Source organism: Vipera ursinii, assembly GCF_947247035.1.
Source record: "Vipera ursinii genome assembly, chromosome: 3".
Taxonomy (NCBI): Eukaryota; Metazoa; Chordata; class Lepidosauria; order Squamata; family Viperidae; genus Vipera; species Vipera ursinii.
This window is the reverse complement of record NC_139516.1, coordinates 211771440-211905751: the sequence shown is the minus strand read 5'-3', so window position 1 is coordinate 211905751 and position 134312 is coordinate 211771440. Positions and strand designations below refer to the sequence as shown.

The window sequence follows — 134312 nt, the reverse complement described above, 5'->3', positions numbered from 1 at the left end:
TCTCCTCTGCCCCATCCATCCATCCATCCATCCATCCATCCATCCATCCCCTCTCCTCTCCTCTCCTGTGTCCCCCTCTTTCTCTCTCCTCTGCCCCATCCATCCATCCCCTCTCCTCTCCTCTGCTTTCCTGTCTCCCCCTCTGTCTCTCTCCTCTGCCCCATCCATCCATCCATCCATCCATCTATCCATCCGTCCATCCTTTCTCCTCCCCTCTCCGTCTCTCCCCTCCTTCTGCCCCCCTCCCCGGCTGCCCCACAGACAGCCATGCCCCTGCTCTTCACCCTCTTTGAGCTGGCCCGCAACCCCCAGGTCCAGACGGCCATTCGGGAGGAGATCAAGGGTGCCCAGGCGCACGGCTCCAAGGAGCTCTCCAGGGTGCTGAACGCCATGCCGCTGCTCAAGGGGGCCATTAAGGAGACGCTGAGGTAAGGGGGAGGCCGGGCTCTGTGTGTGTGTGTGTGTGTGTGTGTGTGTGTGTAGGGGCCTGGGTTCACAGGGTCTCCAGCTGAATGCCACTCCTATGGGGACCAGCCCGGGATTTCCTAAGCTCAGGTACAATTATTACACTGAGAGGAAATTTGGTGTAGTGGTTAAGGTGGTGGCCTAGAAACCAGGAGACTGTGAATTCTAGTCCTGCCTTGGCCACAAAAGCCAACTTGGCTGTTGATGTGGGGACAATAAGAAAAGGAAGGAGTGTTATGTATGTTCACCACCTTGAATTACCACTGTAGAAAGCAGGGCTCTTCAAACTTGGCCCTTTTATGACTTGTGGACTTCAAGTCCCAGAATTCCTCATACCTGGCTGAGGAATTCTGGGACTTGAAGTCCACAAGTCATAAAAGGGCCAAGTTTGAAGACTCCTGGTATAAAGTAATAAAGGCAGGATAAAAATCTAATAAACAAGGGTGAAAAATGAACAACGTTGGCTGCTTTCAAACCAGTCTTAGCTCTTGGCAACTACATGGAGAATTTTCCTGGCAACGTTTTTTCAGAAGTGGATTACTAACGTCTTCCTCCTAGAGCTGACGGAGGGGGGACCGGCCCAAAGTCACCCAGGCAGAACTAGAATTCACAGTCTCCTGGTTACTAGCCCGCTGCCTTTAATCGCTTGGCAAGCAATATCCATGATCAAAGCTTTGAAACTTTGAAAGTTGGGTGGTTAAGAACTTGGATAGGTAAATAAAAATGAGCACCCCAATCTCCACGTAGGAGAGCTGGGGAGAAGCAACGGCCCCTCTTTTTTCTCCCCCTTCTGTTGCAGGCTCTACCCTGTGGGCATCACCATCCAGCGCTACCCTCTGAGAGATGTGGTGCTCCAGAATTACTGCGTGCCAGCTGGGGTAAGTGCCCAGCGGCCCAAGGGCCTGCCCCTCACAATCCCCACAATCCCTGGGGAGGTGCGGTCACAATCCCCACAATCCCTGGGGAGGTGCGGTGTGTGTGTGTGTGTGTGTGTGTGTGAGATCAGCCTTGCTTGACCTGACGGATTCCTGCCACTCTGGAGAGCCCCTAGCTCAGTGGTGCAAACTGGAGCACAGGGTCCGCCTGGCAAAGATCCGAGATTCAAATCCTTATAAAACCCAATTCTGGGCAGCAGGAGACCCCGTCTCCCCCTCCTCCCCCCATGGCCCCCCACTCTTGGTTCTCGGTGGCCTCTTCATGCACAATGCTTGGGTGAGGCTGAGTTGACTTCGGGGTGCCGTTCCTTGCCTCTCTTCGGGTTACCATCCATGACCACAGGCAGTCCTCGACTTACGACTGTTCATTTAGTGACCGTTTGAAGTTACAACGACACTGAAAAAGGACAATCTTTCACACTTACGACCATTGCAATGTCTCCCCCTCCCCCGTGTGGTCACGTGATCAAAATTCAGAGGCTTGGCAACTGGTTCATACTTACGACGGTCGCAGCCTCCTAGGATCCTGAGATCCCCTTTTACGACCCTCCGACAAGCAAAGTCAGCGGGGTAGCTTGATCCACTTAAGGACCGCATGACTAACAACTCCAGTGATTCACTGAAGAACCATGGCAAGAAAGGTTGTCAAATGGGGCAGAACGCACTTAAAAGCTGCCTCACTTAGCGACGGGAATTTGGGGCTCGGCCATAAGTCGGGGACTGCCTGTAACGAGACGTGCAATGGGGGTGAAGACCGTCTCCCAGAGCCGCTTGGGGGCTTTTTGAGCAGGGCGGGTCGGGCCGCCGCCTGAAAGACCCGGGAGCCGTGAGGCGGAAGGGCCTGCCCTGCATTCCCTGGGCACAGGAGGGCGACCGGCGGCCTCCTCAGCGGCGTCTCCCTCTCCTCCCCCAGACTCTGTGCCAGGTGGGGCTCTACTCCATGGGCCGCAGCCCGGCGGTATTTGCGGACCCCGAGCAGTACAAGCCCACCCGTTGGCTGGGCAAAGAGGACAACAACTTCAAGGCCCTGGCCTTCGGCTTCGGCTCGCGCCAGTGCATCGGCCGGAGGCTGGCGGAGGCCGAAATGGTGCTCTTCCTCATGCACGTGAGTCTGGCGGGCAGCGGTGCCCCCCCTGAGCGGGGTGCAGGATGGGCCCCGACAGCCAACTGCTCTGCCTGGGTCGGGGGTCTTGTGGACTTCAAGTCCCGGAATTCCTCAGCCAGTCACGCTGGATCCAAGCCTGCATTTTCATCAAAATGGCCGTCTGAGGAATTCTGGGAGTTGAAGTCCACAAGTCATAAAAGGGCCACGTTTGAAGACCCCTGGGCTAGGTAGTCCTCAATTTACGACTCTTCCTTTAGTGACCATCTGAAGTTACAACGGGGTTGAAAAAAGTGACTTTCTTTCCTACTCTTTCCAGCATTCCCCCTGGTCACATAGTGAAAACTCTGACGGTTGGCAACTGGCTCCTATTTATGACGGTCGCAGCGTTCCAGGGGTGGTGGTGGGTGGTCATGTGATCCCCTTTTGCGACCTTCTGACAAGCCAAGTCAAGGGGAAAGCCAGATTCACTTAACGACCATGTGACCAACTTCAGAACTGCATTTAACAACTGGGGCAAAACTCACTTAACAACCATCTCGCTTAGCGACAAATGTTGGGCGACTGTGGTCGTAAGTTGAGGACCGCCTGTAGAATGAAGCCTTGGTAGATGACATCCTCCAGCGAGCTGGACGGGGATTATGGGAAGGAAAGGCCGGGGAATGCAAAGGCTGGCTTTGCAAAGGGAGGGGTGCAGGGAAGGGCCTCTGAGGGACCCCCGTCTCTCTTCATGGCCACTGTGGGGCTCTTTCAGATCCTGAGGAACTTCAAGATTGACACCGTCTCCAAGGAGGACATCCGGACCATCTACAGCTTCATTCTGAAGCCGGAGAAACCCCCACGGCTCACCTTCCGCCCCATTGACTAGGATACCCCCCCTCCATGCGGGCTTGTCCTGCTCACCAACTCTGGCCTACATTCTGCAGAGGGTGAGGGGGGAGAAGGGACAGGCCCAATTCTCAAAGACCGGGAAGCCCCCCCAGTTTGCCCAGCTCCCTCCTGACAGCAAACCACCCTCCTTACTAGCACTGATGACGTTTTCTAGTTGGGTCATGAAACGTCTGCAAGGAAACAAGCCAGCTCAGAGAGCACCAGGGACCCCACAGTTCTCCTCCTCCTCCTCCTCTCCCCAAACCCCACTCCTTTCTAGCACTGATGCGGATACCTAGTTGGGTCATGAAACGTCTGCAAGGAAACAAGCATGGAGGAGCCCTCATTTCAACCCTGAGCCGTGAAGATTCTCCTTTATTGGTTCAATTTCCTCCCCCAGTTCCTCTGTCTCTCCCCCCTCCAGCAGCTGGGGGCTTTTCTGGTGGGGGGACACCAAAATGAGCACCTCTTCCTTTGCAATTACTGAGGGGCAGTGGTGGGATCCGGCCACTTCGCACCACTTCGGCAGAACCGGTAGCTAATTTTTTGTTGCCCAGGCCCAGAACGGACTTCCGGAAGCGGCATCCACGCAGAGAACCGGTTGTTCACCTGTTTGAATCCCACCACTGCTCGGGGGGGGGGGGGTTGTGCAGAAGAGGGAGGCTTCCTGCAAACATCAAAGCAGCGTCCAATTCTCTCTCTGAGGGAGAAGGGCGCTTTCTAGATGAGATAAATAAATAAATAAATCTTCTCCCCACTTTTTAATTTTACTTTTCTGAGTTTTTTTCTCCTCAGTCGATGTATGCAGGGCTGTCCCAAAGGATCAAATGATGTTCCGTTGGGAATCAAGCATAAATAAATATATGGCTGCCGATGCCCAGTGGTTTATGGCCTTGTCGTGTGCAACCCCGGAGGAGCCGAGGCCCCCAAGCCCCCAACCCCAGGAACTCCAGTTGCAACATCCTGGGGTCACCTGGTCCTCTTCTGGGCACCTTCTGACAATGGAGAAGCCAGATTCGCTTAACAGCGGTGCTACTCACTTAACAACGGCAGTGATTCCCTTAACAAGTGTGACCAAGGAAGGCCGTAAAATGGGGCAAAATTCACTTAACAACTGTCTCGTTTAGCAACATAAATTTTGGGGCCAATTACGGTCGTAAAGTCGAGGACTACCTGTCTGTCACTCCCAAACCTCCTCGGGAGTGGGCTGCGTTCAGTTCAGAGACATCTTGCAGCCAGATGGGTGGTAAACAAACTTTATTAAAGAAGTAAATTATATATATACACATACATACATACATATATAAGGGACGCGGTGGCTCAGTGGGTTAGGACGCTGAGCTTGTCAATCAGAAGGTCAGCAGTTTGGCGGGTCGAATCCCGAGTGCCGCATAGCAGTGAGCGCTTGTTACTCGTCCCAGCTTCTGCCAACCTAGCAGTTCGAAAGCACGTAAAAATGCAAGTAGAGAAATAGGGACCACTCCGGTGGGAAGGTAACAGCGCTCCATGCGCCTTTGGCGTCTAGTCATGCCGGCCACATGACCACGGAGACGTCCTCGGACAAGCGCTGGCTCTTCGGCTTTGAAACGGAGATGAGCACCGGCCCCTAGAGTCGGAAACGACTAGCACGCATGTGCGGGGGAACCTTTACCTTTTACATACATACGTGTGTGTGTGTGTGTATATATATAGATATATAGATATATAAAATATATATAGATATAGGCATCAGTATCCAACTTCCTTCCGCTTGCAGACAGGCTCCCAAATGCTCCTGCTCAGTTGAAAGGTCGTGTCACGGTGTCGTGAATGTGACCGCCAACGGCAAGCAGGAAGTGGTTGAGAAGGGAAGAAGCCCACCTCCCCCTTTCGGCCTGTGGGCCTTCGGGCCCCTCTCCCCACCCCACCCCCTTTCCCCAGGAGAGCAGGCTGCGTCCGAAACAACATCCGGCGGCAGACAGCCAAGCCTCCTTCCACGATGGTTCATTGAGTGACCGTCCAAAGTCACAACAGCACTGAAGAAAGCGACAGAAGTGTTTTTTGCACTTAACTGCTGCAGCATGCCCCGCGGTCACACGGCCAAAGTTCAGACGCTAGGCAACTGACTCGTATTTATGACGGCTGCCATATCCTGATCCCCTTTTGTGACCTTCCGACAAGCAAAGTCGATGCCAGATTCACTTAACAACCGTGTTACTAACAACTGCAGGGATTCACTTAACAAAGGTGGCAAGAAAGGTCGTAAAACGGGACAACGCTCACTTAATGGATGTCTCACCTAGCCACATAAATTATGGGCTCAGGTGTGGTCATAAGCCGAGGACTACCTGTATTTGCCATAAAGAGACTTCTCTTTTCACTCCCCAAATACACCTGAACCCCAAATGGATTCTTTCCCTACGGTCAACGATGGGTCCCGGTGAAGGGGTGGTGTCCCCAGGATGTCCTGGCATCATCCTAGGGGACAATCCCTTAGACAGGAGCCAGCCGTGTGCTGCAGCTGCCAAATAAGCCAACACAGTGCTAGGCTGCATTAATGGAGGGACAGAATCAAGATCAGGTGAAGTTTTAATACCCCTTTACAAGGCCTTGGTAAGGCCACACTTGGAATACTGCATCCAGTTTTGGTCACCACGATGTAGAAAAGATGTTTAGAACTGGGCTTTTTAACCAGTGGTACGGGTACCACCTGTGGTACCTAGAAAAGTGGTAAGAAAAGCCTGAGCAAGAGATTGCTGGAGCTGCAGGGCTGTCAGGGCTCAGCGGAAGACCCAGGATCAGTGCCAGGCTCCAGCTGGAGCTCAGCGCTGATCCTGGCACATATGCTGAGCCCAGGAGAAGCGCCGATCAGCTGGAATGTTGCAGCATCTCCAGGGTCTTGTGACTTACATTCAGATGCTTGGCAACTGATTCATATTTATGACGGTCACAGCCTCCCAGGGTCATGTGAAGTGACCAAAACCTGCAAAAATCACCCAGCAGTGGGGGGAATAAAAACCAAACACCCCCCCACCCCACCCCCGCTGCCAATCCTCAACAGAAATGCTCACAACAATGGAAACCTCGGAGAGGAGGAAGAACGCCGCCAGGCGGGCAGGCAGGTGTCTTGCTCGGCTGTGGCTCGGCTGTGGCTTCTTTCAGTGCCATTGTAACTTCGAACAGTCACTAAGCGAACTGTTGTAAGTCGAGGACTACCTGCACTTCATCACTTTTTTTCCATTTTTTGGGTCATCAAGTTTTTGACACCTTGCTAGGCGACTGGTGGTACTCGAATGTTGCCATATCCTAAAAGTGGTACGATGGGTGAAAAGGTTGAAAAGCCCTGGACTAGAAAGAGTGCAGAGAAGAGCAACGAAGATGATTAGGGGACTGGAGGCTAAAATATATGAAGAACAATTGCAGGGATTGGAGATGTCTGGTTTAATGAAGAGAAGGACGAGGGGGGACATGATAGCAGTCTTCCAATATCTCAGGGGCTGCCCCAAAGAAGAGGGAGCCAAGCTATTCTCCAAAGCGCCTGAAGGCAGGACGAGAAGCAACGGATGGCAAATGACCAAGGAGAGAAGCAACCTGGAACTAAGGAGAAACTTCCTGACAGTCAGAACAATTAACCTGCCTCCAGAGGTGGTGAATGCTCCAACGCTGGAAGTTTTTAAGAAGAGATTGGACAGCCATTTGTCTGAAATGGTATAGGGCTTCCTGCCTAAGCAGGGGGTTGGACTAGAAGACCTCCAAGGTCCCTTCCAGCTCTTATTCTGTATTCTGACCTGCAAGGCTTTGGGGAAGAAGACCACCGTTCATAACCAGGAGTTTTATGTTGCATCCAGGCAGGAAGGCTATGTTTCGTCTCCACAGCCAGCAGCCTTGGAGAGATCTCTCTTCCAGGACCAGAGATGAGCTGTCGAAAAGGGTTCAGTCAAGTACACTTCGGCAGCCAGGAGTCTGATATCCCAGAGCACATGTGGTTCTTCAGGGGGGACGTAACCCCTCAGGAGCAGGAAGCTGAATGGAGGACCTTCCCACCATGCCTTGAAGGGGGCCTTGGTGGCCGCAGCTGCCCTGGAGAGCCCTTAGCTTGGACCAAGCCCAGAGTTATTTTCTTCTCCTTCGGGGGGGGGGGGGAGGACAGAGGGACAGTTAGCTTAAAAAGCCCCCTTAGTTAGAGAGGCAGGATAGGCTCCCAATTGTGGGGCTGAGAATTGGTGCTTCAGCTCAGCTCAGTGCATGCTCTGGGGCGGCGTTTCTCAACCTTGGCATAATAATAATAATAATAATAATAATAATAATAATAATAATAATAATAATAATAATGATAATGATAATAATAATAATTTGTTGGAAGGTACCTTGGAGGTCATCTAGTCCAACCCCCTGCTGAGGCAGGAAACCCTACACCATTTCAGACAAGTGGCTGTCCAGTCTCTTCTTAAAACTTCCAGTGTTGGAGCATTCACCACCTCTGGAGGCAGGTTGTTCCACTGGTTAGTTGTTCTAACTGTCAGGAAGTTTCTCCTTAGTTCCAGGTTGCTTCTCTCCTTGATTAGTTTCCCTCCGTTGCTTCTTGTCCTGCCTTCAGATGCTTTGGAGAATAGCTTGACTCCCTCTTCTTTGGGGCAGACCCTCAAATACTGGAACACTGCTATCCTGTCACCCCTCACCCTTCTCTTCCTTAAACTACACATACCCAATTCCAGCAACCGTTCCCTTGAAGGTGAAGTACGGACTTCAAGTCCCAGAATTCCCCAGCCAGCTATTCCTCTGGAGCGTTTTGTCCTTCTGTCCAAAATGTTTTTCTTTATTACATTTCTGTGTCGCACTTCCCCTGCAAAGTGACTCTGGCTTACAAATTATAGAAACAAATAAAAAATAGCTAAAAGTTAAGAGCCCTGGTGGCGCAGTGGTCAAAGGGCAGCACGGCAGGCTATCTCTGCTCACTGCTAGGGGTTCAATCCTGACCGGCTCAAGGTTGACTCAGCCTTCCGTCCTTCCAGTAAAACGAGGACCCAGATTGTTGGGGGCAATAGGTTGACTCTTTAAACCCGCTTAGGGCTGTGAAGTACTGTGAAGCGGTATATAAGTCTAAACGTGATGGCTATTGCTGTTGCTAAAAGAGTAAAAGGAACCAACATTAAAATATTATTTTAAAAAATTCACCTTCCAGTTGCCATTTTGCAGAGGGCTCCAGCTGGTGGGCCTTTGGGCCCCGGTGAAATCTTATAGTCTGAAATCTGCCCCTTTTGACTTGGACAGAGGCGATGGCTGGGGGGGGGGAGGCGAACTGAAAGAGAAGGGGTTCATTTGGCAGGCTGGTGCCTGTTGACCTGGGGTTCCCTTGGGATGGCCTTCCAAGTGGCCCCATCTTGTGTGCCAAAGGGTCATCATGGATCCCTCCCCTGTCTTTTCTAGGGACCCACCCAGTAGTAGGATTCAAATATATAAACAACCGGTTCCCTGAGTGGATGCCGCTTCCGGAAGTCCATTCCGGGCCTGGGCAACAAAATATTAGCTACCGGTTCTGCCGAAGTGGTGCAAACCGGTTGAATCCCAGCACTGGACCCACCATTGACAGCCAAGCACATCCTCCATTACCTGTCCTGCAAACAGGAGAGTCCTCCATGACCTCCATGCAAAGGTATCCACTGGAGTGATGGTCAAGCTGACAGAGGTGATAAAATAAGCATCTTTCTTGGGCTCATGATAGAAAGAACTGCGGGCCTCTCAACTGCAGCGTGGACCAGAACCTTGTCATTGGTGATCCCTCGTTTCTCCTTGGTTGCAGAGCAGAGATGGAGACCACCTTTGCCCTAAGCAGGCTGACCATCTGGCTTGGTCACGTTCCACCATGTCTTGAGCCTCTATGACTTCTTCCTGGCTTACACTTACACTTACACACACACACGTTTATTTTGCTGCAGTGGTGTGCAGATAGTCCTCACCTTATGACTACCCGAAACCTCTGTTGCTAAGTGAGGCATTTGTTAAAGGAGTCTTGCCCTATTTTACGACCTTTCTTGCCACTGTTTGGAAGTTAGCCATATGATTGTTTGTTGTCTCCCCGCCACCCGCCTCAACCCCCTCTGTGCTCTGCCCACCTTCCCGAGGTGAGGTGTCCTAGACCCGTCATCAATGAGACCAGAAGGCACTGATTGGAACCCATTGCTGGATACTCTTAGGCCTGGATGATGATGATGATGATAATGATGATTATTCAGCATTTGGCGATGTTACATTAGCCAGGAGACTGCACAGCTAATGCAGAGCAGAGGGCTGCCTCCTCCTTAGGGGTCTGCGACAACTCGCCATGGCCCACTGCCTGCAGGAAAGGAGTTACAAAGAAATAGTCGGATGGAATCATCAAAGAGAGGATGCCAAAGGAGGGGCAAAATAAAACGTGAATGGCAAAAATTGAAATGATTTTTAAGACTATTTTAAATAATAATTGAATTGTTCGATTGTCCCGTGGCGAGGTGTCTCATTCCGCCCTCTGAGCCCTTCCCCTCTTGAAAGCCTCCCTTCCCCAGATCTGAGTCCTGTCTCACCCAGGAGGATTTTGCACAAGGCGGGGGAGGGCTTTTGCAACACATCCTGCCAGGCGCCTGGTCCTTTGGTTCCTGCTGACCCTGCTGCGCTCGCTGGCTCGCAGCCGGCCTCTTGTTACCCGGAGCCTTCCCGCTGCTTCCCTCTTTGCCTCCCACCCCAGGGCGCTGCTGTGGCTGCGTCTCCGCCGTGCTTCCTGCAGGCTGACAGGTTTCAGCACTCATCCACCACCGCCTTCTGGACCCCGCCTGGGGCCTGCTTGGGCCGGCTGCACGGGCCCTGACCTGCAGCCTGCCCCCTCGGTGGTGGGGCCTTCGGGGAAGGCCGTGCCCCTGGGTGTGGCAGCTGGAGCTCTGCCGCCTTCAGGGCGGGCAATAAACAGGAAAAGGACTCTTGACTTGTGTCTAAGGTTACTTTCCCCTCCCCTAAAACGCTTCACGGTTGGAAGCTGACCCAGCAAATTCCCTTGTGGTCACAAATGTGCAAGAAGGGATGTTACCAAACTTCAGGCTGCTTTTGCATCACCTGCAGCTGGCATGTGTCAAGGGGGAGTGGGCCGAATCAGCCTAGCCAGCCCCTCCTCAGCTTGTGCTCCGTTTCCTGCGTCCCCAAAATAAATCCCTTGCGTCCCTCTGGTCAAGAAACCAGCATTGTCAAAGAAGAGACTGTTTCTCCAAACCATCTCCTGATCTTGGGAAGATGTCGGATGAGCTGGCTGTTCTCAGAAAGCTACGCAGGTCTTGGAGGGGAATCATAAAGTCACAGGGCTGGAAGTCGCCTTGGAGGTCTTCTAGTCCAACCCCTATTCAAACAGGTGACTCTAAACCAGGGCTCTCCGGCCTTGGGAAATGTAAGACTTATGGACTTCAACTCCCAGAATTCCCCAGCCAGTTTGGGGACTTGGCAGAAGCCTGACAATCTAGCCTGTCGAGTTTGAACACTCTCTTTTCTCTTTCTTTCCCTTATGTCTTGACCGTCTCTCCCTGGTTGCATCCGCCCGACCCACCAGAGCGGGGGAGGCAGGGAGCGTCGCGGGTCCCATCCCCTAAGGAGGCCCATCTGGCAGGACCCAAAAGAAGGGCCTCCTCTGTGGTGGCTCCCTCCCTCTCTCATCCCCACAGATTGGACTGGCCGCCATTTTGACCCTCTTTTGCAAGGCCCCCAAGACCTGGTTCTGCCAGCGGGCCTGGGGGACTCAGAGTGGTGGGAGGGGGCCCATCCAGGGGCTGGTATGAGTGTGACTTGTCACCAGGGGGATGGGGGGTGGTGTTATTGCTTTTTATTCTTTGCATATTGGGTTTTTATTCTTTGTAAGCTGCTCAGAGTCACTGAAAGTGAATGGGCAGACATACAAATTTTCTAAAAAATTTTTAAACTTCTCCTTGCTTGTCCTTCCCACATTGCCCTGGGGCTAGCCCAGGGGTAGGCAACTGTGGCTCCTTCATGACTGGCGGACTTCAAGTCCCAGAATTCCTGAGCCAGCACGGCTCAGCTTGGAAACCTCCCCCTTTCCCCTCAGCATGGCTGGCTCAGGAATTCTGGGAGTTGAAGTCCACAAGATAGCCAAGGTTCCCCACCCGTCCTAGGCCTTGGCTGCCCTGGGTTGGAGTGTCACTTTGGAGAAGAGCAGAGATCCTGCAAGCCGCCACCAGCCGCCCTTGGTGGGGGAAGGTCCCCTGGCTGCTGCTTTGCCCTGGGGAGCTCCGGGACGAGCCGCTTCGTGCTCCAGAAGGGGGCTGCAGCCCCTTTGGGTGGGGAGCAGCTGCCTGCGCAGGGAACCTGGTTGCTCAACCAGCCAAACCACACAAGCGAAAGCCGCCGGAGTCTGGCTTTATTATCTGTTTCTAACCAAGGTTTGAATGTTGGTGTCCTCCTCCTCTTAACCCACCATTCCTCTACTCCTTTCCGCAAGGGTGGGGAACTGGTGGCCATCCATGGAGGCTCCCCAGGTCCTCCATACTGGTGGTGGCCGCTGGGACTGGGCACAACTACAAGGAGCCTCAAGATCGTTTTTCCTTTCAGATGGGGATACTACTACTACTACTACTAAAGTTGGAAAGGACCTTGGGAGGTCATCTAGCTTGAGTCTTGACTCCCTTTTCTTTGGGGCAGCCCCTGAGATACTGGAAGGCTGTTATCATGTCCCCCCTCGTCCTTCTCTTCATTAAACTGGACATAACCAATTCCAGCAACCGTTCCTTCTATGTTTTAGCCTCCAGTCCCCCAATCATCTTTGTTGCTCTTCTCTGCCCTCTTTCCAGAGTCTCAACCTCTTTTTTACATCGTGGTGAGCAAAACTGGATGCAGTATTCCAGGTGTGGCCTTACCAAGGCATTGTAAAGTGGTATTAACCCTTCACGTGATCTTGATTCTATCCCTCTGTTGATGCAGCCTAGCACTGTGTTGGCTTTTTTGGCAGCTGCAGCACACGGCTGGCTCCTGTTTAAAGGATTGTCTACTAGGACTCCGAGGAGGAAGGTGTGTGGGATATGCTCACTGCCTCAAGTCATTTGCAAAACTAATAAAGGCAGGACATTAAACAAACAAACAAACAAACAACCTGTGGACTTCAGGACTGCTGACGGCATCATTTCCTTCCCAAATTCTCCTGGACCAAACCCCCGTCTTCATCATCGGCCAGGCTGGGTCTGCGCCAGTGTCTGCGGGGGAGCTCTGGGGTTCCTATGCCCAGACACAACCCGCCCCATCTCTAAGTGAGGCAGTGCCCCTGCCAACCTTTGGGGGGGTGTCGGCTTGCATACACACTCCCCCCCCCCCCGAGCGCTGCTTGATCCTTTCCTACTCTGAGTTTCTACTCTACTCTAGTAGTCTGCTCTACTCTTCTCTACTCTACTCTTCTACTCTGCTATACTCTACACTCTACTCTTCTTCTCTACTACTCTGCTCTACTCTTCTACTCTGCTTTACTACTCTACTCTTCTATACTCTACACTCTACTTTTACTCTAATCTGCTCTACTCTTCTACTCTGCTTTACTACTCTTCTATACACTTTACTTTTACTCTACTACTATGATCTACTCTTACTCTACTTTCCTCTTCTACTCTGCTTTACTACTCTACTCTTCTATACTCTACACTCTACTTTTACTCTAATCTGCTCTACTCTTCTACTCTGCTTTACTACTCTTCTATACACTTTACTTTTACTCTACTACTATGATCTACTCTTACTCTACTTTCCTCTTCTACTCTGCTTTACTACTCTTCTATACTCTACTTTTACTCTGCTTTACTACTCTACTCTATCCTATTTTTCTACTTTACTACTCCTCTTCTACTCTACTCTGCTCTATTAGTCTGCTCTATTCTACCCCACTTTACTACTTTACTCTTCTACTCCTCTGCTCTATGCTTTACTGCTCTACTCTTCTACTCTGCTCTACTCCTCCGCTCTACTCCTTTATACTCCTCTCCTGAGAGTCACCTGATGGGGAAGCCCGCTATCCCTGCATCCCCCCCCCGCCCCCGCCTCGGGAGTTGTAGACGCGGGGAAGGGAAGGGCTCCTCCCGCCGAGCTCTGCGGGGCCGAAGCGAGGGAAAGGGCGCCGGGCAAGCGAGGGTTAACTGAGCCCACCCGTGAACCCCGAGCCCCGCCCCTCCCTCCTCGCGATGCCATTGGCGGAGCGCCCCGAGCGGCGCCTTGAAAAGGGACTACATTTCCCGGCGGGCCGGGGCGCGGGGCGGCTGCGCAGCGGGCGGTGGGCGGAGCCGCGGCGTGCCCGGGGCGAGCGCTGCCGCGGGCGGGCGGGGGGCGTGGCCTGCGAGGGGGCGGGGCGCGGCGGGCGGGCGTCGAGCAACGGCGGCGGACGGGGCGGGAGGCTCGGCGGGGCCCGCGCTTCCTCGGCTTCCTCCGCCCGCCGCACCGGCCATGGGCGAGCGGGGCAGCAACGGCGCCCAGCAGCCGAAGAAGCGGGCGGCGGCGGCGGGGGCCGTTCCTCGGCCGGCCCGCGAGGGAGCGGGAGAGGCGAGCCCGGCGCAGCGCGGCGCGGGGGACGGCGGCGACCCCTTCTCCGACGCCAGCTTCAGGTAGGGGGGCCGGGCGGGAGGAGGGGGCGCCACTCGGGGCCCCCCCGCGAGGTTTCCAGGCGTGTCCTCCGGGGGGGCGACCCCCGCCCTTCAAGACTGGGGGGTGGGGGTGGTGAGGCGGAGGAAAGGGCCTCCCAGCTGCTCCTGGAAGCCCACCTCGGGGGGGGGGCTTTCCCGACCTCTGCAACCTCCGCTCCCAGAATCCCCCCAACCTTTCCAGTTGGGACGCCGCTCCCAGACCCCTCCCCCCCCGCGTGGCGCTTCCTGGGACGCAAAATGCCCCCCCTTCGGTGCTAGGCTTGACCTTTTGCCCTTGGAGGCCAAGGTGGGGCGGTGGGGCCCTTTCCCTTCACCCCTGCGGTGTTGGTGCTGCCCCACGTGCCCCCCCTTTGGCTTCTGGCCCTTTGGGCTGGAGGGTTTTTAAGAGGAGACGGGAACGGGACGGGGGGGGGGGCTGGACTAGGACAGTGTTTCCCAACCTTAGGAACTTGAAGATGCGTGGACTTCAACTCCCAGAATTCCCCAGCCAGCTGGCTGGGGAATTCTGGGAGTTGACGTCCACGCATCTTCAAGTTCCTAAGGTTGGGAAACGCTGGACTAGGAGACCTCGGGGTCCCTCCCAGCTGTGTTCTGATTGAAACGGATAAAGCGCCCGGCCCACCTGTTTCACCAGCCGGAGGATTGTGGCTCTGCAGCACTTGTTCCGCGCTCCCCGAGTGGGAGTAACCACTTCCTCAAAACAAACTCCTCGCCCAGAGAATTTAACCCTAGACTAAAGTTCGTTTCTGCCCCAGAGGCAGAAAACAGGTCAACCATTGTAAATCAGTTCAGAAGAGCCTCCCACTCTCCTCTTTGCACGGTGGGTGGGTGTGGCGGAAATCCTGCAACCTGTGGCTGGCTAGCCTGAATTAATATTTGCCACTGTTCACTCACTGGCTGAAGAAAAAAAAAAGGCAAATCGCTGGCTTAGTGGAGAACCTCAGTAATACAGAATAACAGAGCGGGAAGGGACCTTGGAGGTCATCTAGTCCAACCCCCTGCTCAGGCAGGAGACCTAACACCATTTCAGACAGGTGGCTGTCCAGTCTCGTTGGGGGCAATTAAGCTGACTTTGTAATAATGCCGCTTGGGGGTGTGTGTGAAAGCCCTAATAAGCAGGCATATACATAGAATGAAGGCTATTGCTAAGCTTGTAAGCCGCCCTGAGTCTTTGGAGAAGGGCGGGATATAAATGGGATTAAAATAAAATAAAATTAAAAACCTCAAGTGATGGAGCACCCACAATATCTGGAGGCAAGCAGTTCCACTGGTTAATTATCTTCACTGTTGGGAAATTCCTCCTTAGATCCAGGTTGCTCCTCTCCTGGGTGAGTTTCCCTCCGCTGCTTCCTGTCCTGCCTTCAGATGCTTTGGAGGACAGCTTGAGCCCTGGCAGCCCCTGAGATATTGATGGGACTTTGGGCAGGGGAGGGGATGCAGCCCCAGGAGGAGGCGGGGGGGGGGAAGCTGTTCTTCCCCCCCATGTCAGAGGGAGTCTCGGGGTCGCTGTTGAAGTACACACCACCTTTGGCCTGCAAAAGTGATGACAAAGCTGAGGCAGAGTCAGTTTCTCAGAGGGTGTGGTGGCGCTTACTATGCTCTGGAGTCATTGACTTGTAGAGCGAGTAAAACTTTCCTGGCCAGGCTGGGGAGGGGGGTCTGTGTGTGTGTGTGTGTGTGTGTGTGTGTATGCACCCCAGATGCACTTAGCAAGGAAGGTTTTGCCAACTTCTGGCACAGGGACAGTGTGTCCCGCGCGAGTTCGCCATCCTGCTCTTCTGACGTCCCAACTTTCCCTAACGCACGGAAGGCAGACCCAGGGTTGCCCGAAGTCGAGGCGGCCAGCTTTGCGCAAACAACCTCGGGCAGACGGGCTCTCGCCAAAGAAGAGGAACTTGCTCCCTAGCCTTACCTTAGGTAGCTTTCTTGGCAAAACAGCAAAAAGGACAAGCTTTCCCTCCCCCCCCCACCACCCCCTTTTACAACCTGGAAGCTTCTCTCCCAGAGCAGAATTTTGGGTTTGAAAGAGGCAGGAAGAAGAACCATAAAGGAGAGAGAGAGTAGCCCAGGAGTCTTCAAACTTGGCCCTTTTGTGACTTGTGGACTTCAACTCCCAGAATTCCTCAGCCAGCCATGCCACAAGTCACAAAAGGGCCAAGTTTGAAGACCCCTGGAGTAGCCTGTATCTCAAGTGGCTGTCCGGTCTCTCCTCAAAAAAGCCTCCAGGGATGAAGCAACGTCGGAAGGTACAAATTGCACCCTCAGGATCCGCATAGGGAGCAGGCCAGGGCCCTGGGTTCAGGATCATTTTGCAAGGTGCCATCTGGGCCACTCTCCGGGACCGGAGGTTTCTTTTCCCCTGAGGACGGCTCCAGGCGTGAGCCCAAAAGCTTTGGATTGGGGAGGGGGGAAACAACCTTTAGTCCCGGTGACCGACTTACAGCATTATCCGGGGACCTGTAGATTTTATTATCCGTTTTATCTTGCTAGGGCCCATGCTTCAGACAGAGCCATGTCTTCCCAAAGGATTCCACCCTGGGGGGGGCGGGGGGGAGACACTTTGATCATGAAAACCCAACACGGTGGGGGGGGGCAGAGTTTGCCGCTCCTGAGGCTGCTCCCACTGCCCTTCCCTGTGCTGGGGCTGGAGGGGGGGCCTCTGTCAGGAGCCCCCTCCCACAGTTCCTGGCGAAGCTGGATCAAAGGAAGGCAGGCCTGGGGCTGGTGTGAGAGGGGGAGGGCCCCCCCACCCAGGTAGGAGAGCCTGGGGGCTTCCCTTTTCAAAGGAACCCTGATCTGGAGCTTTTTCAGGAATGTGGCGGGGGGGGGGGGAGTCATAGCACCTTGCTACCCTGATGAGCAGACCCCGCCAGCTTTTTCTGTGGGGGTTTTGGGGTTCTAGGCCCGGAGCAGACTCTTAAGGCACCAGTGGGGGTGGGGGATTGTACGTAAGGGGGGGGTTGCAGCAGCAGAAACCAGGTGCGTGGCAAGGTGAGGCACGAATGAGGGTGCAAAGTGGCAGCCCCCACCTCCCAAGCAGCTTTCCTGCTTAATAAGGCCAGTTGGCTGTCTTGCCTTTGCCCTAGTTGGGATGGGTATCTAGGTGAGCAGGCCGGCTGTTGTAGGAGTAGGGGTCTCTTGCTGTAGGCCAGCGGCTCCCAACCTCTTCTATACCACGCACCCCTAAAACGTTTTGGATATATTTTCGCACCTCTTACAAAAGTTCTAAATAACGGCAACGAATTATGCATATACGCGACAAGTTTTCACACACCCCGGAATATCGTTTCGTAGCCCTGGTGGGGAACCCCTGCCACAGACGTGGGGAGGGGGCTTTTCCCTGACGCCCCTTTCCCACAGAGCCAGCCAGTGGCTATGCTGGACAGCCTCAAAGGGGAAGCCCTTGAATCTTGCGGGGACGGCAGTCAGGTCTGAACAAGGCAATTCGGCACCGAGTCAGGCTGGCTTCTCTCGCCAGCTCAGGAGGCTTCCCAACCCATAACCGATGGGGCGCCAGACGTGTCTAGGGCACGCTCTGCTCTGCCCTGGCAAGGCCGATCCCCAAGGCTGGGGTCAGAGGTTGGCACTGAGAGGCAAGGCAAGAATGCGCAGCTCAGCTGCAAGACCGCTAAAACCCCAAAAGGGTTCCTTTGCGGGAACCGGTTGGCCTCCATCTCCTTTCCAGAAACTGGCCAAAGTTTGCCAGGGAGCAATTCTGCACCACCGGTGACTGTTTCCCCCCCCCCAAATCGGCTTTCAAAGTGGGGGTCTTGGTGCGGTGGAGGGTCCTGCCTGGCCCAGTTGGGCTTCTGTTTTTGCTGGGTCCCGGGCCCACCGTGAAAGGCCAGCTGTGAGCAGCGTCAGGAAGGCCGACATTGTAACACAGAACCTCAAGGAGCGGGGGGGGGGGGGGGAGGAGGGCACGGTTGTGTGTGTGTGTGTGATTGGTGGAGTGGTGCCTGTTTTTTGTCTGGGATGCCCCCCCCCTCAGTCAGGAAGGGAGGGAGCCCCAGAGGTGCTTTTTCCCAAAGGCAAGAGGACTTCCTTGGTTTTTTTGTTTTTTTTCCCTTGAAGACATTTCACTTCTCATCCCAGAAGCTTCTCCGGTTCTTGGGTGAGAAGCGAAATGTTTTCAGAGAAGAAAAGCGAGAAAGTCCAGTTGCCTTTTGGGGGAAAAAAGCCCCTTTGGGGCAACCCTGACCAGATTTTCCACTGGAGAAGTTTCCAGAGCTGGCCAAGAGAGGCAGGTCGCTCTCGAGTACAGCTAGTCCTCGACTTAGCAGCAGTTCGTTTAGCGACAGTTCAAAGTTACAACAGCACTGAAAAAAGTAACTCATGACCGTTTTTCACACTTACAACCTTTGCAGCCTCCCCAGGGTCACCTGATTTACATTCGGACCCTTGGCCTTTGACTCGTATTTACGACGGTCGGAGCGTCCCGGGGTCACGCGATCCCCTTTTGCGACCTTCTGACAAGCAAAGTCATTGGGGGAAGCCGGATTCACTTAACAACCATGTTACTCCTTTAACGACTGCAGGGATTCACCCAACAGTTGTGGCCAGAAAGGTCTTAAAATGGGGCAAAAGCTCTTTAATAAATGTCTCGCTTAGAAACAGAAGTTTTGGGCTCAACTCTGGCCGTAAGTCAAGGATTTCCTGTATCTGGATATTTTTGCTCCCCTGTCACCTTTGCCAGTTCTTCTGCCACTTTGGGATGAGGAAGCCACAGACAACACCTCCCCCCCATTGGAAGAGGGCCCTTTGACCCCCTTCCAGAAGCACTGACCTCCAAGGAGAGGGTGGGTCTCAAAGACTGAGCCGCCAGTATTTCCTTGATGCTTGCAAGTACAAAGGGGCTGGCAAGGCACCAGGCCGCCGGGCCCCTCTTTACCATTGGTCAAGGCAGCTGGGGCTCCAAGGGCCACAGCTGGCTGGCTGGCTGGGGGGGGTCTCCCTCCTGTGGGCTGCTTCCGAGGACTGCCCAGAGAGATTAGTAGCCTGGAATCATTTATTTATTTATATTTATATTTAAATTTATATACTGCCCTATTCCCATAGGACTCAGGGCGGTTTACAGGGAAAATTAAAAGTTAAAATACATCATATACAATTAAAAACGATTAAAACTAAGATTAAATTAATCCCTGAACTTAACTAAAACCTCATTAATTAAAAATTAAAACCCCTCAGTCTGGGCCAGACAACTCAAAAAACCAAGTTTTCAAGTCCCTACGAAATGAGCGAAGGTCGGGGGCGGTCCTAAGCTTCGTGGGAAGTTGGTTCCATAGGGCCGGCGCGCCCACAGAGAACGCCCTTCCCCTGGGAATAGCCCGCTGGCATTCCTTAACCGGTGGTACCCTGAAAAGGCCCTCCCTGTGGGAGCGCACAGGATGATGGGAAGTTGATGCCGGCAGCAGGTGTTCCCTTAGATAATCCGGACCCAAGCCATTTAGAGCTTTATAGGTCATTACCAGAACCTTGGATCTCACCCGGAGGACAATCGGAAGCCAATGCAGCTCACGGAGGTGTTACACGGGAGTATCGGGAAACTCCCATAACAACTCGCGCAGCTGCATTCTGCACCAGCTGAAGCCTCCGAGTGGTCCTCAAGGGCAGCCCCATGTAGAGAGCGTTGCAGTAGTCTAGCCGGGAGGTCACGAGCGCATGAGTGACTGTGCGTAGGGCATCTCGGTCCAGATAGGGACGCAACTGGCGCACCAGGCGAACCTGGGCAAAAGCCCCCCTGGTCACGGCTCCTATGTGATCTTCAAAATTGAGCCGTGAATCCAAGAGGACGCCCAAGTTGCGATCCCTATCGACGGGGGGGTAACACCTCACCCCCCATCATTAGTGGTGGAACAACCTGGTTTATCCGAGATGCCGATATGCACAGCCACTCAGTCTTGGCAGGATTGAGTCGAAGCCTGTTTCTCCCCATCCAAACCCGGACCGCTTCCAGGCAACATCCTAATGCTTAGGATCTTTCAACCTGGGCTGAATGTTGAAAGGCAGAGGAGCTGCACACCTGGGTGTGGTGGCAAGTTCCTCCAGGTGTTGGGAGGAAGGAGAGCGGCCAGCAGAGACTTCAGAGTCCGCTGAGAACCCGGCTTTTGACATTAACAGAATAACAGAGTTGGGAGGGACCTTGGAGGTCTTTTAATAGCAACAATAGAATTGGAAGGGACCTTGGAGGTCATCTAGTCCGACCCCCTGCTCGGGCAGGAAACCCTACGCCATTTCAGACAAATGGCTGTCCGGTCTCTTCTTAACAACTTCCAGTGTTGGAGCATTCACTGCTTCTGGAGGCAGGTTGTTCCACTGATTAATTGTTCTCACTGTTAGGCAATTTGTCTTTAATTCCAGGTTGCTTCTCTCCTTGACGAGTTTCCATCCGTTGCTTCTTGTCCTGCCTTCAGGCGCTTTGGAGAATAGCTTGACTCCCTCTCCTTTGGGGCCGCCCCTGAGATACTGGAACACTGCTATCATGTCCCCCCTCGTCCTTCTCTTCATTAAACTAGACAGACCCAATTCCAGCAACCGTTCCTTATGAGTTCCTGATCCTCTTGGTTGCTCTTCTCTGCTCTCTTTCCAGAGTCTCAACATCTTTTTTACATCGTGGTGACCAACCCCTGCTCAGGCAGGAATCCCTATACCACTAGTGTGTCTATTTGTGTTTTAAAAGACCACCCAACTCTACTACAAGTCTGGGCAACGTGCAGTGGAAGCAGCCAGGCTGTTTAGGAAAGGATTTGGCAACCTGCCGTTCCAGTCTGTGAGCTCAGAAAGCGAAGTCTTTGATCTCTGCGCGTTCAGAGGGTGTGAACACGGAATGAAGATGTTGACATCTGTGGCTCCACCCTGGGATGTTGACTTCTAGGGATGCAAGTGCAGGAGTCCTCCTACTCCTGGGAAGCCTAATTAGTTGCCTTGGGCTGAGAGAACTGGGCCTGAATCCCTGGGTGGCAGCAGGCTTTCCCCCAGCTGTGTGCCTGGCCCAGCTGCAGAGAGGCGGTTCCAGCTGTGCCGACAAAGGTTCTCGGGAGGTGTTGAAGGACCCAAGGTTGGCCGAGGGGAGTGGCGGGTCCAGGCAGGTGGCTTGGGCACAAGAGGAAGTCCTGCGTTTGAGCTGGGAAAGGTGAGCACACCTAGGGCAGGGGGTCTCCAATCTTGGACCCTTTAAGGCAGGTGGACTTCAACTCCCATGCTAGCTGAGGAATTCTGGGAATTGAAGTCCACCCGTCTTAAAAGTGGCCAAGGCGGGTTGCCAAACCCTTTTCTAAAAAGTTTGACTGCTTCCACTGCACCTTACCCAGACTTGCTGTAGAGTTGGGTGGTCTTTTAAAACACACACACACACACACACACACACACACACACACACACACACTGGGTTGGTGGTATAGGAATCCCTGCCTGAGCAGGGGTTGGACTAGAAGACCTCCAAGGTCCCTTCCAACTCAGCCAGGTTCTCAGCTGATTCCACCCTGTCTGGAGTCTCTGCTGGCCTGGAGGACTAGAACAGGGGTCTTCAAACTTGGCCCTTTTATGACATGTGGACTTCAACTCCCAGAATTCCTCAACCAGGATGCTTCAAGACGGGGGGGGGGTATCTTCAAACTTGGCCCTTTTATGACTTGTGGACTTCAACTCCCAGAATTCCTCAACCAGGATGCTTCAAGACGGGGGGGGGGGGGGGGTCTTCAAACTTGGCCCTTTTATGACTTGTGGACTTCAACTCCCAGAATTCATCAACCAGGATACGTCAACACGGGGGGGGGGGTCTTCAAACTTGGCCCTTTTATGACTTGTGGACTTCAACTCCCAGAATTCCTCAGCCAGACCCACGTCAGGACCCCCAGGGCGCTTCCCGTTGCTGTCCCTCCCTCCCTCCCCCTAGTCTGGACCTGCCCTTCCCAACAGGCTGAGGCTGAAGGGCAGGTGGTCTTCACAAGGTGCAGAGGGAGCCCTCCGGTTACCATCCTTCCTTTAGTCACCAAAGTTTACAACACTTGCAGCATCCCCCTGGTCACATGATCAAAATTCGGATGCTTGGCTCATATTTATGACGGTCGCAGTGTCGGTGTGTGTGTGTGTGTGTGTCTAGTGAACCCCTTTTGCGACCTCAGTGGGGGAAAATCCGGATTCACTTAACAACCTTGTTACTAATTTAACAGCAGCAGCAGCGACCCACAACAATTGTGGCAAGAAAGCTTGTAAAATGGGGCTAAACTTGATGATCTTGCTTAGCAGTGGCAATTTGGGGTTCAAGGACAGCCTGTATTGGACACCCCCCTCCCAGGATCCCCCTTTGAAATCCAGCCTAATCTGGTGCTCCTCCTTCTTCTCTCCCCCCCCCCCCGTGCCCCCCCCCAGGTGTCACAAGCTGCAGGACTCCTTGCTCAGCTCGGCCAGCGGCTTCAGCAACTACCGAGGCATCTTGAACTGGTGTGTGGTCATGCTGGTGAGTAGCCACTGCGATCCCCGGGGTGGGGAGGGGAGGGCTGATGCCTGGCTCGCTGCCCCTTGGCACCCCTCGGCGGCAGACGCCAGCTGCGTTTCTTGGGCCGCCAAAGCTGGCAGCCCGCCGGGCCGAAGAGGCACTCTGGGCGGCCCCTTAGCAGCACAGAGAGGATATTGTGGTCTCAACAGCCCGGTGGCCTGGCAGCTTTGGCTTCGGGTAAGTGGCAGCTCGTGGCGGGACGGACTGCTTGGAAACGGGCCAGGCCAAAGAGATTCGGGCATTCCAGGGGCAATTCTGGGTCCTCGGATGGAATGGCTGAGGATATTGGAGAGGAGGGACCCCCGGGGTGGGAGGCAGCGGTCACCTTCTCCCCCCAGAGCCACCCTCTCTTGGGGTCTTCCAGCTTTCTACGGTGGTGGGAAGGCGGTAGGTCTCCATGCGGCCTCCAGAGAGGTTTTCCAAAGGTGGCCCCTTTAAGACTTGTGGACTTCAACTTCCAGAATTCCCCAGGCAGCATGAACAAGGCTGCCTTAGGCCAGGGATGTCCGGCCTTGGCCAGTTCAAGACTCGTGGCCTTCTGGGAGTTGAAGGCCACAAGTCTTAAAGGGCCCCCCTTTGGGGACCCCTGTGCTTGAGGACTGCCCTGTTCCTCCTCCCTCTTGTTCCCCAAACATTCCGCTTGTCCGCTTGTGACGATTCCCTCCTCACGGGCATTTGCAGGAAAGACCCCTCCCAATTCAGAGGATCCCCTGGCCGGCTGTCAGCAGCCCCTCTGAGGGAGGGCGGCTCCCCCAGGCCATTTCAGTGCCCTGAGGCTCCGGAGGGCTTCTTCCCTGGGGGAAAACGGCTTCGGTCTCCCGGAAATTTATGGAGAGCTTAACCCCGGAGCCTGGTGGTGACCTCCAAGCAGGTTCTGCCTCTCAGAGAGATCATTGTCAGCCCTGGGGAAGGAGAACCGTGCCAGGAGCGCCCTCATGAGCCGGGACGGTTCCTGGCGTCCGGAAGGCTGGATGGACTGGTGGGACTGCAGGACAAATGACCCAGCGCCGGGCTCCCTCCCAAAGTCGTCCTGCACTGCAGTTCTCCCTGGCTGGTTTTGGGATCTCCTGGGTGCCAGCTGTGCCAAGCAAGAGAGCCCAGTTCGAAATAGCTGGTTCTAGCCAACTGGCACAGGGGGCGCCGCTCAAAAAAGCCGAATAATAACAGAACGACAGAGTTGGACGGGACCTTGCTCAAGCAGCCGTCCCTGTATCATCTCAGGCAAGTGACTGTCTGGTCCAGGGGGAGGCAACCTTGGCTCTTTTATGACTCGTGGACCTCAACTCCCAGAATTCCTCAGCCAGGCACGCTGGCTGAGGGATTCTGGGAGTTGACGTCCACGAGTCATAAAACGGCTGAGTTTGAAGACCCCTGTTTTAAAGGTTACTGAGTCTTCTTTCTCTTTCGTTTTCAATGTCCACCTGTCCATTTCTGCACAGGCTAGAATTTTTGGGAGTTGAAGTCCACGAGTCATAAAAGAGCCAAGGTTGCCGGTCCCTGGTCTAGTCTCTTCTTAAAAACCTCCAGCGATGAAGCAACCACAACTTCTGGTGGCAAGCTGTTCCACTGGTTAATCGTCCTCACTCTTAGGAAGTTTCTCCTTAGTTCCAAGCTGCTGCGTCTTGACTAGTTTCCATCCGTTGCTTCTTGTCCTGCCTTCGGGCGCTTCGGAAAACCAGTTCACCCCCTCCTCTTCTTTGTGGCAGCCCCTCAAATATTGGAATACTGCCGTCCTGTCCCCCTTAGTCCTTCTTTTCTCTACTCTGGCCGTGCCCAGTTCCTGCAACCGTCCTTCGCATGTTGGTTCACGTGGACCAGGGACTCCCTTTGGGGCTGAGTCTTCTGAAACTGGCCCCTCCACCAGTTCAACCAAAGGGGCACCACGAGAGGCCCCTGGACCTTCTCTGCATGGAGAAGCTTCTGGCAGCACCCCAACAGAAGGCATTGTAGTCTTTGGGGGCCGTTGCAGATCAGGGTTTTCTGAGGCATCCATAAGTATAAAGCAGGGGTGTCCAACCTTGGCCACTTGAAGAGCTGCGGACTTCAACTCCCAGCATTCCCCAGCCAGCATATTGGATGGAGAATTCTGGGAGTTGGAGTCCACACCTCTTAAAGCGGCCAAGGTTGAGAAACACAGAGTACAGTACGGCTGTCCAAAGCTGGCCACTTTAAGACCTGCGGACTTCAACTCCCAGAATTCCCCAGCCAGCATATTGGATGGACAATTCTGGGAGTTGAAGTCCGCAGGTCTTATAGTGGCCAAGGTTGAATACCTGTGGTCTAAAAAGAAGGACTTCCCGTCCCTGTTGGTGGAGTGCCCAAATGCCACCGCTGGCTGCCCTGGCAGAGGAGTCTTGCTAGTTTCCATCCTTGGGCAAATGGCTTGTGTGTTGTGAGACCTTAACAATAAATGGGGTGTCCCTCTGTCCCTGACCCCGTCAGTAGTCTCCCTGTTTCAGGCGGATCCTCCAGCTGGCGGTGGCAGTTGGAGGTGGCAAGCCCTTGCCACGTTGGCTTCTTGACCTTCAACCAGGGTGTGGCGGTGGCTGGCACTGCCAGTCAGTCTGCCCTCCAGAGAGCCAGCCGGCCCAAGGTTGCCTCCGCTGCAGGATTTGCTGGGTTAACTCGGGGTGGGTGGGTGGGAGAGTGGGTCAGACGTGCCCGTTTCCCCTTGGCCCTTTGCAAACGTCGTCGGCCTGGTGGAAGTCCTGCCTTGTAACCGCACTCTTGGCACCGCAAGGTCCCTCCGGTGGCTGGGAGGGGCATCCTCTCCCTCCCCCCCCTCGGCAGAGATGGCGGGAGTTTTGATCCTGCAGGTTTTGAAGTTGGGGAGAGCCTTGGAAAGACTCCCCTTGTTGTGATTGTGGTGCTGGTGGGCAAACTACTAAATGTGTTGTGCAAGATTGCACACAACGGGAAGGTCTGCCTGAGGCATCGCCGGAGGTCACCGCCTGGAGACCTGAACTGGTCTCCTCCTCCTCCAGTAGAAATTTTGTATTTAATTATGTGGATTGTGTATATACTTCTCTTCTCTCATGCATTATTCAGTAAATAATACAGGCAGTCCTCAACTTATAACAATTGATTCAGTGACTGTTCAAAGTCACGACAGCCCTGAAACAAGTGACTTATGACCGTTTTTCACACATCCCCAGTGATCACCTGATCAAAATTTCGGGCGCTTGGCAACTGACTCATATATATGACGGTCGCAATGCCCCGGGGTCACACGATCCCTCTTTCGCAACCTTCTGGCCAGGAAAGTGAGTTGGGAAGCCAGATTCACTTAACGACCGTGTTACTCGCTTAACGTCCGCGGTGGTTCACTTAGCAACAGTGGCAAGAAAGGCTATAAAAATGGGGCAAAAGGCCACTTAACAACTGTCCTGCTTAGCGACGGAAATGTTGGGCTGAATTGCCAAAAGCCGAGGACCGCCTGCAGGGCGCTGGCTTGTTCGGCCCAGGGTGTGGTTCCATCGGACCTTTGTTCTTCAGCGGCACGTTCCTCCCTGGCCCCGAGTGGATCGGGCCCCCGTCCCCTCCCTGCCTGATCTCTCTTGTCTCCCGCAGGTGCTCAGCAACGCCCGCCTCTTCCTGGAGAACCTCATCAAGTGAGTGACGGGCTCCCCCCCTCCAGCCTTGCCGTGAAGGCCGCCCCTTGGCCCTGCCACCCAGCCCTCGCCTGACCTCTGCCCCTTGCCTGGGAGGGAGGGGGGTCAGGAGGGGACTACAGGGGAGCCCCTTGGCAAGAGATCGCCCTGGGGTGCCAAGCCAGCTCAGGCATGGCACAGAACTCATCAGAGCCACCCTCACCCCCCCCCCACTGCTGAGCCGGGGGGGGGGGGAGGTTGCTTTTAATTATCACCGGAGGGGGGGCTGCAGGGGGGGGATGGCTGGGTCGCTGTAGCCCCTGTGCCAAAGGGGCTTTTAAAGACCAGGCCATTGCAAGGACATCGATCCTTCCATTCCCCACCATTCAGTCAGAACTGAAGAAGCTTCTTGGATGAGAAGCGAAACGTTTTCAAAGGGGTGGGGGTGGGGAAACCCCAAGAAAGTCCAGTCTCCATTTGGAAAAAAGCCCCTTTGGGACCCCACCACAGCCCGGATGACAGAATCTCCACGGTCATCCAGCCACTGGAGATAGGAGTGGAGCTACTGGATAAGATGAGCACTCTGGCCCACGTTACAAATGGGAGTCTGTTGCCTGCTCTCAAAAGAAACTACATACCTACCCATGGAGAGTTCCCAAGATTGATGCTCTAGGGCAGGGGTCCCCAACCTTGGCAACTTTAAGACCTGTGGTCTTCAACTCCCAGAATTCCCCAGCCAGCATGCGCTGGCTGGGGAATTCTGGGAGTTGAAGACCACAGGTCTTAAAGTTGCCAAGGTTGGGGACCCCTGCTCTATGGAACAAAACTGTGACTGAATGGACTAGGAAAGGGGGTGTCCTCCCCCCCCCAGGTTCTGGTCCTCCTATGCCAGGGTACCATGGAAGCAGCCCAGCATCTTTCTATTTCTGGCAGATTGGCAAGGGTGGTGCTGCCACCCTGTGGCTCCCCACTGCTCTGCATGCCCTCCGTCTCCTGCTCCCTGGCCAGAGGCAGCCCCTTGCAGGGGTCCCACGGGCGGCGGCGGGGGGGGGGGGGCGCTTGGGCTCTGACGCAGGAGGGAGCCATTTTTAAGTCTGTCCTGAAAGACGCATTCCAGGGACAGCCAGAGCACCACCCTGGGCCCAGAACTGGAGCTACCAGCTTCCCTTAGAGGAGGATACATTTGTGTCCCCAAAACTGTGCCCCAGCCCCACTTCCCATCTGGGCCTCCTCTCCTGCCTTCCAAATGGCCACTAAGCCGGCTGAGGAATTCTGGGAGTTGAAGTCCACAAGTCTTAAAGGGTCCGAGGTTGCTTTAGGGGCTTCAGACCTTCGCTTTGGCCTTTGGCCACCTCAAAGGTTGCGCTCTCCACTCCAGCCTGGCCTCTCCTGCAGCTGCGGTGCTGCACGCACGTGAAAGACCTTTCTGCAGCTCCCCTCCCCCACAGTGGGCACGTTCACGAAAGGGAGAAATTTGTGCAGGGCTTGCTGCGTGTGTGCCCCTCCAACGCACAGTGCAGCGTTGTGCATGAGGCAAAGCGTGGTTAGACCATTTCTGTACCCAGGGATGTGGGGGCAGGCCCCTCCCTTCCCCTTGCTCAAGAACCCTGGAATGCTCTGGGACAGATTTGTGGGGAGGGGCACAGTGTTCAAACTACAGAAGGACTAACCTGGATGATGTTAGCTAGTTTGGGTAATGAAATATCTGCAAGGAAACAAACTCAAAGAGCCCCAATGAGCCCTTAAACTGCAAAGATCTCAGCTGCAAACAGATAACAAAAGTTTGCAGGGGGGGGCTGACAGGCTGCCACATCTCACAACAGGCTGCCCCTCCTTCCCCCCCTCCCCCAGTTGGCCTGGAGCCAACAAGATTCTTTATTTTTCAGGTACGGCATTCTTGTGGACCCCATCCAAGTCGTCTCCTTGTTTCTGAAGGACCCCTATAGCTGGCCTGCTCCGTGCCTTATTATTGGTGAGTCAGCTTTGCCTCCCCCCTTTTCTGTCCTTCCTTCGGGGGAGGGAACGGGGTAGGCGGGGGTCCTACTGCCTCTGCATCACTTGAACCCCTGAAATTTGGCTGCAGGGGGGGGGAGGTCCAGTTCAGGACACTGCGGCACGACACGGGGAAGGCTAAGGGTGGGTTCTGGCAAAAAAAAGGGTTTGCAGAGCTTTAGTGGAGAGGGAAGGCCTTTGGGGGAGCGGGGCGGCCACATTCGGGGCTGGCTTGTGGGTGGCCAAGACCCCCATCCTTGTGCTTTCCTTTCCAGGGGCCAACGGCTTCGCGCTGGTCGCTCTGCACGTGGAGAAGAAGCTGGCGGCGGTGAGCAGGGGGCGCCGGCCCTTGGATCTTATTCCTTTTCCTTTATTTGCAGATCAATTAACTCGGTTAACTGTTGTCGCGGGGCGGGGATCGGAGGCTTATTGCCTTTTATGTTAGGCTTTTATCTTTGCAAGCCACCCGGGGTCACCGAGGATGGTTTGGGCAGTCATATAAATTTTCTTAATTAAATCAATGTCAAATTTAGAGACTCCCCTCTCACTCGCTTGATCAAGTCTTCTCCTGGAAATCTGGCATTCAGCTGTTTTAAGTATAGGCAGACCTCAACTTACAGCAATTCATTTAGCGACGGCTCAAACGGCACTGAGAAAAGTGACGTACGAGCATTTTTCACTCTTAACGGCCGTTGCAACATCCTCAAGGTCACGCGATCAAAATTCAGACGCTTGGCCACTAACTCGTACTTTACGACGGTCGCCGTGTCCCGGAGTCACGCAATCCCCTTTTTGTGACCTTCTGAGAAGCGAAGTCAGTGGGGGAAGCCAGATTCACTTAACAGCCGTGTCGCTAGCTTAACAACTGCAAAGTTTCATTCAACAATCGCGGAAAGAAAGGTCGTCAGATAAGGCAAAACTCATAACAGCTGTCTTGCTGAGCAGCAGAAATTTTGGGCTCCGTCGTGGTCGTACGTTGGGGACTAGTGGAATCCTTTGCCCTTCGTGGCCCTTGAGAACAAAACCTTGAGCAAGAGAGCCGGTGGGCGGGTGGGTGCATGATGGTTATTGTGGGTTTGTGTTTGGTGTCTCAGGCCTGCTTTCAGGGCATTTCATGGGTAAAGACTGGATTTAGGACAACTTTTAAGACCTGTGGACAATTCTGGGAGTTGAAGTCCACAAGTGTTAAAGTGACCACAGTGGGATATCCCTGATGCCACTTTTCCAGAACTGGCAGAAAGTCCTGATTGGGCAGGATAAGAAGTAAGGTGTAACTTCCAGTTCAGATTTGGCTCAGAACGAGAGTTAACAATGTTCCTGGTGGGGACTGGTATAAAGACTTGAAGCCAGAATTATGTTTGTTAGGTATAATTGTAGGAAAGAATGTGTTTAATATTACATGTTTTAACTGCAGCAAGAATTGTATTCGCTCAACATTGGAAAAATGCAGCATTACCAACGGAGGAAGAGTTAATCAAAAAAAATTCTAAATTGTGCAGAAATGGACAGGTGGACATTGAAAATGAAAGAGAAAGAAGACTTGGTATACTTTAGAACAAGGGCCTTCAAACTGGGCCCTTTTATGACCTGTGGACTTCAACTCCCAGAATCCCTCAGCCAGCGTGCCTGGCTGAGGAATTCTGGGAGTTGAAGTCCACGAGTCATAAAGGGGCCAGGTTTGAGGACCCCTGATCTAGACTGCATGAACCCAAAGCCTGCCTGGCTGAGGAATTCTGGGAGTTGAAGTCCACGAGTCATAAAGGGGCCAAGTTTGAGGACCCCTGCTTTAGAACATGGGATACTTTTTATCAATGGCTAGAAAAACGAGGTAGAGAGAAAGGAACTTAATATGTATTAGGAAGTTAAATATTGGAACCCAGACAATACGTTGCTGATAAAATATTAAGAACTTGTGATTATAAAAAAGTAATAAATATATATATATTAAAAAAGAAAAGAAAAAGAAGTAAGGCATTGACTTTCCAGATCAGGTGTGGGTCAGAACGAGAGTTGCAGCGTTCCTGGTGGGGTCTGGGCTGCGCTTAAGCCTTTGGGGGTTGGGCAGGGGGGGCTCTGATTCTGGGTATTAAGATGAGCCCCTTTCCTTTGTGCTTCAGGGCTCCTTATCCGAGCGCAGCGGGACCGTCCTGCACGTCTTCAACCTGCTGATGGTCTTGTGCTTTCCTGCCCTGGTGGTGCTGGCGGTCACCACCATCACGCCAGGTGGGTGCCGTCCGGTGAGGGGGGCCTTGCCAGGCAGGATGTCTTGTGGGAATGGGCTGGGTGGGGGTCTCGGGGCAACCTGGTGCTTGGACTGTCTTGCCTGAACACAGCCTGTCCTGCCCCCGTGAGCTGTTCATGGATGGGGCTGCATCTCCTCCAGGATGGCCAAGGAACCACAGTATAAGAGAGTTGGAAGGGACCTTGGAGGTCTTCTAGTCCAACCCCTTGCTCAAGCAGGAGAACCTACACCATCTCAGACAAGTGACCGTCTAGTCCAGGGGTCTTCAAACCTGGCCCTTTTATGACTTGTGGACTTCAGCTCCCAGAATTCCTCAGCTGGCTGAGGAATTCTGGGAGTTGAAGTCCACAAGTCATAAAAGGGCCAAGCTTAAAGACCTCTGGTTTAGTCTCTTCTTAAAAACCTCCAGTGATGGAGCACCCACAACTTTTGGTGGCAAACTGTTCCGCTGGCTGATTGTTCTCCCAATCAGGAAGTTTCTCCTTAATTCCAGGCTGCTTCTCTCCTTGATTGGTTTCCCTCCGTTGTGTCTTGACTTGCCTCCTGGTGCTTTGGAGAATCGGTTGGACCTTTCCTCTTCTTTGAGGCAGCCCCTCATAACCCCCCCCCTTCCCCCCTTCTTTTCTCTAGACTGGCCATTCCCAAATCCTGCACCCATTCTCCATAGGTTTTAGTCTCCAGGCCTTTGGTCATCTTCCTTGCTCTTCTCTGAACTTCTCTGAGCTGTTCCACGGATTGATTGTTCTCACCGTCCGGAAATTTCTCCCTAGGTTGCTTCTCTCCTCGATTGGTTTCCCACCAATTCGTTGTGCTGCTTTCATGTGCTTTGGAGAAGGACCCCAAGATGCCTCTCACAGTTACTCACAGAGCCAGGTCCCACCTATTCCATACCTGGGCCTTTGGCTCTTCTTGCCTAAGTGTAAAACCTTGTGTTCCTCAACACTGAATTTGTTAGGTAGGGGCCCAGACTTCAAGTCTGTTCAGGTCCTTCTGATCTTGAGCCCAACTTCTGGAGTGTCGGTCACCCCTGACAGTCAGATTCGGTCACAGCTTTGTTCCGTACGGTATTAACCTTGTGAACTCTGAAGCTTCCTCCTTCCATTATGTATTCAAGATGGACAGGGTTTAATATTTATAGGTTACTTATATGTAAGGGTGTAGGTCAGGGATAGGCAACCTTGGCTCTTTTGTGACTCGTGGACTTCAACTCCCAGAATTCCTGAGCCAGCCATGCTGAGGGGAAAGGGAGAGGTTTCCAAGCTGTGCCATGCTGGCTCAGGAATTCTGGGAGTTGAAGTCCACGAGTCACAAAAGAGCCAAGGTTGCCTACCCCTGGTGTAGGTCTATACATATGTTGTATATAGTATGCTTTAAATGTGTGCTATGTATATGTACACTTTGAGAGGAAGCAACTAAATTTCATTTTTAATGTGTGCCATTGCGTCCACAGGAAAAATGACAATAAAGGTTATCTAATCTAAAAATTTTTTTGTGAGTTCTTGTTTGCAGAGGTCTTGCAGAGGGTTGGGAGGAGCCCCGTATCCACCAAGGAGCCCACAGGGAAGCTGCTGTTCTGTGTTCTGATCATGGCCCACCAGATGTTTGGGCTGTTTCATTGTTCGGGAGAGAAGGAGGAATCTGGGGGAGACGAGAGGCTGCTTCAGTTCCCAAGGCCGCAGCGGACCTCTTCCTTTCAGCCTTCTAGAGCAGGGGTCCCCAACCCACGGTCCGTGGACCGGTACCAGCCCGCCGCAGGGCAGCAACCGGTCCGCAGAAACAAGCAAAGCCCCATCCGTGGGATGCAGGCTGCACACAAAACCAGGCACCCTCCAGTCCACGGAAAATCTTCTCTCCGTGGAACCGGTCCCCGGTGCCCGAAAGGATGGGGCCCTCTGATCTAGAGGCACCATGTTCAAGCAGATTCTTCACCAAGGCCACGAATTCTTTGGGGCTCCCCCACCTCAGAGGCAATGCCATCTGTGAAGCCCCTCACCCTGCCTTTCCTGTCCTCCTCCACAGTTGGGGCTGTTTTTGCCCTCATGGTCCACACCATCCTCTTCCTCAAGCTCTTCTCCTTCAGGGACGTCAACAAGTGGTGCCGCCAGAAGCGGTCGGCGAAAGCCGCCCGAGGGCACGCAGGTGAGCACAGAGGGGCGTCTTCTGGCCTGGCTTCCTCCGGAGGCCCACAGCGGGAGGACTGGCATGGGGGGAGGAGGGGGTGCTTTGTGGGGGGGGGAGGAGGGAGGGAAAAGAAGGTGGCCCCTGAAGGCCTCTGAACTCAAGGGAAGCTGAGGAAGGAGCTTGCTGAGGGCCAAGGAAGACCCGGTTTGTGGGTCCAGCTACTGAGGGCTGAGATGTTTTAGTTGAGGAACGTGAACCTTCCTGGATTGGTGCTTGGAGTGGTAGCATTGAAGGTCTCTGGAGCTTCTCCATCGCCCAGGTCATGGTTGACCCAAAGGTGCTTTTTCAAGAGGCAACTGGACTTCCTTGGTTGTTGTTTTTTTCTTTGAAGAAGTTTTGCTTCTCATCCAAGAAGCTTCTTCGGCTCTGACTGGATGGTGGGAAAGGATTTATATTCCTTCCTGGCCATTTGCATCCTTTCGGAGAGTCATTGAGGCCACCTGGAGGCTTGTCTGTGTCCTCAGGGTCAGCCGAGTGGTGCAAATGGGTGTGGAGCCTTCTTGGACCTGCTGAAGGGACGGTATGGCAGAGGGGGAGGGATACGACCTCATCTACCTCCAGTCTACAACACCGTCCTTTCAGCAATTCCAAGATGGCTCCACGCCCATTTGCACCACTCAGGTGATCCTGAGGACAGAGACAAACCTCCAGGTGGCCTCAACGACTCTCTAAAAGAGAGGTATCAAACTGCCGGCCCGCGGGCCGGAGGTGTCATCCGGAAGCCGGGCCCACCCCGGCTAGCAATGACAAAGCTCTCCTGATACGTTGTGCGACGTCATGTGACGTCGCGAGTTTGACATGTCTGCTCTAAAAGGATGCAAATGACCAGGTCTCTGCAAGGAGTATAAATCCTTCCATTCCCCACCATCCAGTCAGAATCTGATGAAGCTTCTTGGATGAGAAGCGAAACTTCTTCAAAGAAAAACAAGAGAGACCAGTTGCCTCCTGAAAACCCATCTTTGGGACGCTCTTCAGAGAGCTCTTGAGCCAACCTCTCCCAGTCTGGCTGATGGGGGAGGCTGCCAGTGCCGCCTTGGGACACCCCCAGCTGGGCTGAGATGGGAACTCTCCGGCCTGCTGCCTGTTACTCCTCCTCCATGCTCAATTCGGGGGTCCTGCCTGCCTCTTGCCTGGCACAAGCCACTTCCTGGCCTTCCAGGGTCCCCCCGTCCCCAGGGCAGTGGATGAGCTGGCTTGTGACTCACCGGCGTTTCCCTCGGGGATGGTGGAATAGGAGGGGGGGTGTCTCTCCCTGGATCAGCTGGACCACCGCCGTGACCACGGTCTCTTTCCGTTCCAGCTCCAGGGCCACAGAAAGCCAACGGGAACGCGACTCCACAAGAGGTGACCTACCCAGACAACCTGACTTACAGAGGTGAGGAGACCGGGGTGTGTGTGTGTGTGTCTCGTAGGAGGGGCGGGAATTGAGTGGGATGCGGTGGCCGTGGGCCCTGGGTGGCGGCGTCTTGTTCCCCCCCTCCCCCAGTCTGGATGCCGACGTGGCCGTGCCCTCCCCTCCCCTTCGGCTCTCTTTCCTCCGTGGGAGGCGGACGCCGCCCTTCGCTTTCAGCCCCTCATAAGGGTCCCCCTCTCCCCCCCTGCAGATCTCTACTATTTCTTGCTGGCCCCCACGCTGTGCTACGAGCTGAACTTCCCCCGTTCCCCACGGATCCGCAAGCGCTTCCTTCTGCGCAGGCTTTTCGAGATGGTGAGCCTCCTTCTGGGCGGGGTCCTCCCTCCAGCCCTGGGGGTGGGGCGGGGGAAGCTGCTTTTCAGCGACTTACGACCGTTTCCCACACTTACGACCGTTGCAGCGTCCCCTGTGGTCATGGGATCAAAATTCGGACGCTTGGCATCCGGTCCCTATTTGTGACGGTCGCAGCGTCCCCTTTTGCGACCGTCTGGCAGTAAAAGCTAATGGGGAGCCAGATTCACTTGACCGTGTGACAAAGCTAACCACGGCAGCGATCCGCTTAACGATTGCGGGAAGAAAGGTCGTAAAATGGGGCAGAACCCGCTTAGCAACTGTCTCGCTTAGCAGCAGAAATTTGGGGTCGTAAGCCGAGGACTGCCTGCGCTCATAGATTGGAGGGCGGCCACCTGCGACCTTCTCCTTGGGCGGCTGAGTGTCGAAGGGAGCTGCGCTGGCAGCGTTGGTCCTGGGAGGAGCCTCGGTCATCCAGGCTGACCCCCAGGCGGCTGGGTGGGATCTCAGCTGGGCCCTTCTACAGCCAGAGCGGGTCCGTTGGGTCAGCGGCCGTCCGACTGGAGGCTCTGGCCACTTGTGGCCCTGCCGCTTCTCCAGCGAGTCCTCGGCCACGGCTTCCCCGGGAAAAGGGCCCGAGGCTGCAAGGGGCGCTTAGAGGGACGGGAAGCGGTTGGGCCGGGCAATCCGGAGGGCGCTGCTGGTTGCACTCACCCTGGCTTCCCCCCCTCCTCTTCCTCCTCCTGCAGCTCTTCTTCCTGCAGTTGCTGGTGGGGCTGATTCAGCAGGTGAGTGGGGGGGGCCCTCTGGGCCTGCCCTCTTCCTCTGTGACTGGGAGGGGGGGCTTCCCCTGGCAGGCTCTCCTCTGGCCTCTCGTAAGAATCCCAGATTTCTGGCGCGGCCCAGAGCTGGGAAGGGAGTGGGGGGCGGCCCTGGGAGGCTGCAGGAGTGTCGCCCCTCCCTTTGGGGCTGCGGACCCAGAGCCGGCGCTTGGCCCTGCCTCGAGTCTCTGGTGCTTCTGATCCTGACTTGCGGAGGAGTCTCCCCGGCCTTTGGAGGGGAGGCAGTGGGCTCCAGGGGTGTGGAAGTCGGCCCAAGGCCCCCGAGGCTTCCTCAGGCTTGGTTCAGAGTTGCACCCTTGAGGGCTGGGAGGGCAGCCCCCCACCCCCACCCCGCTTCCCCAGTCTGGCTGCCTCTGAGTGGACCAGAATGGCTCCTTCCGGTCAAGGCCACTCTAGAACAGCCGTGCAGCGGTTGGGTCTCATCGGCAAGGATCTTGAACGGCTGGAGTTGCTGTGCATGTGAAGATGGCCCCCCTCGGCACCTTGTTCTCTTGCCCAAGGAGGAGTCTCAGTCCCAGGGCAAGAGAGCCCCTCTTGGGGGTTGGTCAGGCCTGGACAACATGGCCCATAAGCGACTTGTCTCCGGTCTTCCTCTTCTAGTGGATGGTGCCCACAATTCAGAACTCCATGAAGCCTTTCCGGGTAAGCTCCGCTTTTCTTGCTCCCTCGCTGAAGGTCCTTGGAGCACCAGGGACTAGAAGCTTGTATGGATAAAGGAGAACCTTTGTACCTCAGGGTGGAAACGGAGGTTTCTTGGTGGCCTCTGAACTTGGTGGTTTTCTTGCAGGCATTTCATGACCCAAACTAGGGAACGTCATCCGTGCTAGAAGTTGTAAACCTCATTCCCTTCTAGCACGGATGGTGTTCCCTAGTTGGGTCATAAAACGTCTGCCAGGAAACCGCCCAGCACAGAGAGCGCCAGGCACTCTCTATAATCCCCCTCCTCCTCCCCCTCCTCCCCCTCCTCCTCTCAACGTCCATCTAGCACAGATGATATTCCCTAATTGGGTCATAAAAGGCCTGCAGGGAAACAACCCAGCTCAGAGAGCACCCAAGTCCAACAAGATCAAAGACCAACAAGCCAGAAAGAGAACGCAAAGACCCCAAAACACCTCCCCACCGGCGGTCACCCCCCAGATGAGCGTACCATCGGTCAAGATGTCAGCAGTCCCCCAATTCAAGGACCCGGCAAGCAAGTCAGTGGTAAACGGCCCAACCAAAGAACCTCCCAAGACCGTCCGCCACTAACACGGAGAGGGCAGGCCCCTAGAACAGGGCTCTTCAAATGTGATCCTTTTATGGCTTGTGGACCTCAACTCCCAGAATTCCTCAGCTAGGCACACATGCCTAGCTGAGGAATTCTGGGAGTTGACATCCACAAGTCATAAAAGGCACATAGTTCTCTCACGCTGGCTGAGGAATTCTGGGAGTTGAAGTCCACAAGTCATAAAAAGGCCACATTTGAAGAGCCCTGCTTGTGGACTTCAACTCCCAGAATTCCTCAGGCGTGCCAGTTTGGGTAATGAAACGTCTGCATAAAAACGGAGACCTCGGAGAACAGCTTGACCCCTCAGAAGCTTGTCTGTTTTGAGGGGAGGGCGTATCTGCGGAAGACGCCTCTTCTAGGATACCTCATTGCAAGGAGCCCCTCCCTCCTAATTGCTCATGGTAAAGATGGCCCCACTTTCTCCCACCTGGAGGACCCCTCTATGGTTGAACCTCGCACCCCCGTCTCCTGCTGCAGGGGGCGAGGGACAGCATTTTGACCCCCATGTTTGTCTTTTCTCCAACTGTGCGGGCTGCGTGTCTAAATACACTGGACAGTATTTCACAGCTGCCAGTTTTAATAAAATAACACAGCCGGAAGGGACCTTGGAGGTCTTCTAGTCCAACCCCCTGCTCGGCAGGAGACCCTATCCCATTCCAGATTAATAGCTACCCAGTTTTTTTAAAAAATCTCCAGTGATGGAGCACCCACAACTTTCTGGAGGCAAATTCCAGATCTGGAAATTTCAGCAATTGCCTGGCTGGCTAGGAAATTAACGAATGTGGACGCCCACATGCCTAGAAACTTGAGAAGCTCGGAGATTCAGACCCCCATGTGCCTCAGCCAATCTAGAAGAGACATTGGGGTTAATTTTGAGCAGCTGGGAGAGATGGGGACAGGGCCGCCTTGGGGAAGGAGAAGACTGAAGCTATTCTTGCTTTGCAGGACATGGACTACTCTAGGATGATCGAGCGTCTGCTGAAGCTAGCGGTAAGTACCACAAATGGCTGGCGAGGAATCCTGGGAGCTGTAGTCTCCATTTGGAAGGCAGAAGAGGAGGCCCAGCTGGGAAGCGGGGCGAGGGGCAGTGTGGGGGACGCCAGTGTGGCCTCCATCTCCAAGGGAAGTTGGTAGCTCCAGTTCTGGGCCCAGCACCGTGGTCCGCCTGCAGGATGTGGCTGTCCCTGGAATGTGTCTCTTGGGGCAGACTCAAAAATGGCTTCCTCCTGCGCCAGAGCCCAAGGCCCGTCTGGCTTGGCACTAGGGAAGGCCAACAGCAACTCTTCCCTAAAGGGGGGTGGGAGCTGCTCTCCTGGTTCAGGATCGGGACGTTGCTCCCAGAAGCTCCTTGGGGCCAAAGAGGAAGCTCTTCAGTGCAGGAGTCCCCAAACAAGGCCGTGTGGACTTCAACTCCCAGAATTCCCCAGCCAGTGCAAGTCATAGAATCCAAACTGGTCACAGGAAGAAAGTGCCTAGAAAAGCTCTTTCCGTAGGGCCTCTGTAGGACTTTTATCTCAATGGTAAAAAAGGCGTTGCAGGCAACCTCAGCCATTTTATGATGTATGGACTTCAACTCCCAGCTGGCTGGGGAATTCTGGGAGTTGAGGTCCACTTGTCTTAAAGTGGCCCTGTTCTGGAGGAAGCCAAGAGCACCAACGGGGCCTCCTTTGTCTCGTGTCTCTACAGGTTCCCAATCACTTGATCTGGCTGATCTTCTTCTACTGGTACTTCCACTCCATCTTGAACTTTCTAGCCGAGATCTTGCAGTTTGGGGACCGAGAGTTTTACCGGGATTGGTGGTGAGTCGGCTAGTGTGTCTTCGTGCGTGGGATCTTTGTGAACGGGCCACTTGCAGGACTCCCTCCATCTTGGCACTTGGAGTGGTCCAGGGCGGCCCCTGTCCAAAGGAGAGGGGAGAGGGCTTATGAGCGTAGAGATGCCCCATCATTCCTAGACTGGCCTTTCATTCCCATGCCTCTTCTGATCTTGCTGCTCCTTTGCAGGAACGCGGAGTCAGTGACCTACTTCTGGCAGAACTGGAACATCCCCGTCCACAAGTGGTGCCTGAGGTAGGACATCCAAGCCACAGGTGGTCCTTGCAACCACTCGTTTAGTGACCTTCAAAGTTACACAGTGACCAGTTTTTCACAGTTACATCCACTGCCGCTTCCCGCCTAGTGGCGTGATCGGACGCTTGGCCACTGACTCGTATTTATGAGGGTTTGCAGCGTCCCGGGAGGGTCACGTGATCCCCTTTGGCGTCTTTCTGGCGAGCAAAATCAAACGGGGAGCCAGATTTGCATAACAACTGGGTGACTAGCCTAACAACGGCAGCGACTCACTTAACAACTGTGGCAGGAAAAGGTCGTCACGTGGGATAAAACTCAGAAAACTGTCTCGCTTGGCAGCAGAAATTTTGGGCTCAGTTGAGGTCATAAGTCGAGGACCACCTGAAAGGGGCAAGGTGGGGAAGAGCGCTCCTGCTTCAGCCCCGGGAACGGTGGGCATTCCTGCCCAGAGAGGGGCTCCTGAGGCCCGCTTGGAGCCAGCCGGCCGCCTGCGCCTGGTCCAGCTGCCGCTGGGGCTCCTCCCAGCCTGGCGATCTGAAAGCCGGAAGGGCCTCATCGGCCTCGAGGAGAGAAACGGGATTTGGAGCCTTCACACCGTTTCTGGAGAGAGAGGCCTAGCTGGCATGGCTGAGCTGACCTTCCCGGCCCTGTCTCGTTGTCCATGCCCGGAGGTTGGTGTCCTCCTTGCGGCAGAAGCTCCCACGTTCCTGGAGTCCCGAAGGTGCTTTTTCTTTTTTTCTTCAAGAGGCCACTGGACTTACTTTGTTTTTCTTTGAAGACGTTTCGCTTCTCACCCAAGAAGCTTCTTCAGTTCAGCCTGGACGGTGAGGGACGGAAGGATTTGTACTCCTTGCGGTCGTCTGGTTGTTAGCACTCTCTCTCAGAGTCGTTGCGGCCAGAGCTGAAGAAGAAGCTTCTTGGATGAGAAGCGAAAGGTCTTCAAAAAAAGCAACAACAGGAAAGTCCAGTGGCCTCCTGACAAAAGCACCTGGAGAATCCCCAGAGACACGTTCCTGGAGCTCATCGGCCGTCTCCACCTGCCTGAGCCAGGGATGCCAGGGTTACCTGGGAGACGCCATCCTCCATCTTCTCCAGGGTACCTGCCCGGCTGGCTCTTTCTAAGTCCAAGCAGGCAAGGATGATCCTTAGGTGATCCTAAGTCCGCCTATTGCCAGACGCCGTTGAGGCCACGTGGGAAGGACTTAGGGACCCACCGGCCCCCTGGCTCTCCCTGGAGGTCAGGACTCTCTAAGGGCGGGGTCTCTTTTGCCCCTGTGCATTTTCTAGGCATTTCTACAAGCCCTTGATGAAGAAGGGAACTGGGAAGTGGACGGGCCACGTGGCTGTGTTCCTCGCTTCTGCTTTCTTCCACGAGGTTAGTACCTCTCTCTACTAACCGACACGGGCCGCATCCGAACTAGGAACTCAGAGCCTGCTTTTGGCCCCCACCTGTCCCCTTCCCTGGGCTTAGTTGACCCCACCCCCCAAGAGGGCGTCCGTGGTGACTTTCAGCTGATCTCTCCATTTCTCTTCAACCCTGGCAGTACCTGGTGAGCGTCCCGTTGAAGATGTTCCGGCTGTGGGCGTTCATGGGCATGATGGCCCAGGTGAGATCAGGAGGCTCGCGGCCACGGGTGGCATTCGGGGAGCCCAGGAGGGGCTGTGGACAAACCTCAGGGCTTTTGCCACCCCCCAGCCCCCCCCTCTTAAGCTGCTGCTGGTCTCCCCCCCTCCCCAGATCCCCTTTTCCTGGTTTGTGAGCCGCTTTCTCCAGGGCAACTATGGGAACGCGGCGGTCTGGATGTCCTTGATCATTGGCCAGCCGATCGCCGTCCTCATGTACGTCCACGACTACTACGTGCTGAATTACGAAGGAAGCCAGTGACACTCTCCTCCTCCGTCCTGCCTCTTCCTCCTGAGGATCAGCGGGGGGGGGGTGCTGGCCGTGGCCAGCCTCCCCCCTCCAGACTTTCTGCCGCCTCCTGGGAGGCCCAGATCCACTGAAGGCACCACACGGATTCTGCTGAGGATGAGTTGCCTGGCGGGTGTTATCTTGTCTCTGTGCATGTGCGTGTGTGTGAGATGGTTGTCTGTCAGGTACTCTTGAGTCCGAATATTGGATCGATGCAATAACCTTCCTGGTGCCCCGGTTTTGAGCTGGTCCTCTGGCAGGATTGACCCCTTGAGCCGTTGCCTTCCATCCATGCAATAGGAACTAGGACTGACGCCAACCGTGCCTGGCAGGGCAGAGGCTGCGGCCTTTTCAGAGGGAAGCTGGGCCACTTGAACGGGTGGGCAAAGGGGCTGCCTCCCTGGCACTTTAAAGGACTCAGGTTTGTTTGGGGGTTTCCCCAGTCCCATCAGCGGATGAGAGCAGCCCCCCTCCCTCTCCTCCCCCAACCTCCCCCCCTCGGGGCTTCTGGCCCTCTTCGGTATGCCGTCTTCTTTCACGGGCCTGGGGCTCCAGGGCTCACCCCGCTGCTGCTTTTCCTAGAACCAGGGCCTAGGGCTCGTCCTTGCCCCACAAGAGGCGTCCCAGTTCTCTGCACTCCTGGTCCGTCCCGACACTTCTGGGGCTCAGCTTTGCACAGCCACTGGTCCCTTCTGGCAGCTGCCCCAGGCCTGAGGGACTCCGTCCGGGAGGCTGGCAGGAGCCGGAGCCACTGTCTGATTCCCGAGGTGGGTGGGTTGCTACCTAGCCCGACCGTGTTTTTTTGTCAACCCAGCAACTTTTTAAGAGTTTGCAGAATGTATCTGCCCGGTACCCAGTGATTAAAGCATATTTTCAAAACGTTTCTGTCTCTGTGCGGTGGCAGTGGGGAGGAAGACCCCCCTTGAGGGAAAGCAGCCAGAGGGTCCCTGGGGGGCTCTGGGGAAGGGCAATGAGTCGACCAACTCAAGGATGAAGCCGGAGGCGTTTGCGGCAGTTAGACATGAGGGAGAGAGAACAAAATTAGCAAGCTTTAAGCAGAGGTGCCCCAGCCTGGCCACTTTTAAGACCTGTGGACTTCGCCTCCCAGAATTCCTGAGCCCACTTGGGCTGTTCTGAAAAATGGGATCTAAGAAGGCCTGGAGAGATGTGAACTTTGGGGCAAATCCAAAGTTTCCCCTTGGCCTGGAGAAGTCTTCCCACATTTGGGAACAGGCCGAAATGGATGACCGGCTGGTGGAGAACAAGGTGATCCATGAAAAGCAGTTTCTCCCCTCTTTCCATATTCATTTGCATCCCTCCTTTATTATTTATATAAATAAGGTGGCGAACGCACACCATACTTCTTCCATCTCCCATTTTCCCCACAGCAACAACCCTGCGAGGTAGGTTGGGCTGAAAGAGAGAGACTGACTCCAGCGGTCTTTGTGTCTAAGGCGGGACTAGAATTCACTGTTTCCTGTTGATTGACCCAAAGTCACCCAACCAGCTTCCGTAACTAAGGCGGGACTAGAATTTGTCTCCTGGTGATTGGCCTAAAGCAGGGGTAGGCAACCTCGGCTCTTTTATGACTCATGGACTTCAACGGCTGGCTCAGGAGAATTCCAGAGTTGAAGTCCATGAGTCATAAAAGAGACGAGGTTGCCTACCCCTGGCCTAAAGTCACCCAGCTGGCCGGCCTTTGTGCCTAAGGCAGGACTAGAACTCACTGCTTTCCAGCCTGGTGCCTGAACCATTAGGCCAAACGGTAGCATTTTACACATTTTACTACAGCTTATTCCTCCGGTTACTTCTGGAGCCATTTGGCTAGTCTAGGGGTAGGCAACCTTGGCTCTTTTATGACTCGTGAACTTCAACTCCCAGACTTCCTAAGCCAGCCATGCTGAGGGGAAAGGGAGAGGCTTCCAAGCTGAGCCATGGGTGACTCAGGAATTCTGGGAGTTGAAGTTCACAAGTCATAAAAGGGCCAGGGTTGCCTACCTCTGGGCTAGTCCTTTCTCATTCAGGCCAGACTCTTCAGATGGCTAACTAGCAACTCATTCATTGCTGATTTTAGCTCACTTATAAACAGAAATGCGCCAGTCTAGAAGAGAGAGTAATTATAATAGTGTTTGGTCTGTGATAAAAGAGCATACCTGAGTAATATCTTGGTTAAAACCATGTTTTCAAGTCTTGCTTTAATAGGCAAGATGTTGAGGAAAGGTGATCCAAATTCACTCAAAATGGAGACTAGTTGACAATTCTGCTTCCTATCATCTGGGTCTCCCGCTTGAGCAGCGGCTTGGACTAGATCAGAGGTAGGCAACCTCGGCTCTTTTATGACTCATGGACTACAACTCCCAGAATTCCTGAGCCAGCAGGAATTCATGGGAGTTGAAGTCCATGAGTCATAAAAGAGCCGAGGTTGCCTACCTCTGGACTAGATGCAATGTTTCTCAACCGTGGCAACTTGAAGATGGATGGACTTCAGCTCCCAGGCTGGCTAGGAAATTCTGGGAGTTGAAGTCCATCCATCTTCAAGTTGCCAATGGTTGAGAAACATTGGACTAGAAGACCTTCAAACTCCCTTCCACCTCTTATTCTGCTAATTGTGGTTGTGAGTCGGGGACTCCCTGTACGTTTAGGGAGCGAGCATAAGGTTGCTAAGACTGGAAAGCAACTTAATCAAAACTATCCAAAAAAACTGATAGTTTGATGGGCTGATTCATGAATCTCTTGGGTTCCTTTTTAGAATAGAAGAACTTTATTTTAGTCACTTTGAATGTACACTAATTGGCATACATTAAAATGAAATTTGGTTGCATTCAGCTTGCAAAGGGCCACCACCTCATTGGTGGTAGATCTGAAGGCAGAGAATCTGGTTCCTACAAACTTGGGAAAAGCTCCAGATGCCCCATGTGGAGTAGCCCCCCCCCCCCAAGGACCTAGGCTAGGGCAAATGACTGATTCTCCCCTCTCCCCCCCCCTGCCCATATCCCTTCATGCGTGGCTGCCTCACTGCCCAGCCCCCCTCAGCCCCTGGCGCTTCTTGTCCCCTTCCAGCTTCACCAGGAACAGAACAACAAAGCTGGAAGGGACTTTGGAGGTCTTCTAGTCCATCCCCCTGCTCAAGCAGGAGAGACCGGCTTAGACCATTTCCGTCAGGTAGCTGTCCGGTCTCTTCTTAAAAGCCTCCAGTGTTGGAGCACCCACGACTTCTGGTAGCAAGCTGTTCCGCTGGCTGATCGGTCTCCCATTCAGGAAGTTTCTCCTTAGTTCCAGGTTGCTTCTCTCCTTGATTAGTCTCCATATGTTGTTTCTTGTCCTGCCTTCAGGGGCTCTGGAGAATAGCTTGATGCCCTCTTCATTGGGGCAGCCCCTCAGATACTGGAAGACTGCAATCCTGTCCCCCCTCGTCCTTCTTTTCTCTAAACTGGCCAGACCCAGTTCCTGCAGCCGTTCTTCGTATGTTTTAGCCTCCAGGCCTTGGATCATCTTAGTTGCTCTTCTATGCACTTTTTCCAAACTCTCAACATCGTTTTTGTGATATGGTGACGAATATCGGCTGCAGTACTTCTTCCCGCGATCTTGATTCTACGCCTCTGTTTATGCAACCCAGGATCGCCTTCGCCTTTCTGGCTGCTGCTGCACACGGCTGGCTCAGTTTAAGGGATCGTCCACTGGGACTCGGGGACCGAGGGGCTCTTCCCTGGTTCCGCCGAGAGAAAGGACTACTCTCCCAGGTTGCAAACCGGCCGGACGCGCGGCCCCATCATCCCCAGCCGGCGCCGCTCCAGACTTTCGGCTGGACCGGCTGCAGCATCCGCCTCTATGGCGCATTCCACGGCCAAACCGCCTCGGCCGCTCTGTCCGCCCGCCGGTCCCGCGCTCTGTGGCCTGGAAGCGGAAGCTGCCCTCTGGCGGCCCGGCGGGGAAGCCGCCTCTTCCTGCCGCTCCCGCTCGCTCGCTCGCGCTCCTGCCGCCGCCGCCGCCGCCGCCATCTTGTCTCCCCCCGCGGAGCGGACCCGGAAGAGACCCGCCCGCTCCCCCCTTCCTCGTCGCCGCCTCCCGCGCGGCCCGGCGAGGTGAGGAGGGGCCGCGGGGGTGGGGAGGGGGAGGCCCGAGCCCCGGGAGGGGCGGGCGGGGGCTGCGGGGGGGGTCGGGAGGGGGTCCCCGAGGGTGGCGCCCCCCCGCAGCGATGGGCCGGGATGCGGGCGCCGCTTGGGGAAGGCCCCGGCCGTTGGGTTGGGGGGGTGGGCGAGGGGAGCCGCCTCCGGACTTTGAGGCCTCTGGGGGGGCGGGGAAGACGTCCCCCCCGCAGAGAGGGGGCTTTTTGGGCGGGGGAGGCGCGACCCCCGCCCTGCCCCCATAGCTATCCCCGGAGGCTTTGGGGTCGCTGATTTCTCGACACCCCCCCCCCCGGGGCTGTCGTTGGGGCAGAATGGAGGAGACCCCCCCCATCCACAAAGGGTCCCCAATAGAAGTCTTGGGTGGGGGCTTCTATTGGGGACCCTTCCTTCCATTCTTTCTCTCTCTCCTTCCTTCCTTCCTTTCTTTCTTTCTTTCTTTCTTTCTTTCTTTCTTTCTTTCTTTCTTTCTTTCTTTCTTTCTTTCTCTCCTTCCTTCCTACCCACCCTTTAATACTCTCTGAGCTTGGTTCTTTTCTTGCAGATGTTTCATTATCCAAACTAGGTAACATCATCGGGAAAAACCCCTCCCTTCTAGCACTGATGGTGTTACCTCCCAGAATCCCCCAACCAGCATGCTTAAAAGGTGGGGACTTCAAATCCCAGAATCCCCCACCCAGCACTAAGGAGTTCCTCCTCCTCCACAACCAACCCCCACTCCCTTCTAGCACTGATTATGTTACCTAGTTTGGGTGGTGAAACATCTAAAAGAAAATCACCAAGCTCAGAGAGCCCCAAGGACCCCCCCCCCCGTTTCACCCCCCCCATGCTACGAAGCCCCCCTGCTCTCTTTTCTAAACTAGCCAGTTTGGTTTGGGGATTCGGAGAAAGCTGACCGTTATTGTGTTCCATCCAGGTGTCTTCCCTGGGATTCGGGTTATTTGGAATTATCTCTCCGGCCTGGTTTTATCACTCACGGTTTTCCCCGCATAACTTTCTGGATTTATCTAGCTCCCGGGCCCTACTTAGAAGAAACTTTAGGATTCCTACAACCTCTTCTTAATCTTTGATAGCTACTTGAGAGTGATGTGTTCCATTTTTTCATCGTTACCCTAGCCGTGTAAGTTTTTGTGCAGACTATCCAGGAGAGAAGTGTTAAAAAACAGCAGTTTGGGGAAGGAGAGAACATGAAAATTACAGAAATTATTCCTTCTTTTTTTCAGGAACGGGGCGATGCTGTAATCGGATGCCTCTGTTTCTGCCCCCCTTGTGTCAGATGGAATCCGGCCGCTGACCGCGTGGGAGCAGCCCGCCACGCCTTCCTCCCCGACCCCCCCCTCCCCGCCTGGAATGCTGTATGTGCCTTGCTCGGCCTCTGGCAGGACAGCGGCCAGTGGCAGCTTTGGGGCTACCCATTAAAGCAGACTCCAGGTACCCGCTCACGTGAGGCCACCCCTCTTTCTTCCGTCAGATGTGGGGACCCTTGTTGGGGTGCGGATGTGAACTCGTTTGGGCAGGTAGTCCTCAACTTACGACCACAGTTGAGCTCAAAATTCACGTGACCGTACGAGACGTTTGTTAAGTGAGTTTGGCTCCATTTTACGACCTTTTTTGCCACGGTCGTTAAGTGAACCACTTCAGTTCTGAAGTTAGCAACACTGGCTTCCCCGCTGACGTTGCTTGTCAGAAGGTCACAAAGCGGATCACACGATCCCCGGACAGTGCAGCCGTCATAAACACGAAGCAGCCGCTAAGCATCTGAATTCTGATCACGTGACCGTGGGGGATACTGCAACGGTCGTAAGTGTGAAAAATGGTCATAAGTCCCTTTTTTGAGTGCCGCTGTAACGTTAGACGGTCACTAAATGAGCTGTTGTAAGTTGAGGACTAGCTGTATTCCATTTATTTTTATATCTTATGCATATTCCGGAAATGAATTTCTCTGGATGTTTATTGGGAAAGTGGGATGTAAGAATGCTTCCCAGGTCACGAATTCAGAAAGGAATGTTGACTCCATGTTGACTCTGGTGTATCCGTAGCCTTAATGCCCATCTGTGCCACAGCGTAGTCGTGCTTTCCGCTCCTCTCTGGCCTGGGTGTTCTTGAAGTGTTAGCACAGACACCCTGACTCTAAAGGCAGTTCAGCAGCACGACAGCCATTTACTCCGCAACAGGTTGGAATCTTAATAGTTGGGGACTTTTTGTGGGCTCTCAGTATTCGAAAGACAACTCGGTGCAAAATGCCCCTTTGGTTTTATTTCACTTTATTGTAGCACCTAGCTTTGATTTCCGATTCAAACCTCCTCAACCTAATATAATCAGGACCCTGCATACTGTTGCTCTCTCCCTTCGGTTCCCCTTTAAAGTTAAGCTTTAGATTTTGAAATTTTCTATTTTGAACTGTGCAGCCTAAAGTTTATCTAACCATATATGTTTTCAAACGTACATTTGCGTATGTGCCTCTCTGGGTTTCTAAATAACTATTGCTACATAGTGTAAAAAATACAGATTTTTAAAAAATTGCCAGCAGTTTCCGTCTCTCTGTCACTCTGGCTAATAAAACCTCTTATCTTCCCTCACCTTTCCCGGAGGCAATCTGTCATGGGCTGATCAGGCCCCGTAATTCCCCCTGCTGTTCAGGTCTTTACCAATCTTCCCCACCCTTGCCCTGTCCTTCTCTGCCCTCGGCCATTCTCCAACCAGCATGCCTTTTGCACCATCCACGATCGGTTGGCCAGCTAGCTTTTTAATCCAAGGCCAATCTTCAGTGGCCACAAATTTTGCAGATCAGTGTTGTTCAAATTTGGCAAGTCTAAAATATGTGGACTTCAACTCTCAAAATTCTTCTGCCAGCATGCTAAAATCCACACATTTTAAAGTTGCCAACTTAGAAAGATGCTGTTTCAGATCCGTGCTGGATGCCAGCTGTCAAGTTCTATGCCCCGGTCCTTCTTCCCAAAGTTAACAAAAGTTAAAAATTAACTTCTAACCCAAAGTTAAAACTCCCTCTGATACCATCCCAGGAGTTCTTCCCTATTATAAGGATTCAATTATCCTTGTGATGAAAGTCCTTGTTACAATTCAGAACTAATAGTGCTTCTCTTAGAGCAGGGGTCCCCAACTCCCGGTCCGTGGACCAGTACCAAGCTGCGGCATGCCAACAACCGGTCCACCCAAACAAGCAAAGCCCCATCCGTGGGAGGCAGGCAGCACACGAAACCAGGCCCCCTCCAGTCCACGGAAAATCCTCTCTCCACGCAACCGGTCCCTGTGCCCAAAAGGTTGGGGGCCTCTCTTAGAGTTACTACCAAATGATTGTTATGATGATGATGATGATGTTGGAAGGGACCTTGGAGGTCATCTAGTACAAGCCCCTGCTGAGGCAGGAAACCCTATACCATTTCAGACAGATGGCTGTCCAGTCTCTTCTTAAATGCTTCCAGTTGTGAAGCACCCACAACTTCTGTAGGCAACTTCCGTTCCACTGGTTAATTGTCCTCACTGTCAGGAAGTTTCTCCTTAGTTCCAGGTTGCTTCTCTCCTTGGTTAGTTTCCATCCGTTGCCTCTTGTCCTGCCTTCAAGTGCTTTGGAGAATAGCTTGACACCCCCCCCTCTTCTTTGGGGCAGCCCCACAAATATTAGAAGACTGCTGTCATGTCACCTCTCATCCTTCTTTTCATTAAACTAGAGATAATCATTTCCTGCAACCGTTCTTTATATATTTTAACCTCCAGTCCTCTTAAGCATCTCTGTTGCTCTTCTCTGCACTCAGAGTCTCCACATCTTTTTTACACTGTGGTGACCAAAACTGGATGCAGGACTCCAAGTGTGGCCTTACCAAGGCGTTTTTCATGCAGCTGTTTCACTACGCAACTAGTTAACATCATCAGTGATCCATCCTTCCTTCCTGCCTGCCTGCCTCTCTGTCCCTCCTCCCTCCCTCCCTCCCTCCCCAATGGAGAGATCTTAATCTGTCAAGGTGGCAGGAGAAAGTGACTGCCTCCATTCCCTTTGCGTTTGTCTCCTGGGCTCCACTCTGTCTTCTCATTGCTAGTTGGGCAGTTCTTGGAGCAGCAGAACCCAACCTCTCGGCCCATCCGGTAGGGCTGATTCTGCAGCCTCCCCTTCCCCTTTGGAAGGATCCACTACTACTTTTCACTCTTTGGGGGCAGATTTCTTTAGAGGACGGCTGTTCAACCGTGGCCGCTTTAAGATCTATGGACGTCAACTCCCAGAATTCCCCAGCCAGCTCAAATTGGCCAAGATTGGACACCCCGGGTTTAGAGGCTGGAAGGCCCTCTTTCTGGGGAATTGAAATTTAGAATTATTTGTAACGAGTATGGGATTGGATTTGATGGCCTACACATCTGCTTTCAAATTATGTATGAGAGCAGAGGTGCATTAGATTTAATTGCACAGAATCGTATCAAATTCATATCCTTGAGGCCTGGCCTATCACTCTCTGGTGGACAAGTTCAGAAGCACCAATCTGTGTCAGCGAGGAGGTGTTGTCTGTGATTCGGCCAGCGTAGGTGTTCGTGTTTCCATAGCTTTCTGCGGTTGCACTCTGATGAAATGCAGACACAAAGTTTTGGCCTAGGAAAGAAAAACAGGAACTTGGAAAAAACTTTGTGAAAGTTTTATTTCTTTTTTGCTCATGCTTTAAATTGATGCCCTTTGCATTTGTCTGCATGTATATACACGTGTACATGGGGGCTTTCTCTCCTGTGAGAATTCCTGACGCTGGAAACTTGCTTACCAAATGGAATTTAATCTTGAGATGCCAGATTCCTTTCCGGAGCACCAGCTGTGGCACAGGCTGTGAATGAATGTTTCTGGAGTGGGTTTTGCTCACTGCTGTGTCTGCAAGAATCGCCGCAACCGGGAAGGTGCCTCATTTGGTTCTGCTCCATCCGAGGAGTGGTGGAGAATTAGAATGAGAAGGGCAGGTTGAGCGGGCCTACGACGGCTCGCCGCGGGACAAATCCCCGCAAGACAGGAGCTCCACTGATATCGAGGGAGGAGTGGAATAGAATCGTTAAAAGAAAGTTTGGCAAGGAGGGACAGAATGAAATGTGAAAGACAAAGATTTAAATTATTTTTAAGTATGTTAAATAATTAAATTCTTGAGGGCGAAGGTTCGTTCTCCCAGCCGGTGGGCTGGTTTCCGAAAGTTTCGTTACCAGGCCGGGCAACCTCTTCAGCGGCGTTAACTTGTGGACTTCAACTCCCAGAATTCCTCGTCCAGACAGGCTGGCTGAGGGATTCTGGGAGTTGAAGTCCCCAAGTCTTAAAGTTGCCAAGGTTACAGAGAGACCCCTGGCATAGCTAGAGGGAGCCTTTGGGCTGGAGGGAAGCAACTCTCCGGCATTTCTCAGAAGGGGTTTCCTCGTTCTGCCGGCCGGCCTTGCTTCAAGGCTCCAGAATCCCGGGGCAGATCTTGGAAACTTGTGGACGGTCTTAACCTTCCGTTGATTGTTCCCCTCCGAGGCCCCTTTGTGCTTCACCTCCTTTCTGGGCCGGGCCTTTCGTGGGAGCCGAAGCCAAGGGGGGCAGAGGGCCACCCCAGCTGAGAAGGGGAGCCTCCGGTCTGGAATTCAGAATGACTTTGGCAGGCCGTTGGAAGCTGCAGTGCAGCCGCTTGGGGGGCATAGGCGGTCCTCGACTTACGAGCACCCGTGAGCCCCACATTTTTGTTGCTAAGCGAGACGGTGAGTTTTTCCCCGTTTTGCGACCTTTCTTACCACCGTTGTTAAGTGAATCACTGCAGCTGTTAAGTTAGTAACAGGGTTGTTGAGTAAATTCGGCTTCCCCACTGACTTCGCCAGTGGCGTGGCGACCGTCGTAAATACGAACCAGCCGTCAAGCGCCTGAATTTTGATCATGTGACCCTGGGGCAGGGCTAGGCCACCTTGGCTTTGCTGGCTCAGGAATTCTGGGAATTGAAGTCCCTGAGTCATAAAAGAGCCAAGGTGGCCTGCCTTGGGGGGGGGGAATGCAGCAGCCGTCGTAAGGGTGCCGCTGTAACTTTGAACGGCCACTAAATGGGCGGTTGCAAAGGGAGGGCTGCCTGTACTTAAAAGACCCGGGTTCAAACTCCCTTCTTGGTCTCGGGAAGACCCCTGGGAGACCCCAGGGCCAGGCTGGGAGGGGAACTCTTCCTGGCAGCTGGAGGGCTAGGTTGGCACGCCCCGACCGCCCGCTTTATTTATGTTGAGCTTTGGGGACATATTTGTTGTTGCAGTGTAGTTTTATTTTACTTTTTACGGAGGTGCGCCTCCCCCATTTTCGCAAGTTGCCCAGCTACACAAACGCGTAAACAGAGAGACGGAAGAGGCGAAGGCCGGCAAAGCCAGCCAGGGTTGGTTTTTTTAGCATGGGCTGGTATGACTTTGCCTGTCTTCCAGGCCTGGCCGTGTGCCAGGGAGTCCCCAGAGCCGGGCTGAAATCCAAGGCAGCCTCCCCTCGGTGGAGGTCATGGCCCGGTGCTCCAAGATGCGGATCTTGACGCCTTGGTTTGGCCTTGTAAAGGGGGCTGCAGGGGTCTTTCCTGGCTGAAAAGGACTCTGGCTGGCCAGGCCAGGCCTGTGGGTCCTTCTGCTGCCGCTGGGCACGGGGGGGGGGGGCTGTTCCCTCCACCCTTTTCTCTGGCCCACCCAAGGTGCCTTTCGGGCTTCCTCCGCCGTTGGCAGCGGCAGCCTCGGATTCTTGCCTCCCCTGCCTTGGGTTTGTGTCTGCGAAGTAGTGGAGAAAAAGACTTCCCTTGGATGCAGCTAACTGGGACCTCCGTAACTGGGAAGGGAAGATGGACTGGAGGGGGGGTTTCTTCAGAGAACAAGCCCTTCCAAATCCTTCCAGGGGTCCAAGGGGGAGGACCCCATTGGGGAAGGCCGGAGCTAGCCAGGCGGGTGAGCGAGGAGGCTCCCTGTCCCGTTTGCTGGGGACGGTGGCCGGGGGCTCCTCCTGCCTTGCTGGGGGGCTGCTTCCCGTTGGCCTTTTGCAGGCTCCGATGGAAGAAGGCCAGGAGGATCCACGTCTCCACGGCTGCCATTTCCCATTTTCTCTGGCTTGCATTTATGTTGAGCCCCGGAGCTGTGCAGAGCTGCCACGGTGGGGGCAGGGGGTCCTCTCCGGGGTTGTTGTTGTTCAGTGGCTAAGTCCCGGAGTTCGTTCAGATTTCCAATTCATCTGCACTTGTGTCGATGACACCCCCCCGTCTCGTCCTCCCCTCCTCGGCCCTCCCCTCCTCCTTTCCAGGCAGCAGTGGCCAAAGTATTTGAGCCAGGGCGCCTTGAGGAGGAGCTGGTGGAGACGCGGGGGCCTTTTTGGACAGGGAAGAGCACCAGCCAAGATCCAGGAACTGTACTGTTCCAGCACGCCCTGGTAGATACGCCCTTCATTGTCACGGCTCTTAGGACCTTCCAGAACGCTGTGCCCCAAATCCAGGCGTGTGGACATTTCCAAGGCCCCTTTTAGCTGGGAATTCAGCTCAGAAAAGGGTTAGGTGGACGCCAAGCGCTCAGTCCCAGCGGCCCTCGGCGGATCTCCCCAGCGCCTTCCTGTTGAAGGAACACCAGTGGGCACATGGGGGGGGGGTGTTGGGGGCGAGCAGGGGCGCCTTCCGGGATCTCAGCCCCAGAAAAAGCCCCTCGGCCACTTAGGCTTTGGCATCTCTACCCCCTCTTGAGTCCGCCAAGCCCCTCCTTTGGGCTGGGGGCTCCCAGAGGGGCTTTTCCCAAAAGGCAACTCGACTTTCTTGGGGGTTCCCCCCCCCCGTTTGAAAATGTTTCGCTTCTCATCCAAATTGTCCAGAACTAAATAAGCTTTTTGAAAGCGAAGCAAAACATTTCCAAAGGGGGGAAAAACCAAGCAAATCTAGTTGTCTTTTGGAAAAATGCACCTTTGGGAGAACCTGGGAATCTCCGTGCCCCCGGGCTGGGAATAGCTGCACGCAGGCTGGTTCTCTCGCTGCAGCCTTGTTGCGGCCGGGGCTGCGGCTGAAAGCTCCGTGCTGGGGCTCCTGGTTCCCCAAGGGCTCCTCGGCCCCTGCACCCCCCCCCCGGCCACAAAGGAGCTTCTCTTCTTGACTTAATGGGCCTCCGGCTGGAGAGTGGCTGCATGTCATACGAGGGGGAGGCTGTTGGATCATCCCTGCGGGCCTCTTGGGAAAGGGGCCAGGTGCTGCGGCTGCACAGCTGCCTTCTCTCCAGCCTGGGGGAAGAGTTGCTGCTGGATCTCAACAGAATAACAGAGTGGGAAGGGACCTTGGAGGTCATCTAGTCCAACCCCCTGCCCAAGCTGGAGACCCTATAACCGTTTCAGACAAACGGCTGTCCAATCTCTTCTTTAAAACCTCCAACGTTGGAGCAGTCACAGCTTTTGGAGGTCAGTCGTTCCCCTGGTTAATTGTTCTTAACTGTCAGGAAGTTTCTCCTTAGTTCCAGGTTGCTTCTCTCCTTGACTAGTTTCCATCCGTTGCTTCTCATCCGGCCTTCAGGGGCTTTGGAGAAGAGCTTGACTCCCTCTTCTTTGGGGCAGCCCCTGAGATACTGGAACACTACTATCCTGTCCCCCCTGGTCCTACTTTTCTTTAGCCTAGACCAGGCATGTCAAACTGCCGGCCAGCCGGGCGGATGCATCAGGACAAAACCGCGCCCTCCCCATTGCCAGCAATGGAGAAAAAGTCGCGATACGTCGCACGACGTCACGTGACGTCGCGAGTTTGACATGCCTAGTCTAGACCAGGGGTGGGGAACCTTGGCTCTTTTATTACTTGTGGACTTCAACTCCCAGAATTCCTGAGCCAAGGTTCCCCACCTCTGGTCTAGACATTCCCAATTCCTGTAATTTTTATAATAATAAAGTTGGAAGGGACCTTGTAGGTCATCTAGTCCAACCCCCTGCTCAGGCAGGAGACCCTATACCATTTCAGACAAATGGCTGTCCAGTCTCTTCTTAAAAACTTCCAGTGTTGGAGCCATTCACAGCTTCCGGAGGCAAGGAGTTCCACTGGTTAATTGTTCTCACTGTCAGGAAGTTTCTCCTTAGTTCCAGGTTGCTTCTCTCCTTGATTGGTTTCCATCCGTTGCTCCTTGTCTTTGCCTTCAGGCACTTTGGAGAAGAGCTTGACTCCCTCTTCTTTGGGGCAGCCCCTCAGATATTGGAAGGCTGCTATCATCCTGGTCCTTCTCTTTATTAAACTAGACATTCCCAATTCCAGCAGCCATTCCCTATATGTTTTACCGTCCAGTCCCCTGATCATCTTTGCTGCTCTTCTTTGCACTCTTTCCAGAGTCTCAATGTCTTTTTTACACCGTGGTGACCAAAGCTGGATGGGGTATGCCAGGTGTGGCCTCTTGTGAAGAGGAGTCACCAAGGAGAGCGACCAAAGAGAGGAACGGGCAGCCGGGCCCCATCTTGGAAGGGATGGGGAGGTGGGGGTGGTCCTCTGATCCTCCTTCCTGAAAGATGCGCTAAAGGATCTTCCCAAGAGAACAGCCAAGGCCGAAATCCCGGAGAGCTGCCCACAAAACTGATGTCCCAGTGCTTGCGCTGGACCGTTAAGTCCTACTCTCTTCCCTGACTTTCCCTTTCCAAGCAACCCCAAATCCGAGGGGAGTTTTGGCTTTCTCGGACCTCCGAGCAGTTGCCTCCCTTCTCAGGAAAGGCCGGTTCCTCCTCTTTCATCCCAGCTTTTGCAGGAAGGCCCAGGCCAATGTGCAGCTGGGTGCCGTCTGTGGTTCCCCTGGGCGTCTGGGGCAGTGTTTCCCCCATCTGAGCAAGTTTAAGAGGCGCGGACTTCAACTCCCAGAATTCCCCAGCCAGCGCATGCTGGCTGGGGAATTCTGGGAGTTGAAGTCCGCGCCTGTTAAACTTGCTCAGATGGGAGAAACACAGTTTTAGTGATCGCCTTCTTAGTCAAGCCTCTTCTGGGGCTTTTCTCCTAGCGACCCGAGGGTCCCTTTTCTCTCTTTGGGGAGGGGCAACGTTGCTCTGCCTTTTATTTTCTTTTGGTGGCAGCTGATTTATCCGCTTGCTTCTTCCAGAGCAACTGCGGTGCTGATCGCCACGCTGGGACAGCATGTCGGGCCCGGTACCAAGTCGAGCCAGAGTCTACACGGACGTCAACACCCAGAGGCCTCGCGAATATTGGGACTACGAGTCCCATGTGGTGGAGTGGGGGTAGGTGACGGTGGATTCTGCAGAAGGCTGGCAGACTGCTTCTCTCCCGCCCCCCATCCCCTTTTGGGACCCTGAAAAGGAACAAGCTTTTTCCTTGAGTTTGCGGTGGTTCGTTTGCCTGGCCTGCCTCTCGGGGGGGGGGCTTCAAAACCGGCCGAAAAAGTGGCAATCCGGAGAGGAAAGAAGGAGGCCGATCCCTCATAATTTGGGAGTCGGGAGACGGCCAGGCTGCCTTCATCAGAAGCCCCCTGAAATGGTCCTGTCTTTGCCACCCCGAAAACCTTCCCTGGCATGGCAAATAATTCTGGGCGTTTTGTCGATGCCGGTGGCGAAGGCTCATCTGTGGCCAGAGAAGCCCACGGGATTGGGGTGGGGGCTGGGGGGACAAGGTGGGTGGCACCCCCCCCAAGGGAGCCCATGGGGGTGCACAGGGCCTTGTCGGGAGATAGACAAGCCGCAAGGCCTCCCGAGTCCAGAGAGTGAGGGCCATCCGGGGCTCCTTAAAAAGCCTGCTGCTGCCGTTTGGCCACATTTCCAGTGCTTCTTATTTGGGGGAAGGAAAAAAAAAAGTTCACAATACAGGAAGTCCTCGACTTACGACCAAAACTGAGCCCAAGATTTCCGCCGCTAAGCAAGAGAGTCGTTTTGCCTCGTCTTACGACCTTTCTTGCTGCAGTTGTTAAGTGAACCGCTGCAGTTGTTCAGTCAGTGGCACGGCTGTCACGTGACTCCGGCTTCCCCGCTGACTTTGCTTGCCAAAAGGAGATCACGTGAGCCCGGGGGACGCTGCCACCGTCGTAAATACGAGCCAGTTGCCCAGCGGGCGAATTTTGATCATGTGACCCTGGGGGTGCTGCAGTGGCCGTAAGTGTGCAAAAAGTCCCTTTTTCAGTGCCGTCGTAGCCTTGAACGGTCACTAGCCGAACGGCTGTAAGTTGGGGACTACCTGCCCTTATGCAATAAAATACAGATATTTCATAGCCCAGCTAGGTAACAGCTTCAGTGCTAGAAGCGTTAAAAGAGTTAAAGGGGCAACCCCCCCTCCCTGGGCCAGCCCCGGGGCAGGGGGGCAGCCATGCCGGAGACCTTGCCTCCCACTCAGGGACCCCTCTGGCGGCTTAATTTCCTCCTCCCTCCCTCCCTCCCTTTATTTCAACAGTAACCAAGATGACTACCAACTTGTGCGGAAACTCGGTCGTGGCAAATACAGTGAAGTCTTCGAAGCCATCAACATCACCAACAACGAGAAAGTGGTGGTGAAAATCCTCAAGGTGTGCCAGTTGGCATCTTCCCGTTTGGGGGGGGGGGTCCAGGGCGGGGGCGGGGGGCGTCCCTTCGCCCGTTCCACGGGCAGGGTGGATCCAGGCCTCGAGTCTCACCTTCACTCCCAAATGGGGTGGATCATCACAGCACTGCTGCCAAGAACAGGACAGAACGACAGAGCCGGAAGGGACCTCGGAGGTCATCTAGTCCAGCTCCCTTCTCGGGCAGGAGGCCCTCTACTATTTCAGACCAGGGGCTGTCCAGTCTCTCCTTGGAAGCCTCCAGTGTTGGAGCAGCCACAACTTCTGAAGGCAACTTTTGTTCCACCGATGAATTGATCTGGGATTACAGAATGACAGAATAGGAGAGCTGGAGGGGACCTTGGAGGTCTACTAGTCCAACCCCCTGGTCAGGCACGAAACCCCCTCTACCGTATCCGTCTCTCCTTGGAAGCCTCCAGTGTTGGAGCAGCCACAGCCTGGAGCTTTTCAGGAAGAGGCTGGACAAACAAAAGCTACCGGAAGTGAGCGAAAGTTTCAAGCCAGCCTGGGGATCTGCTGCTAAAAGGCAGCCCGCCGGCCGGCTACATCTCGCGTAACGTTTTCCTGCTTGGGGTCTGGTTTAAGTGGCTTTGGATTGGTTTGGGAGTAGGTTTTAAGAGCAGGTGTAGTCGCGTGCCGGCCAGGGTCCGTTTTGCGTGAGGTGGGCAGACACGTAAATTTGCCAGATGAGTAAAACAGGTCTGCAGTGCCGTGACCTCCGGGCTCCCTCTGGTCAAGCTGGCTCCGCTCTGCCCGTTCCAGGGGCTGCAGAGCTGCTGCCCTGGGCTGGGGGGTGAAGTGTGAGTGAGAAAGGAAAGCAGGAGGGTGCAATCCCGGTCTCCCCCCCCCCAGTGCCTGGGCTGCAGTGTCTGAGCAGAGCCACATGCCCAGGGGGTGGGGGGTGGGGGGCAGTGTTCCCCGCCGGGCAGGTGAAGGCCGTTCCAGGCCGAGAGAGCCCCCAGCACTTACTGCACATGTTCTTTCTTTTCAGCCAGTAAAAAAAAAGAAAATAAAGCGTGAAATTAAAATCCTGGAAAACCTGCGTGGAGGACCTAACATCATCAACCTTCTAGACATCGTTAAGGACCCCGTGGTAAGCAGGGGGAGGCAGGTGCAGGTGACCCTAGGCCAGGGGTAGGCAACCTTGGCTCTTTTAGGACTCGTGGACTTCAACTCCCAGAATTCCTGAGCCAACAGGGCTCAGCATGGAAACCTCTCCCTTTTCCCTCAGCAGGGCTGGCTCAGGAATTCTGGGAGTTGAAGTCCACCAGTCCTAAAAGAGCCAAGGTTGCCTACCCCTGCCCTAGACCATTCCAGACCAACTTGCTTGGTCTGTTGTGGCTTGCTGGGCCTCTTCCTACTCCTAAGTCCTCGGCTTACGAGCACAACCGAGCCCCAAAATTTCTCGTGCTGAGCGAAACGGTCGTTAAGTGAGTTTTGCCCCATTTTATGACCGACCTTGCCACCGTTGCTGAGGGAATCGCAGTTCCCAAGTTAATAACACGGCGGTTGTATGAACCTGGCTTCCCCATGGTCAGGAGAGGATCATGTGAACACACACACACACACACACACACACACACACACACACACGGCACTGCGACCCTCCCCAGTCCCTGCCAGTGGCTGATCGTCTGAATTTTGATCACGTGACCAGTGGGGATGCTGCAACGGACGTAGGTGTGGAAGGTCGCAGGTCCCTTTCAGCGCCGTTGTAACTTCAAATGGTCACTACATGAACTGTTGTGAAGTCGAGGACTGCCTGTATAGGAGGGAGGGGGGAAGTGCTAAGGGACGCCATTCTCCTGCCTCTGGGTCAGGCCCCAGTTCTGACCCACGGCCACCGGGCCTTGGCTCGTCCCCCTCCCCCAGCCTCATTTCCGAGGCCCCCGAAGGGCGGTCCTGACCGTCGGTTTGGGCTCCAAGACTCAACCTGCCACCTCGCCTGGGCTGGGCTGCCCCGTAGAAGAGCCTCGATCACCCCAGTTGAGGAAGGGGTCAGTAAGGAGGGGGCACCGGCTCAGCCTCTTTTGCCTCTTTCTTCCCTGCTCTTCCGCCCGGCGCCGCAGTCTCGGACACCTGCCCTGGTTTTCGAACATGTCAACAACACGGACTTCAAGGTGAGGAAACGCCGGGGCGCCTGTGCGTCGCCGGCTCTGGGCACTGGACCTCAACTCCCAGGGTCGCCCAGCCAGACCGCCCTCCGGAGGCTGTCGCGGTTGAGAAAGGCCGGCCGGGAGTGGGGCTGGGAGCCGGTTCTGCCGCTTCGTTGTCTCCTGAGCTGGGAGGGCCGCAGGAGTCCTGGAGCTGGCCCAGATCCCACTCCCAACCGGCCACCCTGGTTTTGAACTGGCCTCCCTTTCCCTTTTCTCATCCGGTTCCCGTACTGGGTCTCGGGGCCGGCCGCGCAAGAGCAGAGCGAGGGGGGGAGCCAGAGGAGGCAGTCCTGGGCGGGAGGCCGGGGGGGGGGGGGAAAGAGAGACGGTGCCCTTAGCAGACCCCGGGGACCAAAGCAGGCCTGTTGGGGACTTCCTCTTGGTGATTCCTAGGCCTCCGAGGTCCCTTCCAGCCCTTGGAGTCTGTGGTTCCTGGCGCCCAGTGGGGGGAAAGTCCTCCAGGTTGGAGCTTTGCAGGTGCAGAAGCAGCTGGCTCTTGACCCCGAAAACCTCCTAGGAACCGTCCGAAAGCACCCCGGGTGGCTGGGGAGTTCTTCTGGCCCAGTTTTCACGCCGGGTGGCTCTTCGCATCGCCTTGCTATTGAAAGGGCCGTCCTGAGTCCGGAGAAGGTTTTGCTGACCCTCGTTCCCCTCCCCCTTCTCCTCCCCTTACAGCAGTTGTATCAGACGCTTTCAGATTTCGATATTCGGTTCTACATGTACGAAATCTTGAAGGTAAGAATCAGGCGGGCAGCTCCGTGGCGAAGTCTCCTCCTGGGGCGCAAGAGAGGCTGAGGGCTGGGGAGGAGGCCTGCCTTTCCTTACCCGGGCAGTCCAGATCCTCCTTCCCCCAGGAGTGCAAGGTTGGCTTGGGGAATAGCCGGGACGCCGGAGTTGGCCCCGTGGCCTCCATCGGGCCTGGTCCTGCATCCACAAAGAGGCCGGGAGCTCAACTAAGGAGAGCAGAGGACTCCTTAAAGGCCTCCTGTTCAGTCCTTGGCAGTGCCAGCTAAGGGGGGGTGGGGGGTGGGACAGGCTTGGAAGAGCTCTCTCCCCCCCCCCCAGAGGTGAGATGGTAGCTGCTAACCTTATCAGCCAGCTTGGTGTGTTTGCGACATCTGAGCTGTGTTGACAGTGGGTTTAACTGGGACAAAGGGACCTGTCAGTACAAGTGCAAAAGGCTAAAGCCAGTCAGCGCTGTGGTTAGGTCAGTGGATTCTAGCCCTAGAGCAGGAGGGGGGGTGGGGGGGTAGGGGAGGGAACCATGGTCCCTGGATGACTTGTGGAATTCAAGTGTCAGAATTCCTGAGCCGGCAGGGAGTTCTGAGCATGGCCGCCTCAGGAATTCTGGGAGTTGAAGTCCACAAGTCACCCAGCGGCCTTGGTCCCCCACCCCTGCCCTAGAGGCTCTTTCTCTCTTCCCTTCCCTTCCCAGCTTTCCCTGGGCAGTCATGCAATTTGGCTAAGATGGAGCTACTCTGGAAACTTGATTTTACTTGAATCTACACACACACACACACACAAGCTCCCTTGGGCAGCTGGTGTTTACTTGCGTGGCTGCTTGTGCTGCATTGAGGATGAAATCTACCTTCGGCCACCACCTGGGGTCCCCCAGCGGCTTTGCAGACTGGGCTGGGTCCTCCCAAATCCTCTGAAAAGTCTCGGGGGCTTCAGCTGCTTAAAAAAAAACTGTTAAAAGGTGAGCAGTTGTGTTTAAGGCAGATTGCTTTGTGAAGCTTTTTAAAAAGGAATTTGGCACAGGATGGAAGAACTTTTATTTAATAAATTAATATTCCACCCCACCCCCCACAATCTGGCTGAATGCAACTCCGGGCAACGTGCAACCAAGACTTAAAAACCACCTGTTAGCTTTTTAAAAATAACCTTTGAAATATAAATAAGAGCAACATTTCAGGAGAAGAGTCTCCCATCTAAACACAACGTAGCTCAGTGGCGCCCATCGAGGCTGCTGGAAAAGCCACACTTGGGGGGGCTTTCCGGAAGGCTAAATTTGCCCTTGGGGGAGAGGGGGAGGAAGCTTCAGAGGACCGCACCGTCCGGTCTGGCCAGGTGGATCTCTTCAGCAGACCGGACCCAGAACAGATTCCTCCTGCCAGAGCTGAGCAGAGGGGATCCCAGGGTAGATGCGGCCCCAGCCTGGCCTTCTCGCTGGAAGACGTGATCTTTCTGTCCCCGAGCTGTGATTGGTTCTCCTTTGGCAGGTTTCGTAGATCCCCTTGACAAGCCGGCTTAGGGATCCACTTGCCCTGTTCTAGGCCAGAGTCCCTCGCAAGCTTTCTGGCTTTGCTGACCGGGGTGGGGGGTGGGGGGGAGAGGGAACGGTTCCGTGTGGGTGGCAGGCAAGCGTGCACGCCCGAGCACAGTTCCGTTTGCGCAAGTGGCAGGCAAGCACGCCTGCCGCTAACGCAGATGGAGCACACACGCATGCGCTCTGCCGCTGCTCGTGCAAGTGGAGATTGCGCACGCACTCGCCCGCTGCTTCTGCGGCCTGGTTCCGAACAACCCGTGGCCCCAGGGCTGGGGACCCCGTCACAGGCTTTCTTGCTCGAACAGAGGAACGGATAGAAGACCTCCAAGGTCCCTCCCAACTCTGTTCCTCTGTTACGTATCTCTCCAGCCGTTCTGTTCTCTTGGGGACCAGCTCCCACCCTCTCCACCCGGCCTGGAGTCCTGAACCACAGCAGAAGGTGGGAACCGGCCTTTGCCGTGTCCCTGGACTGCTGCAGAAACCATCCCGGCTCTTAGGCTATGGTGCCGATAAAGGAGAATGTCTGTAGCTCAAGGGGTGCCTGGCGCCCTCTGAGCTGGGTGGTTTTCTTGCAGACGTTTTGTGACCCAACTAGGTAACATCATCAGTGCTAGAAGGGAGTGGGGGTTGCAAAGGGGAAGGGGAGGAGGAGGATTGTGGGGGTCTTGGGTGTCCTCCGAGTTTGCTTGTTTTCTTGCAGACGTTTCGTGACCCACGTAACATCAGTGCTAGAAGGGATGGGGAGTAACGGAGGGGGAGAGGAAGGAGGACTATAGAGCAGGGGTCCCCAACCTTGGCAACTTTAAGACCTGTGGACCTCATGGCTGGCTGGGGAATTCTGGGAGTTGAAGTCCACAGGTCTTAAAGTTGCCACGGCTGGGGGCCCCTGCTCTAGAGTCCTTGGTGTTCTTTGAGCTTGGCTGTTGTCTTGCAGATATTTCATGACCCAAACTAGTTGATCACTGATGCCGTTACCTACTTTGGGTCATAAAACATCTGCAGGAAAACCTCCCAGCTCAGAGAGCACCGAGGACCCCTCCTCTCGTTCCTCCTCTTTCCTCCCCTCCCCCTAGAGCAGGGTGAGCTTATCACCGCCCGAAGCCATGAGGCCCCTTGGCTGATGTCCCCCAGAAAGCCCCAGCGGCTCGGCCCGGCCATTGGCCCACCTGGCAGGTCTCAGGTTGCCTCTGGGTGTCCTCTGCTCCTCTACCCACTCTCTTCTCCCCCCAACCCTCACAGGCTCTGGATTACTGCCACAGCATGGGGGTCATGCACCGGGATGTCAAGCCACACAACGTGATGATCGACCACGAGCATCGGAAGGTGAGGCCGCTGCCTCGCAGGGGGCATCAGTTGTCTGCCCTGGTCAGAAGCAAGGCCCGAGAGGAGAGCGGTTCACGGGAGCCTGGGACAGACTGTGTCCCAAGAGTCACCCGGGGACGCCACTCCAGAGCTTCTTGAATCGTACCTCACATCTCTGGTAGCTGCTGGCTTTGGCCATCTCTGTGGCCTTGGTAGCTTGTGCCCTTGATGTGCTCCTGCATCTTCTGACTGCCCAAACCTTCGGTGGATCTGCAGCAGGGGTGGCCAACCTTGGCCACTTTAAGACTTGTGGACTTCAACTCCCAGAATTCCTCAGCCAGCTTAGCTGGCTGGGGGATTCTGGGAGTTGAAGTCCACAGGTTCTTAAAGTGACTTCAGTTAAATACCCTTGCATTAGACCATGTTGGCTGAGGAGCTCTGGGAGTCACAGTCCACAGGATCTTAAAGTGGCCACAATTGAACACCTTTGTGTTAGACCAGGGGTCTTCACACGTGGCCCTTTTCTGACTTGTGGACTTCAACTAGCTGAGGAATTCTGGGAGTTGAAGTCCACAAGTCAGAAAAGGGCCACGTGTGAAGCCCCTGTGTTAGACCATGCTGGCTGGGGGATCCTGGGAGTTGAAGTCCACAGAACATAAAAAGTGGCCACAGTTCAACACCTTTGGGTTAGACCAGGGGTGTCCAACTCGCCACGTCACGTGACGTACTGTGACTTTTCCCCCCCATTGCCGGCAATGGGGTGGGTGCGGCTTCCCTATGATGAAACTGGCCCGTGGGCCGGCGGTTTGACACCCCTGGGTTAGACCCTGTTGGCTGAGGCATTCTGGGAGTTGAAGTTCTCAGGTCTTAAAGTGGCCACGGTTGGAGACCCCTGATCTACAGTGATTCCTTTCTGAGGGGGGGAGCCTTCTGGGACTTCTTTCTCCTGAAGCAAAGAGCCCAGGCCTTCCCAATTCAGCTCCGTGCTTCCCAGTCCTGGACCAGGCTAGCCTCTGCTTCCAGATGCCGGTCCGTGTCTCCTCTGATCTTTGGAAAGGGACAAAAGAGTGGCCGGTTCCTCCCTAGAAAAATGGATTCGGTGCTCAGCAGCTTTTTTTTTTTTTAACATTTTTTCAACCCCTTCCCCAATTCTTCTGCCTGCTGCAGCTGCGCCTGATCGACTGGGGACTGGCAGAATTCTACCACCCGGGACAAGAATATAACGTCAGAGTGGCTTCCCGGTACTTCAAGGGACCGGAGCTTTTGGTGGATTACCAGGTAAGATGGCAGCACAGAAGGGGGCCTGCCTTTGGGGGGAGGAACCAGGCAGGAACTGCCCCTTCCTCACCAGAGGTCGAAACCGAGTGGCCAGGAGTGCAGCCGAGGTGGGGGACCGGTGCAGCCTCAGCTCTGCTCTTCCACCCCTCCCACCCCCCTCCCACCCATTGTTCCCAGTCGTTCCAGTCCGTCGATGGGTTGGGAAAGACCTTCAGCCACTGGGCCACCTCAGATGCCCAAGAAGTGTTAGTACCACTTTATAATATCTTGGAAAGGCCACCCTTGGAATCCTGCATCCAGTTTTGGTCGCCATGGTATAAAAAAAGGATGTTGAGGCTTTGGAAAGAGTGCAGAGAAGAGCAACAAAGCTGATCAGGGGACTGGAGGCTAAAACATACAAAGAACGGTTGCAGGAGCTGGGGATGTCTAGGCCAGGGGTAGGCAACCGTGGCTCTTTTATGACTGGTGGACTTCAACTCCCAGAATTCCTCAGCCAGTACGGCTCAGCTTGGAAACCTCTCCCTTTCCCCTCAGCGTGGCTGGCTCAGGAATTCTGGGAGTCATAAAGTGGCCTAGGCCAGGGGTAGGCCACCTTGGCTCTTTTATGACTCCTGGACTTCAACTCCCAGAATTCCTCAGCCAGCACAGCTCAGCTTGGAAACCTCTCCCTTTCCCCTCAGCATGGCTGGCTCAGGAATTCTGGGAGTTGAAGTCCATAAAAGGGCCAAGGTAGCCTACCCCTGGGCTAGTCCAATGAAAAGAAGGAGTAGGGGGGGACAGGAGAGCAGTCTTCCAATACCTGAGGGGGTCTCTCAGAGAATAGGAGAGAAGCAACCTGGGACTGAGGAGAAATTTCCCGATTGGGAGAAAATTAACCAGTGGAACAATTTGCCTCCAGAAGTCACGGGTGCTCCAACACTGGAAGTTTTTTAAGAACAGATTGTCCGGAATCCTAGTATAGGGTCTCCTGCTTGAGCAGAGGGTTGGACTAGAAGACCTCCAAGGGCCCTTGCAGCTCTCTTATTCTTCCATGAGAAGAAGAATCCATCAGGCCCGAGTCTCTTGAAGAGAGGGAACTTTCTGCAGAAGCTTCTCAGCTAGCAGAAGGAATTTCCTTCAGGACTCCAGGGCCTTTTTTGGCATATCTGCAAGAAGGCCGTCCTGGCAGGGCTGGTGGAAATAAACTAGGCCCCTGAGAATCCGGAGGGGGTGGGGCGCTACCTGAAGGTCAGGTGTCCGCCGCCCTCTGCCTGGGCTGCCGAGTGGGGGGGAGCCGTGTGGGTCTGCCTGCCTTGCTCCTGCCCCATGGCCCCCCCCTCGCCCTGCTCTCCCTGCAGATGTACGACTACAGCCTGGACATGTGGAGCCTGGGCTGCATGCTAGCCAGCATGGTCTTCCGCAAGGAGCCCTTCTTCCACGGGCATGACAACTACGACCAGGTGAGGCCCACCCCCCCGAGGCCAGCCTCGCCCCTCGCCCCCTCTTCCCTGATCTGCTCCGCTCACCCCCCAGACTGCCCTGTGCCCTCCTCCCGCCTTCACAGTCACACCTACAGGAGACCGGAGCTGGGAGGGGTGTGTGTGTGTGGGAGGAAGGTGGGGGAGGAGGAGGCCCTGAACAGGAGCCCGGGGGTCGCCCTTCACGGGCACAGAAACCGGAGGGTCCGTGGAAAATTCTCCGTCATCCGTGGGCTGTGGTTGCCCCAAAGGGGTTTTTTTTCCCCAAAAGCCAACTGGACTTTCTTGCTTCTCTTTTTTTTTTTGTTTTGCTTTGAAATCGTTTTGCTTCTCATCCCAGAACCGAAGAAGCTTCTGGGATGAGAAGCGAAACGTTTTCAAGGGAAAATGGCTTCCCCCATCGACTTGGCTTGTCAGAAGGTTGCAAAGGGGGATCACCTGGCCCCAGGACGCTGCAACCGTCACAGATATGATGAACCAGATGCCAAGGGTTCACATTTTGATCACGTGACCCCGGGGATGCTGCAACCATGGTTGTTAAATGTGAGAAACTCTCATGGGCCACTTTTCGCCGGTGTTGTTGTAAGTTAGAATGGACACTAAGCCAGTGACTGTAAGTCAAGGGCTACGTGTGCTATAGAAGGCCACCGGTGGGGCCCAGGAAGAGAGCCTTTTCTTCGGGGGGCCCACCCTGCGTAACATCGGACCCTCCCCCTCGAATTAGATGGGCCGATTTAACTCTACCAGCCTTAAAGGGGCGGTTTTGCCACCGGATTTGGAAATCTGGATATGTGGTAGAGCGATTTCGTTGATAGCTGTTGGTGTTCTTTTTGTACGCTTGGCTGCTGATTGTGTGTTGCGTGGTGTTTGTGCAGTTCTGCTACGCTTGCGCTGTCCTTCGCTTTTTACATTGTTTTAAATGGCCGTAAGCAGAGTCATATGGTCGAGGCAGGTGGGCTAGGCACATTGAACGTTTATTTCTCCCCTCATTTATTGCCGCATTTGCTGTAAAACAGGGGTCTTCAGACTTGGCCCTTGGATGACTTGTGGACTTCAACTCCCAGAATCCCTCAGCCTGGCTGAGGAATTCTGGGAGTTGAAGTCCACAAGTCATCGAAAGGTCAGGTTTGAAGACCCCTGCTATAAAATGTCCTTCTCTGTCCTTGGCGCTGCCCGGCGGTGACCGGCCCCCTTCCCACTTCTGGGTCTTTCCCCAGTTGGTGCGGATCGCCAAGGTGTTGGGCACCGAGGATCTCTACGACTACATCGACAAGTATAACGTGGAACTGGACCCCCGCTTCAACGACATCCTGGGCAGGTGGGTGAGCAGGGCCCCCTCCCCCTTTGGCGGGCCGCGGGCTGTGAAGGACAGCACTGGGAACCTTCCCCCTTTCCTCCGGGGCAGGCATTCCCGGAAGCGATGGGAGCGCTTTGTGCACAGCGAGAACCAGCACCTGGTCAGCACCGAGGCCCTGGACTTCCTGGACAAGCTGCTGCGCTACGACCACCAGACTCGGCTGACGGCCCGCGAGGCCATGGAGCACCCCTACTTCTGTGGGTAGCCGCGTCAGGGTTCCCCCGCGTACCCCATCCCCCTTGGACGGAGCTCTGTCGGCCGACTCTCCCTCTTTTCAGGGCCTTCTTGGGGGCAGCCCCCCCCCCGTCCAGCCCTTCTCTCTCAAGGCTGTGCCTGCCCTCCCTCCCCTCCCTCTGCGCTGCCATCCTGCCAGGACTGGGTGCTGAGGGGGCAGGGGGTGGAGGGAGCCTCACTGCCGCTTCTGCCCTTCTCTCTCCCGGTACAGATCCGATCGTGAAGGACCCGGCCAGGCTGGCCTCCTCCACTGTCCTCTCGTCGGCTAACACACCTGTCAGCTCCTCCAGCATGTTGGCAGGTAGGCATCTGGGCCTCAGCCGGGTGGGCCGGGGTGTGCCAGCCGCAGCGCTGGGTGAGTTGCCTTCCCAGGTAGCATCCTTGACCCCTCCTCAGTCAGAATAGAGCTGGAAGGGGCCTTGGAGGTCTTCTAGTCCAGCCCTCTGCTCAGGCAGGAGACCCTCTGCCATTTCAGACAGGTGAATGTCCAGCCTCTTCTTAAAAATCCTGCGGTGTGGAAGCAACCATGATTTCTGGAGGCAACGTCTGTTCCACCGATTAATTGTCCTCACTGTCAGCAAGTTTCTCCTTAGTTCCGGGTTGCTTCTCTCCTTGGTTACTTCCCACTCGTTGTTTCTCATCCTGCCTTCAGGCGCTTTGGAGAATAGCTTGACCCCCCCCTCCTCTTCTTTGGGGCAGCCCCTCCAATACTGGAATGCTGCTCTCTCGTCCCCCCAAGTCCTCCTTTCCTCTGGACTGGCCAGCCCCACTTCCTGCAACCGTTCTTCCCGTGTTTTTGTCCCCTGGCCTTCCTTTTCCTTCCTTTTCCCCACCTGCAGGCATCGCCTCCATGTCAGCCGCCCAGCCGATCGGCAGCTTGGCCGCCTCCCCCGTCATCTCCTCTCCGAATGCGCTGGGCTCGCCAGTCCCCGCAGCCGCCGGAGCTCAGCCGTGACCGCCAGGCAGCCACTCTGGCTTCGAGGCCCACCAAGCCCGCAGCCGTGCCCTCCTCCTCCTCAGCCCACCTGTCCTCCTCTGCGTGGCGCTGCCGACGCCCGGGGCGGGCAGGAGGACGGCCCGAGGCAAGGCAGGGGGGACCCTGCCTCTGGAACCCCCTTTTTTTTGTTTCTTTGTTTCTGTTGAGTGTGTCGAGGAGCCGAGTCCAGGCTGCCGCCTCCACCTCCCAGCAAGGCAGACTCTCGTTCCGGGCAGAGGCTTCTCCTGTGTGGGGGGTGTCGAGTCCCTCCGGCTGCATTCTTCCCATGAGGGTCGTGGTTAGTGATGCAACTACAGTGTAGACACCTGAACGGAGAATAAAATTTATTTTCTATGTCCCTAAAGGGGCAGGTGTTGGGCCCTGCTTCTTCCTGATGGAGAGAGAGAAGGGGGGGGGGACGCCAGGGCACAGGGGTCTCCAGACCGTGGCGGCCTCTTTTAAGACCGTTGGGCTTCGGCTCCCACAATTCCTCAGCTGGCTCTGTGGAAGGCCACCAGTCTTAAAAGGGGCCACGGTTGGAGACCCTCGCCCGTAGCAGACAGGGAGGGACGCTTGGAGGGTTTTGTGGGGGGGGTCTCAAGGCAAGGGTGCTCAAGGTGGAAGACACACATCCTGGAATTCGGCCCTGCGTCCCATTTCCAGGCCTGGTCTCAGGTCGCTGCAGCTTGGGCACAGGGCAGGAAGGCCCCTTTGTTTTGCTTGGGGGGGGGGCGCTCGGGGGACCTTCCGCAGCACAGGTGGGGCTGGCTGAGCCCTTCCCACAAACGAGACCTGGGGAGGAAGGGAAGGAGGCGCCCCCTTCCCGGTCCTTCAGCTGCAAGCCGCTGCAAGAGGGTGAATTGAACGGGTGCCCGGCCGTGGGGGGGTGTCCATGGGGGCACCAGCACTGCAGTTCCAGAGGTCATAAACTTGGGGAGCAACACAGACCTCCCCCCCTTCCCGTGGCCTTGGCACGGCCGAGCCTGCAGTCGGCCCCTCTCAGGAGTGGGGCAGAGAATGATGCTGCTGTTGGGAAAGCTGCTCCCCACGGTGGGTGTTTTCCTACAGACCGCGCGCAGGTAGTCCTCTACATACGACCACAATTGGGCCGCAAATTGATGTCGCTAAGCGAGAGAGTTGTTAAGTGAGCTTTGCCCCATTTGACCTTCCTTGCCACCGTCGTTAAGTGAATCGCTGCGGTTGTTAAGGTTGCCAAGTGGATCTGGCTTCCCCATCGACTTCGCTTGGCAGAAGGTCGCTGAAAGGGGATCACGTGACCCTGGGACGCTGCGACGGTCGTAACTGTGAGTCAGTTGCCAAGTGGCTGAATTTTGACCACGTGACCCTGGGGTGCTGCAGTGGTCGCAAGTGTGTGAAAAACTCTTTCCCGTGCTGTTGCAACTTGGAACAGTCACTAAACGAATGCTTGTAAGTTGAGGACTATTTGATAGTCACAAAAGCTCGTCCAGCCCTCCTCCTCGGCTCTTACTTGTATTTGCTTGTATTTTACTGTTGTTAGCCGCCCTGAGTCCTTCGGGAGATAGGGCGGCATATAAGTCCCATTAAATAAATAAATAAATAAAATCTTACAGTGGCAGGAAACCCCCCCCCCACACACACACATACACACTTGTTCTCCCCCCCCCGTCCGAACCTTCCATCAGTTGCATAACAGGAGGCCGTCCTCAGGACCCCGCCCGACACCCCAGCCCAGAAGCCCTCCTAGACGGTGCCCTCAGGACTCTGGATACCTCTCTGGTGTTCGCTGGTGGGCACCAAAGGGAAGGGAGGCCCCTCCAGCCCTCGGCTCCCCACTTCCAGGGGACTTCCCCCTCCGTCACTAATAGGGTCGCCAGCTGACGTGGTGGGGAAGTGGAGCTTGTCTTCCTGACGGGTGAGAATGCCCAGGGGTGGCAAGAGGGTGGCAGTGGAGCCTCTAAATCACCAGGGAGGAAACGGACAAGATCAGAGTTACGCTTTAGCTCAGGGGTCCCCAAACCCCGGGCTGTGGTCCGGCACCAGTCCGCGGCCTGCCAAACAAGCAGAGCCCTGTCCGTGCTCACAGGGGATCCAGGCAGCGTGCGAAACCACACATCCCGGTTCCACTGAAGAACCGACCTCCACGGAACGGGTCTCTGGTTGCCAAAAGGTTTCGTGGTGGTGGTGGTGGAGTCTGTGACGTAGCTTGTTCCTTGTGGCAGGGAAGCAGTCCTGGCAGAGCTGCAGCGGTCTGTCTGGCTGGCAAGCTCGGCCCGTTCTCTCTGGCTTCCTAATCTGGAGAGTGGGACCTGGTTTGTCTCGTTCCCTTCTGTGGCCAACTGAGGGGGTCAGGAGTGGGACCTCTGGAGCCCCTGTGAAATGGAGAGGGGCACGGAAGGAGGTCTGCAGAGGGCGGGCAGCCTCATCGAAAAGCTCCCTCATCATCGCTTCCTCTCAGAGGCTTTAGGGCCGGGGTGGGGAACTGGGGGGCTTTCGTGACTTGCCTGGCTCAGGAAGGGTGGGAGTTGAGGTCCACAAGTCATGAAAGGGCCCTGGCCCCCCACCCCTGCTTTAGGGCATCCTCCTTCCCTGGGTGCTGTCGGGCTTCTGGATGTGGCGGATGAAAATCCCTGTGGAGACGCCCTCCGAGGCTTAATTCATACGCTTGCAGGCTGCTTCACCCGGTAAGCCCTGAGCCTCTCATCAGAAGACGGGAGCTGGGTTCACGAGACGTGCTGTCCCCAAGTGAGTCGGAGCATTTACTGATCTGTAAGACTTTGTGGGACAAAGCTAAACAGGGTGTTGGGCCATCAACGGAACCGGCTCCTTCGCTTCTGCTTGGAGGCGGTTCGTGATTCCCACTTTCCCTGTCCTCGATTTGTGTGATTGCCTGGCTTACTGCTAGGAATATTTTAACCAAAAGCTGCTCTCCTGCGCCTGGATTGGGAGCCCTTTGCTCCAGGGTTTTGCTCAGTGCAGAATCTGCCCAAGACTCCTGGAGAGATGGCTGGCCGGTGTCTGTGCGGAGCTCTGGCAAAAGGGGAACCGTCCATCTTCAAAGAGCTTCCTCCTAACTGATCGATCGTGTGCCACCAGAGCTACTAGCGCTGATGATCTTACCTGGTTGGGTAATCAAACGTCTTTGAGAAAACAGCCAAGCTCAGAGAGCACCACGGATCCCACAGTCCCTCCCTGCCTCTCCTCTGGTACAACCCTGTGCTGAAGCAAGAGGCTACCCCATTCTGGACAAATGGCTGTCCAATCTCTTCTTTAAAACCTCCAGTGTTGGATCACCGGCAACTTCTGTTCCACTGGTTAATTGTTCTCACTGTCGGGGAAATTCCTCCTTACTTCTTGGTTGCTTCTCTCCTTGGTTATTTTCCACCCGTTGCTTCCTCTCCTGCCTTCTGGTGCTTTGGACTTATTGGAGGATGTTATAAGAGGGAGTGATCTAAGACTGCAACACCAAACAGATCTTGAAGACGTAGACGTTGCCTTCTCCTTCGTGGTCTGGCCCTCTTTGCCTTTGTGTCTTAGAAACCAATCCCAGAAACAAAACAATTGCTCAGAGTAGGTTTATTTAGGAGAATCAGGATTGACTGAGTTATCCATTACACTTGTTCCTGTCCTGACACGCAAGGGTCCTGGCTACACACTCTGGTCCCGTAGACTTCCACCTCGCACATTGCCAGGGATACTGTGCTGGCAGGAACGGTGACGGTGACATAGTGTCCCACACGACCAACGCAGGAGATGGTGCTGATGGATCCCAGACGGGTATCCGTGATTCTCCCACAGCTGTTGGAAGGGAAAAAGGGAAGACCCCCCCTCTCATTGTTTGTTGTGGTTCAGAAGGAGCGAATCAAAAGAGAAGTTAATGCGTTCCTACAAACGGTAACATATAGTTTGAAAATGTGTCCTCTGGACGTTTCAAGACACCTGGTATGATCTGGCAGCCACAGCAGAAGCCGTTCGATGCTTAGCTTTCTCAGAGGTTGAACTATAACATTTATCCCATTGTGAGACAATGGCACCGTATTATGGTGATTTTATTACGGTTTCATCTTTATTTAATATTTTACTTCCTGTTAGATGATTTAGGTATTACAATTTTAGGTATAAAGTTGTACATACCAGTAGTAACAGTTTACCTGCAAATGACTTTTATAGTTTTGATCATAATATAATGTGTGAACAACCGCTTTAAACTTAATGTAAACTGCTTTAAACACAGTTGTGTTTAAATTCAGGTTTTGTATCAGGGTTGTCAAATTTCTGGAATATCCTACCCGATTTCAGTTGTCTACTCTAAAGCTACTAACTTTGATAGTTTTAATTCTAACTTAACTTCTGTTTACTTCATCCCATATTTAAGAGGTTCCTAAGGGGCATGCATAAGTGCCCTAATGTGCCTCTTGTCCCTGTTACATTTTAAATTTTTTTCTTTAAAATAAAAAAAATGTATTGCCTATCTATCTGTCTCTATCTCCATTATCTCCCTCTCCCATTAATATGTCTGTCTGCCTATATCTATCTATCTATCTATCTATCTATCTATCTATCTATCTATCTATCTATCTATCTATCATCTATCTATCTATATATTATGGTGCTTTATTTAAATTTATATTTGTCATGATTGCATGACCTCTGTAGATGCTATACACTAAATAAAATTAAGAAATGCATTCCTAAAAAAAGGTATGCATAGATTGCCCCTGTGATTATGTAGGACAGATGGGGAGGAAGCTAACCACCAGATTGCAAGAATACAAGCAAGCATTCGGACTAGGAGACCTGAACTCATTGTTAGCGTTCCACTGCAGTGAACGGGAACACATTCAATTTTGCAACTACTAAGATTGTTGGACGAGCAGGCACAAAAACAGCCAAAGAAGTGATTGAAGCCTGGGAAATGGGCCCCTCGTCAGTCAACAGGAGTGCTGATTTAACACCAGCCTATCAAGTAGTTAGAAGGTGAGGGATGGCCTGCACAAGCAAATGACAGCCAATGACTTAATAGCCAGCCATCAACACACCCCAATCAACATCTAAACAGCCACATACAACAGGCACCATATAAATACACACAACAGCACACTGCTAAAGAGAGGTTTCCTAAAGATGGGCTCCAGCATGAGTCCAAAAGCTTGGAAGACAAAATCTGTGCTCCCGGTGACTGACCCAGATTGGATCCTAAAAATATATTCACAAATATGGAAGCCTTAAGTATTTTAGTCTTACCCCACCCCAAAGCTAAGGACTGGCCTCCTCTATGAGGTCTTGGGTGCTACCAAGTTGACGTCATTTTCCTAGCCACTTTGGCTCCTGTCTAGCAACTTTCTGCAAAAAGAGGAACTTACAGAGGATTGTTTTTTCCATGGTCGTTCACAGAGTCTCCCACACGGATCTCTGCTCCCCGGAGCCTTTCTCCACAGCAGTCTGCACGGTTTTTCATCACCACAGAAGAAATGGCGTACCGGCTACCTAGGTCCACATAACACCAGGGCCCCCTTTCTCGCTTTGTGTGGGTGCAGATGTTCTGTCAACTAAATATTTATGTCTCAAATTTCCCAGCAAGAAATTAGGACCAAAACTCTTGGGGCCTTTCCCCATAGTGAGAATCATCAACCCGGTCACGGTAGAATTGAAGCTTCCTAGACTTTTGGGAAAAATTCACCCTGTTTTCCATTGTAGCTTACTGAAACCTTTTTGGGCCTCCACTTTAAGACCTTCCCCTAAGAAGGCACCCGGACCCCTTGTAGTAGCGGGTCAGGCCCATTATGAAGTGAAACATATTCTTGACTCTAGAATCTTTAAGGGAAAATTGCAGTACCTGGTACAATGGAAGGGATACCCATTGTCTGAAGCCATTTGGGTGAAATCTAGCGATGTGAAAGCTGACAGACTTATCAAAAGGTTTTATGAGAAACGCCCCAACAAACCAAAAGCCATTTCCTAACTTGTGTTCTATTTACATTACAGGAGTTGTCCTTTTTGTAAGGGGGGCCGGATGTCAATGCTGTAAACATTGACACGTTTTTGCACTGACAATATAAGAGGCAGCCTTTTGCTTTAGCTGTTTGGCTTTGAATCACTAAAGAGCGGGAGGGATTCATTCCAGATGTTTTAAGAAGATAAGAAATAACGTGCTTCAAGGGAAGTGAAACTTTGTGTGTTGGACTAATTGGTGAATGTGATTCATGACGTGTAATTAAGGGAGGGAGATTCTGTAGGATATGATGTGTCACGGGGAGGAGAATTCAGATTCTGGCATCCATCCATGAGTGCCGATGCTCCGTTCTGCTCATTATAGACTTTTTTAGAATAAATAATCATGCAGTGCTCTTTGATGGGTCTTTTTAATCGGAACCATGACACGCTTCTTGTAGCAGCACGTAGCTGGAGGTGCACTGAAGAGAAAAAGGGGGGGAGAGGAGAGGAGAGGATATAAAAGGAGGAGGTTTTGGTGGGAGAGGGGGAAAAGAGGAAAAGAGAAGGCGACGGAGAAGAAACTGTGGAAGGAGAGGCCAGCAGGCAGGGAGGAAAACGAGAGAGGAGAGGGAGAGAGGAAGACGGGCCGACCAGCCAGCTGACCACCAAGGTAGTGGTGTATATTAATAAATATGGGTAAAGTCATTATACATTTGTCAGTGCAAAGGGAAAGTGATTCAGCCAAGGAGCCACCACGGATGAAACTACAACCGGTACCTTTTTCCTTTTTTAAAAACGGTTTGTAACATTTTATTAGATTATAGAACAGTGATGGCGAACCTTTTAGAGACCGAGTGCCCAAACCGCAACCCAAAACCCACTTATTTATTGCAAAGTGCCACGGGCGCATCAGCATTATGGTGCCCTTGGGGGGGGGCAAGTGCCGCCTCTGGCACGCAAAAACCAGGGGTGCAAAAATGGGCCACTGTGCTGCAAGGCGCTACACCACGCAAGAACGGGGCAGGTCTAGTGAGTATCATGTAGGCCCTAGCCCCGCCCCATTTGCAGCGTGTGCATGCTCACGGCCTCGTGCGCGCATGCACGTAAAATGCTTCCCCCTCCCTTTTCTTCCAGTCCACCAATCAACAAGGGTTGGTGGGACCTCTCTTCTACCACCTCTACTCGATCTGGCTAGTCGGCCGCTTCGCCTCCTTTGTGCTGGGCGAGGCAGCGGTGGAGGCCTGATGGACCTGCTGCTGGCGACGGCGTGCGTGCCCACAGAGAGGGCTCTGAGTGCCGCCTCTGGCACACGTGCTGTAGGTTCGCCACCACTGTTATAGAATAAAGCACAAAAGCAAATAGTAGGACACAGTGGGAAGGAAAAAGGGGGGGGAAGTGAGGGGGAGAAGGGAAAAAGAAAAGAAAATGCATTAACTTCCAACTTCCTCTGTTGCAGTAGAATGAAGCCATTTCTATAACAACAAATCAACCTAATAAGTAAAACTCAAAATTTCTCCCTTTTTTTTTTAGTCATCAAGTTTTTGACACCTTGCTAAGCACTGGTGGCACTCGAATATTGTCATGTCCTAAAAGTGACCTTCACAATCTGTGCAAATGTTGAAAGGCCCTGGACTAGATGACCTCCAAGGTCCCTTCCAACTCTGTTATTCTACTATGGCAGGGCATATTTCAAACCAAACCCCAAAACAAAACAATTGCTCAAAGTAAGTTTATTTAAGAGAATTGATGGAGTTATTGAGTTCCTGTCCTGACACGCAAGTGTCCTGGCTTCACACCCTGGTCCCATAGACTTCCACCTTGCACAGTGCCAGGGATACCGTGCGGCTAGGAACGGTGACGGTAACATAATGTCCCACACGACCGTCGCAGGAGATGGTGCTGATGGAGCCCAGAGAGGTATCGGTGATTCTCCCACAGCTGTTGGAAGGGAAAAAGGGAAGACACCCCCCCTCCCATGGTTTGTCGTGGTTCAGAAGGAGCGAATCAAAAGAACAATAACGGTAAGACGTATAGTTTGAGAACGTCTCCTCAGGACGTTTCAAGGCACCTGGGATGATCTCCTGACAGCCACAGCAGAAGCCGTTCGATGCTTAGCTTTCTCGGATATTGAGCTATAATGTCTATCCCATTGCAAATCTATGGCACCATGTTATGGTGATTTTATTATGGTTTTATGTTAATTTAATATTTTATCCTAGATTTTATCACCCTCATTTCTCTCTCTCTCTCTCTCTCTCTCTCATCTATATTTGTTGATGCTTCATTTAAACATTTGTATAGCATGATTGTGTGACCTCTGTAGATGCCATATGCTAAACAAAATTTAAAAATGCATTCTTAAAAAAAGGATACTCCCAAATACAGAAGCAATTTAACCTCCCACCATGCCAAATCCAAGCGCTGGTCCCATCTGCACTGTTTTGGGTGCTACCAAATTGACGTCCTTTCCCTACCCAGTTCATCTCCTGATTGACAGATCTCTCTGCAGTGGGCAAAGAGGAACTTACAGAAGATTGGAGAGTCCACAGTCGGGCACGCTGTCTGCCATGTGGATCTCTGCTCCCTGCAGCCTTTTTCCACAGCAGTCCACACGGTTTTTCACCACCACGGAAGAAAAGGCGTACCGGCCACCCAGGTCCACGTACCACCAGGGCCCCCTTTCTCACTTTGTGTGGGTGCAGGTGTTCTGCCCGATCCAGCGTCCACTGCAGTTGCCATCCACGGCTTTGCTTGCCACTGAATTGAACAGGCTTCCAATGGTGGAAGACTGGAAAGCTGGACGCCCCCTGGCCACGTTTGTAGCTAGGAGGAAGTTTGGGAGAAGAAAGGCATGTCAGAATTTATTCTCGGTTGACCTTTCTCCTCTTGGATTTGCACACAAACATCCCGGAGGAAACGCAAAGTCCCTGGGACAACTTTCAACTCTCTTGAAGTCTTGCTGTCTGCTGGAGACCACTTTGGAAGAGCTCAAGGGAGGGAAACACGGATGACCCTCTGGACTTTCCTGTGTGCCTCACCAGGAAGTGGCTGTCCAGAATGAGTGGGCAGACGTAGTCTGGAGAGCTATTCACGGATGTAAAATATTATATTAGTCTATCAAGATATATAATACAGGACTATGAAGAAAATGGAAGACAATGGAAAAATAAGGGAGTGTGGGAACGGCACCCTCAGGAAATGAAGAACAAAGACAGCAGCTCAAAAAGAAAACTCTTAATTGGTCAGAAGCAACCTAGCATGTGGTTCTGGGGCAGCTGATAGCTTGGTTTGGTGAATACAAGATTTTTTTACAGCATTTCATAATCGGGGCTTGTGTTGTGTGTTTTTGTTCTTAGATTTATTTAGCCTGTTTTGCAAAGGCTGGAATACTGCTATCATGTCCCCCCTAGTCCTTTCTCCAAACTAACCAAGATATAACCAATGTTCTATGTTCTTTTCTATTTTTTCTTGTCTGCAACTTTCTAAATGTTCTATTCCTTTATATTTTTCTCGTTTGCTTGACTTTTTAATCTCTTTAATTTGCAGTGTTTAATGAAAGCCACCAAGGAAGGCAATAGCAGTGCTCTCCTTTCCCCCTTCAGTAATTGCAGCTGGCCAAACTCCTTCATTCACGTTCCCCTCTTGTCTGCAGCGCTTACCAACCTCTCAGCTGCGGTTTACAACTCTGGGCCCCCGCATGGCCGGCCAGAAGCCCCAGAACAGGCAGCCACATCCAGGTGAGAAGCATCGTCCTGCGAGGAGACAGAGGGCAGTGAGAAGGAGCACAGCATGCTGGAGGCCCAGGACTGGGGTCCTGCTCAGCCACGGACTTCTGCAGGTCCCCGCCTGGGTGAGGCAAGGAGGGCCTCGGGGCCTCAGACCTCCCTTGCCAGAAGCTGGCAGCCCTCCCGGTGGGGTAAAGGGCCTTCTCAGGGGAAGCAGACCAGACAGCAGAGGAGAACAAGTGTTTCGGAGTGGGACATTCTGAGAAGTAGCAAACGTAACATGTGGCCAAGCGAAGAAGTGAAAAAGATGCAAAGTTGGGAAGATGCCCTGATTCCAAAAATCATAAAAGCACATTGCGGTGCTCTCTATGCTTGTTTATTTTTTTGCAGACCCAAACTAGGCAACATCATTAGCATGGATCACGCTGGATGTTATTTAGTTTGGGTAATGAAATTAGTTTGGGTCATCTAGTTCAGGGGTCCCCTAATTGGGCAACTTGAAGACTTGTGGACTTCAACTCCCAGAATCCCCCAGCCAGTCTGGCTGACTGAGCAATTCTGGGAATTGAAGTCCACAAGTCTTAAAGTTGGAAGGTTGCAACCCCTGGGTTACAGCAAACTTAGAAGTGGCTGAGGAATTCTGGGAGTTGAAGTCCACAAGTCTTAAAGTTGCCAAGGTTGGAGACCCTGATCTAGTTGACTTTCATGCCTGTGGCAGGATAAGAATTCATGGCCTTCTACCTACTCAGGCATGGCCATAATCCTTTATCAAATTGCCATTTAAGCATAATTGGGTCTAAGCATAACTTACACAATCAACACTCTTCATATAAGGAACGGTTGCTGGAATTGGGTAAGTCTAGTTTAATGAAGAGAAGGACGAGGGGTGACATGATAGCAGTGTTCCAATATCTCAGGGGCTGCCCCAAAGAAGAGGGAGTCAAGCTATTCTCCAAAGCCCCTGAAAGCAGGACAAGAAGCAAAGGATGGAAACTAGTCAAGGAGAGAAGCAACCTGGAACTAAGGAGAAACTTCCTGACAATGAGGACAATTCACCAGTGGAACTCCTTGCCTCCAGAAGCTGTGGATGCTCCAACACTGGAAGTTTTTAAGAAGAGACTGGACATCCATTTGTCTGAAATGGTATAGGCTTTCCTGCCTGAGCAGGGGGTTGGACTAGATGACCTCCAAGGTCCCTTCCAACTCTGTTATTCTGAAATAATAATATTCCTGGGCAGCCTCTCAGTCCCAGGAGAACTTGTGGAGATGGGCAGAAGGGATTCCCAGAGCATCAGGGGAGGAAGACAAATGGAATTTGGCCAGGCCCAGATCTGCAGTCAGGACTGAGTTTTCATGGTGGTGGGTACAGGAGGGAAGCGCCTGCAGCTCTGGTTTCATTGCATTAGCAGGTTGCTCTCCATTGTCCAGGTTTACGGTCACGTTTCGGGGGAGGCAAGGTAGGAAAAGCTGATTATTTGAGCAGGATAAGTTTCAAGCAAAGCTTAGTTAGGTACATACATCCTGTGTTAATTGTTTATTTAGCATCCTTTTCAGGACAGACTCAAGGATGCATGGACGGAAGTGCAAGGTACACAAAGCCTGGCTCTGCTTGTTCTAGAGAATGGCATGGGGGGGGGGAGCAGGGGGACAATTACGCAGGGAAGATTTTCTTAACAACAAAAAAAAAACTGGGAATGTTGAAGCTGAAAGGTGAAAATCCAGGTGTCTTCTGAAGAGGCCTGGCAGATTCTCAAACTGGCTGTTTCTGTCTGTGAATCAATGGCCTGGTCTTATCCCAGTCATGAACTTTGACCCCACCAGCCTACAGAATGATGGCTGTGGTGGAGTCTGGCTGGGTAAATATTAATTAGTATTATATATCCTTGTATTACCTCTTAGTTCCCCTTTCTACAGATTGCAGACTTTTAGTATAATTATTATTATTTTCTCTGTTGTTTTGCAAGTGTAGTGAGTGTTTCTGTTCCCAAGTTATATTCCTTGTGTGTCTAATCACACTTGGCCAAATAAATATTCTATTCTATTCTATTCTATTCTATTCTATTCTATTCTATTCTATTCTATTCTATTCTATTCTATTCTATTCTATTCTATTCTGTTCTGTTCTGTTCTGTTCTGTTCTGTTCTGTTCTGTTCTGTTCTCCATTCCATCCCATTCTCTATAGAATATAGAATTCTATCTAGCAGTGTTTCAATACTTGAGGGGGCTGCCACAAAAAAGAAGGAGAAAACCTGTTTTCCAAAGCAATTGGGTATGTCTGGTCTCTAGTCTAATGAGCAGAAGGACGAGAATAGCAGGATTCCAGTATTTGAGGGTCTGCCCCAAAGAAGAGGCAGTCAAGCTATTCTCCAAAGCATCTGAAGGCAGGACAAGAAGCAACAGATGGAAACTAATCAAGGAGAGAAGCAACCTGGAACTAAGGAGGAATTTTCAGATAATGAGATCAATTAACCATTGGAACTGAAGTTGCCTCCAGAAGTTGTGGGTGCTCCATCACTGGAGGCTTTTAAGAAGAGACTGGACAACCATTTGTCCAAAATGGTATAGGGTTTCTTGCTTGAGAAGGGGGTTGGACTAGATGACCTCTAAGGTCACTTCCAGCTCTGTTATTCTGTCAAGAACAAGCAACCAGAACTATTTGTGAAGAGTCTCAAAGAGGTTTATTTGGAGCCCCTTGATCTCTCTGAGCTTGGCTCTTTTTATGCAGACTGTCATGGTTCCGATAAATGAGACAATTCAAACAAATTACAGGCATATTATTTATGTAAAAAAATCTTAGTAATGAAACGAAACATCGGCACTCATGGAGGGATGCCAGAATCTGAAATCTCCTCCCCCCAAACCCATCATAACACACACACTACCCCCGCCCTAATCTACACGTCATAAATCACATTATCCAATTAGTTTTACATATGAGGTTTCATTTCCCATTCTGTACGCGGGCTTTTGCAATCTTATCACAACTTCCGGGTGCTTTCCTCCCTCCCAAATGAAGCAATTAAAGTAACAGGCTGTCTCTTATATTGTCAGCGCAAAAACATGTCAATGTTTGCCGCATTGACACAGACGTTTCACTGCCCAAACTAGGTAATGCCATCAGTTATGTTGCAAGTCACCTATTGTACAAGAATTCTCACCAGACTGACTGCCCGGCTTCAGGGATTCTGAAGGAGGGCAGGCCTGTGGTTCTTTCTGCGCTGCAAATATTCCAAGTTTGGCCCCCTCTTAACCCCACCCACCAGTCTAGCTGGAGATTCCAGCACATCACACTTTTTTTTTGCTGCCCATACTCTGATTTTTAGTCCATTGCAAGAGCTGTGGTTGCTTCTTGTGCTCCTCAACAACATTTCCAGTGACTCTTCACAGCTGAAGAGGGGTTGGCCAGGGAACTGACCAACCAGTAAAGGAGGTCCTGGGGGGGGCAAGAGGGAATGGAGTCTGGGTCATGGGCTCCTCATGATGACCCGGTGGGGCTGGGCATGCCAGCTAAGAAAATCCTCCCTGATAGGATTAAATATTGACCAAGCTCCAAATTGGCAGAAATATGGACCTAGGAAGTGCCAGCCAATGTCTCCCTCTTCTGCTGGGCCGCATAGAGCAGGGGTCTCCAACCTTGGCCACTTTAAGACTTGTGGACTTCAACTCCCAGGATTCCTTAGCCAGCTATGCTAGCTGAGGAATTCTGGGAGTTGAAGTCCATAAGTCTTAAAGTGGCCAAGGTTGGAGAGCCCTGGCATAGAGTGCTCAAGTCAAGAACACCAGTAGCATGGATCCTCCACTAGGGGGCAGCAGATGCCTTTGTTGGTGGGGAGACGGGAGTGCCTTCTGGTCTTGGGAATCCCTCTAGCATAGAAAGAACCACAGAGAAACTGATGTATGAAGGTACCTGCTAAGTATTTACCTGAGCAGGTTAAGCCACTGTTGAGCTCTGTTGACTTCAGTGAAATCAACCGGGGGGCCAACAGCCTCAGGATTTGGGGCCCTCACAAAATGTGAGAATTAGAGACTGAGGAGGAGGGGAATCTCCGTAGTTTACCTGCTGGCATTCCTGAAGTGCCACCTGCTTCTCAACCCCACCCCTTGGTCCAAAGGGGAAACGAAGCCAGCTAAGTTGTTGGCTAGTTGGTTGGATTTACATCCCAATTATCCCCCAGGAGGTCAAGGGGGCTCACCGGGAAATCTCCATTCATGGTGGGTAAAGGGAAAGGACCCTGTCGGGTATATTGGGCCAGGAGGAAAGGAGAATGGCTCAAAATGATGCTGAATTTTCACAGATGAGGATAGATGTGCTCTTAAATCAGTGCTTGAGACCAGCGCTGGACTAGCTGGTCCCTATGGAAGGCAGGATGCAGGATATGGTAGCCATAGAGGAGAATCTCTTTAGCTCTGTGGGGTTTGCAGAGAGGAGGAGGAGGAGGATAACTGTGGGGTCCTTGGTGCTCTCTGAGCTGGGCGGTTTCCTTGCAGACGTTTCATGACCCAACCAGGGAACATCATCAATGCTAGAAGGGAGCGGGGTTTGCAGAGAGGAGGAGGAGGAGGAGGATAACTGGTGCTCTGAGCTTGGCAGTTTCCTTGCAGACGTTTCATTACCCAGCCCTGGGACACCATGGTGTTTGTCTGCCTGGAGACAACCAAGCTATACCTATCTCCCTCACTCACAGCCCAGTCGATGCCTTGGTGGAGGCCTGGGAAAGGGCGGCCACCAAGGCGCTCGACCGTGTTGTACCCTTGCGACCCCTGATCCGGCACAGATCCCGTTGGGCTCCATGGTTTTCTGTGGAGCTCTGGGAGATGACGCGTCGGAGACGGGGTCTGGAGAGCTGTTGGAGATCCAGCCGTTCTGAATCTGACCGATTGCGGTTGAGAGCCACTATGAGGACTTACCTCGCGGCGATGAGGACGGCGAAGTCTAATTACTTTGCTGCCCTCATCGCGTCCGCCGATAATCGCCTGGCCGCCCTGTTTAGGGTGACTCGCTCCCTCCTTAATCGGGAGGTGAGGGAGGAGCCCTTGCAGGGGCAGGCCGAGGAGTTTCGTCACCATCTTGCGGACAAAATTGCTCAGATTCGGGCCGGTCTGGACTCTGACTGGGCAGAGACTGATGGGGAGGAATCGAGCGGTCTTGAGAATGTCATTTGGAGTGAGTTCGATCCTGTTACCCTGGATGAGGTGGACAGGACCATGAGGAGACTGAGTTCCACCATGTGTTTATTGGACCCGTGCCCCTCCTGGCTGGTGTATTCAGCTCGGGAGGAGACACAAGGCTGGTTCCAGGCAGTAATAACTGCTTCTTTGAGTGAGGGTATCTTCCCTACTGCCTTGAAAGAGGTGGTGGTGAGGCCCCTTCTCAAGAAGCCTGCTCTGGACCTGGCTATTTTGAATAACTATCGTCCGGTCTCCAACCTTAGCTTTTTAGCGAAGGTTGTTGAGAGTGTGGTGGCGCATCAGCTTCCTCTGTTCCTGGAGGAAACTGATTATCTAGACCCGTACCAATCGGGCTTTAGGCCCGGGTACAGCACAGAGACGGCATTGGTCGCACTGGTGAATGATCTCTGGAGGGCTCGGGACAGGGGTCATTCCTCTGTTCTAGTCCTATTAGACCTCTCAGCGGCTTTTGATACCATCGACCATGGTATCCTACTGCGGTGTCTCAGAGGGTTGGGAGTGGGGGGGCACTGTTTGACGGTGGTTCTCCTCCTACCTTCTGGGCCGTTTGCAGTTGGTGTTGACGGGAGGCCAGAGATCCACCCCGAGGCCTCTCGTTTGTGGAGTTCCTCAGGGGTCGGTTCTCTCTCCCCTCTTGTTCAACATCTATATGAAGCCACTGGGTGAGATCATTCGTGGTTTCGGGGTGGGGTATCATCAGTACGCTGATGATACCCAACTTTTTCTTTCCACCCCGAACCAACCCGGTGATGCCCTCGACGTGATGTCCCGTTGCCTGGAGGCGGTCTGGGTTTGGATGGGGAAGAACAGGCTTCGACTCAATCCCGCCAAGACTGAGTGGCTGTGCATACCGGCATCTCGGGAGAACCAGTTTTGTCCATCGTTAACTATGGGGGGTGAGGTGTTACCCCCCGTTGATAGGGCCCACAACTTGGGTGTCCTCCTGGATTCACGGCTCAGTTTGGAAGACCACATAGGAGCCGTGACCAGGGGGGCTTTTGCCCAGGTTCGCCTGGTGCACCAGTTGCGGCTCTATCTGGACCGAGATGCCCTACGCACAGTCACTCATGCGCTCGTGACCTCCCGGTTAGACTACTGCAACGCTCTCTACATGGGGCTGCCCTTGAGGACCACTCGGAGGCTTCAGCTGGTACAGAGTGCAGCCGCGCGAGTTGTGATGGGAGTCTCCCGATACTCCCGTGTAACACCTCTTCTCCGCGAGCTGCATTGGCTTCCAGTTGCCCTCCGGGTGAGATTCAAGGTGCTGATGATGACCTATAAAGCTCTACATGGCATGGGTCCGGATTATATTAGGGAGCACCTGCTGCCAGCATCAACTTCCCATCGTCCTGTGCGCTCCCATAGAGAGGGCCTCCTCAGGGTGCCGCCGGTTAGGGAGTGCCGGCGGGTGATCCCCAGAGGGAGGGCATTTTCTGTGGGCGCACCTGCCCTTTGGAATGATTTACCTGTGGAACTCCGGACCGCCCCCGATGTGCGTTCATTTTGCCGGGACCTGAAAACCTGGCTTTTCGTTCTATCAGGCCTGGACTGAAGGGGTTTTAGCTTTTTAATATTGTTTTAATTGTTGGGCTTTAATTAATTTAATTCATTTTAATTTTATATTATCTTTTTATATTGTCTTTTATATGCTGCCCTGTAAACCGCCCTGAATCCTTCGGGAATAGGGTGGTATAGAAAACAAATAAAATAAAATAAAATAAAATAAAATAAAATAAAACAAAATAAAATAAAATAAAATAAAATAAAATAAATAAAATAAAATAAAATAAAATAAAATAAAATAAAATAAAATAATAAAATAAAATAAAATAAAATAAAATAAAATAAATAATAAAATAAAATAAAATAAAATAAAATAAAATAAAATAAAATAAAATAAAATAAATAAGCTCAGAGAGCACCAAGGACTTCACTTCCTGTACAGTTGAGGCTCCTGGACTAACTCAGTCCCGAAGCTCCCTTGTAAAAAAAGGACGGATCCCCACAGCTGAACTCGATTCCAGGTGACCCTTGTCCTGTCAAGGTGATCCAGGTGTTTTTCCACACTCAGAGACCTTTGAGCTTCTTGATCAAGCTCACCGTTCAGGCAATTCTCTCCGAAGCCCTTTCAGAGCGGCACGTACAGTCAGTCCACCTTCCTTTCAATTCTCAAGGAGGGAGACAAGAGGTTGGGCCACGTCCTGCCCCTGTGTAAGGGGGCTTAGGTGACACCCTCTCTGTTTTTGCACAGCGTGTGTCCCCCCTGGTGTCTTTGGGTTCATTGATCACCAGGAGAAGCTGAATGGTACTTAACATTCTGAAGGAAGTGTGATACACAACTTCCTGTAACATCACTGAGCACCAGGATCTCCGTCGCTCTTAAACCTAATGTCCTGCATATAAAGTAGTCTTGTTAAGTGTGAAGGTCTGTGAGTGAGTCCATGCATCCATCCACCCATCCTTATATCCATCCATCCATCCACCCATCCATGCATCCTTCCATCCATTCTTATATCCATCCACCCATCCATGCATGCATGCATCCACCCACCCACCCACCCACCCACCCATCCCTCCACCCACCCCTCCATCCCTCCATCCCTCCATTCTTCTACAGGCACACACAATCATCTTCTTAAATGTAAAAGTCTGTAAGTTCAGTTCCCAGCAGAGGTTGGAAACTCGACAAATAATATCTGGCTCTCCATCCCTGAGGAGTCCTCAAAAGACAAACTGGTTACACGGGACCCCTTGGGGATCAATAGATCAGATAATCTGAAAAGGGTACAGGGGAGTGATGGACATCAGGGAATGGATCTCCCAAACAGACACAAGGGCCTCCCTTTTAACCAAAGAATGACCAGAGGAAACCCAGGAATGCATCATCATAGCCCATTTATTTGGATTTATTTGGAAAGCAATTGGCATTTTGCAGGAGATCCCAACGCGAGGCCTGGCTTCTCTACTGAGCACCGTAGACCTCCACTTCACAGACAGTCAAGTAGTCAATCCTGGGTAAGTGGACACTGACGTAGCGGCCTTGCTGTCCATTGCAGTAGATGGTGGTGATGGAGCCTGGGCTGGTGTTCAGGATAATCCCACAGCTGTGGGGCAAGAGAGGTCACGTTAGGGGAGCAGCCCTCTTGCCCCCCCCACCGGTCACCCAAAGCTCACCCTGAGAACGCAGGGCCCCCCCACTTGAAGCCCAGCCCCCTTTGAGCAGTAAACCAGACCTCCCCTCTGCTCCCCTGGGTGCTGGGCCTCCATTTTGCCTCTGATGTTCCATTAACTGTAAATATTAACCTAGTTGGAGAAACTATAGGAGGAAGAAATGTTTTTTTAAAAACTTTTGATTTCTTTCTCAAGGTCGTCGTCTTGATTTTTTGGATCAAGCTCTGAAGAATGCCTACTGTCAATCATGAGAAATAAAGAGGTCCAGGCAGTTCAAAAGATTATACAGGCTTATTGCCAGCTTAATCTCTCTAGAAGAATCTGAACTACTAACAGTCAAAGCAAATTGGTGAAATTCTCCAACTCAGTTTTGTCCCTGGCCTGGATGGCTATCTTGGCCAGATCCGTCCATTGGAAATGGGCAGCTAATCAACTCAAATAAACAAATATATAAATAAAATCCCAGATCTGAGCAATTTATTCACCCATAACTTAAAATCTCTCTTTTGCTCCCTTACCCAACCATTTCTCCAAATGCAGTGAAATGATCAGGTCCACCTGTGTGTCCCATTGTCTTCTCCTAATTTATTGTTTTCATTCCCAAAACCCTTTGGAAGCCAAAAAGGAGAACATCTTTTTTTGCGGTGAAGCGACCAAAACAAAATCCAAGCGCAGAAAGCTCCTTTTCCACCACAGCCACGTGGCCTCATTTCATGCACTTAGCCCAGTTCTGAAGGAACCCATGTTCTCGATTTGTAACAGAAACGATAGGAAAAATTAACAATCGGGTGGCATTCACACAGTCCCCCAAACTAATTGAGACCACAACTTAGCCAGGTGGTATCAGGTCTTTCCTGGGAGACCAAGGAGAGAGGTGACCTCACAATCTCCCCACAATGGAGTCATGACATCTTGGCACATTATACCCGACAGCACCCCAAAATCACCCACACTGTCTGTGGATTCTGTATGTGGGATGCCACAAACACCTGGAGGATCCCAGTTGGGGATGAATGATTCAAAGCCACTTACCGTGGGTTGGATCTTCCATGGTTCTCCAGAGAGTCTCCTACGTGGATCTCAGCTTCAAAGAGTCGTTCGCCACAGCAGTCCTTGCGGTTTGCTACCACCACTGCGTAGATTTTATGAGACTGTCCCAGGTCCACCAACCACCCGGGGTTTCTCTCCAGGTTGGTGTGGGTGCAGGAGGCATGGATCCAGGTCCCGTTGCAGTCCCCATCCACGGCTTTGTCTGGTGATCCAGTGCTCTCATAGGGGAAGTTGGAAGTCTGGTAGGCTGGCTTCCCTAAGGCCAAGTTCTTTGCCCCTCCGTCTGCAGGAGAGAATGGAGGAGATCCTTCAAGCAGAAGGTGCTGAGGAGGAGGAGGAGAAGAAGGGAAGGTGCAAAGCCAAGAGGGCAACATTTTGGTGGCACAAGGAATGAATTTTGAAGACTGGGAAATGGGTTGAAAGAAGTGAGCTGAGCAGAGTGCTACATTCCTCTGCTATCGTCGGAGGAACCCCTCGGCCTCCTCTTCCTCCCTCCCCATTTGGCAGCACATTGGCAAGAGAAGAACTGGGCATCCTCCCAGTAGATTCAGTGAAGTCTATATCAAGTGGCCGCTTACCACGTGATCTTGCTCCCCTGGAGACCATGTGGGTGATTGGTCTGCAGCCACTGGACAGATTAGGGAGAGCAAATATCCAGTTGCCCCGCTTACATCTCTCCCCCCCCAGTTTATATTCTATTGGCTTGGTCCTCTGCAAGTGTCTCCAGAGGACGCCCAGATGTTCTGAAGCGTATGAGTTTGGGTTAGAAAAGCAAAGAGAACATAACGCCCAAGTGCCCATTTGGTTGGGAAACATACACGTTGAAGTCCCTGCTCCCAAGGACACCCGACAATGGCTGTGCAACAGAGCACTGAAGTTCAGGGATCTTGTGGCCCTTTGAGCAACCAACTATGGTATGTGTTGGTATCTGAAGGTGCTACGAGTCTAAGAGGAGAGACTGGCAGAGGACTACTGGATGTTGAGATGGACAGGACTACACCTTTATCCACACACACATGCAACACACAAAGGTCTCTAGGTGGTTCTTACTTCCAGGTGGAGGCCTGCAACTCTGAGCTGCTGCAGGGCCAGCCAAGAGGGTCACGGCCAGCAGACCCTCCCAGACGAAGAACATCATCCTGCAAGTGAGAAAGGGAGAGATCAGGAAAAAGCGTGGTAAGGAGCTGGCTTCCTCTACTCAACACACCTGAACTTCAGGATTGGCCATGGACCCAAAGGGGGGTTGGAGGTATTTTCAAGGTTCTGCCATTCTCCCAGAGGACCATCAAGAGCATTCTTGAAATTGCTCCTCTGACTGTTTCTTCACCAGGCCTTTCTCACATGCTGAGACCGATCCCATTGAAAAATTCAAGGTGTGTGTGTGTGTGTGTGTGTGTGTGTGTGTGTTATCGGCGTCTCTTTCTCCTCAGCCCACTTTCTCAGTCTATCTCATAATTTCACCTACCCCTCACCCAGGGGTTAGCTTTTCCTTCTTTCCCCGCTACTCACCTTCAACCTCTCGGGGATGACCAAAGGGCTGCTTGTCCTTCCTGGAAGGTGAACAACCACAGCTTCTTTCCACCAACAGGTGCTAGAGGAGAGCCCGGGACCCCCTTCCAGGCAGCCCTGGTTTTATCTCCTTTCTCCCAGGTAGGACTAACCTGACTCAGGATGTCCAAGCCAATCAGAAGAAGGCCAGACCAGAGGTTGACCTGAGTCCCCACTCAGGTGGAGCTTTAAGTTTGCTTTGCTACAAGATCCATCCCCAATCTAGCAAACGTGGTCTTCTCTTACGTATTTTATTGGCTCTCTCCCACAGCGGAAAACCACACACGGCTTTTTAGCAGGAAAGTCTGCATTCCCATACAACCCGTGACAAGCCCTCAGCAAACACTGAAGTCAGTACTGAATTTCACATTACAACAGCATCTTATCCATGGAATGGGGGAGTTTGCTCTGCTTTACAAGCGCACCAAAAAGCAAACTCGTGTGTTTTTTTTTAAAAAAAATCATGGCTGCATCAACTAAGCCAACTATTCATTGATTTTATTTTCTCCGTAATTATCTTTTGCACCCCCTTGTCTACATAAATCAATAAAAAATTGGTTACCATCGCTGTGGCTATTGGCTCTGTTGCAGATCCAAAGGTGAGGAGCAATGTTCTCCAACACGTTCTGGTCTCCTGCAGGACCCTCAAGAATTGGGCCCTTCCCACAGAGGACCCTCAAGGTCCTTGGACACCCTCCCCACTAATCATCTGCAGAGGATGCCGGAGGAAGCCACCCACAGCTACAGAGCTCTAGAGTAACTGGGACAAGCTCTACGCCAGCAATGTCCATGGAAGTGGGGACCCCCCATTCACATGAGACCGGGAGTGCGGTTCTGGCCTTAGGCATTGTCTCCACAGACTTTCTTTTAACTCACCTGGGGTCTGCCACTTGCCCAACCAAGTGAGCTTCCACAGCTGCTCCTCTACAAAGTGTAATTTCTGCAAGATATTCAAAAATTCTTCTGTACCAGATAATTTTAACTCCCTTCTAGTGGGATAACTCTTCCTTCAGAGGATTCAGCCAGCCAATGGAAAGTGGCAGAGCTTCTGCTGAAGACCAGGGACCCAATCCAGAGCAGGTTTCAAATTCCCCACAAGTGGTTTCCCCCATACTCCTGGGTCTTGGCAATGGGGGGGAGGGCCTGTTACACAAACCACATTCCACTGGATCTCATGTCCTCTTTCTACTTGTTAACTGATTCTCTTCTGGACAGGAACATTCCTTGGCAGATGCCAACTGATTTCCAAGTCAGAACATCACCATTGTCTCTGAGCAAACATCAACGTGAATGTTATTTTTGCAAGATGCAACCATGCTCACACCTCCAAAGGCAGCGAAATTTGCAGTAGCTGAAAGGACCGGATTGCCTCCTTCCAATCCAGCATATCACTAGGATATAAGAAGAGAATATTTCCAAAATAAAGTAAAAAAAATAAAAAGCTTCCTGGCAATAAAAGTGAACAACATTCAAGTGCCTTACTGAAGGAAACGCTGGGCTCCTGTTCAATGATATGTTCGAAAAGTAGCGCAAATGCCATCTTTGGAGGTGACCAACTGAAGAGGAGGTTGGACTTCATGGCCTCCAAGGGAAGCTTCAAAAGCACCAGGTAAGGTAGTCAAGAATGGCAGTTGGAGAATAATTTGACCCCCTCCTTCTTCTTTGTGGCAGCTCCTCAAATACTGGAATACTGCTATCATGTCTCCCCTGTTTCTTCTTTTCTTCACGTTGTGTGTCTTGTACGTTGTTGTATGTCTTGGCAGAAATGATCTCTCCCAAAAAGATGTACTCTCTGGGCAGAATGATTTCCAGAGCTTGGGGCAGGAACTTACCAGGATAGACTGCAGGATTACTTTTTCAGAGCTTTTACCTGTATATAAGGAACAAAATGGAAAAGGCCACCGTATAGTGGAGTTCAACTTGTGGCTAAGGGGGTGGTGGAAAGGGCAAGGCTTTGGTTATATTAGCCACGATGTCTGCATGAAAACCTGTACAGAAGAGATGGTTTGCATCCATCAAAGAAAGGGACTGAGTTACTTGGCATTCAATTCGCAGATTTTCTGAAGAAACATTTAAACTAAACAGTGTGGGACAAAGAGTTCATTGATACAGAACATTTCTGACCACCCCAGCAGTCTAAAACTAATAGGCTTATCAGTGCTTGTAACATTGTGCGGGTAAGACTATCAACCTTGCTGTCAAGGAAAATCAATCTTTTGATTGTGTGTGCCACAGCATGTGCACTAATCAAACAGGTGGTAAGGAAGTAGGGGAACTCAAGCGCAAAACAGATTATGTAGAAAGTAAACACAGGGTCAGTCAAAAAGGACTGCAATGTCTATACACCAAGACATAGAGTATGAGGAATTAAACAGGTTAAACTAGAAATTCAACTAAATGGGGGCAGACATGATATTGTTGTGATTACGGAAACTTGGTGGGATGAAACCCACAAATGGAACGAACAGCTAGAGCGATTTAAATTATTTAAAAGAAACAGACCAAATTAAAGTTATATAAGAATTAACTACATCTCTACAGAAATGTAGAGCACAACAATGATGAAAACTGAATGCATTTGGGTCAATATAAAAGGGGAAAAATTGACATTGCCATAGGTGTATACTATACTGTAGGCCGCCCAACCAAACAGGGGAAATAGATGAACTCTTTCCTAGCCAGTTAACTAAGGTATGTAGGAAGCACATCACAATAGTAATGGGGGACTTTAATTACGCTGACATCAACTGGGAGACAAACTCTGCACCAAGTGGAAGATCAAACAGATTCCTGACAAACCTAGCAGACAACTTTGTCACCCAAAAAGTAGAGAAGGGAACTAGGGGATTAGCCATTTTGGATCTAATTCTCACTAACAGTGATGAAATGATAGAAGGGGTTGAAGCCACAGGAACCTTGGGAGGAAGTGATCATGCAATATTGAAATTCAACATTATGGAAGCACAAGCAATAGAACACAGTCAAGCTAGAGTCTTGGACTTTAAGAGAGCTAATTTTAATAAACTTAGTCTTAGAGAGACCTTGGGAAGGATTGCATGGATGAGAATCCTCAAGGGGAAAACAACTCAAGAAGCTTGGGAACTTTTGAAAAGTGAGATAATAAAAGCCCAGTCTACCACAATACCAATGAAGAAGAAAAATAACAGTTCTCAAAAGAAACCAGCATGGCTGCATAAACAACTCTCTGATAAATTGAAAGACAAAAAGGACAAATATTAAAAGTAGAAAGAAGGGCACATAACCAAGGCAGAATATCAGCAAATACCCCAAGCCTGCAAAGATGAAGTCAGGATAGCTAAGGCTCAGAATGAACCAAGGCTTGCAACAAAAGTCAAAAATAACAAAAAAAGTTTTTTTCAGCATGTAAAAAACAAGAAAAAAGTTAAGGAAATGATTGGTCCATTAGTGGGAGAAAGTGGCAAGAAGGTGACAAGCAACAGGGAGAAAGCAGAACTACTCAGCTCATTTTTACACACAGGGGAAAAACAGTCCAAGCTATCAAAAACAGTACCGCAAAAAACAGATTAGAAACACAAGTTAAGATAGGCAAGAAAATGGTAAGTGAGCACCTGTCCAGCCTAGACAGGTTCAAATCACCAGGACCAGATGGATTACACCCCAAGGTTCTCCAGGAACTGGCAGACGTGATCTCAGAACCACTGAACTATATTTTTCAAAGATCCTGGAGCACTGGGGAACTACCAGAGGACTGGAAGAGAGCTGATGTAGTTCCCATCTTCAAAAAAGGGGGAAAAATAGATCCAGGAAACTACAGACCTATCAGCCTGACCTCAATACCTGGGAAGATCTTGGAAAAGATACTCAAGCAACGAATCAGCGAACACCTAGAGGCAAACAAAGTCATTACCAAAAGCCAACAAAGGTTTGTCAGAAACAGATCATGCCAGACAAATCTTATTGCATTCTTTGATCAGGTGACAAAATTAGTGGACCAGAGGAATGCTGTGGATGTAATTTACTTGGACTTCAGTAAGGCATTTGATAAAGTAGATCACAACCTACTACTTTATTAAGATAAAAAAAATGTAGATGGTCAGATGATCTGAAAAGGGCACGGGGGAGTGATGGAGATCAGGGAACAGATCTCCCAAACAGACACAAAGGTCTCCCTTTTAATCAAAGAATGACCAGAGGAAACCCAGGAATGCATCTTAGGGGCCCATTTATTTGGATTTCTTTGGAGAGCAATTGGCATTTTGCAGGAGCTCTGATCTCCCCCAACGCGAGGCCTGGCTTCTCTACTGAGCGCCGTAGACCTCCACTTCACAGAGGGTCAAGGCGTCGTCCCTGGGTAAGTGGACACTGACGTAGCGGCCTTGGTGTCCGTCGCAGTAGATGGTGACAAGGGAGCCCGGGTTGTCGTTCTGGATAATGTCACAGCTGTGGGGCAAGAGAGGCCAGGTTAGGGGAGCAGGACTCCTGGCCCCCACCTGCCAGTCACCCCACACTCTCCTTGAGAACCACAGCCCCCCCCTTCTTGAAGCAAGGGCAACCCCCTTTGAGCAGCAGTCCAGACCTCCCCTCCCCTGCTCCCCTGGGTGCCGGGCCCCCATTTTGCCCCTCATGTTCCATTAACTGAAAATATTAACCCAGTCGGACAAACTACGTGTTGTCCTCGACATATGATCACAACTGAGCCGAAAATTTATGCTGCTAAGTGATAAATTTTGCCCCATTTTACCACTTTTCTTGCCACATTTGTTCAGTGAAATCTTGCAGTTGTTAAGCTAGTGACACAGTTGTTAAGTGAATCTGGCTTCCCCCATTGACTTTGCTTGTCAGAAGGTCGCAAAAGGGGATCGTGTGACTCCGGGACGCTGCGACCGTCATAAATGTGAGTCCGCTGTCAAGTGTCTGAATTTAACCACCTGACCTTGGAGATACTGCCACGGTCATAAGTGTGATAAATGGTCATGCATCCCTTTTTTTCAGCATGGTTGTAACCTCAAACTACGTGAATTATTCTAAGCCGAGGACTTAGGGGTGATTCTGCAAGGAATGGGTTTTTTTAAAAAAAATCCATTGATTGGTGTGATTCCTTTCTCGGGACCATCATCCTGAATTTTTGGACAGCCCTAAAAATAGTCCAGGCAGTTCAAAAGAATATAGCAAGCCTAACCTCTCTAGAAGAATCTGAACTACTAACAGTCAAAGCAAATTGGCGGCAGATAAGAATTCCAGGAGGGCTGGAATTGGATCTCTGGTGGGCATGAAGGGACTGCAGATTGATGATGCCTTTGGCCGGTCCCTCCCTCCCTCCCTCCCTCCCTCCCTCCCTCCCTCCAGCTCAGCCTACTCATCTCCTACAATTACCGTCTTTTTTGTCTTTTGATCCTGCTCTGAAGAAGACTACAGTCTTTATCTAGGTTTACATGAATTTATCCAACCCCTTGGGGGAGCAAGGAGGGAGGTGATCTCACAAGCCACACACTGATGGAGTCATGACATCTTGGCACCTCATACTCAACAGCACCCCAAATTCACCCACACTGGCTGTGGATTCTGTGTGTGGGAGGCCCCAAACACTGGGAAGTCCCAAACATTTGGCGACAGCTGCCTCAGAGCAACTTACAGATAATTGACCCTTCCATTGTCTTTCCGAGAGTCTCCTACGTGGATCTCAGCTTCATAGAGCCTTTGGCCACAGCAGTCCTTGCGGTTTTTCACCATCACTGCGTAGATTTTACGAGACTCTCCCAGATCCACCAACCACCAGGGGTTTCTTTCATGGTTGGTGTGTGTGCAGGAGCCTATACTCCACTCCCCAATGCATTTCCCATCCACAGCTTTGTCTGGTGATCCATCGTTTGAAGTGGAGGACTGTTGGGCTGGCTTCTTCAAGGCCAGGTTTTTCCCCACTACATCTGCAGGAGAGAACGGAGGAGAAGGTGGTGGGAAGGAGAAGAAGAAGGGAAGGTGCAAAGCCACGAGGGCCCCTTTTTGTGGGGACTGTTGGGGCGGGGAGGCTTTGAAGGCTGAGAAATGGGTGGAGGAAAGTGAACAGAGTGCAATGCTCCATGTCTTTGCTATTGGGGGAGGATTCCCCTTGGTTCTCTTCTTCCTCCCTCCCCACTTGGCAGCAAATTGGCATGAGAAGAATTGGACATCCTCACAATAGATTCCATGAGACCTCAACTGAGTCACCATTTAGCAGGTTTTTATTCTGGCCAGTGAGATTTATCCCTGGGTGTAAATACATTCGTAATGGGTGTGGGAGATTGCACCACTGGAGACCTCGTGGGTGATGGAATTATAGCCAGTGGGCAGACTCAGGAGAGCAAATATCCACTTGGCCTGAAGTGCTGTGGGCAATTACACCATTCCCCCCCACCCAGTTTACTGTCTATTGGCTTGGTCCTCTCCAGGGGACACCCAGCTGCTGTAAAGTGTAGGAGTAAGGGGTAGAAAAACAAAGAACACCCATCAAGGAGAACAGAATGCAAAGTGGACAGGTTTTTGGAAGACATAGACATTGAGCTCCCATCTCACAGTGACCGCAGTTTCCACTGAAATTCAGAGTTCCCTTTGAGCAGGCCACTGTGCTATACATCTATGGAGATTCTCCATCATCCAGGTCATGGTTGGCACAAGGTGCTTTTTCAAAAGTCAACTGGACTTTCTTGTTTTTCCTTGAAGAGGTTTCTCTTCTCATCCCAGATGCTCCTTCAGTTCAAGAAGCTTCATGGATGAGAAGCAAAACTTCTTCACAGTTACCTTTGGAAAAAGCACCTTTGGGACAGCTATAATATCGGTTTGAGGCTGTTTGCTGATAACTGAAAGTGCTACAAGGAGAGTGGGAGAGGGCCAATGAGACTTTAAGACAGCCAGGACTTCACCTGTAATCACGTGCATGCAACACACAAAGGTCTTTAGATGGTTCTTACCTTTAGGTAGGGGTTTGCAACTCTGAGCTAGCGCAGGGTCGGCCAAGAGGGTCACGGCCAGCAGACACCCCAAGAAAAGGACCTTCATCCTGCAAGCGAGGGGGAGGGAGAGATCAGGAAAGGCATGGTAATGCCCCGTAGGGACCATGAGGAGCTGGCTGCCCCTGATCAGTCAGGACTGGCCATGGACCCAAAGGAGTGTTGGAGATACCTTCAAGGTTCTTCCATCCTCCCAGAGGACCATCAACCGTGTTCCTGGTAGATGGTCTCTACCTGTTTCCTCCATGGATCTTCCTCACAGACTGACATAAATCTTAATGTCCCAACAAAAAAAAAGATCAGAACAGGTTTATTTGGCGTTTCTTTCTCATCTGCCCACTTTCCTAGCCCCACACAATATTTCGACCCATCCTTCCTTCAATTCTTGGCGACGACAACAGAGATGGATGTCCTTCCTGGAGGGTGAGCGATCACAGCTTCTTTCCACCAACAGGTCTTAATGCTTCAGGTGAGTCCTGGACCTCCTCCTGGCCAGCCCCAGAATTATCCCCTTCCTCGCAGGTAAGACTAGCCTGGCTCAGGAAGTCCAAGCCAATCAGAAGGAGGCCAGACCAGAGGTTGACCTGGGATCCGAATCAGGCGGACGTTCAGGTTTGCCACTCATACAAGATCTATCACCAATCCAGCAAACACGGTCTTCTCTCATGGATTGTCAGCCCCATGACCACGACCCATCTCAAAATGGGGTTGGCTCTCTCCCATAGTGAAAATCAGCACGTGGCTCTTTAGCAGGAAAGGCTGCGTTCCCGCACAACACACGAGAAGCTCTCAGCAAACACTAAAATCATCCCTGAATTTCGCAAGACCTCTGCGTCTAACGCATGGAATGGAGCCATAATTTCAGTGAGGCCATTTGCTGAGCTCCTCAAACAGACCAAAAGCAAACCCAAGTTGTTGTTTTTTTTTTTTTAAAAAAAATCATGGCTGCATCAACTAAGCCAAGTCGTCATTGATTTTATTTTCTCCATAATTATCTTCTCCAACCCCACCTCCTCATCCACATAAATGAAAAAAAAAACTGGCTATCCTCTCTGTGGCTATTGCCTCCGCTGGAGATCCAAGGGTGAGGAGCAATCTTCTCCAACAACTGAAAGACAGACACCCCCCAACTCCCTAGTAATATTGGATCCAGTCATGGTTCAGTTTTTAAGGAGAGATGGCACAGCCATTTGTCTGAAATGGTGTAGTGTCTCCTTCTTGTGCAAGGGCTAGAAAACCTCCAAGGTCCCTTCCAATTCTGTTATTCTGTTATTCCTCCAGGACCCTCGAGAATTGGGCCCTTCCCACAGAGGACCCTCAAGGTCCTTTTACATACACACATCCATCACCTGCAGAGGATGCCGGGGGAAGCCACCCACAGCTACAGAGTTTCAGAGTAACTGGGACAAGCCGTACGCCAGCAATGTCCATGCAAGTGGGGACCCCCCACCATTCCTAGGAGACCCGGAGGGCAGTTCTGGCCTTAGGCATTGTCTCCACAGACTTTCTTTTAACTCACCTGGGGTCTGTCACTTGGACAACCAAATGAGCTTCCACAGCTGCTGCTCTACAAAGTGCGATTTCTGCAAGATATTCAAAAATTCTTCTGTACCAGATATTTTTAGCTCCCTTTCATAGTGAGGCAGCTCTTCCTTCAGAGGATTCAACCAGCCAATGGAAAGTGGCAGAGCTTCTGCTGAAGACCAGGGACCCAATCCAGACCAGGTTTCAAATTCCCACAAGAGGTGTCAGCAGTGGGGTGGGGGAAGGACATGTTACACAACCCGCAATCTACTGGATCTCACCTCTTCTTTCCACGTGTTAAGGGTCTCTTTTCTGCACAGGAATATCAGGGTTCTCCTTGGCAGACGCCAACTGATTATCCACATCAGAACATCACCATTGTCTCTGGGCAAACATCAACATGAATGTTGTTTTTGCAAGATGCAACCATGCTCACACTTCCAAAGTCAACACAATCTGCAGTAGCTGAAAGGACCGGATTGTTTCCTCCCAGGCATGCAAATCACTAGAAGGGAATAATTGCAAAATAAAGTCAGAAAAAAGCTTCCTGGCAATAAAGGTGAACAACACCAGAGTGCCTTACTGAAGGAAACATTGGGCTCCTGTTGATTGATATGTTCGAAAAGTAGCCAAAGTAGCCATCTTTGGAGGTGACCAACTGGACAGGAAGTTGGAATTGATGGCCTCCAAGGAAAGCTTCAAAAGCACCAGCTAAGCGAAGGTCTCCTGCTTTCTGGGGACATGTTGAGTCTCCTGGTTTGTACGATGAAAGGACTGCTACGTACCTGGACAGGTACCGTGGGTGGTGAGAACTTCTCCCACCTCTGATGTCTATGCTCTTCCGGCATAAATTAGGTGTCCAGCTCAGCCCTTCTGCTCTACTGAGCCTCTGGGCTATCAGCCGCCTCTACCGCAAAGATCCTGCAGGAGAAGGGCAGTGTGGACAACCGTGGGATCTGGCAGGCCGAGACTCATGAACCACAAACACAGAGCTTTCTCAGTGTCCCTTCATAAAAGATACGGTGCCCTTGCTGACCTTAACAGGGATACTGAGGTGGCAGGTCAAGCTGGTCGTGATGACGAAGATAAATCCATTGAGTAGGGGATGGTGGTGCCAGACAAAGATTTTGGATAGGGGAAAGTGTGTATCGGGTGTTACATGTCAGTCCTGCAAGAAGAGCAAGGCCTGCAAAAAAGGAAGCCACCTTCTGGCTGGTGGTTCAATTGTAAGGAATGTCAATTTAGGAAAGGAGGAGGAGGTTTTGAAAGAGGTCAGGTGTCTGCCAGGTGCTACTTCCAGTAGGGACAAGAGGCATATTTTTAAGATAATCAAGAATGGCAGTAGAACTATGATGTTGATGCTATTAGAATAGAATAGAGCTGGAAGGGACCTTGTGGGTCTTCTAGTCCAGCACCCCACTCTAGCAGGAGAACCTATACCATCTCAGACAGGTGACTGTCCAAACTCTTCTTACAAACCTCCAGGGAGCGCCCACGATTTCTGGTGGCAAGCTGTTCCACTGGTAATTGTCCTCACTGTTAGGAAGTTTCTCCTTAATTCCAGGTTGCGTCTCTCTTTGGTGAGTTTCCAACCATTGTTTCCTGTCCTGCCCTCTGGTGCTTTGGAGAATAATTTGACCCCCTCCTTCTTCTTTGTGGCAGCTCCTCAAATACTGGAATACTGCTATCATGTCTCCCCTGTTTCTTCTTTTCTTCACGTTGTGTGTCTTGTACGTTGTTGTATGTCTTGGCAGAAATGATCTCTCCCAAAAAGATGTACTCTCTGGGCAGAATGATTTCCAGAGCTTGGGGCAGGAACTTACCAGGATAGACTGCAGGATTACTTTTTCAGAGCTTTTACCTGTATATAAGGAACAAAATGGAAAAGGCCACCGTATAGTGGAGTTCAACTTGTGGCTAAGGGGGTGGTGGAAAGGGCAAGGCTTTGGTTATATTAGCCACGATGTCTGCATGAAAACCTGTACAGAAGAGATGGTTTGCATCCATCAAAGAAAGGGACTGAGTTACTTGGCATTCAATTCGCAGATTTTCTGAAGAAACATTTAAACTAAACAGTGTGGGACAAAGAGTTCATTGATACAGAACATTTCTGACCACCCCAGCAGTCTAAAACTAATAGGCTTATCAGTGCTTGTAACATTGTGCGGGTAAGACTATCAACCTCGCTGTCAAGGAAAATCAATCTTTTGATTGTGTGTGCCACAGCATGTGCACTAATCAAACAGGTGGTAAGGAAGTAGGGGAACTCAAGCGCAAAACAGATTATGTAGAAAGTAAACACAGGGTCAGTCAAAAAGGACTGCAATGTCTATACACCAAGACATAGAGTATGAGGAATAAACAGGATAAACTAGAAATTCAACTAAATGAGGGCAGACATGATATTGTTGTGATTATGTAAGCCGCCCTGAGTCTTCGGAGAAGGGCGGGATATAAATGGAATTTAAATAAATAAATAAATAAATAAATAAATAAATAAATAAATAAAACCCACAAAAAGAACATTCTTTGACCAAGTGACAAAACTAGTGGACCAGAGGAATGCTGTGGATATAATTTACTTGGACTTCAGTAAGGCATTTGATAAAGTAGATCACAACCTACTACTTGATGAGGTAGAAAAATGTGGGTTAGATAGCATCACCACCAGATGGATTCGTAGCTGGCTGACAGGCCGTACTCAGCGTGTGGTCCTCAATGGAAGTGCATCTACATGGAGGGAAGTGTGTAGTGGGGTGCCCCAGGGCTCTGTTCTGGGCCCAGTGCTCTTCAACATCTTCATCAACAATTTGGATGAGGGGATAGATGGGGAGCTCATCAAATTTGCAGACGACACCCAGCTGGCAGGAATAGCCAATACTCCAGAAGATAGGCTTAAGATACAGGAGGATCTGGACAGACTTGAACACTGGGCACTATCTAACAAAATGAAATTCAATGGTGAAAAAAGCAAGGTTCTACATTTAGGCAGGAAAAATCAAATGCACAGGTATAGTATAGGTGGTACCTTGCTCAATAGTAGTAACTGTGAGAGGGATCTCGGAGTCTTAGTATAGAGGTCCTAGTCCATCCATCCATCCATCCTTCTACAGATACACGCAATCATCTTCTTAAATGCAAAAGTCTGTAAGTTCAGTTCCCAGCAGAGGTTGGAACCTCAACAAATAATATCTGGCTCTCCATCCCTGAGGAGTCTCCAAAAGGACAAACTGGTTACACGGGGCCTCCTGGGGATCAATAGATCAGGTGATCTGAAAAGGGCACGGGGGAGTGATGGAGATCATGGAACGGATCTCCCAAACAGACACAAAGGCCTCCCTTTTAACCAAAGAATGACCAGAGAAACCCTGCTCTGAAGAAGGCTACAGTCTTTATCAAGGGCTGCATGGATTTCTCCAACCTGGTTTTGTCCCGGGGCCTGGGTGGCTGCCTTGGCCAGATCCGTCCATTGGAAACGGGCAGCTAATCCATTCCAATAAAGACATAAATAAAATCACAGGTCCAACGAGAGAGGGGAAACCTGAGCAATTCTTTCATCCACAAATCTCTCTTTTGCTCCCTTATGCAACAGCTCCTCCAAATGCCACAAGTGGTTTAGTCCACCTGTATTTGCCATTGTCTTCTCCTAATTTATTGTTTTCCTCTTTTCCACTTCGAGAACATCTTTTTAAAAGTGCAGGGATCAGAACAAAATCCAAGCACTCAAACAAGTACAAAAACGTACTTGGAAACAGAGCGGCCCAACTCATCAGGGGGGGCTTTAAACTAAAACTGAGGGGGGGGAGGGTGACCAATCTCTAGAACCTCTAGAACCCAAAACCAATCACAAATCCCAAGAAAACAAATCAAAGAATGGGGTAGGCAGTGATGGGAAAAACAGAAAAACTCAAGCAACAACGAGAAGACACAGGAAACACCCCCATGGACAGGCATAAATGCTGACGTACAAATAATAATAATAATAATAATAATAATAATAATAATAATAATAATAATAATAATAATAATGATGATGATGATGATGATGATGATGATGATGTTGGAAGGGACCTTGGAGGTCATCTAGTCCAACCCCCTGCTCAGGCAGGAAACCTTATACCATTTCAGGCAAATGGCTGTCCAGTCTCTTCTTAAAAACGTCCAGTGATGGAGCATTCACAGCTTCTGGAGGCAGGTTGTTCCACTGGTTAATTGTTCTCACGGTCAGGAAGTTTCTCCTTAATTCTAGGTTGCTTCTCTCCTTGATTCATTTCCATCCGTTGCTTCTTGTCCTGCCTTCTGGTGCTTTGGAGAATATGCTCAAAGCCCAGGGAACAAACAGGGCAAAGTAGAAGCAAGAGTACACGAGGGAGGGTATGACATAGCTGGCATAACAGAAACCTGGTGGGACGAAACCCATCAATGGAATGGACAGAGGGATGGATACAAATTGTTCAAAAGAGACAGGTCTACAAAAAGAGGAGGGGGAGTTGCACTATATGAAAGAGAACACTACATACGTATCTGCAGAAATGCACATGATCAAAAATAAAATCTCTCCAGAATGTATATGGGTCAATATAAAAGGGGAAAAAAGTGGCATTGCCATAGGCTTATATTACAGGCTGCAGGGACGCGGTGGCTCAGTGGGTTAGGACGCTGAGCCTGTCGATCAGATGGTCGGCAGTTTAGCGGGTCGAATCCCGAGTGCCGCGTAACAGAGTGAGCGCCTGTTACTCGTCCCAGCTTCTGCCAACCTAGCAGTTCGAAAGCACATAAAAATGCAAGTAGTTAAATAGGGACCACTGTGGTGGGAAGGTAACAGCGTTCTAGTCATGCCAGCCACATGACCACGGAGACCTCCTCGGACAAGTGCTGGCTCTTTGGCTTTGAAATGGAGATGAGCACCAGCCCCTAGAGTTGGAAACGACTAGCACACATGTGTGGGGGAACCTTTACAGGCCACCCAACCAGCCAGAAGAAACAGATAAACTCTTTGCCAACCAGTTAACAAATGCATGTAGGAAACACACCACAGTAGTAATAGGAGACTTCAACTATCCAGGTATCAACTGGAAGACAAACTCTGTAGCGAGCGGGAGATCAAACAGATTCCTAACCAACGTAGCTGACAATTTTGTCACCCAAAAGGTAGAGCTATACTGCACTTAATTTTGATTCTAGGCCTCTGGTTACACAACTAAGGATTGTATTCACTTTTTCGGCTGCTACTGCACACTGCTGGCTCATGGTCAAGTGATCGTCCACTAGGACTCCAAGGTCCATCTCACAGTTACTATTTTTGAGCCAGGTCTCACCTAATTTGTATTTATATCTTCGATTTTTTTCTGCCTAAGTGTAAGACTTTGCTTTTCTCCACATTGAAACTCATTTTGTTGGATAGGGCCCATTGTTCAAGTTTCTCAAGATCTTTTTGGATCCTGAGTTTGTCTTCTGGGATTTTGGCTATTCCTGCCAGTTTGGTGTCATCTGCAAATTCAATGATTTCCCCTTCTATTCCCTCAGACTTTTTTTTTACTCACCTGGAGCCTGTCACTTGGTCAACCAAATGATCTTTCACAGCTGCTCTTCTTCAAACTGCGATTTCTGCAAAATGCCAGATATTTTTAACTCCTTTCTAGTGGGATAACTCTTCCTTCAGAGGATTCAACCAGCCAATGGAAATCAGCAGAGTTTCTGCTGAAGACCAGGGACCCAATCAAGACCAGGTTTCAAATTCCCCACAAAGGGTTTTCCCCTTACTCCTGGCTGTTGGTGGGAGGGGGGGCGGGCATGTTACACAACCCACAATCTACTGGATCTCACTTCTTCTTTCCACGTGTTAAGTGACTCTCTTCTGGACAGGAACATAATAGTCTTCCTTGGCAGCTGATTATCCACATCAGAACCTCATCGTTGTTCGTTAGCAAACAGCAAAATGAATGTTGTCTTTGCAAGGACCAACCATGCTCACACCTCCAAAGTCAACACAAGTTGCAATTGCTGAGAGTTGCTGAGAGAACCAGGATGTTCTCCTAATGTTGTAACTTGGTGGAACATAAGAAGATAATGTGTCCAAATTAAAGTCAATAAATGTGTATACTTGCATTTCTCAATCTCAGCTGCCGGAAGATGGGTGGACTTCAACTCCCAGAATTCTCCATCCAGCAGAGTTTGGCTGTTTAAGTACACCCATTTTCTGGTGGCCGAGGCTGAGAAAGTGTACAACACTGAAGTGCCTTATCGAGGGAGATGCTCCTGTTTGAAAAGTAGCCCTAAGGCAGGGATAGGCAACCTTGGCTCTTTTATGACTGGTAGACTTCGACTCCCAGAATTCCTGAGCCAGCCACGCTGGGGGGAAAGGGAGAGGTTTCCAAGCTGAGCCATGCTGGCTCAGGAATTCTGGGAGTTGAAGTATGCAAGTCATGAAGGGGCCATAGTTCCCCCATGCTGGCTCAAGAATTCTGGGAGTTGAAGTCCACCAGTCATGAAGGGGCCATAGTTCCCCCATATTGGCTGAGGAATTCTGGGAGTTGAAGTCCACGAGTCATGAAGGGGCCATAGTTCCCCCATGTTGGCTGAGGAATTCTGGGAGTTGAAGTCCACCAGTCATGAAGGGGCCATAGTTCGCCCATGCTGGCTCAGGAATTCTGGGAGTTGAAGTCCACGAGTCATGAAGGGGCCATAGTTCCCTCATGCTGGCTGAGGAATTCTGGGAGTTGAAGTCCACAAGTCATGAAGGGGCCTTAGTTCCCCCATGCTGGCTCAAGAATTCTGGGAGTTGAAGTCCGCAAGTCATCTAGGAGGCCATAGTTCCCTCATGCTGGCTCTGGAATTCTGGGAGTTAAAGTCCACCAGTCATAAAAGAGCCGAGGCTGCCTACCCCTGCCCTAAGGCCACCTTTTGAAGGTGACAACTGAGCAGGAGGCTGGACTTGATGGCCTCCAAGGGAAGCTTTCAAAACACCAAGAAGGTGAAGGACACCTGCTTTCTGGGGACGTGTTGAGATTCCTGGTTTGTACCATGAATGCGCTGCGGTGTACCTGGACAGGTAACAACTTCTCTGATCACCTGGGTTTTCCATTCGCCCCAGTCTGGCCTGACCCGTGCCTGCAACACCTTCCTTTGTCCCAAGCTATTTTATTTATTTTATTTTATTTTAATTCCATTTATATCCTGCCCTTCTCCGAAGACTCAGGGCGGCTTACAAGCTTAGCAGTAGCCTTCATTCTATGTATATGCCTGCTTATTAGGGCTTTCACACACACCCCAAGCGGCATTATTACAAAGTCAGCTTATTGCCCCCAACAATCTGGGTCCTCATTTTACCTACCTGGGAAGGATGGAAGGCTGAGTCAACCTTGAGCCTGGTGGGACTCGAACCTGCACTAATTGCAGGCAGCTGGTGTTACTTAAGGAGGCATTAGCCCACTGCTCCACCAAGGCTCTGTGCTATGCTTTGTGCCGTTTGTTGTTATATGTAAACCACATTTATAAACATGGAAAACTGACTGCAGAAAAAGAGCTAAGGGCCCTTTTTGTTTGTTTCCTGTTTCCTTATTTATTTTTAATTAGCATTGTTTTATTTCATACTTGTACCCGGAGGACAGGGAACGGACTGAGAGGGCTTTCCCCGAACAGACACACAAGGGCCTCCCTTTTAACCAAAGAATAACCACAGGAAAGCCAGGAATGCATCTTAAGAGCTCAGAGGCAGTTTATTTGGATTTCTTGGGAGAGCAATTGGCTTTTTGGAGGAGCGCTGACTGGCCACACAGCAGGGTGTGGCTTCTCTACTGAGTGCCGTAGACCTCCACTTCACAGAAGGCCAAGGTGTTAACGCTAGGCTGGTGCACACTGACGTAGCGACCTTGCTGCCCATTGCAGTAGATGCTGGTAATGGAGCCCGGGCTGGTGTTCTGGATAGTCCCGCAGCTGTGGGGTGAGAGAGGTCACCTTAGGAGAACAGCCCTCCAAGCCCCCCACCTGCCGGTCACCCCACACTCACCCTGAGATCACAGCCCCCCCCCCGCTCTCCTGTGCTCTGCTTCCTCTTGTGTTCTGCCTCCATTTTGCCTTTAATATTACAATTAATTGGTAAAATTAATTTAGTTGGACAAAGGAACAGAACGGAACAGAACGGAGCAGAACAGAACAATAGAATAGAATAGAATAGAATAGAATAGAATAGAATAGAATAGAATAGAATAGAATAGAATAGAATAGAATAGAATAGAATAGAATAGAATAGAATAGAATAGAAAATATGGAATGGAATGGAATAAGATAGGATGGGATGGAATGGAATGGAATAGAGAATAGAGAATTTATTTTTATTTATTTATTTAATCCCATTTATATCCCGCCCTTCTCCAAAGACTCAGGGCGGCTTACAATATAAGCACAAACCAATGTGCTTAGCAATAGCCTTCTTTCTATGTATATGCCTGCTTATTAGGGCTTTTGGCCCCATCTCAAGCGGCATTATTACAAAGTCAGCTTATTGAATAGAATAGAATAGAATAGAATAGAATAGAATAGAATAGAATAGAATAGAATAGAATAGAATAGAATAGAATAGAATAGAATAGAATAGAATATAGAAGAGAGAATAGGATAGGATAGGATAGGATATAGAAGAGAGAATAGAATAGAATAGAATAGAATAGAATAGAATAGAATAGAATAGAATAGAATAGAATAGAATAGAATAGAATATAGAAGAGAGAATAGGATAGGATAGGATAGGATATAGAAGAGAGAATAGAATAGAATAGAATAGAATAGAATAGAATAGAATAGAATAGAATAGAATAGAATAGAATAGAATAGAATAGAATAGAATAGAATATAGAAGAGAGAATAGGATAGGATAGGATAGGATATAGAAGAGAGAATAGAATAGAATAGAATAGAATAGAATAGAATAGAATAGAATAGAATAGAATAGAATAGAATAGAATAGAATAGAATAGAATAGAATATAGAAGAGAGAATAGGATAGGATAGGATAGGATATAGAAGAGAGAATAGAATAGAATAGAATAGAATAGAATAGAATAGAATAGAATAGAATAGAATAGAATAGAATAGAATAGAATAGAATAGAATAGAATAGAATAGAATAGAATAGAATAGAATATTCTTCATTTGGCCAAGTGTGATTAGACACATAAGGGATTTGTCTCCAGTGCAGAACTTCTCAGTATACATACAAACAACAAAGGAATAATAATCATAACAACAAAGGAAAATAATCATAATAAGGATACAATAGAAGATTGTGGAACAGATGAGAAGGATAATAGTAATACAGCCAGGCTACCTGGGTAGATATCCTTTGAAATAACAATAATATTGTGGTAATTAGGTCTTCAACAGAGTGATGGCATGAGGGGAAAAAACTAAAGGGGTATGTTTTTTAAAAAATACTTTGATGGCTTTATCAAGGAAAATGACTATTTTGCTCCCTTGTGGAACAGTTTTTCTCTAAGCCCATCTTTATTTGCTATTTCCCTCTCCAGATATACTTTTTTAGTCCTAGGTCTGGCCCAAAACACTTAGGAAGCATCCTTTCCACCCTTAGTGCATTTTTTTTCACGGTGTAGTGACCGGAATGCCATGCACAAAATCCAAGCAGATTGAAACCACAGCCTTGTGGTCTTACACCATGAGCTTAACCCGGTTCTGAAGGAACCCATGCCCTAGATCTGCAACATACATGTCAGCAGAAATTAACCAGTCAGGTGGAATTCACACAGACCCCAAACTAATTGAGACCACAATTAGCCAGCTTAATGCCTGGCACCAGTGCAAAGACGGGTCTTTCCCTGTCTCTTGAGGGAGCAAGGAGGGAGGCGACCTCATAATCTCCACCCCAAGGCAGTCACAACCTCTTGGTCCCCAGGCCAAAGTTGGCACCTCATACCCAACAGCGCCCGAAAATCACCCACACTAGCTGTGAATTCTATGCGTGGTGAACCGCAAACATTTGGAGGTCCCAAAACACCTGGAAGCACCAAACACCCGGTGAAAGCAACTGCTCAGGGCAACTTACATAGGATTGGACCTTCCGTGGTTTTCCAGAGAGTCTCCCACGTGGACCTCAACGTGATGGATTACTTCACCACAGTAGTCCTCACGGTTTTTCACCACCACCATGAAGATGTTATAAGAGTCTCCCAGGTCCACGTACCACCACGGCTGTTCCTCATGCTTGGTGAGGATGCAGGAGCCCTTGGACCAGTTCCCGTTGCAATTCCCATCCACGGCTTTCTCTGCTGACCCAATGATCTGATGAGGGTGGATGGAGGACTGGAAGGCCGGCTTCCCTAAGGCCAGATTCTTCCTCTCTACATCTGCAGGAGAGAATGGAGGAGACCTTGAAGGGGGATGAGCAGCAGACAACCCTACGCCTTCAGGAAGGTGCAAAGCCATGAGGGCGCCCTTTTAGGGGAGACAGGGGGGGTGAGTTTTGAAGACTGGGGAAGGGGTAGAAGGAAGCCAGCAGAGTTCTGTGCTACATTTCTTTGCTATTGGGGGAGGAACTTTTTTCCCTCCCTCCCTATTTTGGAGCACGTTGGCAAGAGAAGAACTGGACAGCATCACATTAGATCTCAATGTGACCTCAAGTGAGTAGTCCTTTCTCAGGTTTTTATTCTGACGGCGAGATTTACCCACTTTAGATAACGTGATCCGTGCACGATTTTGTTTGACTAGAGACCAGGTTAGGAGATGTTTTTCTAGGCCCTTGTCAGACGCAGGAGAGCAAACCTCCATTTTCCCTGTGGTGCTGTGAACAATTGACCACACCATCCCTCCCAGTTTACAGTCTATAGCAGGGGTCTTCAAACTTGGCAACTTTAAGACTTGTGGACTTCACCTCCCAGAATTCCTCAGCCAGCCCTGGGAGTTGAAGTCCACAAGTCCTAAAGTTGCCAAGTTTGAAGACCCCTGGTCTATAGGCTTGATCCTCAGCATGTCTCTCCAGGGGCTGCCCAGATGTTTTGAAGCCTGTGGGTGTGAGAGATAGAAAAACAAAGAGAACAAGGGCCAGGAGACCCCTGAACATCAGTGGAATCTGTGGTCTGCTGCACAGCCATTGTGAGGTGTCCTTGGAAGCCAAGACTTCAGCTTGTATGTTTCTCACAAACTGGGTGGTTGAGTGTTTAATTCTCATTGCTTCCAACAGCCGTGCAACAGACCACAGTTTCCACTGACGTTCAGGGGTCTCCTGGCCCTTCAAGCAACCAGGCATGGCCTCAAATGCATTTGAGGTGGTCTGCTGGGTTTCTGAAGGTACAACAAGACTAAGAGGAGACCACTGGGATATTTAGATGGCCATGACTACACCGGTATCCACACACATACATGTCTTCTGGTAGTTCTTACCTCCAGGTGGAGGCCTGCAACTCTGAGCTGCTATAGGTTCTGCCAAAAGGGTCACGGCCAGAAGACACCCCCAGGTGAAGAGCATCATCCTGCAAGTGACGAAAGGAGAGATCAGGAAAGGTGGGGTAATGCCACGTAGGGACGATGAGGAGCTGGCTTCCCCTACTCAACACACCTGAGCATCAGGACCCAAAAGAGCAGGGGTCTTCAAACTTGGCCCTTTTATGACTTGTGGGCTTCAAATCCCAGAATTCCTCAGCCTGGCATGCTGGCTGAGGAGTTCTGGGAGTTGAAGTCCACACATCGTAAAAGGGCCAAGTTTGAAGACCCCTGCAAAAGAGGGTTGGAGGAATTTTAATAAAAGTTTGGCTATTCTCCCAAGAGCATTCCTGAAATGGCTCCTCTGCCTTTCCTCACCTGCTCTTCTCTTATATATGTCCATTAAGGTGGGCTGTTCAAAGGTGAGGAGGCCCGTGGTTCTGGTCTTTGGCATTCATTTCACAAGCTTTGTTTCACTCACCTGGAGTCTCTTACTTGGCCAACCCAATGGAGGTGAGCTTTCAAGGTTGCTTCTCTTCAAATGGCGATTTCTTCAGAATATCGGAATTTTTCTCTTTAGGACTTGTGAAAACTTCCTTCCTCGTGTGGTGTAACTCCTCCTTCAGAGAGCTCTGCCAGCCAACGGGAAGGGGCAGAGCTTGTGCTTGAGACCAGGGACCGAATCAAGACCAGGTTTCAAATCTCCCACAACTGGTTGGCAGTGGGCAATGTTACACAATCCACGTTTCACAGAATTTCACATCTCCTCCTGTGTGCTGAGTATCTCCTTGAGAGGAATATAATGGTCTTCTTGGCAGATGCCAACTGATTTCAATATCAGAACAACACCATTGTTGTGAGCAAACAACAATAGGAATGTTGGTTTTGCAAGACCCAAGCATACTCCACACCTCCAAAGTCAACACAAGTGGGCAGTTGCAGTTCTAAAGAAAACCATAATGCTTGCCCCCAGTCTCGCTAGAACATAAGAAGGAATATTTCCAAATTAAAGTGAGAAAAAACTTCCTGGCAATAAGTAACACTGAAGTGCCTTACCAGGAAAATGTTGACCTTATTGAAAATGTTGAAAGTGTTTGAATGTCTTCAAAGAGCAGCGAAAAGGCCATCTTTCAAAGGTGACCAATTGAACAGGAGCCTGGACTTGATGGCCTCCAAAGGAAACTTCCAGAACTGCAGGTAAGCGAAGGACTCCCGCTTTCTGGGGACCTGGTACTCCTGATTCGTACTGACTACATACCTTTGACAGGTAAGGTGATGGTGAGAACTTCTCCCACCTTTGATCACCTGTTTTTTTTGTTCAGTCCAGTCTGGCCTGACCACTGGAAAATATAATAATAAAAAAACCAGATCTGTGAACATCTAGAAATAAATAAAATTATAACTAGTAGCTAGCAGGTGTTTCTTAAAAACAGATCATGCCAAACCAGTCTTATTTCATTCTTTGATAAAGTGACCAAATTACTGGACCAGCGAAATGCTGTGGACATAGTATACTTAGTTTTCAGTAAGGCATTCGACAAAGTAGACCACAATCTACTGCTTGGTAAGCTAGAAAAAGGTGGAATAGACAATATCACCACCAGATGGATGTGTAACTGGATGTGTAACCATACTTCACAAATAGTCCTCAATGGCACTCTATCCACATGGAGGGAAGTAAGCAGTGGGGTACCACAAGGCTCCCTCTTAGACCCAGGACTCTTCAATATCTTCATTAATGACTCAGGCAAGGGAATTAATGACTCAGGCGAGGGAATTGTCATCAAATTTGCAGATGACACTAAACTGGCAGAAGTATCCAGCCCCCCAGAAGACAAACTCAGGATCCAAAAAGATCTTGACAGACTTGAACAATGGACCCTGTCCAACAACATGAAATTTAATGTGGAGAAGAGCAAGGTTTTACACCTAGGAAAGGAAAAACCAAAGGTAAGAGTACAGATTAAGTGAAGCCTGGCTCAAAAACAGTAACTGTGAGAGGGACCTTGGAGTCCTAGTGGACGACCCTTTAAACACGAGCCAGCTGTGTGCGGCAGCAGCCAAAAAAGCTAATACAATCCTTAGTTGTATAAACAGAGGCATGGAATCAAAATCATGTGAAGTATTACAGTAATACCACTTTATAGAGCCTCAGTGAGGCCACGCTTGGAATAAGGGATCTGTTGTGATTCAGGGTCAGCCTGTGGGTTCAGCAGTTGGGTCAGACAACTCAGAGGAGGAGGAGGGGGGTGTTGAAGAGCTTGCTGAGAATAATATTGAGGCTCCACAGAGCCCTCAGCCAGGCCCCTCCCACCTGGTCACGAGGGAGACCCAGCTGTGTGAGCCTGACAGTGTGAATGAAGATGACCCACAGCTGGCCCTGTTCAAGGACGCCCGACGCAGGAGGCAGTCAATCAGGAGTAAACAGAGGAAGGCAATGGGGCACCTCGGAAGGAGGCAGAGAGGAGCCACGACCTGAACTGTATAAAAGGGGAATGCGTGGGAGGGCTGGTTTGCTGAAGGCAACCGCTTGAAAAGCTCCTGTTTCATGGTTCGTGTTTGCTCTCTTTGCTCTGTGTTTTTATGTTGGCAGGCTTAATTTATATTTGGCAGGCTTAATTCCAGCCTCTTGCCTTCTTGTAAAAGGGGTTGTCCCTGCCTTTTCTGCAGGGCCGGTAGCAGGCTGTTACAGAACAGGATCCAGTTTTGGTCACCACAGTACAAGAAAAATGTAGAGACTTTGGAAAAAGTGCAGAGAAGAGCAACCAGGACGATTAAAGGCCTTGAGACAAAAACATATGAAGAATGTTTGCAGGATCTGGGTATGTCCAGTTTAATGAAAAGAAGGTCTAGACATGACATGATAGCAGTCTTCCAATATGTATGGGGTTGCCCCAAAGAAGAGGGAGTCAAGCTGTCCTCCAAAGTGCCTGAAGGCAGGACAAGAAGCAACGGAGGGAAACCAGTCAAGGAGAGAAGCAACCTAGAACTAAGGAGAAACTTCCTGACAGTGAGGACAATCAACCAGTGAAACGGCTTCCCTCCGGAAGTTGTGGGTGCTCCATCGCTGGAGGCTTTTAAGAAGGGACTGGACAGCCACTTATCTGAAATGTTATAAGGTCTCCTGCTTGGGCAGGGGGTTAGACTAGAAGACCTCCAAGGTCCTTTCCAACTCTGTTTGATTGATTGATGCCAGCAAGACCTTCCTTATGTGATGTGTCAAACCTTTGCTGTCCTATGTAAACCACATTTAGAAACCACAAACTGATGGCAGAAAAAGACCTAGTAGTCCATTGAGTTTGCCCTCTGAGTTTTTTTTTTAAAATTAATTAATCCCTCCCTCCCTCGCTTGCCACGGCCTCTAATTTTCCCAAGAATATTTATTTAAGGAGAAACTATCCTTGGAATGTACGCCTTATCTCATTTCCCTGCTTAAACTACTTTCAAGATCTGTGAACAAGGAAGTCTAAGAAAGGCCATATTCATATTTTGGCAGAAATACGGACCTGAAACCGCTCTCCTGTTTCTCCCTCTTCTGTCGTTTGCATGGAGTATGCAAATCAGGCCCAGGGGAATCTGGGTCCTCCTCTGGGCACAGCAGTGGAATAGCTGCCTTGGTTGATTGGGAGATGGGAGTGCCTTCTGGTCTTGGGAACCCCTCTTGCACGGCCGACAGAGAAGCTGATGTATGAAGGCACCTGCTCAATATTTACCTGGCCGGGTTAAGTCAATGTCAGGCAATAACTTCCTTGAATGTAATAAGCCAACTGGGTCGTGGTGGCGGTGGTGTTTGTCCAGAAACACCGTTCAGTTTTTGCACGCTATATATTTACAAGGTTTACGTCTCACCTATTATTTAATTGTTGCGGTGACAGTCATGACATTAACCAGTAAATAACTGCAAGTTAATACAATCTGTACAGGAACTTACAACCACACCTGAGCCACAAAATTTCTCTAAAAGATGGCAAATGACTGGATGACAACCCAGGAATATAAATCCTTCCCTCCTCCACCATTCAGTGAGAAGTGAAGAAGCTTCTGTGGGATGAGAAGTGAAACCTCTTCAAAGAAACACGAAGAAAGTCCGGTCGCCTCTTGAAAAACCACCTTTGCGACAACCAGGACCTGGAGGGTGGAAGAATCTCCATGGACATTCAGACAAATGGTGGTCCAATCTCTTCTTAAAATAGCTCCAGTGTTGGAGCATCCATATGAGGAGCTGGACTCCTGCAATGGGTTATTTTGTCAGTGTGGGGATTGCATACCAGTGCAAAAGCCAACATGTGAGATTGGAATTAGGGACTGAGGGGGAGAGGGTCCCCTCAGAGGACCTGGTAGGCTGTGCTGAAGCGCCACCTGCCTCCCAGCCCCCACCCCTTGGTCCAAGTGAGAAAAATGAACAGAACATAGAATAGGATAAGATAGGATAGGACAGGATAGGATAGAAATAAGAATTGGAATAGAATAGAATAGAATAGAATAGAATAGAATAGAATAGAATAGAATAGAATAGAATAGAATAGAATAGAATAGAATAGAATAGAATAGAATAGAATAGAATAAGAGTAGAGTAGAGTAGAGTAGAGTAGAGTAGAGTAGAGTGGAATGGAATGGAATGGAATGGAATAGAATAGAATCTCGAAGGGACCTTGGAGGTCTTCTAGTCCAGACCCCTGCTCAAGGAGGAGAACCTATACCATCTCAGACAGGTGAATGTCTAGCCTCTTCTTTAAAACCACCAGTGATGGGGCACCCACGATTTCTGGTGGCCAGCTGTTCCACTGGTTGATTGTTCTGACTGTCAGGAAGTTTCTCCTTAGTTCCAGGTTGCTTCTCTCCTTGATGAGTTTCCATCCGTTGTTTCTCGTCTTTGCCTTCTGGCGCTTTGGAGAATCCTCCTGGGTTTCTGGTTGGTTGGTTAGCTGGTTAGATTTACACCCCAGTTTTCTTCCAGGATTTCAGGGGCGCTTACTGGGAAATCTCTGTTCATTCATGATAAATTAAATGGATGCTGTAAGGCAAAAAAACATTCTGGATTTTTATAGCTGAGGATAGGGCAAGAAGTAATGGATGAAGCTAATCAAGGAGAGATCTAACTTAGAAATAAGGAGAAACTTCCTGACAGTGAGAACAGCTTGTCTCCAAAAGTTGAGGCTTTTAAGGTTAGTGATTTGTTTAGAATGGTATAGGGACTACTACTTGGGCAGAGGGTTGGACTAGAAGATCTCCAAGGTCCCTTCCATTCTGGCTTGGATGTGTCTGTTCTGCTCTCAGTGCCTGAATTGCTCTACACAACACTAGCTGGTCCCTACGGTAGACAGGATGCAGGCTAGGATTCCCATAGAAAGGAATAGCTCCGGGTTGAACTGTGGGGTCCTTGGTGCTCTCTGAGCTTGGTGGTTTACCTTGCAGACGTTTCATGACCCAATCAGGCAACATCATCAGTGCTAGAAGGGAGTGGGGTTTGCAGAGAGGAGGAGGAGGAGGAGGAGGAGGAGGAGGAGGAGGAGGAGGAGGAGGAGGAGGATGATAACTTGTGCTCTGAGCTTGGCAGTTTCCTTGCAGACGTTTCGTTACCCAGCCCTGGGACACCGTGGTGTTTGTCTGCCTGGAGACAACCAAGCTCAGAGAGCACCAAGGACTTCGCTTCCTGTACAGTTGAGGCTCCTGGACTAACTCAGTCCCGAAGCTCCCTTGTTAAAAAAGGACGGATCCGCACAGCTGAACTGGATTCCAGGTGACCCTTGTCCTGTCAAGGTGATCCAGGTGTTTTTCCACACTCAGAGACCTTTGAGCTTCTTGATCAAGCTCACCGTTCAGGCAATTCTCTCCGAAGCCCTTTCAGAGCGGCACGTACAGTCAGTCCACCTTCCTTTCAATTCTCAAGGAGAGAGACAAGAGGTTGGGCCACGTCCTGCCCCTGTGTAAGGGGGCTTACGTGACACCCTCTCTGTTTTTGCACAGCGTGTGTCCCCCCTGGTGTCTTTGGGTTCATTGATCATTGATGCCTCCTGGTGGTCAATAGATTAAATGATTGGAAGAATAAAGTGAATGTATGATGGGGGTCCCCTTCATGGATTACTGCCTTGTCGTGGCAAAGGGGCTTGCGTAATTCAATGAAGCTATGAGCTATGCCATGCAGGGCTACCCAAGACGGAAAGGTCATAGCAGAGAGTTCTGACAAAACGTGATCCACTGGAGAAGGAAATGGCAACCCACTCCAGTATCTTTGCCATAAAAACCCTATGGACAGTACCAAAAGGCAATATGGCAGTGAAGGTTGGACCATAAAAAAGGCTGAGCACCAAAGAATGGAGGCCTTTGAACTCTGGTGCTGGAGAAGACTCCTGCGAGTCCCTTGGACTGCAAGGCGATCAAACCGGTCAGTCCTAGAGGAGATCAACCTTGACTGCTCTTTAGAAGGCCAGATCAAATACTTTGGCCACCTAATGAGAAGGAAGGACTCACTGGAGAAGAGCCTAATGCTGGGAAAGATTGAGGGCAAGAGAAGAAGGGGACGACAGAGAAGGAGGTGGCTGGATGGAGTCACTGAAGCAGTAGGCGTGAGCTTAAATGGACTCCAGAAGATGGTAGAGGACAGGAAGGCCTGGAGGAACATTGTCCATAGGGTCGCGATGGGTCAGACACAACTTCGCAGCTAACAGCAACAACATAATGGGGGTCTTCTATCTAGCCTAGGGGTAGGCAACGGTTATGTACTGGGCTCTTAAAGTATACCACGTAGGTTGCTGGAGCAGCTAACAGCTCCCCAGCAACCCAGACTACAAGTCTCCTGTGCTGCAATTGGCTATCTCCAGGAGGCAATGGTTGATTCAAACCTATTGGCTGCCACCTAGGGGCTAGACTATATATTGCAGCTAGTTTCAGCCTTTTCCCCAGTACAGTTTCTACATGAAATAAACTATGAGTTACCTTGTACTCTGTTCCGCGTCTTCATTCCTGCGGCAAAGAACCCGCTATTTAACAGTGGTGACGAGGGTGGGATCCTGCTTCACTGATTAAGAGTTGAAGTCTATGAGGGAAATCCAGCGCACACCAGAGGGAAAAGGCATTTTCCACCCCCTCTCTCAAGGTCGGCTAGCAAGCGATGCTAGCGACCTCGTGCTCAGTGGACTCATTCCCTGAGCCTGGAAGCAGGATCCGGAAGAACGCAGGAAACAGCAAAAGAATGCCGAAGGTCGGGAAACTGAGAGAATTCGACGTGAAACACCCAGAGGAATGGCCATCATATCTATCACAAGTAGAAAACTACCTCAGGGCCAATCAGATCACGGAAGAAGGACTGAAGGCTGCAACGCTACTCTGCGTGTGCGACCCAGCAACCTTTGATTTGGCCAAGAACCTTTTTGCGCCGACACCGATCGAAGCAGTCTCCTACATAGACCTCAAAAAGAAGCTAACCGGGCACTTCCAGCCCAAGATGTCTGAAATGGCTTGGCGGTTCAAGTTCGACCAAAGAGTGCATCAACCGGGTGAATCAGCTTCCGAGTTCATAGCGGGCCTGAGGCAGGCTGCACGCCTTTGCAAATTTTCAAATTTAGAAGAGCAACTATGAGACTGGCTCGTCTGCGGCCTACAGGACAGAAAGCTTCAGCAGAGACTCTTTGCTAGGACAAATTTAACGTTTTCTGAAGCACAAGACGAGGCGATAGCTGACAAAGCTGCCGGGGGTGCCGTTCAAACAGTGCAGCCTGCCAAATTGACAAAGTTTGAAGAAATGATTCAACCCTAGGAACATACACAGGCCCGCCTATCTCATTTACTGTAAGTTAGATCCCAACGTATTTCCAATCAGGGTTAAGCCTCGTAGGTTCCCCTTTGCCTTAAAACATAAAATTGATTCCAAAATTGATAAGCTCATAGAACAGGGCGTATTACAGCCTGTTGATGGTGGGGAGTGCGAAACTCACAGGTCTGCAACCCGCGGTTCCGGAGCTGCATGCGGCTCTTTCAGCCATCTCCTGCGGCTCCCAGTCCTCTGCCATGTGCAGTCCAAAAAAAAAAGTGGGACTAAAAAATTTCAACCAATCAATTCAAATATGCAGGGTAGGTGCATATTTCACCTTGGCTCCACTCTTCAGTCAAACCCTGTTCTGCGCATGTGTGCATGTACACGCATGCACACACATTATTTTGCGGCTCCCAGTTTTTCCTTTTGTGAGGGAACCGGTTCTGAGTGGCTCTTTCACTGTTTCATGTTGCTGACCCCTATCGTCACCCCACTTAAAGCCAACAGGGAAATTTGCATTTGCGCTGACTATAAATGCACTCTAAATAAAGCCCTCAAGCAACACGCTTACCCGGTCCCAGTGGTCAATCATATTTTAGCCTCCTTGCAAGGGGGTATTATTTTTGCTAAACATGATTTAGCACAGGCCTATCAGCAATTGCCGGTTGATGAGGCCACAGCCGTGGCTCAAACGATTGTGACTCACAAGGGGGCTTTCAAAGTTAAATGCTTACAGTTTGGAGTCAGTGTTGCACCGGGTATTTTTCAGGGAATCATGGAGCATGCACTCAGGGGTATTCAGGGCATCTGCCCTTATTTTGATGATGTTCTTATTGCAGGAGAAACCCCTGAAGTGTTGGCCAGTAGGCTCAGGGCTGTCTTGCAGAGGCTTCACGAAGCAGGCCTCAAATTAAAAAACAACAAATGTAGTATTGGGGTTTCTTCAACAGAATTCCTGGGTTTCCAAATTGATGCTAACGGCATTCACCCGCTGATTCTAAAGTGAAGGCCATTAAAATGGCCCCTAGGCCCAAATCCAAAGGAGAGCTACAAGCATTCTTGGGCCTCTTAAACTTCTACCACACATTTCTACCTCATAAGGCCGCACTAGCAGAGCCCCTCCACAGGCTTCTAGATAAGAAAGCTCCATGGAAATGGACTAACTTACATGAAAAAAGTTTCCAGGACTTAAAAGCACTATTGTCAGAAAAGTCCACTGTAACTCACTACAAAGAGTGTAAACCTGTATGTCTTGCATGTGATACATCTCCCTATGGGGTGGTGGCAGTTTTAAGCCACATAGAGAAAAATGGGAAACAGATTCCTATAGCATTTTACTCAAAGACATTGTCCTCTGCTGAGTGCAACTATGCTCAGATTGACAAAGAGGCCCTGGCCATCGTTGCTGGAATTAAAAAATTCCATGACTATTTATATGGCAGGGATTTCATGGTCTACACTGACCACAAACCTCTGTTGGGACTTTTCACAATGGACAAACAAACCCCCCACATACTATCTTCAAAATGTGGAGATGGTCTGTTTTCCTACCTGCATACACTTTAAAATTGATTCACAAACCGGGTTGTCCCTGCTGACGGCCTCAGCAGACTACCACTGCCACTAATGGATCCAGATCCGGCTCCAGCTGCTAGAATATTGTCCATACAGGACATACCTGAATTTCCCCTCAATGCAGGGGACATTGCTGCTGAAACTGCCACAGATAAAATACTTAGTAGAGTGTTGTCATGGGTGTACACAGGCTGGTTGGATAAAAGTCCTGGCTCAGAATTTCAGAGCTATTTTGTCAGGAGGCATGAGTTATCTACCCATAAAGGGTGCATTTTATGGGGAAACAGTCATAATTCCCACTTCCCTAAGAGACAGAGATTTACAATCATTACATGAAGGCCATCCAGGCATTGTCAGAATGAAAGCTTTAGCTAGAAGCTTCCTCTGTTGGCCTGGCCTTGATAAGGCCATTGAGGCTCAAGTCCATGGTTGTTATACATGCCAGCAATCTACGCCTGAAATGCCACAGGCTCCAGTTCACAGGTGGGAGGAAATGCACACTCCCTTGTCTACGGTTCACATAGACTACGCTGGGCCCTTTCAGGGACAGCTCTTCCTTATAGTTGTGGATAGCCATTCCAAATGGCTGGAAGTAATTCCAGTTCCTAACATGACTACTGCTAGGACCATCCAGGTGCTGAGAAAACTCTTTGCCACACATGGGCTGCCAGATGTCTTAGTTTCTGACAATGGGGCCCAATTCACTGCTGCTGAATTTCAGGCCTTCCTTAGAGCTGATCTCATCAGACATGCAATGTCTGCGCCTTTTCATCCATCTTCTAATGGCCAAGCTGAACGCATGGTGAGGACAACGAAGGAAGCACTCAAGTGCATTGTCACAGGTGACTGGCATCACAGATTGGCAGATTTTTTTACTCTGCCAGCATTCTACGCCCTGCTGGTAGACCACAAAGTAATGGGAACGCCGAGACGTTCCTCTAGGGCACACAAGCCTCCTCCATATCTTGCAGATTACATTGTAAAATAAAGAGATATATATTGTTGTAATTCCTGTTGCCACTACACTACAGAAACTAGTGCTATGATGCAACTGTCTAAAAGTGTCATTTTTGAAGCCAATTCATTGAGACGTTGTTTAATAACATTGTAACCTACATTATTTTTTTTACTTTTATTATTATTATCACTTTTATTTTAGTGTGTTTGGATAATGAGTCTTGACAATTGTTGAGACTAATTGGTGTTATTATGATCTGGTCTAAGCGGGGAGGGGTGTTATGTACTGGGCTCTTAAAGTATACCACGTGGGTTTTATTTTTTTATTTTATTTTAATTCCATTTATATCCCGCCCTTCTCCGAAGACTCAGGGCGGCTTACAAGCTTAGCAGTAGCCTTCATTCTATGTATATGCCTGCTTATTAGGGCTTTCACACACACCCCAGCGGCATTATTACAAAGTCAGCATAATTGCCCCCAACAATCTGGGTTGCTGGAGCAGCTAACGGCTCTCCAGCAACCCAGACTACAAGTCTCCTGTGCTGCAATTGGCTATCTCCAGGAGGCAATGGTTGATTCAAATCTATTGGCTGCCGCCTGGGAGCTAGACTATATATTGCAGCTAGTTGCAGCCTTTTCCCCAGTACAGTTTCTGCATGAAATAAACTATGAGTTACCTTGTACTCAGCTTTGCGTCTTCATTCCTGTGGCAAAGAACCCGCTATTTAACAGCAACCTTGGCTCTTTTATGACTTGTGTAACTCCCAGAATTCCTCAACCAGGCTTGCTGGCTGAGGAATTCTGGGAGTTGACATCCACAAGTCATAAAAGAGCCAAGGTTGCCTACCCCAGGTCTAGACCATTCCCCTGCTCCTCCCATAACATTTCAGACAAATGGCTGTCCAGTCTCTTCTTAAAAACTTCCAATGTTGGAGCATTCACAGCTTCTGGAGGCAGGTTGTTCCACTGGTTAATTGTCCTCCCTATTAGGAAGTTTCTCCTTAGTTCCAGGTTGCTTCTCTGTTTGGTCGGTATCCATCCGTTGCTTCTGGTCCTGCCTTCAGGTGCTCTGGAGAACAGCTTGACTCCCTCTTCTTTGGGGCAGCCCCTGAGATACTGGAGCGCTGCTAACATGTCCCATGTGCATGGGGCAAGTAACAGAGAGCAAGCGAAGAACGGAGGCCCTTCCTTGGTCTCCCTGAGCTGACCCAAAGGCTCTGCCCACCCCCAGAGACCCCCTGCGATCCTCCAAGCATCCCTGGCAGCATCTCTCCATCCCTGGGCCTTGCGCTGCCTGACTTTAGCCTGGATCCTTGAACTCCCCTTAGGAGAGACTGGCAAGGTGAGGGGGAAGGAAGAAAGGAAGGAAGGAAGGAAGGAAGGAAGGAAGGAAGGAAGGAAGGAAGGAAGGAAGGAAGGAAGGAAGAAGGAAGGAAGGAAGGAAGGATGGAGAGAGGGAGGGAGGGAGGAAGGAAAGAAGGAAGGAAGGAAGGTGAGAGGGAGGGAGGGAGGGAGGGAGGGAGGAAGGAAGGAAGGAAGGAAGGGAAGGAAGGAGAGAGGGAGGGAGGGAGGGAGGGAGGGAGGGAGGGAGGAAGGAAGGAAGGAAGGAAGGAAGGAAGGAAGGAAGGAAGGAAGGAGTGAGTGGAAGGAAGAAAGGAAGACAAACCCCAGGGATAAGTGAGGATTGACCCAGGTAAACCCCAGCTCAGGGCCTTATTGCGTACAATTGCAAGGTGTGTGTGTTTGTGTGTGTTGCATCAAAAGACTGGCACCTGCAAGACTGGCCAACATGTAATCACAGAAATCTTTGTCAACTGGAGTTTTATGAATTTAAAACAATTATATAAGCTGCCCGCCTTAGCACCAGTCTCTGGGCAGTTGCCATGAAAGCTGGGGAGACAGCGGTTACTAGGAATGACTGGATTCTGGGTTCCTGCTGGGGACAACAGCCAGGAGGGGCGGGGGAGAGACACTAAAGGCCCACCTCCCACGAAGGACTTTCCCTCCTGGCCTTTGCAGAAGGGGAGGGGCAAATCTCCCCTCCCTTGGGTGACCAGGAATCGGAAGAAACCCAGGAATGCATCATCATAGCCCATTGATCTGGATTTATTTGGAGAGCAATTGGCATTTTGCAGGAGATCCCAACGCGAGGCCTGGCTTCTCTACTGAGCACCGTAGACCTCCACTTCACAGACGGTCAAGTAGTCAATCCTGGGTAAGTGGACACTGACGTAGCGGCCTTGCTGTCCATTGCAGTAGATGGTGGTGATGGAGCCTGGGCTGGTGTTCAGGATAATCCCACAGCTGTGGGGCAAGAGAGGTCACGTTAGGGGAGCAGCCCTCTTGTCCCCCCCCACCGGTCACCCAAAGCTCACCCTGAGAACACAGCCCCCCCCCAAATCTTCAAGGGCAGCCCCATTTCAGTAGCACTCCAGCCCTCTCATCCTCTGCTGCCTCCATTTTGCCCCTAGTACTCTGATTAATTGGAAGGGATCCCCCGGCTTTTTAAAAAGATACTTTTGCAAGGAAAATCTCTCTTTTGCTCCCTTGTGCAACAGTTTCTCTAAGTGAAATATGACGATCACACCCACCTTTATTTGTGAGGTCCTTGGTGCTCTCTGAGCTGGGTGGCTTTCTTAAAGATGTTTCATGACCCAAGTAGGTCACATCATCAGGGATGATCACGCAACACCAGGCCCTGATGATGTGACCTACTTGGGTCATGAAACAAGAAAACCATCAAGCTCAGAATTCCGCAGTTCTTCCCCCCCTCCTCCTCCTCCTCCTCCTCCTCCTCCTCCTCCTCCTCCTCCCCACTCTCTTGTAGCACTGATAATGTTCCCTAGTTGGGTAATTAAAACTCTGCAAGGAAACTACCAAGCTGAGAGAGCAACAAGGACCCCACAGTAGTCCTCCTCCTCCTCCTCCTCCTCCTCCTCCTCCTCCTCCTCCTCCTCCAGCACACCCCCTCCCTTCTAGCACTGATGATGTTACCTAGTTGGATCATGATGTGTCTGCAAACAAGAAACCAAGCTCAGAGAACCCCAAGAACCCCCCAGTTTTTCTTCCTCCCCCTCCCCCTCCCCCCTGCAAACCCCCTCCCTTCTGACACGGACGATGTGAGCTAGTTGGGTCATGAAACCCCCAGCTGCAAATACTCTTTTCTGTTGCTACCTTTATTTGCCACTTCCCTCTGCTGATTTTTTTTTTTACATCTGAGTCTAGCTCCGAACACCCTTCGAGTATCTTTTCACCATCCAGGGCCTCTCTGTGAGGTGCAGCGGCCAGAACTGCGTACAAAATCCAAGCAGAGAAAGCAACTTTCCTTGGTGGAGCAGTGGGCTGATGCCTCCTTAAGTAACACCAGCTGCCTGCAATTAGTGCAGGTTCGAGTCCCACCAGGCTCCAGGTTGACTCAGCCTTCCATCCTTCCGAGGTAGGTAAAATGAGGACCCAGATTGTTGGGGGCAATAAGCTGACTTTGTAATAATGCCGCTTGGGGGGGTGTGTGAAAGCCCTAACAAGCAGGCATATACATAGAATGAAGGCTACTGCTAAGCTTGTAAGCCGCCCTGAGTCTTCGGAGAAGGGCGGGATATAAATGGGATTAAAAAAAAACAACTTTCCTATGTGGCCTCGTATCAAGAGCTTAAGCCGGTTCTGAAGGAGCCCATTGTCTAGATTTCTAACAGAAATGATAGCAAAAATGAACAATCGGGTGGAATTCACACAGACCCACCCCCCGTCAAACTAATTGAGACCAGAACTTGATGGATTGACGGCTTTCCTCAACGCCACTGCCAGGTCTTCCCTTGGAGAAGCAGTGAGGGAGGTGACCTCGCAATCTCCACCCCGAGGGAGACACGACACCTAGGTCTCCAGGCCAAAGTCAGCAACTCCTACTCAACAGCACCCCAAAATCAGCCACACTGGCTGTGGATTCTCCGTGCGGGAGGCCCCAAACACCTGGAGGAATCCACCTGGGGATGCATTAATGACTCAAGTCACCTTACCAAGGGTTGGCTCTGCCGTGGTCCGCCAGAGAGTCTCCTAAGTGGACCTCAGCTTTATAGATTCTTTGCCCACAGCAGTCCTGGCGGTTTTTCACCAGCACCACAGAGATTTTACGAGACTTTCCCAGGTCCACCAGCCACCAGGGGTTCTTCTCTTTCTTGGTGTGGGTGCAGGAATTGTTGTACCAGTCCCCGCTGCAGCCCCCATCCACGGCTTTGTCCGCTGATCCAACGATGTAATGCTGATGAATGGAAGACTGGCTGGCCGGCTTCCCCAAGGCCAGGTTTTCCCCCTTTACACCTGCAGGACGGAACGGAGGTGGCGGGGAGGAGACGAGGAAGGGGAGGTGCAAAGCCTCGAGGGCCCCCTTTTTGTGGGGGGAGTTTTGAAGGCTGAGAAAGGGGTGGAGGGAAGCGAGCAAAGTGCAATGTTTCATGTCTTTGCTATTGGGGGAGGAACCCCTCTTGGCCTTCTTCTTCCTCCCTCCCCAAATTGTCCTGAAAAGAACTAGACATCCTCAGAATAGATCCAATGCGACCTCAGCTGAGTAGCCATTTAGCAGGTTTTTATTCTGACCGGTGAGATTTATCCCTGGGTATAAATACGTACGTAATGGGCGTGGGAGATTGCACCCCTGGAGACCTCGCGGGTGAAGGAATTGTAGTCAGTGGACAGATTCAGGAGAGCAAATGTCCAGTTGGCCCAGCAGAGTTGGCAGTTACACCATCCCCACCCCCAGCTTACAGTCTACACAGGCTTGGTCATAAGCCGTGGTGGTGCAGTGTTAGAGTACAGCACTGCAGGCTTCTCCTGCTGACTGCCGGCCGCCAGCAGTTTGGCAGTTCGACGCTGACCGGCTCATGGTTGACTCAGCCTTCCATCCTTCCGAGGTCATGAGGACCCAGATTGTTGGGGACAATATACTGACCCTGTAAACCGCTTAGACAGGACTGTACAGCACTGTGAAGCAGGAGATAAGTCTAAGTGCTATTGCTAGTTGCTATTGCTATTGATCTCCCCAATTCTCTCCAACGGGCTCCTAGATGTTGCATAGTGGGCGTTTGTGGAATAGAAAAATATAGAAGGTACATCATAGAACATAGAACCATAGAGCTGGAAGGGACCTTGTAGGTCTTCTAGTCCAACCCCTGCTCAAGATAGGAGACCTCATACCAGGGCAAGGCAACCTTGGCTTTTTATGACTCGTGGACTTCAACTCCCAGAATTCCTGAGCCAGCCACACTGAGAGGAAAGGGAGAGGTTTCCATGCTGAGCCATGCTGGCTCTGGAATTCTGGGAGTTGACATCCATGAGTCATGAAGGGGCCATAGTTTCCCTCATGCTGGCTCAGGAATTCTGGGAGTTGAAGTCCACCAGTCATAAAAGAGCCAAGGTTGCCTACCCCTGAACTATCTGTACATGCAACACAGGCAGGTCTTCTGGTGGTTCTTACCTGTGGGTAGGGGTCTGCAACTCTGAGCTGCCGCAGGGCCTGCCAAGAGGGTCACGGCCAGCAGACACCCCCAGACGATGCAAGCGATCATCCTGCAAGCGAGGAAGGGAGAGATCAGGAAAGGCGTGGCAGCACCACGTAGGAACAACGAGCAGCTGGCTTCTTCAATCAGGCCTGGCCATGGAGCCAAAGGGAGGCTGGAGAGACTTTCAAGGTTCTGCCATTCTCCCAGAGCAAGAGCATTCCTGAAACGGGCCCTCCTCCGACTTTGTCCTCACCTGGCCTTTCTGAACCCCACTGAAAAAATCAAGGTGGGTTTATTGGAGTCTCTTCCTCACCAGCCCACTTTCTCAGGCGAGGCCATAATTTCCACCCTGCCCTTTTTCAAGAGCTGACTTGGTGGCTAGTTTTTCCTTCTTTCCCCGCCGCTCACCTTCTTTGGCGATGTCCAAAGGTCTCGATGTCTTCCCTGGAGGGTCAGCAACCACAGCTTCTTTCCACCACCAGGCGCTTAGGCTGAGCGCTGGACCTCCCTCTGGCCAGCCCTGGTTTTGCCCCCTTCCTCCCAGGGAGGCCACAGCAAGAGTTGGCCTGGGTCCCAACTCAGGTGGAGCTTCAGCTCTGCTTCGCCGCAAGATCGATCACCAACTTGGCAAATACGGTCTCCTCTCCTCTCTTTTCACCACCATGGCCTGTCCTGAACTGGAGTTGACTCTGCCGCTATGGATGAAACCACACACAGTTTCGTAGCAGGAAACGCTGCATTCCCGCCCAGCTCACGACAAGCCCACAGCACACACTAAAATCAGTGAGTGGGCACTAATCAGTTCTAGATCTGAATCTGTCCCCAAATGGGAGGCATAACTTTGGTAAGATTTGAAATGCTCCATTGATTTACTCTCTCTCTCTCTCTCTCTCTCTCTCTCTCTCTCACACACACACACACACACACACACACACAGACACACACACAGAGAGAGAGAGAGAGAGAGAGAGAAACACATACAGAGAGAGAGAAAACACACACACACACACACAAACACACACACAGAGATTGAATTTTACAAGATCTCTGCATATTATGCATAGAATACGGCCATTATTTCACTGGGGCAATAGATCTAAAGCAAAGTCAACTTTTCAAAAATCTTGGATGCATCAGCTGAACCAGGGGTCTCCAAACCCCCAAACGTGACAAACTTTAAGAGTTGCAGACTTCAGCTCACTCAATTCAACTCACTGGACAAAGCAATTGTGCTGGGCAGAGTTAGTGGCAAAAGGAAACCAGGCTGCCAAAGAAGACGGTCTGGCTGGACACCATCCAAGCTGACCCCGGACATTGCATAGAAAGACTCAAAGAAGGAGTGCAAGATGGGAAGAGTGGGGGAGACCGCCTGGCCCAGAGAATCACCACAAGTCAGACTCTCTATTGAAGGGGTAACATCACCATCATCTAATGCCTTGGTAAGGCCACATCTGGAATACTGCATCCAGTTTTGGTCACCACGATGTAAAAAAGATGTTGAGACTCTAGAAAGGGTACAGAGAAGGGCAACAAAGATTATTAGATGACTGGAGACTAAAACATACAAGGAACGGTTGCTGGAACTGGGTATGTCTAGTTTAATGAAGAGAAGAATGAGGGGGGACATGATAGCTGTGCTACAGTATCTCAGGGGCTGCCCCAAAGAAGAGGGAGTCAAGCTATTCTCCAAAGCCCCTGAAGGCAGGACAAGAAGCAAAAGATGGAAACTAACCAAGGAGAGAAGCAACCTGGAACTAAGGAGAAATTTCCTGGCAGAATAATTAATCAGTGGGACAACCTGCCTCCAGAAGCTGTGAAAGCTTGAATAATAGCAAATTTCTGTCCAACTTTGTAAGGTCCTAATGTGAACAGAGAGGGACGCGGTGGCTCAATGGGTTAGGACGCTGAGCTTGTCGATCAGAAGGTCGGCAGTTTGGCGGGTCGAATCCCGAGTGCCACGTAGCAGAGTGAGCGCCTGTTACTCGTCCCAGCTTCTACCAACCTAGCAGTTCAAAAGCACGTAAAAAATGCAAGTAGAAAAATAGGGACCACTACGGTGGGAAGGTAACAGCGCTCCGTGCGCCTTTGGCGTCTAGTCATGCCGGCCACATGACCACGGAGACGTCCTCGGACAAGCGCCGGCTCTTCGGCTTTGAAACGGAGATGAGCACCGGCCCCTAGAGTCAGAAATGACTAGCACGCATGTGCGGGGGAACCTTTAACTTTACCTTAATGTGAACAGATGAAACTTAACATTAAGAAAACCAAGATTCTGGCATCCAGCCCTCTCAATTCCTGGCAAATAGATGGGGAAGAAATGGAAGTAGTGACAGATTTTATTTTCCTGGGCTCCAAGATCACTCAAATACTTTGGCCACGTAAGGAGAAGGAAGGACTCACTGGAGAAGAGCCTAATGCTGGGAAAGATTGAGGGCAAGAGAAGAAGGGGACGACAGAGAATGAGGTGGCTGGATGGAGTCACTGAAGCAGGAGGCGTGAGCTTAAATAGACTCCAGAAGATGGTGGAGGACAGGAAGGCCTGGAGGAACGTTGTCCATGGGGTCGCGATGGGTCGGACAGGACTTTGCAGCTAACAACAACAACAGATGTGAATAGAAGAAAAAACTGCAAGCAGAAATCAATCTATTAGGTCTGACAAGACGTTTTTTGCTCCAGCCACTTATTTGGAATATACCTGCAATGCATTTAATTGCTTCTACTCTTACGTAATCAACACACAACCACAGTTCATGCTCCAAAATTGCCAGACTTCCTCGTTAGAAGTATTTGATGTATGCGGTGTTTTGGAGCATGTTAACGTTCATAATGTCCCTAAGTGAAATAGTTAACCCGTGAGACTGACAAAAATGCAGGAAGAAATTAAAACCTTTCCAGTGTAACAGATGGGCAAGATTCTCAAGCTGTAATGTTCAAGGATTATTGCGCATTTGTGCTTTTTGCTTCTGTGGGAAATTGGTAAGCCACGAGCTGCGTTTGAAGCAAGTGGAGAGGACTAGAAGACGGTAACTCTTTGCCACATTTCAGCTCACCAAAGATGAAAAAAGAGAAAACTCTAGACCGAGAAAGAAAGATCTACAAAGAGTACAGAGAAGAGCAACAAAGATGATTAGGGGTCTGGAGGCTAAAACATACAAAAAACGGTCGCTGGAATTGGGTAGGTCTAGTTTAAGGAAGAGAAGGACCAGAGATGACATGATAGCAATGCTCCAATATCTCAGGGGTTGCCCCAAAGAAGAGGGGGGGGGGGTCAAGCTATCCTCCAAAGCACCTGAAAGCAGGACAAGAAGCAACGGATGGAAACTCATCAAGGAGAGAAGCAACCTGGAACTAAGGAGAAACTTCCTGACAGTGAGGACAATTAACCAGTGGAACCACCTGCCTCCACAAGCTGTGAATGCTCCATCACTGGAGGTTTTCAAGAAGAGACTGGACAGCCGTTTGTCTGAACTGGTACAGGGTTTCCTGCCTGAGCAGGGGTTGAACTAGATGACCTCCAAAGTCCCTTCCAAATTTGTTATTCTGTTAAAGCTGCAGCTCAAGGGTTCTGTTTTTGGAAGGCAAAAAAAAAAGAAGTTGTGGGTCATAAAAGGTGCTATCAGACTCCTCAGAATTCTCCTCTGAAATTCCTGCATATCAGCCAAAGCCTCTTTCCTCTCTCTCTCCTTCAGATCCTAGGTCCCTGCAGTGGCTTTGATCAGCCATTCACAAGTCACCGTGACCGGGAGCCTTGAAAGAGCGAGCTCTGCCAGGTCCGAGGAAGATGATGAGTGTTGTGTAGAGGATTCTTTGGCGCAGGAATGAAGACGAGGCAAGTGAGTTCAGGAAAACTCATGGTTTATTGCTTGCAAGATCTGAACTGAGAATCCAGGTGCCCCCAAAACCCCTTAAAGTTTACCGTCAAAGTGGCTTCTCCCTTAACTTTAACTTGAGCATTTTGAAAATCCATTAGGATTATATCTGAGGGTCTTAGTTTGGCCCAATTGTTACTGTGCCTACACACGAAGTTAAAAATGTCTTGAGAAATAATTGAAACTGCAGAGCCAGAGACCAATTCCATCTTACATGGAACTCCTTGTAGCTCTATCATGAGCTTGGGTTTGAGGGGGCATTGAGCCCCGGTGCAGCATACGCTTCTACGGCTTCTGAAAAAACCCACACTAACTGCACCCTGGGCCCTCTCCTAGTCGGTTCTTCCGACTGGTGTTTGGGTGGCCGGTCTCTCTGTCAGGCTCTGCAAACCACTGCGATGTGGCCTGTCCTTCTGCAAGCTCTGCACGTGGCTGATCGGAATCTGCAATTGGCATGAAAATGGTTGCCGCCGCACCCCTTACATCTCCATAAGAGAACTGCCTTGTAACCGTCCTCTCACTGCTGGCTGTTGCGGTGTTGCATGTTGGGCTGCTTTTGGAGTCCGTTGATTTCAGGTTCTTCTTCCTTGGAAGACTCTTTGGTGCGTTTGGCGTCCTCACAGTGGACCATTTCTTCAACTTTTGTCAATTTGGCGGGCTGCACTGTTTGAACGGCACCCCCAGCAGCTTCGTCGGCCATCACCTCGTCTTGTGCTTCAGAAAATGTTAAATTTGTCCTAGCAAAGAGTCTCTGCTGAAGCATTCGGTCCCATAGACCGCAGATGAGCCAGTCTCATAGTTGCTCTTCTAAATTTGAAAATTTGCAAAGGCGTGCAGCCTGCCTCAGGCCCGCTATGAACTCGGAAGCTGATTCACCCGGTTGATGCACTCTTTGGTCGAACTTGAACCGCCAAGCCATTTCAGACATCTTGGGCTGGAAGTGCCCGGTTAGCTTCTTTTTGAGGTCTATGTAGGAGACTGCTTCGATCGGTGTCGGCGCAAAAAGGTTCTCGGCCAAATCAAAGGTTGCTGGGTCGCACACGCAGAGTAGCGTTGCGGCCTTCAGTCCTTCTTCCGCGATCTGATTGGCCCTGAGGTAGTTTTCTACTTGTGATAGATATGATGGCCATTCCTCTGGGTGTTTCACGTCGAATTCTCTCAGTTTCCCGACCTTCGGCATTCTTTTGCTGGTTCCTGCGTTCTTCCGGATCCTGCTTCCAGGCTCAGGGAACGAGTCCACTGAGCACGAGGTCGCTAGCGTAGCTTGCTAGCCGACCTTGAGAGAGGGGGGGGAAATGCCTTTTCCCTCCGGTGTGCGCTGGATTTCCCTTGTAGACTTCAACTCTTTATTCAGTGAAGCAGGATCCCACCCTCATCGCCACTGTTAAATAGCGGGTTCTTTGGCGCAGGAATGAAGACGCGGAACAGAGTACAGGGAAACTCATAGTTTATTTCATGCAGAAACTGTACTGGGGAAAAGGCTGCAACTAGCCGCAATATATAGTCTAGCCCCTAGGCGGCAGCCAATAGGTTTGAATCAACCATTGCCTCCTGGAGATAGCCAATTGCAGCACAAGAGACTTGCAGTCTGGGTTGCTGGGGAGCTGTTAGCTGCTCCAGCAACCCACGTGGTATACTTTAAGAGCCCAGTACATAACAGTGGCAATGAAAGCTGGATGTGGCATTCCAAATGGGGTCTTACCAAGGCCTCACAAAGTGGTGTTAACACTTCACATGACCTTGATACTCTTTCTTGATGTAGCCTAAGACCGTGGCGGCTTTTGGTATGAATCACAAATGACCAGATGCAAGTTAATTTATTTATTTATGAAATTTTCATGCTGCCCCTCTCCCCTACAAGGTGACCTTGGGCGGTTTGAAATGCAATTAAAATACGAACACACAATACAGCAATGCCCTTGTATAAATATATGGTTAGCTCACCCTTGGAGAATAGTGTGCTCTGGCCCCCACACCCAAAAAACGTGTTTTGGTGAGCTGGGAAAAATCCAGGGTCGGAGAGCAAAACATTGAAGGGACTTACGTAGCTCTCCTACAGAGATACGTCTTGCATAGTTTGGAATGAAGGTAGGTAGATGTAGCAGCAATATGGGAAATAATATTTCTCCCTCTCTTACACTGTCAGAGTTCAGATTTCCCCATTAATATATCTATCAGTACATGTGTATCGCTCACCATGATACAAAATGACGTTGAAACTCTAGAAAGCATGCAAAGAAGAGCAACAAAGATGATAAAGGTCTGGAGGCAAAATCGTAGGATGGATGATTGAGCAAGCTAGGTATGCCCAGTCTAGAGAAAAGAAGGACTAGGGGTGATATGACAGCAGGATTCCAGTATCTGAGGGGCTGCCCCAAAGAAGAGGGAGTCAAGCTATTCTCCAGAGCACCTGAAGGCAGGACGAGATGCAACGGAGGGAAAGTAATCAAGGAGAGAAGCAACCTAGAACTAAGGAGAAACTTCCTGACAGTGAGGACAATTAACCAGTGGAACTACCTGCCTCCAGAGGTTTGGGTGCTCCAGCACTGGAGGTTTTTAAGGAGAGACTGGACAGCCATTTGTCTGAAATGGTATAGGTTTTCCTGCCTGAGCAGAGAGGTTGGACTAGATGACCTCCACGGTCCCTTCCAGCTCTATTCTATTCTATTCTATTCTATTCTATTCTATTCTATTCTATTCTATTCTATTCTATTCTATTCTATTCTATTCTTTCATTCCATTCCATTCCGCCCTGAGTCCTCAGGGAGAAGGGCGGTATACAAATATTATTAAATTAAATTAAATTAAATTCCATTCCACATTTTCTATTCTATTCTATTCTATTCTATTCTATTCTATTCTATTCTATTCTATTCTATTCTATTCTATTCTATTCTATTCTATTCTATTCTATTCTTTCTTTCATTCCATTCCATTCCATTCCATTCCATTCCATTCCATTCTATTCTATTCTATTCTATTCTATTCTATTCTATTCTATTCTATTCTATTCTATTCTATTCTATTCTATTCTATTCTATTCTATTCTATTCTTCTATTCTATTCTATTTTATTCTATTCTATTCTATTCTATTCTATTCTATTCTATTCTATTCTATTCTATTCTATTCTATTCTATTCTACTCTATTCTACTCTATTCTATTCTATTCTATATGCAGGAGAAGGCAGAGCACCTCCCAATTGGGGCTCCAGGTGGAGTTGGTGAAAGGCTGCTTCAGAGACGGTGAGAAGCAGGTGGTCCCAGAGCTGGGGATCATGGAAACCAAGTGGTTCAAAGAGATTTCCCCTTGCTCTAAGCCTGCAGGATTCTGGTTTTGGAGGGAGTTTTAAAACTCTAACTAGGATTAAAGATGTTTTCCCAAAATCTGTTTGGAATTTGCTTCTTGAGTTAACCACCTATGTGGGGTTAACAGAGGCCTAGTCCGGATTTTCGAGTCTTGTGTGTTACGTTGCACACAAACACCATGGCTGCATGGAGGCCATCGGAGACACCCTTGAAATAACATTTGCCCTGAGTAAATCAGGAGTCGCTCCAAACGGACGTGTATTAAATTGCATCCGGCAGAAATGGCCGGCCCACACCTCACCTAAAAACAGAGGGCGAAGGGGCCTAAACCCTAAACCCTAAAATCTAAAATAATCTAAAACCTAAATCATCTAAAATCTAACATCACCTATGCGTGCCACTTGCCTGCCAGCCCCGTCTTAGACCCAACAAGGCTGGCCTGGCAGTCAGATCCCCTTGTTGGGTGGCAGCCTTCATTCCTCACGTTTAACTAAACAGATCCACAATAGGTGGCCAACCTTTCACACGGCCCACGTGCTTGGCATGCCGAGCAACCTGTTTCCCCAAAAAGTAGCCCGTTCCCCAAAGACGACCTGTGTCCGAAGCCAGGGGACCCCCCGACTATTGGTCAGAAACAGGGCCTAGGCCTAACCCTGCCAGCTGAGGAAGGAGACAAGAAATCGTTCCTTGAGTCAGGAGTTTTATTAGAGAGCCATTCCCAGGCCAGCTCCTGGTCACCTTCTTGATGCTCTCTAGCAGCCCTTCTCCACTCGGGAGCCGTAGACCTCCAGCTCGCAGAGGGTCAAGTACTCGGCTCGGCCAGGGATGACCACCGTCACGTAGCGCCCTCGGAGTCCGCCACAGCAGATAATGCTGAGGGAGCCGGCGCTGCCGTTGGAGACGGTCCCACAGCTGCAGGGATAAAAACTCAATTTACTCAGGGTTGGCGTTAGGGGTAAAGGCGCCAGTCTTCAATCAGAGTAGAGCTGGAAGGGGCCGTGGAGGTCTTCTAACCCAACTCCTCCTGAAGTGCCTGTCCGGCCTCTTCTAGAAAACCTCCAGTGTTGCAGCACCCACAACTTCTGGAGGCAAGCCGTGCCACTGGTTAATCGTTCTCACTGTTAGGAAGTTTCTCCTTAGTTCTTAACTAAACTTTTAAATTTAATTTAATTAATTCTTTAATTTAAAAGATGTCTGGGTTCAAGACCTGAGCTCCGTGCAATGGCGTGAGCGCCCGTTCCTTGACCCCAGCTCCTGCCCACGTAGCTGTTGAAAAGCATGCAAATGCACATAGATTAATAGGTACCACTGGTGGGAAAGTAACAGCATTCAGTCCACGGGCAGGCAACCCTGGCTCTTTTATGACTGGTGGACTTCAACTCCCAGAATTCCTGAGCCAGCATGGCTCAGCTTGGAAACCTCTCAGGAATTCTGGGAGTTGAAGTCCACCAGTCATAAAAGAGCCAGGGTTGCCTCCCCCTGACCTAGGTGTTTAGCCATGCTGGCTACATGACCATGGAAGTGCCTTCGGACATTGCTGGCTCCCTTGGCTAAGAAAGGGAGATGAATCGGACATAACTGGACAGGGGAAGCCTTGACCTTTACTTGACCTCCTAGGACAACTCAGTAAGCTCCCAAACTCAGCGACTGCTACAGAAAGATCCCACCGGTGAATCCTTCCCTTCCGCACCTGTCAGTCAGAACTGAAGAAGCTTCTTGGATGAGAAAGGAAACCTTTTCAAGGGGGAAAGAACCAAGAAAGTCCAGCTGCCTTTTGGGAAAGGCCCCTTTGGGGAACCTCCTGGAGGAGTGAGGACTGGCTGAGGAGTGGCCATGGAAGCACCATTCCCCCTCCCTCTAGGAAAAGGGACTGCAACCCCCAGAATGCTGAGCCTGCAGGTTGAAGAAGCCTGGCCTGATAACGTCCATCGCTCAACCTTCCCTTCTAACCTTTTTCTTGAGAATTCTTTGGCCTGGAAAGAATCGACAGATCCCAGGTGGCTGACTTGACCAGGGAGGGTTCGTTTTAAAAAAGGCAAGGTGGTGGCTCTGTGGTGGAGCCCCGCCCCTTTTTCACACCTCCCATACATGCCGCACAGGCAGAAAAGGGCTGGCATCTCATCCCCGCAGAGGTGGCCGCCGGTTCTCCTTCCAGACACCCTCTGGGCTCCCCCCGGGCCCCGTTGCAAAGAAAGCAGCTGTCTCTGCCCCCCCACCCCCTTTGTCCTGGGGTGAGGCTCCTTACATTGGATTGCACTTGCCGTGGTTGGCCCCACAGTCTCCCACGCGGATCTGGGCCCCCTTGAGCCGCCCAGAGCAGCACTCCTGGCGATTCTTCACCACCACGGCCGAGACGGCATAGGAGGCGCCCAGATCCCGGCTCCACCAGGGCTCTTCCTCCGCCAGGGTGTGGCTGCAGGAGCCGTGACGCCAGTCCCCGTCGCGGTTGCCATCTACGGCGCTCCCTGCTTGGCTATAGACGGTGCCCCATTGGGGGTACGTGGAGGACTGAGTGGCAGGCTGGCCCCTGGCCCAGTTCCTGGCTGGGGGGGGGCAAAGGGAGACATGGGCTGACATCCCAGCTGACCATCCATTCCTTAGACTGAGAGTGAAGGAGGAGGAGGAGGAGGAGGAGAGCCAGAAATCCCCTTTCAACTTCCTGCCCCTCTTCCTCCAAGCTCCGATGCGAGACCTCTGGAGGGGGCTGCAGAGGAGAGGAAAGCGAGACCCCAGGGAAGGCGTTGGAGCAGACAAAGAGCTTCCTAGAGGGGTCCTGGTGGAGGAGGAGGAGGAAGGATCCAGGATCCTCAAGTGAGGCAACCTGGCAGGGACGTGGCAGGGATGGAGCCTGGAAGGGCCCAAGGGAGCTACACTGGGGTGTCCCCTGGGCCCCCTGCAATTCGGCCAGCCTGCGGTTCAGACCCATGGCAGGAGGGCACTCAGGTGGCCGTCCTATGAACTGGATGGAGGTGGGCATGGCCTCGGAGGTGCCCATCCGCAGGTGGGGATGGTGCACAATATTAGCCCAACATAGATGGAGGGCAGGAGGCTGGGGTGGGGGTGGGGGCAATCAAAGGAGGGGACAAGCAGGCACATACATAGAATGAAGGCTACTGCTAAGCTTGTAAGCCGCTCTGAGTCTTCGGAGAAGGGCGGGATATAAATGGAATTTAAAAAAACAACAACCCAGAACTGAGGTTGGGATAAGCAGAGACCGAAGGCTCCAGTGTCCCCTTCTCCCTCACAGCCAGAACGAACAAAATTGGAAGGGACCTCGGAGGTCTTCTAGACCACCCCACTGCTCAAGGGGAAGACCCTAAACCATTTCAGACAAGTGGCTGTCTATTCTTTTTTTAAAAAAAATCTCCAGTGTTGGAGCATTCACAACCTCTAGAGGCAGGTTGTTCCACTGGTTGATTGTTCTCACTTATTAGGAAATTCCTCCTTAGTTCCAGGTTGCTTCTCTCCTTGATGAGTTTCCGTCCGTTGCTTCTCGTCCTGCCTTCAGGTGCTTTGGAGAAGAGGTTGACCCCCGCTTCTTTGGGGCAGCCCCTCCAGTATTGGAAGCCTGCTATTGTGCCCCCCCCACCCCCAGTCCTTCTCTGTGTTAGACCTGTCTTCCCTCTCCTTAGGACCTCCAAAGTTCCTCTGGCTCTTCCAAAAGAAGAATTAGATGTTCTCCAAGCCAGGACGTTCCCTGCCCCCAGCCAGCTCCCTCCCGACCTTTGGGCCGAACCTCCCCACAACAGAGCTTCCCCTTCCCCCTTCTTACCCCCTGGAGGAGGCAGGCAGCTCAGGGCCCCCTTCAGCCCTTCCAGCAGACCCACAGCCAGCAGCCAGCTCCAGAGCCTAGGCATCCTCTGCTCCGGGACGGCAGAGAGCCACCCGAAGCAGCCCAGGCGG

General features: G+C 51.2%; 5 protein-coding genes across 11 annotated transcripts in view; 3 read left to right on the top strand and 2 right to left on the bottom strand.

The window, feature by feature from the left end:
- The window catches only part of LOC310637709 (cytochrome P450 11B, mitochondrial-like), a gene marked incomplete at both ends in the record, with an annotated part of 16781 nt that extends 13411 nt beyond the window's left edge, over positions 1-3370 (top strand). The window contains 4 exons of the mRNA XM_083358210.1: positions 262-428; positions 1265-1343; positions 2314-2505; positions 3257-3370. Coding sequence (XP_083214336.1) covers positions 262-428; positions 1265-1343; positions 2314-2505; positions 3257-3370 — 552 coding nt within the window. The remainder of the gene's footprint in view (positions 1-261; positions 429-1264; positions 1344-2313; positions 2506-3256) is intronic.
- Positions 3371-13719: 10349 nt separating this feature from the next.
- On the top strand, positions 13720-41170 carry DGAT1 (diacylglycerol O-acyltransferase 1). Of its 2 annotated transcripts, none has more exons than XM_083357906.1 (17): positions 13720-13952; positions 22371-22458; positions 26068-26108; positions 27974-28059; positions 28355-28407; positions 30197-30302; positions 32341-32460; positions 33803-33877; positions 34107-34210; positions 34957-34995; positions 35650-35691; positions 37262-37306; positions 38003-38115; positions 38320-38385; positions 39673-39760; positions 39930-39992; positions 40124-41170. In XM_083357906.1, exons 1-17 carry the CDS (start codon positions 13801-13803, stop codon positions 40268-40270), a joined length of 1428 nt encoding a protein of 475 aa, XP_083214032.1. In that variant the 5' UTR covers positions 13720-13800; the 3' UTR covers positions 40271-41170. The 2 variants fall into 2 exon arrangements, with proteins under 2 accessions (XP_083214032.1, XP_083214031.1); XM_083357905.1 differs by having other exon boundaries at positions 13720-13958.
- A 3039-nt stretch (positions 41171-44209) lies between these two features.
- On the top strand, positions 44210-67301 carry LOC310637468 (casein kinase II subunit alpha-like). 2 transcript variants are annotated; one of them, XM_083357910.1, is made up of 14 exons: positions 44210-44379; positions 45645-45852; positions 54469-54604; positions 55764-55875; positions 56900-57001; positions 57978-58028; positions 58740-58799; positions 61573-61656; positions 62803-62913; positions 64251-64352; positions 65588-65688; positions 65776-65924; positions 66173-66262; positions 66801-67301. In XM_083357910.1, exons 3-14 carry the CDS (start codon positions 54504-54506, stop codon positions 66914-66916), a joined length of 1179 nt encoding a protein of 392 aa, XP_083214036.1. In that variant the 5' UTR covers positions 44210-44379; positions 45645-45852; positions 54469-54503; the 3' UTR covers positions 66917-67301. The 2 variants fall into 2 exon arrangements, with proteins under 2 accessions (XP_083214036.1, XP_083214037.1); XM_083357911.1 differs by lacking the exon at positions 44210-44379 and adding an exon at positions 45448-45541.
- Positions 67302-84645: 17344 nt separating this feature from the next.
- Positions 84646-96440, bottom strand: LOC310637472 (fucolectin-like). Of its 5 annotated transcripts, none has more exons than XM_083357915.1 (5): positions 89018-91802; positions 88412-88926; positions 87038-87126; positions 85970-86270; positions 84646-84870 (listed from the first exon to the last, which is right to left on the bottom strand). In XM_083357915.1, the coding sequence occupies exons 3-5, from the start codon at positions 87123-87125 to the stop codon at positions 84729-84731; spliced, it is 531 nt and encodes a 176-aa protein (XP_083214041.1). In that variant the 5' UTR covers position 87126; positions 88412-88926; positions 89018-91802; the 3' UTR covers positions 84646-84728. The 5 variants fall into 5 exon arrangements, with proteins under 5 accessions (XP_083214041.1, XP_083214042.1, XP_083214044.1 ...); XM_083357918.1 differs by lacking the exons at positions 84646-84870; positions 85970-86270; positions 87038-87126 and adding exons at positions 93150-93441; positions 94462-94550; positions 96020-96083; positions 96306-96440 and having other exon boundaries at positions 88417-91957; XM_083357919.1 differs by lacking the exons at positions 84646-84870; positions 85970-86270; positions 87038-87126 and adding exons at positions 93150-93441; positions 94462-94550; positions 94673-94774; positions 96020-96244 and having other exon boundaries at positions 88417-91957.
- Positions 96441-131161: 34721 nt separating this feature from the next.
- Positions 131162-132986, bottom strand: LOC310638996 (fucolectin-5-like; the record flags this gene model as incomplete). The annotated part of the gene is made up of 2 exons (XM_083360356.1): positions 131162-131321; positions 132655-132986. The coding sequence occupies 2 exons, from the start codon at positions 132984-132986 to the stop codon at positions 131162-131164; spliced, it is 492 nt and encodes a 163-aa protein (XP_083216482.1).
- Between the last annotated feature and the right edge of the window lie 1326 nt (positions 132987-134312).

Excerpts from the sequence above, each read along its gene's own strand:
- DGAT1 (XM_083357905.1), top strand. The coding sequence starts at position 13,801 with ATGGGCGAGCGGGGCAGCAACGGCGCCCAGCAGCCGAAGAAGCGGGCG. Across the intron at positions 38,116-38,319 it reads GAGTTTTACCGGGATTGGTG|GAACGCGGAGTCAGTGACCT; the intron begins GTGAGTCGGCTA and ends GCTCCTTTGCAG. Across the intron at positions 39,761-39,929 it reads CTTCTGCTTTCTTCCACGAG|TACCTGGTGAGCGTCCCGTT; the intron begins GTTAGTACCTCT and ends CAACCCTGGCAG.
- LOC310637468 (XM_083357910.1), top strand. The coding sequence starts at position 54,504 with ATGTCGGGCCCGGTACCAAGTCGAGCCAGAGTCTACACGGACGTCAAC. Across the intron at positions 55,876-56,899 it reads TGGTGGTGAAAATCCTCAAG|CCAGTAAAAAAAAAGAAAAT; the intron begins GTGTGCCAGTTG and ends CTTTCTTTTCAG. Across the intron at positions 66,263-66,800 it reads CTCCTCCAGCATGTTGGCAG|GCATCGCCTCCATGTCAGCC; the intron begins GTAGGCATCTGG and ends CCCCACCTGCAG.
- LOC310637472 (XM_083357916.1), bottom strand. The coding sequence starts at position 87,125 with ATGATGTTCTTCGTCTGGGAGGGTCTGCTGGCCGTGACCCTCTTGGCT. Across the intron at positions 86,271-87,037 it reads TTGCAGGCCTCCACCTGGAA|ACGGAGGGGCAAAGAACTTG; the intron begins GTAAGAACCACC and ends TCTCTCCTGCAG. Across the intron at positions 84,871-85,969 it reads CATGGAAGATCCAACCCACG|CTGTGGGATTATCCTGAACA; the intron begins GTAAGTGGCTTT and ends CTTGCCCCACAG.